This window comes from Mustela nivalis (genome assembly GCF_964662115.1).
Source record: "Mustela nivalis genome assembly, chromosome: 7".
Classification (NCBI taxonomy): Eukaryota; Metazoa; Chordata; class Mammalia; order Carnivora; family Mustelidae; genus Mustela; species Mustela nivalis.
This window is the reverse complement of record NC_139026.1, coordinates 147,134,533-147,276,691: the sequence shown is the minus strand read 5'-3', so window position 1 is coordinate 147,276,691 and position 142,159 is coordinate 147,134,533. Positions and strand designations below refer to the sequence as shown.

General features: G+C 49.0%; 1 protein-coding gene and 1 long non-coding RNA gene across 24 annotated transcripts; one reads left to right on the top strand and one right to left on the bottom strand.

Moving 5' to 3' along the window:
- Positions 1–1,673: 1,673 nt before the first annotated feature.
- LOC309868721 lies at positions 1,674–4,994 on the bottom strand. Its single transcript, XR_014313814.1, has 3 exons — positions 4,679–4,994; positions 3,336–3,679; positions 1,674–3,229 (listed from the first exon to the last, which is right to left on the bottom strand). It is a non-coding gene; the product is annotated as an uncharacterized lncRNA (long non-coding RNA).
- Positions 4,995–25,734: 20,740 nt separating this feature from the next.
- ZMYND11 (zinc finger MYND-type containing 11) lies at positions 25,735–140,058 on the top strand. 23 transcript variants are annotated; one of them, XM_082739813.1, is made up of 15 exons: positions 25,735–26,197; positions 73,864–73,998; positions 97,017–97,176; positions 106,613–106,774; positions 118,601–118,678; positions 121,239–121,331; positions 123,623–123,710; positions 124,229–124,284; positions 128,592–128,669; positions 129,500–129,618; positions 133,879–134,086; positions 134,434–134,502; positions 135,068–135,340; positions 135,540–135,725; positions 138,127–140,058. In XM_082739813.1, the coding sequence occupies exons 2-15, from the start codon at positions 73,883–73,885 to the stop codon at positions 138,247–138,249; spliced, it is 1,809 nt and encodes a 602-aa protein (XP_082595939.1). In that variant the 5' UTR covers positions 25,735–26,197; positions 73,864–73,882; the 3' UTR covers positions 138,250–140,058. The 23 variants fall into 23 exon arrangements, with proteins under 23 accessions (XP_082595939.1, XP_082595934.1, XP_082595943.1 ...); XM_082739808.1 differs by having other exon boundaries at positions 25,820–26,302; XM_082739817.1 differs by having other exon boundaries at positions 25,899–26,197; positions 124,232–124,284.
- The last annotated feature ends 2,101 nt before the right edge of the window (positions 140,059–142,159 follow it).

The following is a 142,159-nucleotide window of genomic DNA, read 5'->3' as shown; positions in this document are numbered from 1 at the left end:
ACGCGTGATGAATGCTCACCTGAGGGGTGTAAGTGGGGAATTATCCAGTTCATTCAACGCCTGAGAACAGTAGAACACTGTACATGAATTATATTTCATTTTTAAAGAGCCCATATCCCCTACTAAATTTATTTGTATACTCTTCCTCAAGCTAGCCTTTGTTAATTAATTTTATCTTTGTTAAATATAATTTTATTATATTCATTTTGTCAATTGATTTTATCTTCTCTTCCTCAGTGCCGGTTTTATAAAGCCGTATCAGAAGTCAGCGAGGGAACAGGAAGGAGACGGATAAGACGCTAACGGTTCTTACTATTTGCAGTGATGCTACCCGTTTTATGCAGAGGTGGGTGAAGCCAGTGGGAGGAAGGTCCCTGGATCCAGCCGTGCTTCTGTCCAACCGGCCACCATTACAGAGGTGAGTGTCTGTGTTGTGAAAGCAAAGAGCACACAGAGTCAGAAGGACGTGGGTGTGTGATGTCCGGAGACCTGGGTAGACATTCTAACCCGTAGTTTCTTCATTGTCAACGATGCTGATAGCTACATCACAGAGAGTCCTGGCAATCAACAAATGGCTACTGGTATTATTTAGAGAGAGTGTTTAATTCAGAGAAACTGTGGTTTGGCAGTAAAAGGCAACTGCACTGGAAACCCTCACTGCCTCGGAGATCGGCACACCTCGCCTGTCCATGGCACATACAGATGCAGGGTAAGAAACAGGGACATGAGGCTATCTGTGCATTAGTTTAGGGGCTGAAGAATCACATGCAGCTTCTGCTCCATGTGCAGAGGAGCCATTACTTTGCTCATTTCCAAAAAGAGCTAACACCTGTGGCCTTCACCTTGGCAATCTTTTGGAGCAGCACTTCGGTCTGCCCGTTGTCCCCAAACCCCCAGATCTGCCTCTGGTAGTCAGACTTTGTGAATACATCCTTGTGATTCCTAACACTCAAATGAGCTCGAAGCTTCAGGCTTTATTTACAGAAATAAATTTTTTTTATCCCTTTCATTTTCAAAATTCATCTTTCTTGGATTCATCTCATTTTCATTAGGATAATATAATTTCATTCTTATGACCAAAAATAAGTCGACAAAAACCGAGCCCCCACTTGGAATCTACTTGCTTATTGACAAGATGCTTACAAGGTATTTCTTCCTGTGGCACCAAAGTTCTGCCACCCACACGGGGCCCAGCTGAACCTGAGTCTAAAAGAAAAGAATTCCTCAGAGCCCCTGGGGGCTCAGTGGGTGAAGGCCTCTGCCTTCGGCTCAGGTCATGATCCCAGGGTCCTGGGATTGAGCCCCGCATCGGGCTCTCTGCTCGGTGGGGAGCCTGCTTCCTCCTCTCTCTCTGCCTGCCTCTCTGCCTGCTTGTGATCTCTGTCTGTCAAATAAATAAATAAATCTTTTAAAAAAAAGAAAAGAATTCTTTGACTTGTGTAGTAGTGAATTGGCATTAATAGACCTAACACATGCATGATTATAGTCATTTCTGCGAATCGACAAGCATACATTTTACATCTCCTCTCCTTCATTACCGCACTGCGTACATAATCCACCACGGTACTAGTCAAAGTGCCAAAGGACACAGATTAAACCACCCATGAGTAACTTAGCATTCACCCACCATGATCAGAATCTTGAAATAAATATTTTGTCGTTAAATGAGGAAATAGATCTTTTTCAGATGCTCTATTTTGACAAAACTTCCTTAAAATATTTCAGAAAACTTCAGATATTTCCCTATAAAGTTTTAGAATAAGTCTTACACATGTTAAAATGGGAAGCACATTTAATAACTGTGAATACAAGAAAGGGCAAAAATTGGATTTTACATAAAAATATTAATTTATTTCCCCTTTACTATTACTTGGTTTTCAAAAATAACCAAGGAACGCTATATAAATGAATAAGTGAATAAATAATACAAAGTAAATTAGTTATTTTCTCTTCTGTATTAAGCCTGCGCTGTCCCTTCTTAGGGGCGTGTGTGCGCGCCCGCAGGAGACTCGGATCTGCGGCGCTGGCACGGGCAGGCACAGTTCTGGGACACCGGCCCGCGGCCGCCAGTTTCCTGAACCGGGACACAGAGAATCCCGCGCAGCTTAACACGGGGACATGGGAGCCTTGAAGGTAAAATTCTCAGTTCTTTAATCCTCAGGCTTTTCTCAATTAAAAAATAAAGAGGCAAATCAAGGGACGGCAGAACTCACCGGCGCCCGGGAGACAAGGAAGGAAAAACACCCAACACAACTCGACACAACTCGACACGACACAACTCAACACAACTCAACACAGCGCACCCCGAAGGCGGAGCGCGCGGTCAGACGCGGCAGCTCCGGGGGCAGGCGGTCCTTCTAGACCCTTTCTGAGGAGAGGAGGCTCTGCAGACCGCGGGGCGCGACCGGGATTTGGGCAGGGGGACTCCTCCGAGAGCCCGCGGCCCTCCCCCGCGCGGCTGGCGGCCCTGCCCAGGGCGCTGCTGTCGGGGGCGGCCCGGGCGTCGCGCGCGGCTCGGGGAGCGCAGCCCACGCCCGGGAGCAGCGCTAAGGGCCGCCGGGGGACCGGCCCGCGCAGCTCCGCAGGTCTCCGCAGGTCCCCGGGGCTCCGCTCTGCAGCTCCTCGTCCGCGTCTCCACGGAGGCTGGCGCTCAGGGGAGAGGCTGCCTTGGTGACCCTGCTGGCACGTCCATGGCGACGACAGAACAACCCGACTCGGCAGCGCAGCGGCCGCGCATCCTTTGTGTTCCCGCGCAACGCCGTTCCGCCACCGCAAAGCGAGCTCTCGGCCACCGCGGCCCTTAGGAGAAGCCTCCGAGAAGAGGAACGTGGGGAGGACCACGGGCTCAAGGACGGTTTCCTCCACGTGCGCTGGCCGTGCCTTTTTTGAAATGTTCCACTCCTTTCGCTTGGTCCTCTGAGAAGAGACAGGTGACTGACTTTCAAAGACGAGTTGCTTGTCCTGTGCTCAGCCTTGCGGTCGCACTCCAGGTGTAGTCCGACGAGACGCACAGTTTTCGGTTATTTTAAATAATTTTAAGCTAACAGCTGATGGAGGTGTAAGGAACCTAATGATAAGAGACAGACTGGAAGGCGCTGAATTGAACGTCTTAGCGGCCTCTAACAGAAAGCATCACTAAGCTTCGTGAGCCCCTACAGGTCTCTGCGTGACAGAGGCGGGCTGCTTCCACACGGCTGCCCCTGGGTTCAGATGAGCCCAGTTCTGGAAACTAGAACAGAAAAAGGAAATATGTTGCAGTTGAAAACTTTAGCACCCAGAGGAGACAATGTACTTGCACTAAAATATAGCCAGAACTGAAAGAAAAAGCCACTTACTTCAGAGGAACTGGTACAGAACAATGATTTTTATGAAGAAAGATTTGTCCTGGGCCAGAGACTCCCATGTCTCTTCCTGCTGCTGCCAGACAAGCTAGAGGTACGTGCCCTCAAGCAGAAGCACCCCTTCAGGTAAAAGAGCACTCTGACAAGTGTACTTACGCAGGAACTCCCCCTGTGTGCTCACGTCCGTGTGCACGGACGGGCATTTCCACATGTGAGCAGAGGAGTTCCTGAGAAAAGAGCAAATCCGGGTGGGAGCCTGCAGAGCGTTGATGAAACGACTCTGTCCTGCGTCACTTCCTCCTCCTTTCCAGAGCAAACGGAGCCACAGCACCGGTGGGCTGAAGAAGTAAGAGAACAAAACAACAACAAAAGGAAAGAAAAGAAAAGACAACAGAAAGCAACTGCATAAACCTGGAAAGAGGTCATGAAAGAAGCGGGGGCATGTAGCCAGAACGAAAGAAAAACACCGTTTTCTGAGTGAAAAAGAAAAAGGGTAATAAAGATGAAATCAGACTTCTACCCTTTCCACCTTAATACAAACAATTAAAAATTTGATCCTTTTAAAGGTTTTATTTATTTACTTGAGAGACAAAGATCACAAGTAGACAGAGAGAAGAGGGGAAGCAGGCTCCCCGCCAAGCAGAGAGCCCGAGTCAGGGCTCGATCCCGGGACCCTGAGGTCATGACCTGAGCCGAAGGCAGAGGCTTTAACCCACTGAGCCACCCAGGCGCTTCCCCAAATTTAATCCTTTTAGTCCCCTCTGGAAATTGGCATCGTTCCTTACACATAAGTATATATTAATTTTCTTGGTCGTCTGGGTATAATCCGCATAGTGCATATTGAGTTGAATATGTGCTCCCCTTAAACTGAAGAAAGGAAACACAGCAGCGCACACCTCCTCTGTGGAAAGCAGGGTCCGGCCGCAGGGAAGCTGATTAGAGCACTTCCTCATTAGAACAGCTGCCATGGGACCTCGAACAATGCCAGCTATTACTTTTCCTCAGAGTTTTGACTACTCCTGGCTCTAACTTGGTAGAAGTGTGTGGTGTTGAGAGAGATTTAACTGAAAAATTACGTTCTTGTTTGTAGATCTCTAGATCTACAAATGTCAGTGGGAAGAGAAAGCCGTCCTCATCGTAAGGGCGGATGTGCTCCAGACTGGACGGACATTCCTTCCCGCGGCGTGAGGGGGACGGGGATGGGCGCCTTCCCCACGTTCTCAGGACTTGGGTGCTAGAGATCCCCGCTCCGGGGGCTGGGCAGAAACCACACCCCTTCCCCTGCCCACATCCCTGCATGCACACTGGCCCCCGATTTGCTCAGACAATATACTCACGTCCACTAGCCATCAGGGAGGTGACCAGCTGGGCAAACCGGCTTCAAGCAAATACTTTTCTCGTGAGTAACACATGCAGCAGAGAACTGAGGCCTGCCGGTCTCACTGCTCTCAACCTCCTGATGTAGATCCTTTATACACACGAGATGATCTGATTTTCCCAGAGATGTAACAGGAAGGGAACGAGGCAAAGTCTCTCAGGCTTGCCTTACACCCTCTTCCCCTTTCATGGCTAGAAAGAGGAAATGGGGTAGGACCGGCCGGCTGGCAAAACCACGGGTGCTGTCCCCATGTCTCTGTATCTTGGATAAGGAGGGCCGAGCCCGTAGGAATATAGGGTCTGGAGCAGGGACAGCCACCAGTTCTGTGAATGTGTCACCTAAGGAACTATTTTGGGCCACATGGCGTGCCAGGGGGTATATTCATTCGAAACCAAAACAGGCATAGCTAATCCACTCTCCCAGCAACGGCGCAGCGGGCTGCGGGGACTGCCAGGCCATTATTCCCTCCAGCGGGGCATGAAAATAGAGGCGGAGTGTACCAGGAGGTTTGTTTAATGGCTACAGTCAGGGCTCCTGTAACCAAGACTCACACGGAATCAAAAGGGGGAATTCTTCACAGTACTCGGAAAGAGTGCCTTCAGCAGACAAGATCTCCTAATGTGACACCCGTACACGCCGAGATTTTATTCCTATATCTTTGGTGAATCCACTACAGAGTCATTTCCAGGGCCAAGTAGATCTGCTAAACACTCCTTTCACTCTGATGACTTTCAATTGAAGGACTTGAAATTTCACTTTACCCAAGTACTTCACCATGCATGATGAGCACATCGATTTCCTTGTAAAACACGTCACTTGACAAGAACACGGTTTGGGAGAGAAAGTGTTTCTGGTTCTGCATCCTTGCGGACAAAACCATCTATGGGGCTCAGCCACACACTCTGATAACGGGCTTGTACAATGTCCAGACCCTACAAAGGGAACAGAAGGAAAGTTCTGGTTAGGACGAGGGTGTGCTCAGGGGATCGGCAACCGTGAGTAGCTATAAAAAGCCAGCTTCTTATTTGATCTCTTCTGAGAAAGGAATACAAGAACCTTCATCACCAGAAGATAGTCAGGTCAAATAGGGGAATTTATTTCTATTTCATGTTGTTACATTGAAAAACATTTAGAAAATATTACCTGAAATGAAACAACGAATATTTACCCATTTTGTGACTAGTGTAGTTTAATGCTGGCGCCTTCCTTTATAGACACAGCATTCAGCAGACTACGCCTTGTATGAGCTGGGTTGAAAATGCTTGGCTTTTCTGAAATCAGTGCAGTAGTAATTAGTACAGTGTACCAATAAGAAGCCTTATGTTCATTTTGATACTTCATCAGGCGTGTTATGGAATCTAAGTTCAGTTGTTAGAATTATTATTCTATGGGGGAAAACGTGATTTTGTTTTCTAATCTGCATAGAATTATGTATCTTCATGCAGTGATTTCAAAATTTTTGTAATGAGGAACACCTGTCTGGTTCAGTCAGTGCAGCATGTGACTCTTGATCTCAGGGTTATGAGTCTGAGCCCCACATTGGGTGTAGAGATTACTTAAAAAATAAAATCTTTAAATTTTTGTAATGATGTCTGATAATACCATTTTTTAGATGAGTGCTAAAATTAATTACTGCTCTTTTTCCAATGAAAATGATTGAAATTCTGCATTTTCCAGGGAAAGAAGCGAGCACTAAAATACTTTGTTGACCTTTGTGATTTTGTAAGACACAGATTATATTGTTTTTAAAGTACTTTTTAAACACTTCCCCTGAAACTATTACATAGATTTAAACCTTTGGTCCAGAGGCACCCGGGAGGCTCAGTCGTCACCTGCCTTCCGCTCAGGTCATGATCCCAGGAGCCTGGGATCCTGCTTCTCCCTCTCCCATTCCTCAGGCCTGTGTTCCCTCTCTCACTGTCTCTCTCTGTCATATAAATAAATAAAATCTTTAAAGGGTGAAAAAAAAAAAAAAACTTTGGTCCTAATCTTTTTTAAATTACCAAAAAATTGCCTTATTAAAATTAACAGATGTGAACCTCATGTCTGAACACGGGTTTTATTTTAGGGGCTATCTTCACATCCAGACAAAGACGGGATCGTCAGAAGCAGGAGTAAAGCGCTCCTTGCAGCTGGCTGGGAGTCGCAGCCTTGTTCCCCACAGGATCCCCCTGGGTCTGTCCTGGGAGATGAGGTCTGAGAGCAGGGCAGTCAGTCCACAGAACCCAGACCTCAGTGGGTGAATGCAGAAGGAGCGGGCTTGACGGCGGAACTGCACGATTAGGAGGTCTCCACAAGGCGTGAAGTCTCCTAAACGTGGGGCTGTATGTGTGAGTCATCTCAGTGACGGTGAGGAAAGCATAGCCAAGAGACAGTTGAAAGAAAAAAAGTTTTCTCCTCTCTCTCCTTTCCCAGGAAGGGCACAACAGGAAATTCCGTTCGTTTTCTTACTAGGTTTTAGTAGGCAGTTTGTGTACTCCCTGAGACTGAGATCGAGGAAACGTGGTAGGTGAACAGGGCAATCTGAGTGAGCCTCCCTGGGAATGGCGTCCCTGTAGACTCTGGCCGCCATTGTATCCTGGGCCTAACACAGACACACACGCACATCTTCTCGGACCCAGCAAATCTCGGACAGTCACGCAGCCCCCACACACCCTGGGCCACCCCGCCCCAAACCCCAGCTCCCTGGCATCCCAGATCTTGCAGTGAATGAGAGCAGCTAGCACAGAGAATGAGATAAAAACAAATTTCCTATTCAATTTCAGTCTCATTTTTATAAAATTATAAATTAAGTATATTGCACAAGGACTTTTATTCATGAAATACACCTGCTCAGCATAAAGTTATATTAACTAAAGGCTCATTGAGTGCCTGCCCAAGATCACTTCTCCAGCTCCAGCCATTAACAAAGAACAATGATCTCTAGATGTTCCCTTGGGTGTTCAGTAACTGTCCTGTGGTGCCATTGGTTCGCCTAAAGGCCATGAACACACACCATTCACAGTAATTCCCACAAGTAGAAAACATATCAGTACAAATGGGTTTGCTAATTTGAGAATCTGCTTGAACCATTGGTAAAATAATAAATTTAAGTCAGTAAGTCCAAAACACATTTTTCCCCTATCTGTGTCGATGATGCCAGCCACGAAAGACGGTGCATTGCTGATTTGGAATGCCACTGTACGGAAGCGAAAGGAAATTTCCGTATGAAAGTGAACTCCAAAAGTTGGAGAGGAATTCCCTTATTAACTTAATTGGTTCCAGTAATAAAATGCAATATCATGAAATGTCTTCTGTTATGTTGAATTCTACTCAAATATAACGTTAGATTCAGAACAAAGTCTCTACACAGGATTTCAAAAGTAATGGGGCTCTAAAAAAAAATAATCTTCCGTCAAACATCACTCCCAATACACCACCACCTATCAAGACAACAGTGGAAAAAATGGTGAGGACATTCCCAGCTGCTTTATGCAGACAGCAGCGTCTGCCTTCTACCCTCTACAATGATAAATGCCCTAAAATCTTTATTTTCCTTTTTAAGGCAACTTAACACCCAGAAATAAAACCCTAAGGTTTGCAAGAATCTATCATGTAATTTGAATTAATCCATTGTGAGTTTAGAGTCATTTAAAGTAGTAAGTAAGTACTTCTCTGTACTTGTGGTACTACTCATTCATCTACATATATTTTAGTCTTATTGAGACATAGGAAGAAGTGAACAGCTATACCAAGAATTTTATTTTATTTTGTTTAAGATTTTACTTATTTATTTGAGAGAGAACAAGCACAAGCAGGGAGAGCAGCAGGCCGAGGGAGAGGGAGAAGCAGGATCCCCGCAGAGAGAGGGACCCTGGGATCATGACCTAAGCGAAGGCAGCCGCTTAACCAACTGAGCCACCCAGGGGCCCGATTTAAGATTTTTTTTTTTTTTTTTTTTTTTTAAATTTTAAATTTAGAAATTTTAAATTTTTTTTTTTTATTTATTTGTCAGAGAGAGAGCACGAGCGAAAGCGAGCACAGGCAGGCAGAGTGGAAGGCAGAGTCAGAGGGAGAAGCAGGCTCCCTGCGGAGCAAGGAGCCCGATGTGGGACTCAATCCCAGGACGCTGGGATCATGACCTGAGCCGAAGGCAGCCGCTTAACCAACTGAGCCACCCAGGGGCCCGATTTAAGAATTTTAACCAGAAATCAGGAAAGGCAAATACTAGGGTTAGAGCAGCTAACCTATTGAAACCAGCTTCCCACGGTGTCTTGTTGAATTTAGCAGAAATGGGGCTCCCGTGCCTTAGGAAACATTTTCATGGTCTTTTGACACGCAGGCCAGAGCCCCCAGGGATGAGACTTCTCAAGGCGAGTCTCGTCTCAGTGAAGAGACCCTTTCCTCATGTCCTCTCATGTTCGACAAACCAAACCACTCAAAATCCTGCGGAGGGCTTACCTTCCACAGCAGAAAAACAAGGGTGGGGGGAAAATCACTTCTGTTGTGTTTTTAAGTTAATTTAAGCAAAATAAGGATTTAATTTTGCTGTGCTTGGTATGCCAATGTTTAACCTTTAATTTAGCTCTAGGAGATTTGCTTTGCATTAATTATACAGTGACAAGGAATTCAACACAAAGAAATCCCCTGTCTCCCGCTTCTTCCTGGGTTCTGTAAGGGTGCTTCTAGCTAAAGAGCTCAGTCATTTCAGTGAGAAAATGAAATCTACAGGGATTAATAAGGAAATACCATTTTGTCTATTTAGCACCTTTTAAATGAATAAGTCTTTGATAAGCATTTATTATTTCCCAATAATTCCAAGAGCAGCTGTTTATCAGGTACCTAGTATGTCAGGAACATGCACAAGTTACATGCATGAGTCACCCATACACTGGTACCATACACAGGCTGCATAGCTTGTCCCAGGCTCAGAGCATGGTGTGATGCGACAGTAGCCTTCCATGGCGGGTCCCGAGCTGTGCTCGGAATTACAGTCCTCCAGGTGAGAGAGTCAAATCAAACCCAGATACTGTTCTCTCAAAGTCTGTCTGAGCTCAAACTAGCATTCTCCCTGTGTCTGTGATGGGTCCTCATGCTCTCTGTGCATGCTAACAGTCAGGATTTTAAAGAATAAAGTCCAGTTTTGCCACTAACAATTTTGAATATGCTTATGAACGTGGTTTCTGGTTCCCCATGAACGGAGTCTGGCACTCACCACTCCATCCTAACAATAAGTAAATGCTAACTGGAGAGAAAAATTGGCGACTCTCCTAGGATCTGTAGGGGGAGAGGACACTGGGCAAATACCCACTGACAGCCCATGCTAGCCATCCTGTTCCAACTAAAAGAGTAGAGGAAAAAATACTAAAAAGCAGCACTTGTAGGGTTCACAGTCTGGAGGTCCAGGCCCAGCCAAGACCCAGACGTGGCCTTCGGCGTAACACTTCCCTCCCACACCTCAGCACATGACTAACAGCTCCTTTTACCCTGTACATCAGGTCTGGCCACCAGGAAAAAATGAAAAGCCACACTAAAAGGCAAAACACAAAAACACAATGTGAAGAGACAAAAAGTATCAGAATTAGCTATGGCAGAAATGTTGGAATTATCAGTCTGGAAATTTAAAACAACTATGTTAACGGATCAAAAAGACAGCACTCAAGAATAGACAGGGAAAGTAAGCAGAGAGACAGAGGCCTAAGAAAGAACCAAAAAGAAAAACTGGACGCCAAAGACTGTAACAGAAATGAAGACTGCCTTGGGTCGCCTTATTAACAGACTGGACATTGGTGAGCAAAGGGCCTCTGAGCTCGAGGACCCGTTGATAGAAACCTTCCCATCTGAAAATCCAGACGCCAAGGATAGGAGACAGCTAGAAGAGTATAATATGCGTATCATGGGGATGCCAGAGCGGAAAAGGAGAAAGGAACAAAACAAATATTGAAAACAAGCACAAAGAATTTCCCCTAATTAATGACAGACCCCCAAACCACAAGTGCAGGAAGCTCAAAGAACATCAAGCAGGATAAATGCCCCCCCCCAAAAAAAAGGAAAGAAAAGAAAAGAAAAAAGAAGAATAAAACCACAACTATGCAACTATGTCTAAGCACATCATTTTCCAACTATGGAAAATCAAAGATAAAGAAAAACCAGGAGAAAAGCAAGAGATGGGGCAGGGGTGGGGGAACACCTTTCCTGCGAGGGAGGGAAAGCAGAAATCACATCAGACGTCTCAAAAGGCGTGCGAGCAAGAAGAGAGGGGTGAAATATTTAAAGTATGAGAGAAAAACCTACCAATCTAGAATTCTCTGCCCTGTGAAATTATCCTTCAAAGGTGAAGAAGAAATAAAGACTTTCTCACACAGACAAAAACTGAGCATTTTTGTTGCCAGAGATCTGCCTTGCAAGAAATGTTAAAAGAAGTTTTTTAGAGAGACAGAAAACAATACACTAATATATAATCATAATATTAGATAATCCATTATAATACATAATATATTAATATATTAATAATATATAATGTGTGATGATAAAATAACAATAAATGTTAATATATAATACACAATATATTTTATATATTACTTTATAACATATATTAATATAAAATATAATAATAATAATGAATCAAATGTTAGAAATTCAGCTTTACATAAAGAAAGGAACAGGATCAGATGAGGGAAAGAGTAAGAGAAGGTAAGATAAAACCTTTTATTTTTCTTATTCTTAATCTAATAGATAACAGTTTATTCAAAATATTAATAGTAAGAAGGTATTTGCTTATGTGTGCTTAAGGTAGTCTATATACATATGTTTATGTGTGCTTACATGTAAGTGAAATGAATGGCAGCAAAGGGGTGGGAGAGAGAAATTAGGATTATTTTGTTATTTTAAGGTACTCACACTACCTGTCTAGTGTTATTTAAAAATAGAATGGGGTTCGTTATAAATGCATATTGTAAACTGTAGAGCAACCACTACAAAAAGCCAAAAAAAAAAAAAAGTACACTTCATATGCTAATAAAGGAAAGAAAACAAGATCATATAAAATGTGCAGTTAAAACATTTTTTTAAAATTTTATTTATTCATTCGACAGACAGAGCACAAGTAGACAGAGAGAGAGGAGGAAGCAGACTGCCTGCTGAGCAGAGAGCCCGATGCGGGGCTCGATCCCAGGACCTTGAGATCATGACCTGAGCCCAAGGCAGAGGTTTAACCCACTGAGCCGCCCAGGCGCCCAAAACTTCTTCTTCTTTTTTTTTTTTTTTTTAAGTAGAAAAAGAAGAGAAGAGAAAAATAGGAACAGAGAACACGGGACACACACAGAAAGCGGTAAAGAATATGGAAGAGATTCATCCATCCATTTTGGACACCTGGGCGGCTCAGTGGGTTACAGCCTCTGCCTTCGGCTCAGGTCATGATCTCGGGGTCCTGGGATCGAGTCCCGCATCGGGCTCTCTGCTCAGCGGGGAGCCTGCTTCCCCCTCTCTCTCTGCCTGCCTCTCTGCCTGCTTGTGATCTCTCTCTGTGTGTCAAATAAATAGATAAAAATCTTTTTAAAATGATCACTTTAAGAGTCAATGGTCTAAACACACCAATTCAAAGACCGAGAACGTCGGAGAGGATTAAAAAGCAAGACCCACGGATGCGTCATCTTTAGAAACCCACTGTACAATATCAAGGTGCAGAAGACTCGGGTGTAAGGCGATGGAAAGACCGAGGGACCGCGCAGGGGCGCCGGGGAAGCAGGAGCGGCCGCGCGAACGCGCAGCCACGAAGGAGTCGGTTCTCCGGGGAGCCAGCGGTCCTCGCCGCGTCCCAGCTAAGGGGAGGGCATCGCGACGCGGGGCGGACACCCACGGGCCGGCGGGAGGGACGCAGCCTGCGAGCCCCCACTTCAGGCCACTCCAGCGGGCGCAGCCGAGCCCCCGCGCGGTGCCCACGGGCGGGATCCCGCCGGCCTCCGCCTCGCGCAGGAGACCCTGGAGCCGCCCAGGTGCGCGCCGCGCGGGCCGCTTCCACGCAGGTGTTTCCGGAAGGACCCGGCCGTCACGTGCGGTTTTTCTCTGGGATTTTCTTACCTTTTTCTCTTCTCTAGCTAAATGCCCGGCAAGAACACAGTGTTCAGTAGTCAGAATCCACGAACGACGTGTTACTGACCGTGTATGTAATCGGTGAGGCTTCTGGTCAACAGGGGGCTGTTGGTGGTGAACCTTATGGGGGGTCAAAAGCAGATTTTCCCATTGTACAGGGGGTCAGTGCCCGTGAGGGTTTGAGGCTCAGCGGTCTGTCATCCCACAGCCGCAGAAAACACCTTCTTCTCTAGCTCATACATAGCTTTCACCCCAATACACCAGGCTCTGGGCCAAACGACACACTTCTAAATGACACGTGCGGCAAAGAACAAATCTCAGGAAATATTTTTAAATGTTTTGAACTAAATGAGAATGAAAACACAACTTATCAGAATCTGTATTTGCTGTAAAAGCAGTGCTTGAAGAAAACATCTTAGCACTGAATGCGTATCATAGGAAAGAAGAGCGATCTGAACTCAGGCCTCCACTTTAGGAAACCAGTCTTATGACGGCCAAAAATACAAAGATTTTCATATCTAAATGTCATATATATTGTCCCTGTGAAGAAATAATATATATCACTCTGTAAAAATATTATTTATATATCTACATTTATATGTTTATAGATGATGGGTTATGGACGCTACGTATATACAAGTATATACTCAGTATCCGTGTTATTTACATAACTGCCATCTTAATCACGCTTCAGTGGACAGAAAGGGATATTATTTTCCATTGCTCAAATAATGAAGAACAGACATATGAATAAAACAAAATGTATATTAGAAGTAATGGCAAAATAAATGGATTGCTATTTTTTTTTATGTTTTTATCTGCAAAATAGCAAAGTCTTGACTCGAAATGAATCAGGAAGAGTCCCGAGTCCCCTTTACCAACGTCACTCCAGAATCTTGTATCCCTGTTGACAATAGATTATTCTCAAACACGTTAAACGGTTATTTGTGAAGTAAGGACACTAACCAATAGTAACTGCCCACACCAGTCTGGCTTCCACGGTGAGCATGTCTGGTGGAGGTCAACAATAAGGAGCCGGTGCCGCGGCTGCACACCTGTTATTTGACCTCAGCAACTGTTCGCAAAGGAGGGCTTGCCCTGCCACCAGAACCCTTCCTTCCTTCTCATCCGGACACCACACAACCAGTTTCCTCCCTCACTGCACAGACAGGAAGGAGCAGATGTACACGGGATAAAAGGAAAGAGGGGGAGGGGAGAGGGAGGAAAAAAATCTCTAGTCTCAAAATATTCTGTAGAATTCAAATATCAGGCGACAGCACTCTTCCTATTTTTCTCTGGGATTAAGAGCAGTATTCTTACGTCGACTTTTAAGAGTACATTCAGTAAATGTAGTTTAATAGGGATGAAGAAGGAGCGTCTGCGTGGCTCAGTGGGCTGAGCGTTTGCCTCGGCCCAGGTCCTGATCCTGGGGTCCTGGGATTCTGCCCCTCACCCTGCTTGTGCTCGCTCTCTCTCTCAGGTAAACAAATAAAATCCTTAGGGAAAAAAGGGAGATGAAGAAAACATGATTTTAATGAATTTCCTTAGTTTGTTTATGTGTGATGCAGATACACTAAGTTATTTCTGACTCTCCCTTCATTTAAAAGTTAGCATTCTTTCTTGGTCTTATTTCAAATTTTAACAATTCTTTACATTACAGGTAACAATGGAAAAGAAATTGGCAAACCATGTAGATTCTGAAGCAAATTCGCTAGCATAAGAATGGGATATCCCACAGAATTGCACATAAAGAAAGTGATTTTATGAAAGTAGCGATAATAAAAATATTTCAGTTAAAATTAGAATTTAAAAACTTGTCATCCAGACTAAATTTTTAATGCATAAAAGGATTATTATTAAAAGAACATAATAGTTGTGACTCTCACACCTGCCTCTGAAGCTGGGATTCCTTCCCCTTGTCCATCATCATCAACCTGTTCTTGCCAGAATGGAGTCCGAGCACCCTAGTCTTCTTAAAGGAAAGAATAAATGAAATAACCAAGATGGGCTGAATTGTCTATTTTATGGTCCTATAGAGTAGATGGTCAAAGGCGACAATTTTTTTTTTCACTTTGATTGACTCGCTTGAGTCATTTTGGGTTTCTTTTTCCTTGTTTCTTGTAAAGTTTCTTGCATGTCAAAAAGCCCTCACTTAATGAAGGTGCATCTTTTATTTGAAAATTTTAATCTTTTGTTCAGATGGAGAGAATAGAAATTTAAATGCAAGGCAGAGAGGGGTGTGTCTGTGCGCATGTGTGGCATACAGGTAAGTACTGACGGATTCATTAGAAATGATACCTGAACAGTCCACACTTCAGAATCTATCAGTAGATGATCGGAACTAAAGTTTGTCTCGGTTACTTGTCACCTCTGGGTCCAGGCAAGACATTTTGTCTTTCTAAACCCCAGTCTCCTCCCGAGGACGACGCGAGTCGCGTCGTGAAGTCCCGAGCTGTTTGGGACAAGAGGAGCGCGTGCATTGAAGGGCAGCTCATTCCCCACTGCACAGAGCTCAGGGTGTTTTAATTTGGTGAATAAAGGTCCTTATGGTGCCACAAACAACCAAGATCATATTTATAGAAGACTTGAACTTGGTGACTACAATTCCTCACCATCACATAGAGACTTTCTGACGTTCATGAGATGTATGAGCACTCTCTTCTAATTGGCCGCAACCCCTTATGTTGGGTTACCATTTCCCTAAAGGGCACATTTATGTCTGGCTTCACTTTTACTTCTGTTTCTCAAAAGTCCCAATCAGGGAATCTGAAGACAATGCCATCAGGTTAAACAATATGAAAGTGTTAATATTCAGTGTCTTTGGCTGAGAAAAATGGGTTCAATTTAATATTACTATGAACAGTAGAGTTGTTCTTATTTGACAGAATAAATGTATCCATAGAAATTCTAGTTGAAAAGAAATGTTCTGTTAAGTGCCTTATATGCGATTTTTGAGCATAGTCTCATTATCGCTAAATACCATTGACAGCAATACAGCAAATATTCTAACATCAAATATTATATTTTCAGAGCAATTTTTAATTGAATAAAGGATCCAGAAAGTAAAAATATAAAAAGGAAAAGTAAATCGTACATTATTTTATTTTTCAGAAATTAACATATTTAGTGACTTATCTGGTCTTTTTTAATATGTATGTTTATTTTTATATGCTTGTGATCATTTTCTCTAATGTATACCTAGTTTTTTGTTTAACATTAAAAAACCCTTCAGCAATAATTTCTTTAATGGTTACATAAACCCTATCTAGGAATAAATCCTTTTGTAGCCTAGTCATTAGTGTGTGTGTGTGTGTGTGTGTGTGTGCGCGCGTGTGTGTGTCTTGCTGATGTAATAGTCTGTCCACACAGAGGATGCACAGAAACTCCTGGTTAGATACTAAATAGAATCAACACTTCTTACAACCAACAGCGAGCGCTGATTTCAGGGACACGTTTCCCTCGGTGGAGGTACACGCCTCGGCCTTCGCATGAGTACGCGGCACCCCCGTAAGAAATTCTGTCCCTGTTCCCTCGTGTCCCGCGTCTGCCGACTGGTCACTCTCTCTCAGCAAGTGTCCTTTAACTGAAGATGCAGGCGCCAGAAGTCGCGAGCACACGCGCGCCGGGTGTCGTGTCCCTCCGGGTCTGCTCTGCCCGACTCTCCCGGAGCCGGAAATGCCGTCGAGGAGAAGCCGCGCTGCCCCGAGCGGCGGCCCCCGGGGCCAGAGCACAGCCCGGAGAAGCGGCCGGGCTCGCGCGGCGGCCGTCGGGGGACGCAGGTCCCCGCGTGGGAAGCCGCGAGCGCGGGAAGGAGCCGGGCCGCTGCGCTGGGACCGGACCCCCTTGGGCAGCCGCGGACGCCGCGACCTGCCCCTCTGGCTCCTCGTCGCCCTGTCCCCGCTCCGGGGGCAGACGGCTGCGCGGGACCCCGCGACCCTGGGGCGCTGGCGCGTCGTCCGGGCTGTCCCGGGGCTGCGGCTCCGGCTTCCGTGGGCCGTGGGCTCCCCGCCGCGGCCGAGGAGGACACGGAGGGCCGCTGAGCCGTCAGCACGTGCACGACCCAAGTTCCCGCGTGTGGCGAGTTGTGGCCTCTCAGGTGCCCGTTCCCCAAGGGCTCCCCGCGCTGCTCGCCGGTCCGCGGGCGTCACCGAACTGAACCCCGCGTCCACATAACCCCGCTTTCAGTTTTACATCCAGTTGCGCGAAGACGAAGGGACCTTCCTCCACGGAGAACCGGGCTCCTCCGGAGAGAGAAACGCCTCCCGGGGAACGCGCGGGGACGTCGGAGATGCGTCCTGGGACACGACGTCGTGCGGGAAGAGGGGAGGCCCACCACCACCCCACGACCGCCGCGGGGCCGCTGCAGGGAGAGAAGCGGAGAGCTCACGTCCTGGGCACCCCCAGGCCCGAGGGTGGACCCGCCGAGCTGTCCCCACAAACCCGAGCCAGCGGAGAAGACCATTTCTGTGGCGTGCAGCCCGGGGGGAGGCCTCCTGCTCACAGGCGCGTGGGGTTAGCTGTCCTGGCCCACCATCCCTGAGACCCCGACCCTCAGCCAGCGTGGGCAAGGGCAGGGTTTCCTGCCTTGATGCCAGCCCGCGCCCTGAAACCCTTTCCAGCAGGCTGGCGCAGCAGGGGACTAACTCTCGTCCCCCCCTAAGGTGACAAGGTGTTGCAGCGTGTCCCCGGGGGGTGGGGGGGGGAGAAACACCGGGCTTTCCCTGGTCTATCAAACGGGCGTGAAGAAGAGGCGGAGGCCCTACCTGCAGCCCTACCTGCTGCGGCCTGTGCCAGGCTGAAATCACGCAGACCCAGGCGGAGGGGCCGCCAGAAGGTGGGGAGAGACACGAGGCCGGGGTGAAGAGAAGGGCGCGTGAACCAGAAAAAGCACCTGCTGCGGGAGTAGCCGGGAAGGATCCTCGACCGCGCGGGTGGGAGCAGGCGGGGACCGCGGCTTTCCAGGAACAGGCTGGGGACCGCACCTCCGGGCAGTTCTCTGCAGAACTGTAGCTCTCACGGGAAGTTTCAAGTCAAGTTAGTAAAGCTTCCTCACTTGCCAAGGAAACACTGATGCCTGGAGATGTTGCCTTTTGCCAAAATTTCGCAAGGACTCAGAGGCCTGTTTGGGAGTGTGGTTGCTGGGACCAGTGCGGGCTGAGAAGGAAAATTCTTCTGCTGCGGTTGTGGCAAGTGGCACGTCCGGAACAGGGTTAATCCCCGGGATCTGCCCACGGCTGGGCTGCGGCAGCTGTAGGTGAGGAGCGGGGAGACGCATCCGGGACTCACGGCCTCCCTCTGTCCTCCGGGCTCTCGGCTTCTCCTGTGTGCCCATCTGGAGGTCAGGCTGACAGGGAAGCCTATTCCGCAATCTTTAACCCATTTATCACCAGTGTTTACCTAGTAGAGTGGGTATTACTATCCCATTTTACAGGTGGTAATAGTGACAGTAGCTATGAACTGTGGAGCAGTTTTTCTGGTCGTGCGTCGTTATGGGGATAACACATTTGTGTTCTCATTTACTCCTCTCTGTGACTCAGTGAAATCGGGCAATGGTACCAGTCCTCTTTTACAGATGACGGACGTGAGACACGAGTTCCTTGTTCAAGGTCAGCTGCTAGAGAAGGCGGCAGTCAGGATTCTAATCCAAGCAACCTGACATCGGCACTCCGTGCGCCTGACTGGTACTAGTAAGAGAGGCCCTTGCTCAGCCCATCTCCTGGCTAGTGGGAATGTGAAAAGGCTCGGAGGGCATTGGGAGAGAAATTGGGAGGGAAAAAGACACATGCCTGCACAAACAACCTTGTCATCTTGCCTGATGAGCTTCACTGAAAAGACGTGGGGTCCTGCTTTCCTTTAAATGCCCGGAAGCAAATTATCCAGTGTGTGGGAGGTCCTACTTCAAGCTGGTCCTGTCTGTTCACAGAGGAAGCAGGAGGAGAGTTTCAGGAGGCACAGCAAGGACCCTGAAGAAGGGCCTACACCAGGGTCTGAAGCCCAGGACCCCGGAGGAGCGGATCCGAGGAGGGCTGCCCCGAGAAGCCACACTGGCGGTGGGGATCTGGCTTTCCAGGGAAGCAGATCTCTTGATCTGGAATGTTTTTAAAATTAAAATATGCACAGTGCTTGCTTCGGTCTGAGCCACAAAGGACAGCAACTTCAGTGAATAGTAATCGCTATTACAAGGTTCAGTCTTAGCTTTCCACTTTGGAAAACATGATTTTTAATCATCCACAGGCTATTAGGCACTTGGATACTAAGCAACACTAGCTAAACTCATTATATAGCAATTTAATATCAGAATGCTAATTTTCTTGTAGGGAAGATAGGGAGAAACTATATTCCAATCTAAAACATCAATATCTAATATGAAAGACTGGCCAAATCTGATTAGGAGCCAGAAAGGTACAGAATAAAATCATATGAAGTTTGTAAAATGAAGCTACAGTCTTCGAGAACATTTTACTGGCCCTTGAGAGACCTGGTCCCTCTGGCATATGTAGTGACCAGAACAGGGACACTCACTTCAGTTTCTCTCTTTTATTATAAAATGTAACGGTTCTTCTCGTCTTGGTGGAGGGGCCAGGGTTCACTGAAGAGATGTGGCTCGCCTGGACTGCACAGTCCCACGGACGCAAGCGGGACTGCCGTCCCTTTCTCTCCCACAGCGGGAAGCGTCCCTGAAGGCGAGCGAGTGACAAGGGTTGCCGTTACAGGGAGAGCCTGCAGTCTCGCTCCCAGGCCACGCTTTATTGTTGGTAACTCATTGCCGTGCTGACATCTTACACCGCAAAACCTCTGTGTTTAGTGGCGTCGAACACGGACAGGTCTTCTCTTCTCGATTCCCCTTTCCGGTCTGGTGAATTTTGAAGTGGCTGCTGCAGACCCTGGGGTTTCTCAGAGATCACACAGCAGCTGTCTATCTCTGAAGGACATTCCTCCTCTGCTCTTATCTATTATCTACAAAGAATGTCTGGATAAGATCTCCTTGCCTGGCAATTGTGACAAGGTACTAAGTGTGAAGCAGGAATGGCTTCAACACACTTCTGGTCAGTTAGAGTAGTTCAGTCTCATTGATAAGTAACACATTTCTAAGCATTTTCTCAGCATAAGCAACCCCGGACAGATCCGTTTAACACTTTGTTTCATCAGCTTCAGTTGCCCAACAGTTGTATTTTTTGGCTTTTCATATAAATTTTGGGATTTGAGCTATGTCTAGATTTCAGCCTCAAATCTCTCTATACATTAAAGAAATCAACAGAAAATAAGGTTCTACACAATTTAATTTTGTAGTTCGTTTCTTAAAAAGTAGATATTCTTTTAATTGAGAGATACCTACACAGAGTCATTCCATAAATGGGGAACGGCCAGTCTCTTAGACTAGTATTAACAGCTTTTTCCCCCTGACTACAAGCAAAGATTTAAAAAAAAAAATAAGATACCTGTAACCCAAAGAAATATACATTGATATTTTCTTCCATGGTGTTTCCTTCTAATGTTTAACAAAATAGAAATCATATCTATATGTGGTTTTATTTCTTTTTTCTTTCAAAGATTGTATTTATTCATTTGACAGAGATCACAAGTAGGCAGAGAGCCAGGCAGAGAGAGGAGGAAACAGGCTCCCTGCAGGGAGCCCGACGCAGGGCTCGATCCTAGGACCCTGAGATCATGACTTGAGCCGAAGGCAGAGGCTTAACCCACTGAGCCACCCAGGTGCCCCTATTTTTTTATTTTTCAGTGAACAGTTTCTAATGCTAGATTTTAAAAATCTTTCCATTTGACTGTACAGATACTGCAAAAACATTGTGATGAACCCCATTCATGAATTCACCAAATATTCCTGAGTTCCAAATATTTGGAAAAACTGTCCAATCCTGGGCAGGTGCATGCCCACTACCAGCTTCCTGCCTCCCCCGCCCCCGCACCCCTTCCCATTCCTCCCCCAGACCTCTCCTTGGGTGGTGAGATTCGGAGGTCCACTACGTCAGACCTCTTTCTCTCTTTCTTTCATTCATTCATTCATTCATTCATTCATTTTTTTTTTTAAGATTTTATTTATCTGTCAGAGAGAGAGAGAGAGAGCACAAGCAGCGAAGTGGCAGGCTGAGCAGAGAGAGGGAGAAGCAGGCTCCCCGCTGAGCAAGGAACTCCATACAGGACTTGATCCTAGAACCCTGGGATCATGACACCAGCCGAAAGCAGAAGCCTAACGGACTGAGCCACCGTGTCCTCCAACCTGTTTCTAAATACGCTAAAAGTAAAGGAAAAACAACCTGTTGGAGAATCGTAGTCTTTCTCTACGAAGTCGCGCTTGCAACCCTATTGTCTTGCAGCAGATTAAAATGTCCTATTTGGGTGTCAGCAGCTTAGTATGAACTTTTCTTCTGTATATACCTTCTTGCATAGACAATCCTGATTCCCTTCAGGGTAGTGAGCCTAGGGCTAAAAGGGACCTTGTGCTCGGAAATGCAAAGAAGAAAACACTTTAATGTGCTTTAAGACTATTGGCCCAGGTATACATATCTTTTCTGGTTTTGGGGTTTTTTTTTTTACCTTTTCTGTTTTACATACACACACGCGCACACACACACATGCACGCACACACGCACACACATCCATGGATACAGAGAACACTGCACAGCTCCTCTCAAAGTTTGGGAGACTTGCATGTACCAGATTCTTTATTTCACAATCCTTGAGCTATTAGCCTATGTACAACATGATCTAATTAACATGTAGTTTTAATTAATGTGTTAAGAAGGACTACAATACTTGATTGACAGAGCCATAGCATGTTATTTAAAAGCAAAAGAGTAGGGGCACCCTGCATTGGGGTCTCTGCTCCATGGGGAGCCTGCTTCCTCCTCTCTGCCTGCCTCTCTGCCTACTTGTCATCTCTCTCTCTCTGTCAAATAAATAAAATCTTATTGATTTTTTAAATTTTTATTTATTTATTTGACAGGCAGAGATCACAAGCAGGCAGAGAGAGGGAAGGGGGGGAACAGGCTCCCCGCCGAGCAGAGCCCGATGGGGGGCTCGATCCCAGGACCCTGAGATCATGACCCGAGCTGAAGGCAGAGGCTTAGCCCACTGAGTCACCCAGGTGCCCCATAAAATCTTATTGAAGAAAAAAAAAGTCCAAAACAGTAATATCTTGAGGCAGCTCTATCAAGGGCAGGGAGATCACCCGTTTTATCTGTGGAATTTCTTCCATTTAACCATATTTACTGAGTGCCCGTGTATTCTGTAGAAAACAAATCTTTTCACCAGTCCAAAACACTAACCCTATAAACACTGTATGGAACTGAGGTAAATGTATCATTAAAAATCATGTTGTGTTATGGGGATAAACAACGAGGCGGTTTAGAGCTCAGGAAGGTCGTTTTGGAAAAAGCGGCATTTGAACAGATAGATCCCTCGGGAGATAAATACTTGAGGGTAGATACCCAGGAAGGCGGGAGAAAGATGTTCTACAATGAGGGAACAAACTTCGCACCGTTCTGAGCTGGGACAAAGGTCAGGGAGACAGGAGTGAAACACATAATGAATTTAAATTTAGGACTAAGTGAGTGCCAGAAGGTCCCAGGCCGTGCGTGTATGCCTAAGAACAGCGTTTGATTTTACTCAAGATACAGCAGAAAAACTGTTGGTTTTAAGTAGGGACGAGCACGAACAATGTGTTCATACATTGTTGCCTGTCTCTCAAAGAGAATCTTTACGATAAGGTTCTACATGTGGAGACCCGGAGTCAAAGACAGGACTGTGTTTCGGGTTCTTTCTGTTGCAAGAGTTCATACCATGTCAGCTCAGTGGTGGGCGAGTGACCATTTCTCTCACCCTCAATAATAGCGTCATGAAGAATTCTGTCATTTGAAGAAAAACAGTGTCCTGTTGTGTTGTCGCTATTTTTTTGAAGATTTTATTTATTTATTTGACAGACAGAGAGCACAAGTAGGCAGAGAGGCAGGCAGAGAGAGAGGAGGAAGCAGGCTCCCCACTGAGCAGAGAGCCCAATGAGCCCGATGTGGGGCTCAATCCCAGAACTTGGGATCATGCCCTGAGCCGAAGGCAGCGGCTTTAACCCACTGAGCCACCCAGGGGGCCCTGTTGTGTTGTCATTTTATTGTTAACTTGGATATTGGTCAATGTTCGCTAATTGTTTATGTTTCCTCTTTTTTAAATTACTAATGACTTTTGTCCCTTTTCTGAGTGGGGTAATGTTGGTGTATATCTTAATGATGTGAAGTGGGTTCTTATTTTTTAAAGATTTATTTTATTATTTATTTGAGAGAGAGAAAACATGAGCAGGAGGGGCAGAGGGACAGGGAAAGGGAATCTCAAGCAGGCTCTGCACCAGTGCATGGGCCCCAGACCACGACCTGAGCAGAAATCAAGAGTCAGTGGCTCAACTGACGGCGACACCAGGCACCCTGCTTTATGCATCTAAGGACTGTTTCCTCGGCCCCCATTTCTTACAGATGTATTTATATACACACATTCTCCCAGTTTGCTTTTTAATTTTACTTATACAGTCTTCCACTTACAAAGGTATTTTGCTGTTGAAAAAAACATTCTTGTAGGGGGCGCCTGGGTGTCTCAGTCAGCGCGGCAACTGCCTTTGGCTCGGTCATGATCACAGGGTCTTGGGATGGAGCCCTGCATCTGGCTCCCTACTCAGCGGACAGCCTGCTTCTCACTCTCTCTCTGCCTGCCGCTCTGTTTACTTGTGCTCTCTATCTCTCTGTCAAATAAATAAATAAAGTCTTTATAAAAAATCCCGTAAGTTGAAAATGCAGTTGCTATTACTTTAAATCAGAAGAAACGCTATCAGTTCTGGAGCCACCATTCATGAAAAACACTGGAATGGACCTGTTTACTTCACTTGTTTATTTTACTTAAGGTGATACAATGTAACACTTTCTATTTACCAATTTCTCTATAATATGCTGTTCATCTGCATTCCTGAAGCTTTTTCATACTTATTCTGCATTACATACTTAAGACTATGTTCTCAAGTCAATCTTTAATGCAAAAACAAGAAGGTAACATGAAACATAATAGCAAGGGCAGAATAAAAGCAACGCATTTCCCGTGGCGCGCGCGTGAACACATTGCTACATACTAGCAAACCAGAAACACACCGAGGTGGGGACTCAAGGGAGTCCCCAGCATTGTAACTGTGAAGTATCCCTCTCCACCAGTCCCAAGACACCTGAGTTGATCTTCACATGTGAACAAAGCAGGAGGGAGGGTGTTAGAAGACCCCTCTTTATAAAGGGTCAAAGTTGTAACACCAAAGGGCATATTTTAAATTTGGTCTGTATCTGGTTTTGACTTACAGGATTCATATATTTTTATACAGCCAAAGTTATCACTCTTACCTTTTGTGATAAAAACTATTGCTTTTGCTCTTAGGATGGTCTTCTCCACCTCCATTATTACAACTATCCACCCACAATTTCTTCTAACTATTGGAAAATGATTTTTAGTTTTTACAATATTTAGGTCATTGGGTTCTTCTCAGTGTAAGGTAAGGATGTAATTTATTATTTTTTTTTTGAAGATTTTATTTATTTCTGTGACAGACAGAGATCACAAGTAGGCAGAGAGGCGGGAGTGGGGGGCAGGCAGGCTCCCGGCTGAGCAGAGAGCGAGATGCGATCTGGATGCCGGGTGCCAGCTGGATCCCAGGACCCTGGGATCATGACCTGAGCCTAGCCGAAGGCAGACGCTTTAACCCACTGAGCCACCCAGGTGCCCCATGATTTATTTTTTAAAGAGACGTATTTTCCATATCAATTTGTGAGATAATTCATGTCTTTTCTATGTAAATAATACCTCTTAAAGCAGAAACTGGAAAAAGTAGTCTGCTGATCAAGCCAAGCATTAGGTTCGGTGTAGAAAATGCTGGTGGAGTCTGGAAAGAACTAGGGCTGTTGTGGGTCCTTTGTTGGGTGGTGCTAAGTCTTTGAAACATGTGCTCATTGATGCAAAGTACACTTCGTGCCCTACCACTTTTCCTTTTCTCTTTTCTCTGATACACTTGCCTTCTCTTTGCACTCTTGCAGGTAATTTCATGCTATAACCTGAGTTGTATGGAAGTAACTGTTTTGGTCTTCTGGGCCTTCCCCAACTCTACACCCCAAGTTGTTGGCCCCAAACCACTGGCTCAGACCACATCCCCCTCCCCTCCCTTCATATTCACCAAGCTAAGGAAATGAGGTAAATAAACCTGTTCTGGAGGTAACATGGAACCAAGGGCTAAATTCTAGGCAAAACAAATAGGAAATCCAGGAATAAACTAACTTACATTAGATAGAATGAGAGATAGTGTCTGGGTACAAACATTGAGATGATGCCTGTACAATGAATTGGAAAAAAATGTGGAGTTATGCGGTCACTTCTTTCCTAAAGGTAAGCTTCCTTTTATACTTACATGAATTTGTCTTACTTGAGCAGCCTCCATGAAATACACAGAACCATATGGTCTTATATTTTATAGATGACTTCATTTAAAAAAAGAAAAGGTAATTTACTTAAAGCTGTTCATTGCTAGAATTCCTGGCCCAGCATTCAAACCAGGTAGGGCTTGGTTTTTTCTGACACCTTTTCACCCATCTGTTGTATTTTAATGATATATTTATGTGTAAAATGACTTAACATTATTTCGCGACATGTCTTGATCTAACCAAAAACTCTCTGAGATGTATCAGAAGCAGGGCTGCGTTGAAAGGTTGTTTTCTGGACTGGGGTGCATCACAGAACACCTGTGCAAGTAGTGCCCGTTTCTAAATTCTCCCTCTTAACAGAGCAGCTGGATTGGAATCCCGAGATTTCTTGCACAGTCTCTTCCCAGTGATTTTCAGGTGCTTATGCCCAAGGAGAACCAGAGTTAGAAATCTGGGTTGACTGGTCTTCCTCCCGAACCCCCAGTGGAGAAAGGTCATCAGGGAAAATACGTGACGTCTGTCCATACCCGTCCGCCTGTCTCTGAGGCTTAGTCAACCGTACGTCGGGATGTTCTCTCGCTAGATGCACAGCTACCAACGAAAACGAGAGAAGCCGTTTCTCCTTGCACAGATTTGTGCTGCTTCTGCCCAGCGGATCCTGGGCGGTCCCGTAATCCTGGCGGCCCCGCGTGTGCGTGCTTGAGCCGGGGACCCTGGCGCCTCCTTCTCTCTGACGATCGCAGTAACGAGACCTCCCAAGCCGGTTCCCGGTTCCGCTCACCCGCACCCTGACGGCCGCCCGGGCGCGGCAGCTCGGCGGGCGCACGGCGGCGCGGGGCCCGGCCCACCCGGAGCGGACGTGGGCCCGCATCGCCCCCGGCCCCGCAGGTCCGAGCCCGACGATGCTGCGAGCGCCGGGAGCTTTGTGCGCTCGGCTCCCGGCTCCCGCGCGCCCGCACGTACGTAGCCTTCACGTGTGTGCCGCTGTCGGGTGCATGTGTGCGGATGTAGGAATATGCTGAAGCCGATTCGGAGTCGGGCGCCGAGGACAGGACGGAGGGAAGGTGGGTGTGGGCGTGCGCGGCGCCGGCCCGGCCCGGAGGGAGCCGGAGCCCGCGGCCCGCACCCCGCGCCCGCACCCCGCGCCCGCGGCGCCGCCGGCCCGGCCACACAATAAAGTCCGGGGGCGGGCGGGCGGGCGGAGGTGCAGGAGGCCGGGCCGGGCGAGCGGCCGCCCCGCGCACACACCGCCATGTGAGCGGCGCCGCGGCCTCGCAGGACGCAAACTTTCCCCGGCGGCGGCGGCGGCCCAACTTCCCGCCCCGGGCCCCGGGCCTGCCGCGCGGCGCCGAGACCCCGTAAGTGCGGGCGGCGCCCGGCCCCCCGCGCCCCCGGCCGGCAGCCGGGCCACCGCCTTCCCTCCGTCCCGGGCGGGCGCGCGCGGGTCTCGGGTTGTCAACATGGCGCCCCTGAAGCGCCGAGCCGGGGAGGGCGGCGGGGAGCCGGGGCGTCCGGGCGGGGGCCGGGCCGGGCGGGGCGGGGGGCCGGAGCGGAGGCCGGGCCCGCGGGGGAGCCGCCGGGGAGCCCGCGGAGGGGGCCGGGAGGCGGGGAGGCGGCGCGGAGGCCGGGAGGCGGGGAGCGCCCTCCCCCCGCGCGCCCCGCAGGCCTGGGCCCGGGCGGCGGCGGCGGCGGCGGCGGCGGGAAGGAGGCGGCGCGGCGGCGGGGCCGGGCGCGGAGGGGGAGGGCCGGGCGCGGCGGCGGCGGCGGCGGCGGCGGCGGCGGCGGCGGCGAGGACCGGAGCATAATGGTGGGAGACTCGGCCGCGGCGGGCGCGGGGCGCGGGCGGGGGCGTCCGAACGGCGGCGCCGTCGCTTTGTGGAGCCCGGCCCGGCTGCAGCGTCTCCGGCCGCCGGCGCGGTGCGCTCGCCGCCCGCCCTCCCGCCAGCCGCCCCGCGCGGCCCGCCGGGCTTTGTGTCGGCGCGCGGGGGCGGCGGGGCCTGCGGGGGTCCCGCCCGCGCCCCCTCGCCCGCGGCGGGCCCGGGAGGGGCGGGCCGGAGGCGGCGGCGGCGGAGGACGAGGACCGCGCGGGGCCTGCTCGGGCCGGAAGCCGGGGAGTCGCGTGAGCGCCGCTCGCCGGGCCGGCCCTTCCCGCGCGGCCAGGCCTGGGGCCCGCGGGTCGGGGTCCGCCGGAACGCGGCCCTGTGAGTGGGGGAGGGCGGGGGCGCGGGCGCCGGCGTGGCTCGCTGTGGGAGGGCGGCGGCCGCGGCCCGGCAGGGCGGTCCGCGGGCACCCAGGCGGGGCCCGTTGCGCGTCCCCTGGGGCCGGGCTCGGCGGCGGCGCGGCCTGCGCCTCCTCAACAGGTCCTCGCGGGGCCTCGGCGCGCGGTGCGGAGCGGAGCGGCGGGGCCGCGGCCGCGGGGCTCCTGGGCAGGCCCGGGCCCCCCGCTTCCACGTGCACGGCCGCTGGCGGTGCGCGCGGGGCCCGGGGGCGGCTGGGGTCCGGGGGTCCGGGGGGCGCCTCGCAGGTGCCAGATGGCCAGTGCGGGGGCGGCGGCCAGCGCGCTGGAGCGGCCATCGGGCTCCCCGAGGTTTGGGTCCTGGGTGCTCCGGTGCCCCGCATCCCCCCGAGCCTGCTGGAAAACAGTGTTGAAAAGCAGAAAGTGAAACGCTAACTTGTTTTCGTTTCAGCTGAGACACGGAGTAGTTGTAGCTGCTAATCGTGGGATGCGGAACCTTTTCAGGTGGGGGGGGGGTGTCCTCGATTCTAATTCACGGTTGGAAGTTAGCAAGGAGACAGTCTTGCTGGTGCTTCAGAAAGTTTCAATGCTTTTTGGGAAGCAAGGTCACCTTTGTGATTTTTCTGAGTTCTCATTTGTACAGTAAGGAGCGGGACTACGAATTTGTGTTGAGGCGTGTTACTGTCCGCGTCTTTGGCCGACTGCCGCAGGTTACACGGATTATTTTGGGAGATTCTTTATAAGATGGCTAGGCTGGAGAATCCAAGACCAGAAGATGTGGGATGTGATTGTGACAGAATGAATACGGGTTGTTTTCCTTGCTTAAAAACTCTAGCTGCGGTTAACAGGATCTCTGTCTTTTACATGGTCCTTTTGCCCGTAGGTGTTGTGCAGGTGAAAACTGAGTTTCCCTTTTACATTCTGTAAAGTGGGCAATTCATTTTTACAGTTACCGGTTATAAGGTGTTTAAATGCACACATTTGTAGTTGCTTTACAAAGAAACATCACTGGACATGCTAAAGTTCGCTCCAGAGCTCACCCTGAGTATCCCCGGGACATGGCTCTGTCAGGGCTTTGGATGTCCTTTTGCTCGGTGTTTCCTTGAACTGACACGTGTTTCTGTCAACTCTAACCCTTTTGTAATTCTGCCCCTTTCCTTCAGGGGTGATTCAAAATCGTGCATAATAGAGACACTTATACCCTTTGGCATATTTGAGACATGAATCGAAATGAAGAATTTTAGCATTTGTGTTAGAAGTATCACTTGCTGTCCTAGTAATGCCTCAAGAGGTAAACCTCTGGCTGTCCTGTTCTTTCCCTACCTGTACCTTCCTTCAGCTGAATTTTAATGGGAGACATCATGTAAGCAAAGAGGTCGTATCTGGGGGGGAAATCGAGTCAAGGGTCAGACTTGACCTTATGGTAGTTAAAAACTTTTCACTGTTTGGAAACCTTAACTTGCACTTAACACTGACTTTTTTAAAACAGGGTGATTAGATTTTTTTTTGTCCTTTAGATTAGAGAGTGAGCACATAGCAAATGACTTGGAAGACTGACGGCTTAGGTCTGAGTCTCTTCCCTGTCATTCACCAGCAAAGGCACAGTGGCAGATTACTTAAACTCTCCGTGTCCTATCTGGAAAACAAGGACAGTAACTGTACCAACTTCATAGGGCTATGGATGCATGGGTCACTATTAGACTAATTCAGTTCCGTTGAATCCGATTCATTTGGGTTGATGATTGAAACGTGCATGGAAAGGAGCGGTCCTCTGAAATTGCAGCATGGAATGCTTATGCGTGCCTTGGTTACTAATTAGTGTGTGTCGGAGCATACCTCTGACTCCTCCGTGTGTTCACGTTCCTTATCCCGGAGTTAGAAAATAAGCATTTGTTATATTCCTCTAGACTGGTTTATTTGAAGCAGTTTTTAGGATCTTTTTGTCATTACTTTTTTTGCTTTTATTCTCTTTATGGGTAAAATACATGTAACAACATTTACAGTTTTAATTCTAAAATGTATTGTCTCATGGTATTAAGTAAATTCACACTGCTGTGCAGAAATCCTCAGCATCCGTCTCCAGAGCTCTTTTCATTTTGTAAGACTTAAACTCCCTACTTTGTAACACGCACTCTCTTCCTCCCTCCCCCGGTGCCCAGCGCCCACCGATCATGACCTGGGATCTTGATGAAGAGTCTGGGTAACTGAAGCGGGTAGTGTAAGAGTTCTTATTTTACCATTGGGTATCAGCGAATCTTCTCTTTTCCCACTTTGTCATCAGGTTCTATGTTTTGTATTTACTTAAGCAGGAAGACTTTCTGAAAAAGGAATCACTGCTTGTCCCCTTATTTTGATCATTGTAAAATACATAATCCCTCACCAATGATTTTTCTAGGAATTTTGACAAAAAATAACGGGTTTGAGTTTAATTTCTACCTGTATTTCTTGCACAACAACTTTGAGTTACTTTTTTGCAGTGGCATTGTTAAAATTTCAGAACAACTTAAATCTGCTCCGGTGCAGTGATTATGTGGAGATTGGTAGTGATCTGAAGGTTCTCTGTTTCTTCAGTGGTCTGTCCTTTGGTCTTGGTTTTTTGAAACGTTTTGGTATTCAGGAGTTAGTAACATAAATGAATATCATGATACTGTGTACCACATAGTGTATGTGCACCACTCTTCGCCATTGTGCAAAGCTCTTCACATATGCTGTTGCACTGTTAGGAACCCTGTGTGTCATCATCTTAAGAGCACAGCATTCTTCCTTTGAGTTGTGGAAGGCCCCACCCCCTCCCCGCACACCTCCATCCAGACACACACTCTGCGAAGTGCACCAGCTAGTAGCTTTGTGATAGAACTTGCTCTGTAGAACCTAAGAGTTTGAAGATTCCTCTGATAGGAGGTAAAGTGATAGAAACAAAGTTTAATGGGATGGAAATAAAAATAAGTCTAAATATCCAAGAGTAAGTTTTGGTTTTGTTTTTTTAATAATCAAGTCTTAGCTATAGTATTATTTTTTAAGATTTTATATATTTATTTGACAAATCACAAATAGGCAGAGAGGCAGGCAGAGAGAGAGAGGGTGAAGCTGACTCCCCGCTGAACAGAGAGCCCGATATGGGACTCGATCTCAGGACCCTGAGATCGTGACCTGAGCCAAAGGCAGAGGCTTAACCCACTGAGCCCCCCAGGCGCCCTTAGCTGTAGTATTTTACACACCTTGTACCGCCTTAAGGGAAAACCTCATTGCACTATGTGTGCCTGTTAATAATTTTCTACTCAGAAAATTCTTAAGAAGTTACTTAGTTTTATTGTGAAAATGCTGTATAATACCTAATGTGCCAAGTCATTTACAAGGGCAAATAGTCTGTATATTGGACATTAAAAAAAATTTGTGTAGTTCATTATGTACTGGTAGGGACATTTAGGAAATTGTTAGATATAGATACTTAAATTTGTAAAATTGAAGTAAATATCTTTTGTGGAACTAGGAAATATTTAGACATTTAACTAATATTTTATTGTACTTTTTAATGATATTTTCTATTTGATAGCTAAAAGGCTAAATATTTGCCTAACTTTACATGAAATTAAATTAATGGAATACTATTAAATCCACATTTTAAAGACATCATATGGCTTGTCTGTTCAGATGAGAGAAGTCCGATTAGCAGATCCTGTTATGTTGGAAAGCTGTGTAGTGATGAAAACTTGTGTCGTGTTTTATTTATTTTGGAAACTGAATAATATTTATAGTAGATTAACTAGTTTTGTTTTAAATCAATGCTTTTGTCATTCGTTACTCTGTAATTACTGATGCATAAGATTACCTTAAAGTATTGTGTTTTCTTTTAATAGGTACAATATGTTTTAATACCTTGAGTTCATTCATTAAACATTGTTATTTATGGAAACTACTGTGTACTAGACACTTGCCAGTTAACAGTTACTGAAACAAGGGGAGTGTGGCAGAAGAAAGTGTGCAAGTGCTGTGGGACAGTGTGTGTGAGTTAAACTATATTGCATTTAAATTATGAATACTTTTGAGGGTTTACACTGATTTTTTTTCTTTTTTAAGATCTGTTCATTTTAGAGAGAGAGAGAGTACAGTGGGAAGGAAGGGCAGTGAGAGAGAGGGGTCGCGAGACAGGCAGACTCCCTGCTCAGCATGGGGGTCAGGGGGTAGATCTCAGGACCCTGAGATCATGACCTGAGCTGAAATCAGGTCAGATCCTTAATTGGTTAAATCACCCAGACGCCCCTTAACACTGATTTCAAATTTATTCTGATTTGTCACTTTGTGATTTTATTAAGCTTGCCACTAAAAACAACTTTATTGTGATTAATAATTTTTTATGTCCAGATGTTATCTAAACATTTAAGTGACATGTAGACCCACTTAAGATTTTTAATATTTTCTCCAGTTTAACTTATATGTTAAGCAAATCTAAAATATAAAGAGAGAAGAATCTTCTTCCCTACTTAGGCATTTATTGTGTAAACACAGAAGAAATATATGCATAAAATTTTTAATGGATATGTTGAGAGCTTGTCTCCTAATACTAATTCTCACAGTTGGTAATAAAAAATGCTAAGTTTTTTAAAATCAGGAAGATACTGTCATTTATAGGAAGAGAATCTGTCATAAGTACATTTTAACTTGTATCCATATTAGGTCCCTTGAGAAGCTTGCCTGAGAAGCAGTTCCAGAAAGCTGGGTTTCTTTGTAAACATCTTGTTTGAGGCAGTACAGTTTTTTTTAAAAAAGGGTCACTTAGTGGGGCGCCTGGGTAGCTCAGTGGGTTAAACGTCTGCCTTTATCTTAGGTCGTGGTCTCAGGTCCTGGGATCAAGTCCCGCATCAGGCTCTCTGCTGGGGGGGGGGGGAACTCTCTCTCCCTCAGCCCTTCCCCCTGGTTGTGAGAGCTCATATGCGCGAGTGCACACTCTCTCTCTCAAAAAAGTAAAATCTTAAGAAAAAGGGGGGAGTGTCAGTGAGCACCTGCTCTACCCGGCAGTTGTGTTCTTGCTTTAATTTTTGCAACAGCCCCATGAGGGGACTATTACTGCGGTAAGATGATGTGAAGAGTTATGTTGTTATAACAGTTGTGAGTATCTATAGTTTACAAGACCATGGACCAGAGGGTTCAGTGAGCGGTGCGGGAGGTCACACCGAATAAATACCTGATCACCAAGTGGGTTTTGAGTTCAGGTGCACGGCTAGCACGCCTGTATTTTACCTGGCTGCTGTTTCCCTCAAACCCGGCAGCTACCGGGTCTTTGTACTGATGTATCTGCGTCCTCCAATGTGCATTTATAATGCTGCCAGAGCACAGAGTAGTAAAAGAATGTAACTATGTCTGCTCTCCTTGCAAGAACTAGGAGGTGGGAAGAGAGGAGTCCTAGGTACCTCCTGTCAGATCGTCCAAACGCAGAGTTCCTGCTGTCATTTCCCTGGTAACAACAGCTCGCGATCTACGGGCAGCAAGCCTTGGTGGTCGGCTCTTTGTCCTACGGCTACTCTGGGCAGCCCGCAGTGAAGGGAACTTGGCACAGGTGTTGGGGAACCTACGGTCTCCATCTTGATCCTCAGGTATACAAGAGAAAGGGGAGCATTTTCAGGATAAAGTCCAGCCCTGGAGTGTTCTTGCTGTAATAGGGGAGGGCATTATCTTGAGGAAGCTTTTAGCATTCTTTTTGCGGAGTGAGTTCAGCTTGGGTGGAAGTAGCTGATTTCTTGAAAGTAGCTCTGAGTGCTGAGGCTTCAGAGTTCAGTAGGTGTTTCCTGTTCCCTAAAATAAACGAATGTGAGTGGCGTACGGTGGAGAGAGATGAAGTGAGCTGTAGCGCGCACGGACCTGGACCCTGCTGCTCCTCCGAAGGGATGCTGGGATGGGGTGTTAAGTCCGGTTTTCTAATTTAATAGTCGTGGCAAGATTTTTAAGAAGTTTTTAATGGAGGGTAGACATGGAGAAGGCTCTGGGTGGGGAAACTGTCTCATCTCAAAACCTATTATGAAGTTCTTAGGCTTCTTGTAGATTCGTGATTTACCTGCCTGTTGGTGGTTTTTCCGTCTCTGAGCTGCACCTGAGAATACGTCCTGAGTCTGCAGTTGCACATCTACTTTCACTGCTCCGTCCTTCCAGTAGGAACAACTGAGATTAATTTATTTGTGATTTCCGCTGATACGGCATTTAAAGGATTTTTCAGGCATTTTACTAATCATTAGCGGTGGTGTCTTTTTAGATTATGGAGGATCTAACGTTCAAGGTGATTCATTTCTCTTTTGTACTCTTTTTTTTTTTAAGATTTTTTTTTTTATTTTCAAGAGAGACCGCATGAGTAGGAGGGGCAGAGAGAACTAAAGCAGACTCTGTGCTGAGCTGGGAGCCTGATGCGGGCTCTGTCCCAGGACCCCGGGACCGTGACTGAAGCCGGGATCAGGAGTTGGACGGTGAACTGACTGGGCCCCCGGGGCACCTCTTTCTTTTGGACTTGTAATTTAACGTTTCTTATGTTTAAAAAAATCACATTTAATATATAACATAAAAATACTGTTGTCTTTTATTTTGAAATGCCTTCTTTTACTCTTCTGCACACCTAAATTCTAGATACACATAATCTTAGGAAGCCTCTGCTTGTGATGTGTATTCATGTTGGATTGTTTCAGATAAGAAGCTTCAGTTCGAGTCATTAGAAAGTTAAATTTTCTTTTCTTTTTCTTATTTATTTATTTATTTATTTCACAGAGAGCACAAGTCAGCACAGAGCAGGCAGAGAGAGGAGGAAGCAGGCTCCCTGCCAAGCAGAGATCCCGATGCGGCACTCAACCCCAGGACCCTGGGATCATGACCTGAGCTGAAGGCGGAGGCTTTAACCCACTGAGCCACGCAGGCGCCCCTAAATTTTATTTTCTGACGGTTACTGGGTGCAGTGTTCAGTCTCTGTTACTTTCAGATGACTTAAGTTGAGCAACCACTAGGCCAGTTCCAAGCTGGGCCGTCTCCCGGTGGTTGGTTCCACAGAAGCCAGGATGTGTAGCTCGTGGGCTTGAAAGGGGAGGCAGTGGCCCGGGCAGCCTCCGCCTGTGCTGGTTGCCGGTGCGGGCACAGCCCCGTCCACACTTTGTCTCCTGCTGCTGTCGGTCCTCTGGCTTTTTCTACTTGTCCCTCATGTGACAGACACAGCTTTTACACTGTGTCCTCACATTTTCTAACCTGTACACAGTAGTCTGGGTTTTAGATTATTAGATACATTCAAAAGCTGTAGGACTTCCCGCTGTTTAAATTGCATTTTACATGGAGTGGCTTTTTTTTTTTTTTTAAGATTCTATTTATTAGAGCACGAGTAGGGGGGAGGGGGCAGCGGGAGAGGAAGAAGCAGACTCCTGCTGAGTGTGGAGCCCCCCAGGCCCTAGGATCATGACCTGAGCTGAAGGCAGACGCTTCACTGACTGAGCCCCGCCAAGGGCCCCTACATGGAGTGTTCTTGGGAAGGTCACCGTGAAGAGCAGCATGGGAAACGGTGGGTGGGCATCAGCAGTAGGAGGTGGTATTTGTTCGTAAGTCAAGGTTCCATTTCCTAGAAGGGGTCTCAGTACTGGAGATAATAGGGTCACAGGAAGTTGACTTACGGGGAGCCGTGGAGAGAAGTTTGAATTCTGCCAAATGGAATGCTGGCCTCCTGCTGCTGGGCGGCCACTGGCTCTGCTTGGGGCCTCTTCCCTGTGCCGTGGCCTGGACCCTTGAGCAGGGAGTGGAGGTCGCTGGGAACCCTCCTCCCCTCTTCCTGCTGGGGATCTGATCACCTGGCCCGCGGGCTCTTCTGGAGTCTGCTCTCTCCTGCTGGCCCCAGGGTAAAACTTACTTCAGCCGGTAATTCTGTTGACCCTTTCAATAGTGATTTATTTTATTTTTTTTTTAAGATTTTATTTATTTATTTGAAAGAGAGAGAAAGAGAGAGCAGGTCAGCGGGAGAAGCAGGTTCCCCATGGAGCTGGGAGCCTGATGCGGGACTCGATCCCAGGACTCCGGGTCCTGACCTGAGCCCGAGGCCGACGCTTAACCCACTGAGCCACCCAGGCGCCCTAGTGATGTGTTTTTTAATGTGCCAGTAGGACTGGTTGTATTTTAACACTGTAACGTTTGCTTGGGCATCCACTCCAGTGCTGGCGTCAGCTCAGAATGTACTGTCTCTGGGCATTTTTGTTCTTGGCCGAGTTTCATCTTCCGTACCTTACTGCTGACCCTCGGTGATCTGTCCCCTCCGTTTAGCTGCTTTGGCCTCTGCTAGTTCTTGTATTGCTTGTTACTGAAGCGCTCCCCTGGGGTCATCCTCCAGGTTCCAGGCCTGGGAGCCCCAAGTGAAATCCCTGCGTGGTCGCGAGGGTAGGCGAGAGAACCTGCTTTCTGGCTTCGCTGCCTGCGCGGTGGAGGTGCCGCACACTCGTGTGGCCCCAGATCCTCCTGATCGCTCCCGTCTACTCATCTTCTACCGCCCAGTGCGGTGGACTTGCCTGAGCGAGAGAGGGCGTGTGCGGGGCGTCCGTGCCTGGGCTCTGCAGACAGTCCTGCCCTCCGCATGTCCTCAGTCCTTCCAGACACAGCAGCCCAGGCGGTCACCACACATCGGGGGAAATGTGAAACGCGACCAAGCCTTCTCCTGCCGTTTTCACGAGATTACAGGAAACACATTGTAACCAAATTAAAACTTGAATTACTTTAGAAACAGACATTGTATTAAAGTAACAGGAGTTTGGCAGTTTAGCTGTGGAAAGTGCCAGGTTTGTTGGCAGGCTTTGTCGGTGTCTGCGTTGCCGTACACTGTGCCGTGGGAGTTGGGCAAGGTTCCGGTCGCTTCCCTGTGTCATCAAATAGTTAATACGTTTTCACAGCTGGTGCACACGCTGATGCATGTACCGCATCCGTTCCTCGAAGACCGTACAGGAAACACGTGCGGACTGTGTGTTACTCAGTCCTTCTCAGAGGTCGGACGTCCCCATCATGCTGCTCACATCTACTTCCGTCGGTTCTGAAGACAGAATGCTGATTTGTCCTTATTCAAGCTTCACGTTTGCCAGTACACAGTCTGCAAATTATGACAAATCCTCTTTCAAAAAAATGCAAGAAATTAACCCTTCTGGTGGACTTCGCGCAGGCTGGTGTGTCGCCGTGTAATAAATGAGGGGCCACTTGGCGGTGATTTCCAGCGCAAACATCGTGTGCCCTATTTCGTAGATTTTTAAGTTCCTGAAAGACCGTGATCGTGTCATTTTCCCGGATGAGCGGGAGGTCCTGAGAGGAGCACGCATGGCGGAGCCGTGTGCCTTCTGGCCGCGGCACCTCCGCCCTGGGCCTGTCTGTCTGCAGATACAGTGGACGATTTGCTTTTCTTCAGATCCAGCCTTCAGTGTTTGCGTTACAAAGTCATAAAAATGACTGTTTAAAGCATTTCAAAAGTAAAGATGACATTTTATTACAGTTGATTATTTCTCTTCACCATAGTCCTGTGTGCTGTCTGGTCGCCGCAAACACTGAATTCCCCAAACGGGACCCTTTGCCTCTGGGGGAAATACTGGCTTATGTTCCTGCCCGCCCTCTGGTCACATCTTAGTGACCCAAAATGCCGTTTCCATGCTACAGGGCCATTAGCTAAAATCTCTGTAAAAAAGCCAGTCTCAGTGCTGAAAATGTGTTCTCCGTAACCCTTTAATTGCATAAAATTGCCTGCAGATTTAACCTTTTAGGGCTGCGTGTCCCTTTTTGAAACCCACCAGCCAGCCAGCACTGGCTGAGGAGGAGTCGGTGTTGTCCCCACCGCAGGTGCCAGGATTGTAGACCGCCCTGGCTGGCAGCCTCCGAACAGTGCTGTCCACGACACTTTTTGATCTGTTATCCTCTCTGGGTCCACGAATATTGCTGCATTTCCATCTTCTGTGGACTGTAGAAGTTCCTTTAGCACTTTCCAGACTGGCTTCAGGCACAAATGGGTGCATCTTCTCCCTGGTCCTGGGTGAAGGCCCGGTAACCAAAACCCGGCGCCTGAACTATGCGGGCTTGACACCCGTGAGATGGGCTGCTGGGCTCAGCACGGCATTTCAGCACCGCGCTGGGCCCATTCACACCAGGAGATCACCAGCACGCAGCACAGAAATGCGAAAAATGTGGCAGTAGGTCGCCTGCAGACAGACAGTGTTGACAGTGAGCGGAAGAGAGGCAGCCCAAGGTTCCCCTGCAGCTGGGACGCAGCCGGCACCGTGTCTTGTCCCGAGCGATGGCCTGGATTTTAGCAAGCAGGTGAATTCACAAACGTGCGATCTGTACATAATGAGAATCCGTGCCGATTTTCGTGTTTGTATTTTTTAGTTCATCCGAAACTTCACAGCTACACGTGAAGTATGAGAAATTTGCTCTTATTTTGACTTCTGTTAATTGGATACTTTTCCCTTCTAGTTTTCTGACTTTAAAGATAGAGAACACAGAGCAGCACTTGTGTATAAGAGGGTAACACGTTAAAAAAACAAAAAAACCAAAAAAACAAACTTGAAAACATGTTTGACCTCCTTGGCCGTCTTAAGCGGATTGAGACAGGATACAGTGTTTGCACTGGTGGTTTTGGTTGAACGTGAGCAAGAGCCGGGCACCAGGCTGGCCGGAGTCTGCGACTCTTGATCTCAGAGCTGTGAGTTTGAGTCCCACGTTGGACACAGAGATGCCTGTAAGAAGACCAAAGAACCTAGAAAGGCTAATTCATCCCCGTGGCAGCCGGGACATAAAAACCCTACCCTTCATTCAGAGAAGAGCTCCTGTGCTCCTAGCCGCACCCTGAGAGGGCGCCCTCGGGGTGCTGGTCTCATATTCGATGGGCAGACATTTAAAAGTTTTTTTAAAGGGAAAGGGAATCTTGAGAAACGTGCCTACTGAAAGAGGGGAGTGTGTCGGTGACAGGTGAGCAGTGCGGGGACAGACCGTTCCATAGTCAAGTCCATACATTTAAGGTGCATGACTGGTGTGTAAAGTACGTTTGCTCCCCGCGGACCTGCGGCAGCATCTGCAGACGGGAGGGCCCAGTGCTGACTCTCCTGACAGCCCCCACAGCATAGACCTCGGGTGCGTTAGAGGGTCTGAGGTTGGGATCGCCGGGGCAGGACAGGCAGGTGTCCGTGTGCGTGCCGACGGCCCTGGCTCAGCAGGAGAATGCGTGTGTGTGCTCTCTCTGCTCGGTTGAAGCAGGAACTGTGTGTCACCTTGCTTTAAGGACATTTTAATGCTTAAAAAAATTACTTGGAAGACTTACACATCTTTAAATTTTTAAAAGTTTTTAGGTTCCAGTGTAGTTAACATACAATGTCATATTAGTTTCAGGTACCAAAGGTAAAGATTCAACAAATCTTATGTGTCTTGTTCTTAAATAAGGATAAACTAAGTATTGTTTCTTAGCATTTTTTTTTTACCTACTTTGAGTCTTGTTACAGTAACTTTTCCAAAAGCTTTTTTCATTGTCCTATGATTAATTTCTTAACATAAAACTGGTAATCAGACATATGCATACTGTAGTTGAAAGGACCTTACTTAAAAAAAACAAAACACCCTAGTGCGCTCACCTTTAGGTAGTGTGAAAACCATAAATTTAGAGGCAGACGAGTAGCTCATATTCCTTTGAGAGTTTTGGTATAGTTTGTTCTGCATTTTCATAAATTTCCATCATGTGATTCAGAGTCCTTATTAGTAAAGGCACAAGGAAGTCTGAGTCAAATTAAGAATACAAACAAAAAATACCTTTGTATTAATATTTTAAGTTATCTTTTTGTTGATATTTGAAACTTGGCAGGATGTAATCTTTGATACTTTTTGCTGGCAGAGGACGGGAGGGTATTACAGAGTTTAAGTTTTCTTAAACTGAACTTTATAACTTATGCTTACTCACTGTTGTTTTCTGTTAAGCATTACCTACTATGGAAATGCCTGGGGGGCTCCGTCAGTTGAGCATCTGCCTTCTGCTCAGGTCTTGACCCCGGGGTCCAGCCATTGAGACCCCTGTCAGGCTCCTTGCTCAGTGGGGAGTCAGCACCCCCCCACCCCCCGCTTATGCTCTCTCTCTGACAAATCAGATCTTAGGGGAAAAAAGGTTAAGCTGCTGTGTACGGTATTGAACGTTTGCTAGTCGGCTTCAGGAGCTGCAGGGAAATGATTTAGATTTTTTCCTTTAAAAGGATTATTTATTTATTTATTTATTGGACAGACAGGGATCACAAGCAGGCAGAGAGGCAGGCAGAGAGAGAGGAGGAAGCAGGCTCCTCGCTGAGCAGAGAGCCTGATGCGGGACTCGATCCCAGGACCCTGAGACCATGACCCGAGCCACAGGCAGAGGCTTAACCCACTGAGCCACCCAGGCATCTCTAGATTTTTTTTTTTTTTAAAGATTTATTTATTTATTTATTTGACCGAGAGAGATCACAAGCAGGCAGAGAGGCAGGCAGAGAGAGAGAGGAGGAAGCAGGCTCCCTGCTGAGCAGAGAGCCTGATGCGGGACTCGATCCCAGGACCCTGAGATCATGACCTGAGCCGAAGGCAGCGGCTTAACCCACTGAGCCACCCAGGCGCCCCAGGCATCTCTAGATTTAAAATATATGGCAAAATGTTAATTATTGAGGCCTGGCAGTTGGCGTAATTCTACTTTTGTGTCCGGCTCCTCACTTGAGTGAGAGGGTGTGGCCTTTGGGTGCTGTGACTCGTTAAGTGCACAGTTAATTGGTTTGTAGCACATTCTTGAGGTGGTGCTGTCCCTCCTCCCCGTGCTGTCCCTGCGGATTGGCCCATCCTGGATGTTGCCGGTGGGCCGAGGCCCGTGGCCTTCTGTGTCTGCACGTGTCCCCGAGTGCGCCGTGGTGAGGCTGCTGCGCGGGTCCGCGCCTCCTTCCTTGTCCCGGACATGGAGTCGACGTGATGCCGCGTACACGGTGGTACCCGGTGCACCACGTGTGGGTCGGATGCACGTACGTCGCGCGGCGGGGTCACCAACAGCTCCGCGGGCTCAGGGATCACGGTTTCTCTTGTGTGCTGAGAACGCTGGCCGCGCGGCCTCTCGGGGTGGGATGCGGGGTCGGTCGCTGCCGTCGCGGCGCTGTGCCTTCTACCCCAGAACCCGGGTGTCTCCCGACTGGACGTTGAGCCCGTGGGACCAGCGCCTCGCCGGTTCTCTTTGTCATTTGCTGAGGAAAAGTGCTGGGTCCCGTGCCAATGGCTGTCCCCTCTCTCGAGAAGCTGCTGACTGAGTTGGAAAGTGGCTGCGTCGGCGGCCCTACGGGGCACGACCGCTCTGTCTCGGCCCGCACTCGCTGCGGTCCCGCCGTGGGCGTCCGTCTCCGTAGGGGTGCCGGGGGCCGTCTCCCTGTGGTTCGTCGCGTTTTCCTAATGACTGATGGTGTGGGGCGCCGCGTGCTTCCTGTTCACCGGCTGTCTCCGGAGAAGGGTCTCCTCGCGTCCTGACTTCTGTTCCTGTGATTGCCCATGTGTGAGTTGGGTTGTCTTTTTAACAAATTTAAGATTTTTTTATAAGTCACGCATAGAAGTCTTTCATCAGATATCGGATTTGCAGATACTTGGTCCCTTCTCTGGATTGTCTTTTCGCTTTAGCGATGGTACCTGGGAGGCTCGAAGCTCCCAGTTTGCACGAACCCCTTCGTCCTGGCGCTGGTGCACGCTCGCCCGCTCTTCGCACCTGCCGGGCCGGGCCGGGCGTCCCGGGCTGCGTTTCAGCAGGCACCTTGCCGCAAGCGCGGTGGTCGATGGCTCTGAACACACAACATGCGTGAACGTAAAGGCAGAAGTGATTTGGGGTTACCGCCCCCTGCCCTCGCGAGGACGCTGTGCCGTCTGGGGGCCCAGCAGCAGGGTCGGAGCGCGGTGACGGCCCCGCAGACACACAGAGGATATTGCGAGGCTCTTCCGTTTCTGCGAGTCTGAGAGGCAGGACATGGTTTATTAAAATGGAGTGGGTTCCTCTTTGCGTAGATTTCTGTGAGCACTTGGGACTAAATCCGAACTTTTTTATCTTGTTCCATTAATCTCTGTCTTTTCGTGTGCTAGTATCCCCTCTATGGTAATTATATTTATTGATAATTAATTATGTGCTCCTGCTAGGGCTAGCTGTTTTCCTTTTTATTTTTCCTAATGAAGTTTTATAAAAATGTTTTCTTGCTCCAGAAAAAATAATTTTGAGTATTGTAATTGAAATTGCGTTAGTTTATAAATTAACATAGGAATAATTGGCATTTTGATGATATTGAGTCTTTCTACCCAAGAACATGATCGATCTTTCCATATTCAATTATACATTTATGTTTTTCAAGAGCATTTTATAATTCTCACCATATTGGTTTCTGTCAGATATTTCAGTTTCTTTTATCTTTTGTTTCTGTAAATGGGATGTATTTTTGTATTCCTTTTAACTTTATTGTTCATGTATATGAAGGCGTTGATTGCCACATGTTACGTTTTTATCCCATTTTTATTAAAGTATTTTGGTTGTAGTTTTGATTAATTTCTCTTGACGTTTCTGGATGCATCGTTACACGGTCTGCGTCGTGAGCAGAGACCGTGCTGCCCCCTGGACCCTCAGGTTCTCTTCTTTGGTTGTGTCGGCCACGTCCCTGCATGGGACAAGACCCCACTGTAGTACTCAGGAAGCGTGGACGTGGCGAGGACCCATGAGTCTTTATTTTAGCGGAGAATTTTGTAGTATTTCTTCGGTAATGCTGGCTTTGCCGCCACAAACGTGTGTGTGTACAGACAGCATCCCTCGGCTGGTGTTTCCGGGTGAATGGGTGTTAGACTGTCGCATCCGTTTCCGAGGTGACCGCGTTCTCCTAACTCTTCTCACATTTATTATGTTCGTGTGTTTTCCGATGTCGAACCATCACCTCATTCCGGGAAAACGACGTTTATTTTAATGTGCCGTTTGGGTCTGCTTGCAAAAATCTTATGTAAGGTTTCGGCAAGGATATCCATGCGTGTACACGTCTTGCTCATTGCTTCTGGAATTAGTTTTTGTGTTTACGAAGTCGGAGATATTCCCGCTCCGCCGTAAGCCTTCTCATGCGCTCTGCCGTGGACGGTGTGGACGGCGTGGACGGCCGGCGTCTGCCGTAGGGACAGCGCTTGGTCCCCGGAGCCCCCTGCGTCCTGTGTTCAGTCCTTCTCTGCCGCGGCACCGGGGTCCCGGGTCTTCGTGGTTATTAGTTCTCTGCGACGGCGAGTCTCCTCACTAAAACCCCGCTGCACTCGCTGATCCTTTGAGTACTTACGGAAGTGTGTGTTGAGATGGGTTTTCCTCGGAAGCTCGAAGGCCGCCGCCCGTCACCTCCCGGCCTGCTCGCTGTGGTTGAGAAAGCAGACGCGACCCACCACCCACCGGGCGGCCTCTCCCGCGGCGGCGGCGACCTGGAGGCGCTGCTGGCTGCCCCCCGGCCCCCGCCGTCCCCGTGCCGGGCGCCTCATGGGCCCTCCATGCCTGTGCCGGTCCCGCGAGCCTCTCCGGAGTCACTTGGTGCCACTGGTTGTTCAGAGCGCGGGTCGCCTGTCAGTCTGGCCTCTGGTCTCCTGGTTTGCGTGTCTTGTCTTTTTTGTTCTGCCTTACGGGACGTTGCCTCCGCTTCATTTTCTATTCCTTCAAGGGAATGTGTTATTTATCATCCTGAAAGTGTTCTCGGTAGTCAGGTTTGCCCTATTCTGTTTATGGGTTCACAGATGCAGTTCCTTTTCGGGCTGTGGTGATCTTAGATGTGAGGATTTTGAACATCTTTACTGTTTCTGCATTTCTGTTTCACCCTCTTCTGGGTGCATGAAATGACTTTCTCTCTTTTACTGAGAAGCGCTTCTCCAGTGTCTGGCGATCCTTGCTGTCTGTCCGTATGGAAGGGTGAGGCACTAGCACGCCCGGTGAAACTGTGTAAGGCTGTCGTGTAGGGATATCAGGGGCCCGATGGCTGTTAGGTTTCCTCAAATGCCAGTGTCCAGAGGTCGTTTCTCTGAGGTAATTTAATTCCTCCAGAAAGTTCTCATTTGGGTTCTTGCCTGAGCCTGAGATCAGGTACCTGAAGTTTGTTGATGGGAAGGAGATGCTGCGTATTTACAATTCATCGAGTAGATTTTTATTTAAACGGCCGTTTGCAGTCTGTATCTCCAGGCACCCTTCTTGTTCCTGGCTGTGCTTTCTGGTTCCACATACTCAGAGCCCGTGTCCCGTTTGCCCAGGGATGGGGAAGGGTAGAATCTGACCAGCCGATGGCGCGACAGGTGCGCGAGTCGAATTGCTTCTCCTCCCGTCTGTTACATCAGGCCACTTACTCGGCATCCCCGATGACCCCAGTACCTGCTGCTTCCTGTCCCCACTGCGTCGGGACTTGTAGGCAGGCGGCTGGCTTCTCATCATTACACGCCTGTGTAAATTTGATCTCTGTGTGGCCAGAACATTCGTAGTTCCTCTTTTTCCTGTGTGTGTGTGTGTGTGTGTGTGTGTGGAGAACACGTTTATCAAAGATGTTGTTTGGTTTTGTTTCTTTTAGAGAAGGGGGTAGAATAAAAAAGTCTCTATTTTGCCATCTAAGGATTATTTTCTTAAATCTGCTTCTGTTGCCACCCCTGCCCTACTCACGCTCACAACCCTCGCAGTGGTTGCCTGCTGGAGTGTGGACGTCTTTGCTGGGTGGTTACTCTGCCCTTGGACCCTGCGTGGTGTGATCTCTGCTTACTTGCCTCTGCACAGTCCAGCCACTGTCCCTTCTGTGTCCCCCTTCCCAGGTTTCCCATCGTGACCTAAAACATGTGTTTTCCCTTTGCATGATTGGTTCCTTTTCATCAGTCAGGTCTTACGTCAGGTAGAATCTCCTTAAATTTTCTGGGGGCGTCGGGGTTGGTCAGGTCATGCTGCGGTAGCAAGTGGCCGCCACATTTCAGTGGCTCAGGAGGACAGTGATTTCTGCTCGTCCGACTCCTCCCTCACAGGCTGGCTGGGAGCTCTGCTCTGCACGGTCCTCATCCTGGGACCTGGGGAGACACTACAGCCACCATCTGGAACGTGGTCATTACCCATGGCATAAAGAAAAAAAGGCACAGCAGATCATAGATTCTGAATCTTCCAAAATAGAATTGGCATAGGTCCTTTGTACTCTGAAGCCATTTGCTAAATCTGGTCCCGTAGCCGAACCTAGTTTTCGGACAGTGGGGAAGTGCGGTCCTGCCAGTGTGGGGACGAGAACTACAAGCATTTGGTGAACAGACACGAAGGACTGCCACGCGACTTGACCAGCCAAAGCAGAGGGAGCTGCAGTAGGCCGGGTTCTCCAGAGAAACAACCAGTAGGTTCATGCGTGCCCACAAGTGGAGATATATTGAGACGGCTCTGCTGTGTTTATGGAGGCTGGGGGTGGGGCCCCAAATCTGGAAGCTGGAGACGAGGAAAGCTGGTGCTGTGCTCCCAGCCAAGTCCAAGGGCTTGAAAGCCAGGGGCGCTGATGGTGTAGATCCCTGTCCCAGGTCAGGAGAGGAGATGAGATGGCCATCTTAATAGGCAGGAGGAAAAAGCACTTTCTTCCTTCCTCAGCCTTCTGCTCTGCCCAGGCCCTCCGAGGATCGGGGGAGGCCCACTCACCATGGGAAGGGAAATCTGCTTTGCTGAGTTCACGGATTCAGGTGTTAATCTCACTCAGAGACCGTGCCTGGCCGGCCATCCAGGTGCCCGTGGCCTGTGACGCTGACACACACAGTTAACCATGCCCAGACCCTCCCCATGTTTCCTTCACAGGATTTGGCACGGTCCAGATTCGTCTCATTTGTGTGTGTCTTGTCTGCCCCCACCTTCCGAATTGTCCAGAGTGGCCCAAATCGCTGGAGTGGTGCTTGGCAAGGAGCAGGTGCTCAGAGACCTTGGATGCCATGAAAGTACATCATGAAAGCATTTTCTGTTGAAGAGACTTGATCGTAGAGCTGCTTCTCTGTTTTCTTTTATGCCCATTAAACAAAATTAGGCTTTTAGTGCAAACTGCTGTAGACAGCTTGTGGTAGTTTTCTTTAATATCAAAGAATTAATGTTTAGGTATTCAAAATATTTTAGAAAAAGAAGTGAAGAAATCACCTCCCGTCTGCAAAGTAGTGGATGGAGCTGGGGGTATCGTTCTCATCAAAAATAAGTCCGAGAAAGACAGATGCCATATGACTTCACTCAGGGGGAATTGAAGAAAAAACAAATGAGGAAGGGAAAAAGAGAAAAAACTCTGAACTACAGAGAACACACTGCTGGTCAGCGGCAGGGAGCGGGTGGGGGAAGTGGCTGGTGGGGAGGAAGGCGCACCCGTGACGGCGGAGCGGAGATTCGCTGCATTGTACACCCGAAGCCAACTTGACACCAGGGGGACAGAAATTGAAAACTAAAAAAATGATCTCAATAGAAAACAAAATTATGGCAAAAATATAAAGTGTGTGCTTGTAATTTCATAAATTTTGAGTGATGACATCAATTTATATTACTGGTTAAAAAAATTTCCTTGGCTCAACAACATGGAAATGCAAAATTAGGGGTGTTGTCGAAAAGCAAATACTTTCACCTGTTACATATTTTCATGATATACGTGTATATCTTTGCTCTGTAAGGAGAGAGACACTTGTGTTCTTTTTAATTAGTTTTATGTTACAGAATGTTAAAAAGAAAATCTTTCAGTCTTCTTACTCCTTCAGCCTTTGACCTCTTCCAGTCCTTTCTGTCCCCACAGGGATGAGCAGTTACTCGCTTTACTCCCTTGTGACTGCAGATGACAGCCCTTACGAAAGTTTGTTTCTTCTTTGAATAAAAAATTTTCACATTTTAGAAAGTTCAGGCTTTTTATATTTATGCTAGGGTTGGAAGTGTCAAGTAGTAGAGTTAATAGAAGAATTTCTGTACATTAATACTCATTAGAGTTGGACAGATTCCCACTTTACCTAAAACTGACATTGCTTAGGGCTAAGCAGGAGAACTAAGTTTGGTTTCACACTGCAGTTCCAGAAGTTCTAGGTCAAGGTGATATACCCATTTTGGGTTTGTTTAATCAGTTGTTGGTAAGCGTTTACAACCCAAATCCCTTTCAGAATTTGATTCTTTGCAGACTTGCATTTTATGACGAGACGTGCAGCAGATGAAGACCTGCGTGCTCGGTGACGTGCGTGCGTGTGTTCAGGCGTGGGGAATGCGCAGAGACATGTCGGTGTAGATAGGGTCGACACAAACATTGTGTCAGTTTGAGGTGCGCAGAAGGAGTTGGTACGTTCATTTATTGTGAAACGATCACCCCAGGAGGTTAACCTCCACCACCCCACGGACATGGTTTTTCTTTGTGATGACAACTTGTAAGGTTTTCTCTCTTTGCAAATACACAAGAAAGTACCGTGAGCCCTGGTTGCTGCGCTGCGCTCTATGGGGTCGTGAGTCTTCGAGCCCGGCGAACGCGTCTTTGCACCTTTCACCTCCTTCAGCCCTTTTGTGTTTCCGAGCTTGTTTTTGAAGCTTCCACAGGAAGTGTGATCGCAGGGTACTCGCCTCTGACCTGTTTCACGTAGCAGAATGCCCTTAAGGTCTATCCATGTTGTCCCAAATGGCAGGACTTCATTCCAATCTGTTTTTTTAAAGATTTATTCATTTGAGAGAATCTCAGGTAGACTCCATGCCCAGCACGGAGCCCAGACAGTTCTCGATCCTGGGACCCTGAGATCGCGACCCGAGCTGAAACCTAGAGTCGGTGCTCAAGCAGAGAAGCCGTCCAGCCTCTCCATTTTTATAGCTGACTCATTTTCCGGGGGGGGTGTGTGTGCACGTGTGTGTGCACGTGTGTGTGTCCCATTTTCTTTACCCATCTTCCGCGGACACACAAATCCTTTCCGTGTCTCGGCTCTTGTAAATAGTGCGGTCGTGAACATGGAGGTGGAGCTGTCTCTGGGAACGCTGTTTTCTTTTACCTCTTTGAGACGGTGCCCTGGCTGAGTGGCCGCAACCTTTCCTCTTCAGAGCGGGGTGTGGGAAGCACCGTGAAGGCCGGTGCGCTGGGCGGAGGTGCGCCTGTGTCGGTGTTCTCGGTTAGGTCGGATTGTTTTCTGTTGGGTTGCATGAATTCTTTATGTATTTTGGAGATTAACCCCAAATCAGATGTCCGATTTGCATCTGTTTCCTCCCGTTTTGTAGGTTGCCTTTTCTTTTCTTTTTTTGGTGGTTTTGTTTGCTGTGCGGGAGCTGTTTTACTTTGAGGTCCTGCTTGTTAATTCCTGCTTTGGTGTCAAATTAAAAAAAAAAATTATTACCAAGGGACCAATGTCTAGGAGCTAAACCTCTATATTTTCTTGTAGGAGTTTTATGGTTTCAGGTCTTGGGTTCAAATCTTGAACCATTTTGAGTTGATTTTTGTGTGTGACGGAAGATGGTGGCTTCTTCTGCGTGTGACTGTCTCACTTCGAGGCTGTCCCTTCACCCTTGTGTATTTTTGGCTCCTTTGCTGTAATTGAGCAAAACTCTGTGGGTTTCTCCTGAGTTCTGTGTTTCGTTGATCCGTGTGCCTGTCTGTATGGCGCCCCTGCTTTCCGATTACAGTCGCTCTGTGCGACGGTTTTGTCTCTGGGAATGTTTCTTCCAGTTTCACGGAGAAGCGGACGACACGGTGCTGTGCGGTGTGCCGCAGGCACGCAGCGATCTCCCTGACATGGTGACACGTCTGCTGCAGAGTTCACCCCGTCATCTCACACAGGTGTGAAAAGAAATAAAGGAAAAAGAGAAAACGCTGGTTTTCCTTGGGAGGAGAACTCTGCGAATCTGCTCTCCAAATCCGTCCAGCGTTTGCTGTCCAGCAGCCTTCGCTGTCCTGGTGCCGTCTGAAGTCGGGACGCGTGACGCCTCCGGCTTTGTTCTTCAAAATGGAAAAGTTCTGATTTCTCCTCAGTCTGGACCCAAATCCCTATTCAGCTGAGCTTATTTATTTGCCTTCACAGCTGTTGTATTTTGCACTTTTGGAATGACTACATTCAGACGTCACACAACACATTCTTGCCGAATCCCTGCTGTGTGTCGGGCTTGTAGGACACGGTGCTGGATGCTGACGGGCCTCTGTCCCACAGAACCAGGCTGTGGAAGGAAGTGGAACCCCAGTGGCAGGAAATGTCCTGTGTGAGCACTGCTCAGATGGGTAGAGTGTGGGTTTCGTGTGAGCACACAGCATTGGTTTCTATTTTTTAAGGTTTGAGGCTTTTTTGAGGCCCCTATTTCTTCCCTACTTTTCTTGATTGAGCAATAGATAATCGAGTCCTGTCCTTTTACTGATCTTTTGTACTGATCCTAGTAACATGGGATATTCCCAAATAATGAGTGTTTTTTTTTTTTAGTATTCTCTAGATTTGGAAATAGTCATCTTCTCAAATCTGCCTGGAATTACTGCTCATTTGCATATGCTTTTTATGTTCATAGTAAAGGCTAATTACTCCTTTGCTGGTTTGGATTCATCTTCTGGCTTTCCAGAGAGGCTCTCTCTTCCTTCTCTCTTGGATAGTCAACCTCAGCCTTTCAAGTGAATCCTCTTCCTGGATCTCAAGCATTTTTAAGTCTTTTGCATTTGAAACAAAAGTTCAAATGTGCCTTTTGGCAATGTGTGATGCACTGAATGTGTGTTCTTTCCTGAAATCCTATTAAGAGGAGGAAAGTACCTAAACCTATGAGGACAAGAGGAAAGATGAACTAGAGCATAGACGAGATGCCATTAGGGTTTTATAAACGGGAAGGAAGTGTGTGGGGTTGTTGGATTTAGCAGGCAGCATAGCTAAGTGCCTACAGAGGGAAGGATCAGAATGCCAGTTTGGACCCCAACGTAGTGGACTTAGAAGTGGCAGGTTTGCTCTGGCAGCAGGGTGGATGGTGGGGGTTCAAGACCAGGGTGTTTCCCCCAGGTCTGTGTAGCACTATGCCCAGCACCTTCCCCAGTACCTTCCCCCGGTCCCTACCCTTTTCTGTCCTGCAGAACTCATGCAGTCTGTTGTCTGCGGAGGGTAGACTGGAGCGGTTGTGACCGAGGCCCGCTGGAGACGGCGATGCCGCACGAGAACAGGGGTGTTAGGAGCGCTAGACTCCCGTCTGGCCGTGTCGGAGCACTGGCTTCTGGGCTTGCATGCCCACTGGGAACAGCAGGGTATGGTCTGGGAACACTGGTTTGCAGGCCCCGGATGGTCTCTCTGCCTGGGGAGGATCTTGCTGGAGCCCCAGTGGTACACGGGGGTCTTGGGGGAGCGAAGGTGTGGGCTGCATTTGGGAGCAGTTGAATGTGTGGGTCAGAGCATGGAGAGGGGAAACCTGGTCTCAGACCTGCTTGCATCGTCCTGAAAATGTAGACACTGAGTATTGACTCACTCGGAAATGGTGGTGGAACTGTTGAGAAGATGAAAGGGAGGATGGGGGTGGGGAGTGTCCATGAGGGAGGTGGCTGGGGTGGCATGGCCGTGGGATTTCCAGATCCCGAGGTAAGTACGGAAAACAAGACCAAAGGTGGTTGACAGTGACCACCCTAGGGTAGCAGAGTTGGGGAGGGGTGTTGGGACTCTTGGATTAGAACAGATCTTATCCACGGATTTCAGTAAACGGGGGGTAAATTTTGAACGAACCACAGCCCACGTGGTGCCCATGTCTTTCCTGCACCTGCATCTGATCGGTCCTTTCCTCCGCCTGTGTTCTCAGCCGTTTCTGCTCCTCCCCTTCCCGCTGACTCCTGAAGCCACTCCAGTCCGGCTCGTGCTGCGGGTCGCCAGGGACCCAGGTCCTGCTCAATCTGGTGCACACTTCTGCCTCCCTTCTGGGCTTCTCAGCAGCACTTTGCACTCCTTGGCGTCCTGTCCACAGGACTTGTGGATCTGCCCCTTGGTCATGTCTCCTTCCCAGACCAAATGTCTCATCCTTCCGTGCTGGGCCGAGGTCTCTGTCGCCGTGCTGTCGCTTGGGCAGTCTGACCTGCGGTGATGGTGTGGGTCAGCTCCTGCTCTCCGCCCTCAGCACCGAGGGGCACCCACTTGAGAACCAGTGTCTCGGAGATCTCCGTGGACTTGGGCCCCCAGTCAGAGCCCGTGGCTCTCCCTTCCTCCATCAGCCTCAGCTGAAAGGCCCCTCAGCCACCACGCGCTGTGATTCGCCCATTGTCCTCATTTCTGATGGTCCGGTCCCAGTAATCTCTCCCCGCTGATGTGTTCGTTCCTCCGCAGCCAGCGGTAGCCTTTGCAGACACTGTTGTCCTGAGTTCCTGCTGGCCTCCCTCTCCTTTTGCTTTTTCTGCCCTGGCCCTCCCCTGCCTGCCCTGCCTTCCGCCACCCCTCCGGCTCTCCCAGCCCGTCTGGAACCTTCTGTGCAATCACACGAGCTCTTCCTGGTCGGAGAAGCCAGGGCTCCGGGTTACATGCGGGCTCTTTCCTGACCAGTAGCCACAGGAGACACAGTTCTCATGAGTCTGGTGGAGGTGGTTCAGGTCGCGGCCGCGGCACGTGGGGTCTCATCGGGGGCAGCTCGGTCCCGGCCGCGGTGCGTGGGGTGGTGGCTGTGAGGATGCGACACGTAGGAACGACAGGACTAGTTCAGGTTTTGTTGTGAGCAAAGCCCGGAGGAAGCTCGGAGGGCTCCCGGATGCTGTGGCTCCCGCGTCGAGTCGGCCACGCAGACACACATGTCGTCCCCGCGCGGGAGTGTGTTTGGTGGAGGACAGCCGCGCTGCAGCCGGGGTGGGCGTGGCGGGGCCCTTGAGGACGAGCCCAGCGGCAGGTGCGGCCTGCGGCTCTCCACCCGCCCCTGCAGCCCGGGGCCCGGGGACCCGGTGCCCTGCGGCCGCTCCCGCCGGCGGGCGGCCCGACCGTGCGCATCTGGTCTCCAGCGCGCATCTGGTCTCCAGCGCGCAGGGGGCCCCTGGGTGCGGGGAGTGTGCCGGGAGCGACGGCCTCGGCGCTCGGCGTCTGCCGTCGCGCTGCAGGAAGGCCACCCGGTCCTCACGCCACCCGGTCCTCACAGCTGTGTCCCCCGCACAGGCGGACGTCGTGCGGGTCCCGCGTTCGCAGTCCGCCGCAGCTGCCCGGGGCTTTGCGCACTCAGTAGCCAAGTTGAAGAAAATGCGCGAGTCCAGACGCGGCAAGACGTGCCCTTTACAAGGATCTCCGTGTCCGTGTAAATGCGTGTCGGTGGAGAAGTCTTCGTATTACTCCCCCTCAAAGCGGACTGTGAAGTAGCTAAAATCCCATGAGGCATCCCGTCTGGAAGAACGCTTCCCTTGGTGCCGCTTACATGTTTTCTGCGAGGACCGTCGTGTTCCTTTTCAAATCTGCGGGCGAACCCCGCGCTGGCTCTAGTGGTTCCTCTCGGCTGGCGTCGGATGTCGCTGGCGTCGGATGTCGCTGGCGTCGGATGTCGCTGGCGTCGGATGTCGCTGGCGTCGGATGTCGCTGGCGTCGGATGTCGCGTCTGCCAGAGCTGGAGGCTCGGTGTTGCTGGCGCTGAAGACTAGAGATCATCCTGCTTTAAAGTAGGATTTAAAAACTCAAATACAACTATCTGTACCTTTAGCTTCATAGGGAAAAAGAGTCTACTGGCTGTAAATGGTCACTGCAGGGACTACTGCAAAATCACTTAAAAGCACAAAAATCCTTAAAAGATTCTTTTTTTATCTTACTGTAGTTGTGATTTGCATTTCCCTAATAAATCCATTACATTTTCAAGGGATAGTCTTTTAATTGGTCCATTTACTGATCCGATGGTCCTACGCCATGAATTAAGTGCAACGTTGACCTTTTAAAGGCTTCCTGGTCCTTTAGGCATGAAATCCAGTTTTAAGAACATGGAGCCAGAAGACTGTGTGAGCCCGAAGCACCTGGGTTTGGTGGTTTCCGATTGGGCTGTTGACTGGGCAGATGAGAGTCTCTAGAGGACCTGCCATCGTCCCGACTCCCCTCGTTGACGTGCATTTTGGTTTCAGTGACTGAACTAGGGAAGCACCACATACCGTTGGTTTGTTTGTTTGTTTGTTTGTTTGTTTTTTAAGATTTTATTTAAAGAGAGCAGAAGGAGGGGGAGCAGCAGACAAGGTAGATGGAGAAGCAGGCTCCCTGCTGAGCAGAGAGCTGGATGCAGGACTCGGTCCCCGGATCCTGGGATCACGACCTGAGGCAAAGGCAGACACTTAACTGACCGAGCCACCCTAGTGCCCAGCACCACATAAATTTAGGGCAGATGCACTATTATGATAATTCAGAAATTTCTGGAAAATGGAGTTTGCATTTCCCTTGAGCGCGTATACAGTGCGTGGAGGAGGACAAGCAGTGGATTTGTCTTCACCATCCCACAGCTGCCCTTAGAAGATCTCCATGGAGCTTCCTTTCCCCTGTCTGACTGTCACCGGGTCCTTGGAGTTTGTCCTGTGGCAGTCCTTCTCCTTGTGAAAGCTCAGTATGGCTTGGCTTCAAGGTAGTCAGGCACACACTCACACATTTGTGTATAGTTCCGTCTTTTTTTTTTTTTTTTTTTAATTGTAAAATCGTTTGGCAGGTATACCATCTAGATGGAAATGGTTTGGTGTGTTTTAAGTTTTAAGGCAATCTGAAAGGAATACAGAATTATCAGTAGCTCTTCAGTGCTTATAAGTCCCAGTTTCTTTCCTGTAGTTATATGCAAAGTGATATGTGTACATAGAACCATTTGTGACTTACTTAAATAACGTGTTATTTTTCAGTGAAGGAATGTTTTCAGTGGATAAATACAGATAAGGATATTGTTTACATTGTGTTAACCTTCTCCCTCTTAAAAAATTTTGGAGGGAAAACATAAAGGAATGTGAGCTTGGCAATTTTAGCATAGTGCATGGGTCAGTGAATTGTCACTGAGTAAATATACCCATATAATCACAATCCAGGTGGAGAAACAGACTCTATGTTTAAAAAAAAAAAAAAGTTTTTTTTGTTTTTGTTTTTGTTTTTGTTTTTAAATCTGAGAGCACATGAGCTAGTGGGGGGCAGAGGCATAGGGAGAAGCAAGGATCCTGATGTGGGACTTGATCCCAGGACCCTGAGATCATGACCTGAGCTGAAGGCGACGCCTAACCGACTGAGCCACCCGGGCACCCTGAGAAACAGACCCCTAACAGCATTCCAGAATGTACCCTCATCCCAGAGAGGAGAATTCCTCCTTGTCCTCACTTCTCTGGTCTTAGAACTTCTCTGATCAGCCGTGTTTTTGTGTTTAGTTATCATGTATTATTTTCTGAGTGGCTTTCTGTTACATTTAGGTAGTTCATTCAGTGTCACTGTTACATAGTTGTTACTCTGTTTCCTGGTATGACTAAACCATGGTACTTGTATCCAGTCTGACCATAGTGGACGAAGTGGATGTCACAGCCAGTTCCAGGCTATTACAAATACCACGGTGGTGAAATTCTTTTTTAAATTTTATTTAAGATTTGTTTATTTTACAGTGGGAGAGTATGTGTGTTGGGGGGTAAGGGCAGAAGGCAGAAGGAGAGAGAGTCTTAAGCAGAACTCTGTGCTGAGCGCAGAGCCCCAAAGCAGGGCTGGATCTCGTGACCCTGAGATCACAACCTGAGCTGAAACCAAGAGTCAGATGCTTAACCTGACTGAGCCACCTGAGCACCCCCAGATCCTTGAAATTCTTGAACGTATCTTGTGGTGACCACGTGCATGATTTCTGTTGGGTGTGTATACCCAGCAGTAGAACGTTCATCTTTAACATAAATTACAAACCGCCGTTGAAAGCAGTGTACAGTTTAGGCTTAAGTTAGCAGAGCGTATCAGTGCCTCTGGCTTGTTCCTTGCTTGGACTTGGTCTTGTCTTTTCATTTCTACGGCCCTAATGATACTGCTTTAACAGGAAGTTTTAAATTGTAATGCAGTCCTATTTAGCAGGTTACTGTTGGTGGGTTTCCATATAAGAAGCTTTCTCCATTTCAAGGTCATGAAAAAGTATGCCACACTTCCCTTAGAAGCTTATGTGTTTATATAATCTCTTGGGAATTAGTGTTGCTGTGTGTTGTACTGGTTGTCTGATTGTCTTCTCCCCGGCTGGGTGTCTGGTTGACTCGGCACTGTTTCTGGAGAGCCTCCCTCAAACCCAGGGCTCTGCAGGGCCTTCTTCGTCATGGGCGTTTAGTGCCCATGGATGCATCAGTGTCTTCTTGGGTTCTCTGTTCCTTTCCATGAATTTATGACCCTTTGTCACCAAATCCTTATTTGACACAGTCTTAATTGCTGTAGCTGTACAATAAATTTTGATATATGGTATCAGATCTTCAAATTATATTTTATTCACTATGTCCTTGTTACTTACTTGTTTATATTACGGGACATTTACATTTCCATATAAGTATTCTTTTTTTTTTAAGATTTTATTTATTTATTTGACAGAGATCACAAGTAGGCAGAGAGGCAGGCAGAGAGAGACGGGGAAGCAGACTCCCTGCTGAGCAGAGAGCCCGATGCGGGGCTCGATCCCAGGACCCTGAGATCATGACTGGAGCCGAAGGCAGAGGCTTTAGCCCACTGAGCCACCCAGGCGCCCCTCCATATAAATATTTTTGACGATTTATATTTCCATATAAATTTCAGAACCCTTTTGTTACTTTACACACAAAATTCCACTAGAATATTTATTGGGTTTGCACTGAATTTTAAATCAATTTGGGAAAGAACATTTTTTATAATATTAATCTTCTAATCTGTAAATATGTGGTATTTTCCCATTATTTAAGTCATTTTTACTTGAATGTTTTGTGGCTTTCTGGATAGAAATCTTGCATATCCTTTGTTAGATTTATTCCTAGATCTGACTTCTTTGGATGGTATTGTAAATGATGTATTTTTAAAAGTTTTATGTACTTATTTGGGGGAGATAGGAGCAGAGGAAATCTTTTTTTTTTTAAACTTTATTTTTTCAGTGTTCCAAGATTCACTGCTTATGCATCACGCCCAGGACTCCTTGCCATCCGTGCCCTCCTCAGTACCCACCACCAGGCTCCCCCAACCTCCCACCCCGCTCCTCTCCCCTCCAAAACCCTCAGTTTGTCTCTCAGAGTCCACAGTCTCTCGTGGTTCGTCTTCCTCTCCTTCTCCCCATGTCATGGAGAGGGAGAGAGTCTTAAGCCGACTCTCTACTGACTGTGGAGCCTGGTATCAGACTTGAAGTCAGGACCTTGAAATCACAACCTGAGCCAAAGCCAAGATTCTGACTCTTAACCGACTCTGCCATCCAAGCAGCTCTGCAAATTGTATCTTAACTTTTTTCATTTATTCATTGTTACTAGGGTTGACCAGTGAAAGACAAAACTGCAACCTGCAAATTAAAATATGTGCATTTATCTGGAATCACAAGGATCGCCAACTGAGAGATGGAGTTGACCAGTGGGTGTGGTGCTCCAGAGAGATAAAGTTGGCTAGAGTTCTTAAAGAGGAAAGCGGGAATTTATAGAAGTTGTTTTAAATGAAATGAGGTTGGTGCTGGTGTGGCTGCAGTTTAATCTAAACCTGATTGGTTGCTAGGGCTACTGCTAGTCAGGAAGTGCATTTATGCCCAATCTTTTTTTTTTTTTTTTTTTTTTAGGATTTCTTTATTTTTAGAGGAGAGCGCGTGTGCATGCAGGGAGAGGAGCAGAGGGAGAGGGACGGACTCTCAGCAGACTCCCCGCTGAATACGGAGCCTGTCATTGGCCTTGATCTCAGGACCCCAAGATCATGACCTGAGCCCAGATCGAGAGTCGGTGCTCAGCTGACTGAGCCACCAGGCTGTCCTCACTGATGTCCATTCTAACATGCAACACATGCCTTGGCTTTTAGCTGAGTTCAACAGCAGTTCTGAGATTTAGAGACAGGAGAAGGGCATGAACCCCACCTCCTCTCCGATCTCCTGATATTATCGAAGACATTTATTAATTTAATAATTAACCTGTAGATTTTTTTGGGGTTTCTCTATAGATAGAAACAGCTCACCTCCGAATGACAGTTGTAATCACTCTTTTCCAGTCTCTATATATCTTATTTCTTGTCGTGTTGCTCTGACGAGGTCTCCAGTATGATGTTGAATGCTAGTGGTGAGTCTGGGTATCTTAACTCTTTCTCATTTGTGGGAAAAGTTTTAATCATCAGTCTAAGCTTTTTTAATTGATAAAGACTTGTTCAGGTTGTCTGTTTCTTCTTGTGTCTGTTTTGGTAGTCATGTGTAGTTTAACCACGAGATTAGCAGGCTTATTGTTTCAGATAATCAGCTTTTCCTTAGAGTGAGTCTCTCTCGTATGTTTGTTGTGTGGTTCATTAATTCTGTTCTGCGTATGTGTGTGTGGTGTGTGTGTGTGATTTTCTTCCACTTTTTTGGTTTTTTATTTTAGATTTTCTCAAGATGGGTGCTTTTTAGATTATTGCTTTTTAGTGCCCCTCCCTCCCATTATACATGCAGTTTGGCTATAAATTTCAGGTACTTCATAAAACTTTTGATGATTAGTATTCATTCCTTACATTATATTTTCATATTTTTGTTGTATTTCTTGATTTTTATTGTGACTTTTTCAGTGACCTTTATGTTATTTAAAAGTATGTTTTTTATACACCACATCTTCTTCATCCATTCATCTGTTGATGGACATCTAGGTTCTTTCCATAGTTTGGCTATTGTGGACATTGCTGCTATAAACATTCGGGTGCACGTGCCCCTTCGGATCACTACGTTTGTATCTTTAGGGTAAAGACCCAGCAGTGCCATTGCTGGGTCGTAGGGAAGGAAGAAAATGGGAGGGAGACAACCCATGAGAGACTTAATGTCACAAAACAAACTGAGGGTTGCTGGGGGCTGGGGCACGGAGAGGGTGATGGACACTGGGGAGGGTGAGTGCTGGGAAGTGCGGAAGCCTGACGATTCACAGACCTGTACCCCTGGGGCTGATAATACATTGTATCTTAATAAAAATAATTAGAAATGGAAAAAATATGTTTTTTAGCTTCCAAAAACATAGGAACTTTTGTGTTCTCTTTTGTTGCTGGTTTTCTTCCGTTCTTCTGTGGGCGGAGAGCAAACTCTGTAATCTGTCCTTCGGAATTGAGGATTGCTGTCCCTGGATGTGATCCGTTTTGTGAACGTTCCGTGGGTGTGAGCGGAGTGTGCGGCGTTGGGCACTCGGTGACTGCAGAGGTTTATACAGATTAGGTCGGGTTTGTTAAGTGTTTTTGTACAGTTTCTCTGTCAGTCGTGAGAGACATGTTAGAATGTTGTGATTGGATTTGTCAGTTTTTCGTATGCTTCATATGTTTTGACATTATGTTAAGTACATGAACCTTAGAATATTTTCTAAATAAGTTCAATTTTTTTTATTAAAGTAAAATGACCCTCTTTTTTCTTAGTTATTACACTCTTCTGAGCTTGCCTTTTTTTTTTTTTAAAGATTTTGTTTATTAGAGAGAAAGAGAGGGGGGCACAAGCAGGAGGAGAGGCAGGCGGAGGGAGAAGCGGGCTTCCTGTGGAGCAGGGAGCCCAGTGCAGGACTCCGTCCCGGGACCTGAGATCATGACCTGAGCCAAAGGCAGACGCTTAACCACTGAGCCACCTGGACGCCCCAGCTTTCTTTTTAATAATATTTCTACAAGGTACTTTTTTCCTTTTATTCTTTTCTTTACAAACTTTTTGTGTCCTTATAGTTAAGATTTGTCTTTTGAGAGCAGCATATAGCTGAGTTTTTGTTCTAAATCCAGGCTCAAAATTCTCTTATTGAAGCTCCTCTGTTTAGATTAGTGTAATCACCGGCATGTTTGGGTTTTAATCTGTCATCACGATCCATCGTATCCGTCTTGCTCTCCTTTTTCCTTCTTGTTTGTCGTTATTGGGAGTGGAGTTACTGAAGCATTTTATATTCTTGTTTCCCCATCTAATAGCTTGGTATTTATGTATTCTTTTACTACCCTTTAAACACTCTAGGGACAGTAACTTCTGTCCTTGATGTATCAAGGTTTAATAGAACTTATTTTTCCCACATAATGCAAGGAACTTAAATGTTTCAATTCCGTGTGTACTTCAGATCTAGAAGACGTTGTTGTGTAGAACACTCAGCATTTACTTAGGTTTCCCGTACCTGCCCCTTCTCAGTGCTGTGCGTCTGTCCTCACAATCTGAGTTTGCGTCTGGGGTTCTTCTCCGTCCGCCCAAGGAGCCTCTCCACGGTCTGTGTTACGGTGCTGCTGTGATGAAATCTTGCTTTAAATAAACTTATTTAACTCTCATTTTTGCAAGCATAGAGTTTTTGATGGGCAGCTATTTTGAGAACTTTGTAGACATTATTTTATCTTTTGGCCTCCGTTGTTTTAACAAGTCCACATGAAGTAGCATTACTGCTCCTTTGAAGGTACTGTGGCTTGCCCTCGGTGACTTTAACCTTCCCTTTTATCTTTGGCTTCAGGTGGTTTTACTGTGAAATCCCTGATCGTTGTCTGGTCACTTGGTTTTGTTTTCTGGGAATAACTCTTCATTCTGAGGCTGAATTTCTTTGTCAGCCGTGGAGGATGATTAGCCGCTCTCTCTTTGAAAGTCCGTTCCTCTCCCATCTTCCTCTTCTCTGCTCTTAGGGTTGCAGTGAGACGTGTTCGCCCTTACTGCGTCCGTGTGCGCCCGTGCGCGCCCGTGCCCTGGCCTGTCCGAGCTCTCTTCGGTTGCTTCCTTCTGAGAATAGTCCTCCTGCCCTCGAAGTCTCTCTTCAAACCTGTGTGAGGTCTGAGGCTGACCCATGCATGGAGCGCCCTGGCTACAGGGCTTCTGCGGTTCTGTGCTTACCATCTAGGTTCCTTTCGTTTCCTGTTCTTTGCTGACGTTACGAATCTTTTAATTTCTTAGGCATCTGGGCCATTGTTCTCGTAAAGCCTGTGTCTGATAACGCACCCTCTCGACTTCTTGCAGTGTCTGTCTTTGTTCTCTTTTACTCTTCTTGCCGTTTGTCATACCGTCTTACTCTTTCTGGGTTTGGTTACTTTTGCGTGTGTTCTAGATACTGTAGTGAAAAATCACAGGAGTGAGGTGAAATTTAGGGTGATGTCATCCGAAGAGGGTTTCTGTTTGCTTCCGGCAGACAGCCAGGGGCCCCAGTGGTCCTGGATGACATTAATCTCATCGGCAGTTGGGACGATTTGAGGTCTGAGAAATAGGTAGTTAATTTTGTAGCTAGTGTGCTCCTTTCATTTTTTGCTATTATTTTATATGTGAAGATTGAATTCTTTGTAGTTTTCTTACTCTTAGGATGCAGCCTTTTGGTGTTCAGATTTGCAGTTTGAGGGATTACAATACCCTCCTCCCGCACTAGGCATTCAGTCCGATTGTGATCGTCTCAGCCTGGATCTTTTGAAAGCTTTGCTCGTGTTCTTAGCTGCTCCTACAGATTTGCCAGGTTGCCTGTATAGGAGAAATGTGACTTACCTCTTTGCTTTTTGTTTTCCTTGATCTTAAGTTTTGCAAATTTTCAGTGTTTGTTCTTTGATGCCTTTCAGTTTTTTTCTTTTCAGTTCAGGTTTTCAGGTTCTCACAGGCAGGTACTTTGCTATTAAAAGAATGTAGTGTTCTGTTTAGTAATTTTTATTCCAGATTTCTAACAGTTAATGAACATGTATACCCGAGTGGTCATACACAACTCAATTTTATTTAAAGTGTAGTAGTTACATGTCCATTTTTTGTAAAGGAGAGTTAGAATTACTAAGAGATCTTCATGTATCTCAATTTTTCATAGCTTTCCTTTTCCTAACTTTCAAATATTGTTAACAAAAACATGGCTGTAGCTCATCATTTTTATAATTTTAGGGTAAATACTATCTTTGGTTCACTGCAGACACATTCAGAGACTGGTCAAAGTCAAGATAAGTCTTTTGAAGGTAATTCAGATTCCTAAAAAAAAACTTCACTGTATCATTTTTTTCATTTTTCTTCACAGCTTATTTCTGATATGTCTATTTTATTATGATTAATTTTTTTTAAAAAATGAAATGGTGTTAAAACCAGTGTCTTGGTCTGTTCGGGCTTCTGCAACAAAAATACCACAGACTGGGTCATTTCTGAAGAACAGACATTTATTTCTTACAGTTCTGGGTGCCAGCGGGGTTGCGTGAGGGGCTTCCAACCAGGTGGTCCGCTGACGTCACCTGTCTTACACGGTGGAAGGGGCTAGGGAATATCTCCGGGGCCACTTTTGTAATCTAATCCCACTCATGAAGGCTCCACCTAATGACCTAATCAGATTTTGACAAAATACTTTTAAAATAAAAAACTGCCAGAAAATTAGGACTTGTAGGACCTTCCTCAACATGATAGAAGGCATTTATGAAAACCCAAGCTAATACTGTAGACAGTGTGAAAGACTGAAACCCTCCCCCTAAGATCAGGAGCAGGACAGATGCCCACTTTGATTACTGCTACTTAACATAGTGCGGGAAGTTCTGCCCAGAGGAGTCCGACAACTAAACGAAATATAAGGCATTGAAATTGGAAAAGGAACATTGAAACTATGTTTGAAGATGACATGATCAGTATTTAGAAATTCAAAAGGATCCACAAGAAAATCATCAGAACTAATAAACAAATTTGGCAAAGATGTAGGGTAATCAGTTGTGTTTCCATAACACCAGTGGCGAACAGTCAGCAAAGCCAGTTGAGGAAACAGTTCCAGTCACATTAGCATGTGGAGGAACAACATACTTGGGAGCAAACTTGACTATGCAGGTTAAAGACTTACACACTATAAGTAAGACCAGAATAAATGGAAAGACATCTCGGACTCATGGATGGTAGGACGATACTACCCAAAGCAGTATAGGGTTCAGGACTCTCCCCCTGAAAATTCCAGTGGTCTCGCCATCCCTGTCCCCCTGCCTGCGCCAGAAATGAAAAACTGATCTTGAAATTCATGCGGAATTGGAGAGTGCCCGGGTAGCCAAAGTAGTTTTGAAAAAGAAAACAAAGTGGAAGACACACAGTCCCCTGTCTCAGAATTTGCTTCAGAACTGCAGAGATCAGAGCAGTGTGGAACTGATGTAAGGACTGACACGGGATTTAGAATCTGGAAGCAAGTGCAGACCTCTTTGGCTCATTGACTTTTTAATTCCAGCATAATGAGCGCGCACCGTTAACGAAGGGCCACGTGCGCGGCCTGGCGTCGTCCCTCCATCCGTCACGCTGGGCTCACGCGGAGGGTGCGCGGTGTCCTCCGTGTCCCACGCCCACCTCCGCTCTGGGAACCGTCCGTCTGTTCTCCAGATTTGAGAGTCTGTTCCTGGGTTTCTCTTTTTTCCTTCACTCTTTTGTTTCTTCAGTTCCACATAGGAGTGAAGTCGTGCTTTGTCCTTCTCTGACTGACTTATTTTGCTTAATATGTTCAAGTTCCGTCCATGTGACTGCAAATGTCGGTATCTCATTCTTCTTCAGGGCTGAATAATATTCTGTGTGTGTGTGTGTGTGTGTGTGTGTGTGTGTGTCACACCCAGCTCTTTGTCCATTTATCAGTTGGGGGCAGTTGGGCAGCTTCCATAATTTGACTGTTGTAAACTGTGCTGCTGTAAACCCCGGGGTACTTGGATCCCTTTGAAGTAGTGTTTTTTGTCTTTTTAGGTAAATAGTAGTGCAGTTGCTAGATTTCAGATTGGTTCTGTTTACAACTTTCTGAGGAACCTCTATACTGTTCTCCACAGTTTGGCCAGTTGATTTTTGACCATGATGCCGAGCCCGTTCAGTTGGGAAAGCAAAGTCTCTTCAGAAGATGGTGCTGGGATGACTGGTTCGTGCACATGACAGATCGAGTTTGGACTCCTTCCTTACACCATAGACAAAATTCCAGAGTGGTTCAGTGACCTAAATAGAATTAAAACCACAAGGCTCCTAGGAAAAAAAATAAGGATTAATTCTATGACCTTCGATTTGCTTTGAAGTCTTAGGTATGACACCATAGTAGGAACGATGAAAGAAAAACTGTATCTGTAATACTTTATCAAAACGAAAAACTTTTCTTAGAGATTATTTATTTATTTGAGAGCACAAGCAGGGGAAGTGGCAGGTAGGGGAGAAGCAGGCTCCCCGCTAAGCTATGAGCCCAGGGCAGGACTCGATCCCAGGACCTTGGGATCCTGACGCCGGCCAAAGGCAGACACTGAATGGACGGAACCACCCAGTGCCAAAACGAAAAGCTTGTGTGCGTCACAATCACAGGACATTATCAAAGTGGAAAGAACTTACAAAATGGAAGAAAAGGTTTGTAAAACATGTAGATTAAAGTGTTATTTAGAATATGGAAAGAACTCCCAGCTCGCCAAGAAGGTAAATACCAGGAAAAGTGAGCCGGGGCTGCAGTAGACGTTTCCCCAAGGAAGATAAATGGTGAACACACACGAGAAGACGCTCATTGTCGTCAGGCAAGTGCAGATGCAAACCACAATGAAATGCGACGTCACCCTGCTAAGAGGGCTGTAAAATGAAGCAGTAGACAGCAGGTGTCGGCCGGGATACGGAGAAATTAGAACTTGCACACGTTCCTGGTGTGCTGGGAAGGGGTATAGCCGGTGTCGAAGACCATGGGGTGATTTCTGGAAAGGGTCAATGTAGAGTTACTGCGCGGTCCAGCAACTCCCCTTCTGGGTGTTCACCCGAAGACCTGAAAGCAAGACCTGGGCAGATGCTGTGTTTATTGCGATAACTCACGGCCTCTAAAGAGTAGAAGCACCCAAGTGTTCATCAGCGTATACGTGCGCCACTGAACTGTACACGTAGAGATGGTTCAAACGGCAGGTTTTATGTTCCTGCGCCCTACTATAAAAAATTAATATTCTGTATAAAAAACACTGAATTACACACTTTTAGTGATGAAACATACATCAATTACATCTCAGTAAAAGTGTTAAGGGGCGGGGCACCTGGGTGGCTCAGTCATTAAGTGTCTGCCTTTAGCTCGGGTCACGATCCCAGGGTCTTGGGATCGAGTCTGCATTGTTCTTGCTGCTCAGCGGGAGCCTGCTTCTCCCTCTCCCATTCCCCTGCTTCTGTTCCCTCTGCCGCTGTGTCTGTGTCAAAAAAAATAAATAAAATCTTAAAAAACAAAGTGTTAAACGGTTAAACATTATTTCCCCATGTACATTTTGTTTTTTAAGCTAGTGTTTGGTCAAATCCAGAAGCCAGGAAAGGTCTTGCTTTGCTAGTATAGCTAATAAAACAATTGACTTCTGCTTGTCGTTATCAGGAATCTTGATCAGTGTTTTACATGCTGTTATTTTCTGCCGTTGAACTAGTGTAATTTGTTTTAAATAAGGTCAGTCTCAGAGCAGAAGTGCTGTGTTTCTCAAGTTCTCCATGTTCTGTACTCACTGCATCTGGCAGCGGGACAGCAGCTGTGGCTCTGAGGGTTTAGGCAACACTGTTCTTTAGTGTCGAGACTTAGTACCCAACCAGTTACTGTCATAGACTAGACTAGCTTCACTTCTCCTTTTATTTTTGTTTGTTAATCTCAAGGCTCATTCAGGAATATATTCAGTCCATAAGTGCGTATTGTGCACTTCATGATACAAGTCGTTAAGGGCATCAAGTTTGAAATATGGCCTGCTTTTGAGAAACCTGTTGGGTGATGCGTATAAAATAAGTCTATGTCAGTAGCAGCATGGCCTTAGTTGTAACTGTAGACTTTATATATGCAGGTTGTTATAATAGAAGCTGAATGTAACCTAATTGTAACTTGAACGTGATTATGGCTAATAAGCAAATTAGAGTAAATGAATATCTTTTGTGAGATACTAACCAAACCCAGAACATCAAGCACACGGAGGCTAGTATAGATTGGGACCTGGCGGTTAGAAGTGCGTGGCATTTCATTAGGAAGGAAGAACTCTCTCAGTAAGCCGTGCTGGGACAGTTGATCCCTCTCTGGAATGCCCTTCTCTGTTGTCCGCTTCTGTCATACTGAACAGGTAACTCCACAGTTTCCATGTGGGCATGTCAGAGGCTTGGAGTTTGCCGCTCCGTCCTAATAACAAGTGAAAAGCAGAACTGAAAACCAACGAATGTACTGCGACTTAGGAAGGCAGTGAAGCCACAGGACAAAAGCAGGAGAGACACGAAAACAGAACTACTGGAGTGAAAACTCTCCCACAGAAACAGCTGCAGGAACCAGAGCTAAGAAAACCTGAATGTGACCGATGAACTTGCACAGACTCAGGGTGGCCAAGCCTGAGTCAAAATCTAGGGAGACGCATTCCTCGGGGTTCCCCACGCTTTGGTTAGACTTTGAAAAGGTCGATAAAACCAGTCAGTCTCTTGACAAGCCAACTTAACAGATATAAATAATGAATATTAGAAGTGAAAAATGAGGGCGCCTGGGTGGCTCAGTGGGTTAAGCCTCTGCCTTCGGCTCAGGTCATGATCACAGGGTCCTGGGATTGAGCCCTGCATCGGGCTCTCTGCTTGGCGGGGAGCCTGCTTCCTCCTCTCTCTCTCTGCCTGCCTCTCTGCCTACTTGTGATCTCTGTCTGTCAAATAAATAAATAAAATCTTAAAAAAAAAAAAAAGTAAAAAATGAGCAGGAAAAGGCGGAGGGAGAAGAGGAACTATCAGTTCTGATCCTCTAGGCTGTGAAAGGATAATAAAGGAATGTTACAGACATTCCTGAACCCACAGACTTGACAGCTGAGATGAAATGGATCCATTCCTTGAAAGACATGATCCGGCAAAACTTCTGCAAGAAGAAATAGTTTGTGTAGGCCTGTGTGTCAGTAATTAATGAATTATTGATATATTACTGATACCTATGTATCAGTAATTAATAAATTACTGATATGAATCAGTAATTAATAAAACTTCAAGAACAGAAAGCACCAGGCCCAGATGGGTTCACTGGTGAATTTGCCCAGACATTTATGGAAAAATTTATACTTATTCTCCACAGTCTTTTAGAAGGTAGAAGCAGAAGGCTTACTCTTCTGTGAAGCCAGCAATAATACCCTAATACCAAACCAGACAAAGACATTACAAGAAAAGAGATGGCCAGTATCTCTCATGTACATAAATGTAAAAATCTCCACCAAAATATTAGCAAATCGAATCTGACATTGTGTAAAAAGTATTATGCCCCATAACTAAGTGGGGTTTGTCTCAGGTATGCATGGTTGCTTCCATATTGGAAATCAGTCGGTGTAATCCATCATACCAACAGGATAAAGATCTGTCATGTCATTAATAGATGGAGACAAAAATTGTGGCAAAACCCATTCATAATAAAAACCAGCAAACTAGGAATAGAGAGGAGTTTCCTCAGCATGATAACAGTCTACTTATCAAAACCCTGTACTAACAGCATCATACTTAATGATGTTTCCTGCTGAGATTGGGAACAAAGCAAGGATGTCTCCTCCTACCGTCCCTTTCAACATTGGATGGGAAGTCCTAGGTAAAGCAGTAAGACGAGAAAAGGAAATAAAAGTATACAGATTTGGAAGAGAGAAATAAAACCATCTTCATTTACAGATGACATGATTACACAGAAAATCTGAAAGAATTGACCTGAAACTAATACGCGATTATAGCAAGGTCATATGACAAGAACATTAATATATAAAAGCCTATCACTTTTCCTATGTACCAGCAACAAGTTGAATTTAAAGTTATAAACACATTATATTTGGGGCGCCTGGGTGGCTCAGTGGTTTAAGCCTCTGCCTTCGGCTTGGGTCATGATCTCAGGGTCCTGGGATCGAGTCCCGCATCGGGCTCTCTGCTCGGCCAGAAGCCTGCCTCCCCCTCTCTCTCTGCCTGCCTCTCTGCCTACTTGTGATCTCTCTCTGTCTATCAAATAAATAGATAAAAATCTAAAAAAAAAAACACACACACACATTATATTTGCATTATCACCCCCCAAATGGAATGCTTAAGTATAAATCTGACAAAATATTTATAAAGTCCATATGAGGAAAACAGCAAAATTCTGATGAAGTGAATGGAGAGGGAACCCTGGTTCATGGATAGGAAGACTTAATATTCGCAACATGTCAGTTCTTCCCAATTTGATCTATAGATTCCATGCTGTCGCAGTAAAAATCCCAGGAAGTCATATTTTGGGTATCAACAAAGTGATTCTACAATTAATGTGGAGGGACAAGAGATCCAGAATAGCTAATACGATCTTGAAGGAGAACAAATGTAGAGATTTCAAGACGTACTATAGAGCTATGCTCATGAGGATAGGGTTCGTGGTAAAGTAGCAGACAGATGGGTCAGGAGAGAGAGGGAAGAGCCTGGAAGTCGACCCTCGTAAACATAGCGACGATCTTGGATAGAGGAGGAAGAGAGGTATCACGGAGCAGACGACAGGTCTTCCTCGAATGGTGCTGGGACCACTGTGCCTCCACATGCAGGAAAATGGATCTAGACGCAGACTTATTCACTTCACCATAGTTACCTCAAAACGGATCATGGGCCTAAAATGTAAAATGCAAAACTGCGAAACTTCTGGAAAATAACGTAAGAGACAACCTACCTGTCCTTGAGTATGGCGGTGATTTTTGGATGCAACAGAAAGACAAAGCCCTGGAAAGTAACAACTGATCAGCTGGACTTGACTCAAATTAACCCGTTCGCTCCGTGAAGGACGGTGTGAGGACGGCAGCGGGACCAGCCACACCCTGGGAGAACGTTTGTAAAAGACGCCTCTGACGAAGGCTGTCATGCAAAACGGGCGCCTCTTGAAACCTAAGAAAACGGACCTGATTAAACAGCGGACGACACATTAGAACCCACAGCTCTCTGGGGACGACGCCCAGGTGGAAGGCGAGTGTGAAGAGATGCTCTGTGCCGTGTCCTCGGAGAAGCGCAGTGTGGAGTCGCGCCCGTGCACCACCACGCGCCCGTGCACCACCACTCGCCTGCGCGACGATGGCCGGCCCGAACGCGGGGGCAGGAGGAGCTCAGTGCCCGCGGGGGTGCCGGATGGAGCCGCCACTCCGGGGACGCATTTCTCACAAACCCGCACGTTCTGTTACTGTAGGACCCAGCTGTTCACTGCTTGTTGGTTAGCAAAGGAAACGTACGTGTAGAAGCCTGTGCGGGGTCGTTGGGAGCAGCTTTATGCATAACTGCCAAAACCTGGGAGCAACCAAGGCGTCTAATAGTCAGTGAATGGGAAGTAATCGAAGTTACGTCCACACACAGGAACGTATTCAGCACTAAAAAGAAATGAGCTCTCACACCGTGAAAAGACACGGAGGAAATCTAAATGCTTATTCCTAAGTGAAAAGAGCCACTCCGAAAAGGCCACAGGCATCCCGTGTGGTTCCAACTGCAGGGCATTCTGGAAAAGGCAAAATGATGGTGGCAGTAAAGAAACCCGCAGTTGCTGTGGCGCCTGGGTGGCTCAGTGGGTTAATGCCTCTGCCTTCAGCTCAGGTTGTGATCTCGGGGTCCTGGGATCGAGTCCCGCATCCGGTTCTCTGCTCAGTGGGGAGCCTGCTTCCTCCTCTCTCTCTGCCGGCCTCTCTGCCTACTTGGATCTCTGTCTGTCAAATAAATAAATAAAATCTTTAAAAAAAGAAAAGAAAGAAACCCGCAGTTGCTGATGTCTGGGGGCGTGGGGGGATGAGAGGTGGGACACGGGACTTTGAGGACAGGGAAGTTACTCTGTGTGCTCCTTGGATGGTGCATACTCGTCCTGATGCGTGTGTGAAACCCATAGAGTTTACGGCAGCGGGAGTGAACCGTAAGGGATCTGTGGTCTTTGGGGGAAAATCGTGGTGTGTCAGTGCGGGTTTGCTGATGGTAACAGCTGTGATTTCTGGTTTGGGGTGTTCATAACAGGGCAGGTGGCAGATGTGTGCGGACATGGGACACTTGGTATCTCCTGCTGGATTTTGCTGTGAACGGAAAGCTGCTCTGCAAAACAAAGCTGGTTAGTGTTACTACTTCTTAAATGGTTATTCTCAGATGGGTTAAGAAGTCAATATTAAAAATAAATAGGTGTCTCCATCAGAAAGGAGGAATACCCAACTTTTGTAGCAACATGGACGGGACTGGAAGAGATTCTGCTGAGTGAAATCAGTCAAGCAGAGAGAGTCAATTATCATATGGTTTCACTTATTTGTGGAGCATAACAAATAGCATGGAGGACAAGGGGAGTTAGAGAGGAGAAGGGAGTTGGGGTAAATTGGAACAGGAGGTGAACCATGAGAGACTATGGACTCTGAAAAACAATCTGAGGGGTTTGAATTGGCGGGTGGGTGGGAGGTTGGGGGAACCAGGTGGTGGGTATTAGAGAGGGCACGGATTGCATGGATCACTGGGTGTGGTGCAAAAACAAGGAATACTGTTACGCTGAAAAGAAATTTTTAAAAAAGTAATTTAAAAAATTAAAAAATAGGAAAATATACTTGAATATTTTTCTGACCTGAATGTAGAAGGACTTCCCATCAGAAAAGTTATCATAAAAGAATACATAGTCAGCTGTATTTCTGTATAATGTCATTTCATGTTTACTAAAAGACAAAAGTATTTTAAGAATAATCTTAATATATAAAGATGTTAATATATACATGGAAAAGTGGTTTGAATAGACTGTCAATAAAAGTAACTTAAAATTACAAGTAAAGTAAAAAATTTTTTAAAAATTACGGGTAGACTTGAGCACCTGGGTGGCTCAGTCAGTTAAGCATCTGCCTTCAACTCAGGTCATGTTCCTGGGGGCCTGAGATCGAGTCCTGCATCGGGCTCCCTGCTCAGCGGGATGCCTGCTGCTTCCCTGCTCCTCCCTTCTGCTTATGCTCACTGTCAAATAAATAAATAAAAATCTTAAAAACTTACAAGCAGAATTTGGAAAAATTTCAACTTAACCTAAGTTATAAAGAAATGATATTATACAATGAGATTAAATTTTAAATTCCATGTAATATTTGATGAAGTTACAAAATATACAAAACCTATTTGTTGGTATAATAATGAAACAAAACGTGAGCCCACCCCCCACCGGCAGAGACACCAGAACATGCTTGGTGCCGTGTGCCCTCCTGGGGGTCCCCCGGGCACTTTCTTCTCTGCCTCCCGCTGTTTTAGTCTCCTTCCCGTCATGTTCATCACTTCCTACAACACACAGGTTTCCCTTATATGTATTTTCCTCCAAGTATTGCAGTGTTTAATTTTGCTTAATTTTTAATTCCCTGATTTGATTTCTTTTATTTTTTCCTCCAGTTTGTAGTGTTTGCAGGATATGAAAGAAGATACGTAGGTGGAGGGCTTGCGTTAAGTCTGGGTTTGGAGGGGTGGACAGTGTCGGTGTCACCTGCGGGCTGGCCGGGATTCCGTGGACCCGCTCACCCCCGTCAGGATGGCTACTGTCAAATCCCGGAAAATCACAAATACTGATGAAAGCGTGGAGAAATTAGAACCTTGTGCACCAGTGGCAGGAAGGTAAAATGGGGCACCTGCTGTGGGAAGAGACGGCAAGTCTTTAAGAAGTGAGCCCTGTCGGGGCGCCCGGGGGGCTCAGTGGGTTAAGCCTCTGCCTTCGGCTCAGGTCATGATCTCAGGGTCCTGGGATGAGCCCCGCGTCGGGCTCTCTGCTCAGCGGGGAGACTGCTTCCTCCTTTCTCTCTGCCTGCCTCTCTGACTACTTGTGATCTCTGTCTGTCAAATAAATAAAATCTTAAAAAAAAAAAAGTGAGCCCTGTAACTGCCTCTGCGTGCTTCTGAAAGCAAGCATTCGAAGGCAGGTTTGCGTACACGTGGTGATAACAACATGCGGAAGCAACCCTGGTGTCCGTTGCAGATGGACGTTGGGCAGATACAGTCCATGCAGTGGGGGACCCTGAGGGCACGCTAGGGGAGACGTGTAGGGCACGCTAGGGGAGACGTGTAGGGCACAGATGGACAAGTACTGTGCGATTCCCCCTGTGACAGGGACTTCGATTTGTCACAAAGGCGGAGCAGAGCGGCGGGCACTGGGATGGGGACCCAGCGGTCACTGGGTGCGGAGATTCCATGTCACACGACCACGTGAGCTACGGGGAGGGACCGTGGGGGCAGCCGCACAGCGGAGCGGATGTATTTCACGCCACTGAACTGTACACTTGATGGTGACGGCCGTCTATTGTACTTCGCCACAGTAAGAGAAATTGTGGAAAAATCAGTGGAAATTTTTTGGCTTTGTGTTTTCAGTTTTTAAACAATAACTCACTCGAGAATCACTTCCTGAAGGAGCTCCTCTTCCTAAAGGAGCCAAAAAAAGTTTGAGGACCGAGTTAAATCTCTCTCCAAGTCTTAGAGTTTTTGTTTTTGTTAGTTTTAAAATGTCTTAATCTTTGCTGTAACACAAACGAAGGCTGCCTCTGGGGCCTCACTGTTCACACGACAGCTGGGATGTTGAATCCCATCAATTCGTGTCAGCTTACGCGTCCCTGACCCCGAGGCCACCTTGAAAGGAAGAATGTGGCCCGTCCCTTCCTAGATGAGGGGCTAGAGTCTGCTGAGGGATTTCTAACCGTTCGCGCCGGGTGCTGCCGCCTGAGAGGCCTGGAAGCCGGCGGCCACTTGAGCATCCGAGAGTCAGGTCATTGCGGGGTGGTTGGGAGCCGGTCGGAGCCGGGAGAGGCAGAGAACCGCTCGAGCGCGGGCTGCAGGGGCGTCTCGGGCCGACTGGGGTCCGGGGAGGGGTCGGGGTGGCAGCAGCGTCCGCGCTGGCAGGAGAGCTGCGGAGGGTGTGGGCTGGCGCGTCCGCGAGGGCCTGGGCGCAGAGGCCGCCTGTGCCACGGATCTGACGGACTCATTTTCTAGGATTTTCTTTTTATGGATAAACACCAAATTGCTGTCTTTTGATGTCTAAGCGCATTACTCGTATTTACCGGGCAGCGGAAGGACTCGTGTTGACCGGCCCGGTGCTGTCCTCCGGAGCCTGGGACAGTGTCTGGCCTGTCACAGGCATGTCGAGCTGTGTCAGTGAGTGAATGGTTTTAGATTTCGTGAGAAGGGACATCTCCGTGGTGGTTTTTTAAAGCGATCTTGTCCTAATGGTGAGGCTCGGTTTGTTGCTTTATAACCCGTCTCCGGCCTCGCCGTGCTGCACTTACTTGGGCTTGCATTCTCTGAAGGGTGCCCTTTGGGCCCCCGAGCATCTCGCTTAGATTTACTTGTCTGTGGGGACACGGTTCAGATTCGGGTAGATCTGAAAAGTCTTTGGCTTTAACTGTACATCTGTTTTCCTGAAGTTCGCATTACTTACTTCTTGAGTCTTGATTTTAACCATCTCTAGCCATCTGGTGACGTCATTTCTAGAGTTTCTGTCCTTAGCGTTTCCTTATTCTTTTGGTGGTTCTGTTATATAAATAGTCATATGTACTCTCTAGGTATTGTTTTAAAATGTTCGCTTTGCTTTCACATATTTTCTGTAGTTCTGAGTAAACTAATTGTACACGTCTGTACTTAGCACAGGCTGAGCGGCCCGTCTCCAAGACGTGGTCACTGCGCGACACTGACCGCCCGTTCCAGGCATCATAGCCCTGCTGAACGCGAGCGTCTTGGCTTCAAACAGCCTAGTATCTTTTAAAGAAATTAAGGACATTCCTCTTAAATTTCCCCATATGCTTCCCATTCTGCGGTGTTCCGTAAGCAGGAAGTGGTGTCCCCGGGGTGTGGACTCCCCCGGGACGCATTTGGGCGGCTTCGCCCCCTTCCTGCCGTGCAGTTGGGGGTTCTCGTGCCTGTGAGACTCCGCTGCCAGCGCTAGGCTCTGTCCGGCGAGGACCGCGGGGCTTCCACATGTAGCTCCTCCGAGCTGGAGCTCCGTGCCGGACCCGGAGCAGACGCGCGCTGTGTGTCAGAACGGAAGTGTGGTGGACATGGGGTTTGGGGGGCCAGGGGGGTCCTTCAGAACCCGGTGACTTGCACTACCGCCCTTCACTGTCAGACGTCACTCCGTGACCGGCCTGACCTTCTCCCCGAGGCCCAGCCGCCCGGGCGGTGGCTCCGGAGCAGGTGCGTGACAGCGGGCGTCTCTGCGTTTGGAAGTCGCTTCTTTCCGAGCACACGTTCGTCAGCTCCGTTGTAGTTGCTACGTTTAGTTCTGCGTCCAAGTCTGCACCGAACCCAGCTGATGGTCCTTAAGCTTCCTTAGACTTCGGGTGCTGGCTGTGTGTCTGCTCGCGCGCTCCGAGCAAACGCTGCACCTGGGATGGGCAGTGGGGGGGGGGAGGTGGGGACTTCGGCCCCGCGAGGGGCTCAGGGTGCCTCGCCAGGACGGCTCCTCGGAGAGGTGCCTTGTTCCATGGCCACCAGCTGACCGGGCTCACGGGAAGAGCCTCTCGCTGAGCTCCGAGGCGGCTGCTGCTTCACTGGGTTTGTCAAAGGGAGAGTGAGCGTGGACTTGGCTGTGCAGGGAACGGGGAAGCGGAGACTTCTAGGGTCTGCTGGCCAGTCCGGGGACCCAGGAGGTGCAAGAATGAGTTTCCTTCACTCATTCTCCTGCTCTGAAACATAGGAAGGGGCAGGTCAGGGAGGTTTGGGGTTCCTCTCCCGCCCAAGGGCTGTCCACACGTGCCTGTGTGTGAGGGACCGGGTGCCTCAGCGTGCAAGGACAGTCCCTCTGTGCCCGGTGGGGGGTCCCCGGGCGCGGGAGCCTCTGCGGCAGCACGGCCCACCCGCCACCCAGGAGGCAGCCGCGGCCCTCGTAGACTTGACGCAGCTGGTGGCTCTTCTCCTCGTGTCGCTCAGAATATTGAAATTTGAACAAAATAGCGATACTGGTTCCACGTGCTGGAAAGAGCAGCTGCCCCAGCCCGAGCCTGGGAATGTTTCCGGTGATGTGGCCCCACATCCTCCTCTGAGCCCCCAGCTCCCGGCCTTTCATGCCTCGGTCAGAAACAGAGTCTTGTTATTTGGAAAGAAAAAGAATGTTGTTTGCATTTGTCAGTCTGTCTCCATAACCTTGAGATCCTAAATGTGGAGTCAAACTGAGAACCAGAGATGTGGGACGTGGAGCTCCATTCCTAGTGACTGTCGGATTGCAGCCGCACACAGCGTAGAGTCGGATGTGAGGTTCTGCGTTCGGTTTTGGCTTTGGAATGAAACGGAAATGTACACGATTTTTGACTCGTTGGTGTGGGGTGACCACTTGTCCTTCTTGGGAAGATGTTTTTAACTCTTTGGCCTTAAAGTGGCATAACGTGAATGACAATTTTTACAAAGTATGTGGTAACGTAGACGGTAGAAACTGAAGTTGGACGCACTGTCCTGCGTCAGCACCGACCCGCGCTCAGGAGGGCCGGGTCTTCTACGTGCACCGAAGGTGGTTCGTCTTGTAACCCTTGCTTTCTTTCCCCTTGTGTTCTCGTGTCCTGCAGTCACAGGAGTGAACAGGTCATGGCACGTCTAACAAAAAGGCGACAGGCGGATACAAAAGCCATTCAGCACCTCTGGGCAGCCATTGAGATCATACGGAACCAGAAGCAGATCGCCAACATTGACCGTATTACAAAGTAAGTACATTCAAGAAGAAATGTCCTCGTAAGGTTTCCTATAAGACTTTTTTGGGGGAAAGTGCCAAAATAACAAGTTTTATTATGCTCATCAACACGTGACAAAATGGCACTTTTTGCCTTGTATGCTCTTGTCAGAAAAACAGAGCCACAGATAGGCAGGTTGTGTTCAGATGTTTAATAAATACCAGTGTGTGCGGTTTATCGTATCTTTTTAATAATTAAAGGTTTTTTATTAAAAAGGCTTTGCATTTGTTCCTCTGAGTATTCTTAAGGGAATAAAGCTAAATTCATCTCTTCATAAATGTTTGCATGATACTTTTTGGTAATTTAGATGGAATTTCTTTCTGCTTTGTACAGCTTCCTTAGATGCTGCCTATAAAAATAGGAAACAGGTGATTTATGAGCCCCTTTAATGAAATGCTTATTTTGTCCTTCTTAATAAGTGACACGTATTTTTGTCTCTTACCTGCATTCTGCTCAAGAGCGCAAAGGCTGCTCACACGGGGCCAGACCGGAGGAGGGGGTTGCTGTGTGCAGCTCCGAGTCTGTATTGGCCCTGTAGGCACTCGAGCTCGCCGCGTACACCTCCTGCCCTGCAGGCTGACAGAAGGAAAATACGTAACACTTAGGGACAGTAGGAGTAAAATAAGGAGCACATAATAAGTCGCATTAACATGTTTTTATGAAAAGCAAGTAACGTGAGGATATGTTACAAATACAAGTTATAGTGAGGTCATACCGGCCTGAAAACATTTCTTCCAAACTTCAAGAACAAGAAGCTGTCAGTATTTTTCTGTGGCTGCAGTTTTCTTTAAAATAAGCCACGGTTTATGTATATTAAACTTACTTGTGGAAGAATGTGGCGGTCAGATGCTGCTCGTTGGATTTCATGTTTAACTTAGGGTCACTGACCGAAACAGAGCAGTGTGTCTCCCGCTCCCAGCGCTGTGGAGCTCCCTGCCCAGGGCGCTCGCCGGTCCTCGCCGGGGCTGCGTGTGCACAGACGTCTGTCAGTGGGAGCCCACGCCCACGGGTATCCCGTCCGCTCTTCGTCAGCACAGGCTCAGCCACCGAGCCGGGCTTGTCTCCATGCCTGAGGGTCCGTAGATCTTAAGGTGGCAGGAAGAAATGTATTCACCCACCAGAAATTACTGTCTTACCAGTGTTGTCTAGAGATGAAGAGGAATCAAGGAAACCAGAGGTGCGTGCTGGCAGGAGTGACGGCCAGGACCTCCCCCTTCCCGAGTGCCGCTCCTGCCCGTTCTGGGCGCCCGCCACGGCGTCCGTACGTGGTCCCAGCCTGCCTGTCCTCCGTTCCCCCGTCGCCATCGGCCCCAGGAGGGGCTGTGTGCAGAGCCAGCTGGTCTGGGCCACGCTGGTGTCCTTGTCACTGGGCCGGAGCAGGTTGGGAGGAGTGCCCCCCCACGATGGGCAGCCGGAGTCTGGTCTGTATTCTGAGCAGTGAATTCTTCCCAAGTCTTCGGTTAACTTAGACCGAGACGCTCTGCTCCGTTACAGCCGAGCCTGAGCATCACCGTCATCGCATCGTTACACACGTGTGACGCTCCTGTTGGCGCAGCTGCGGTAGGGGAGGCACGTGTGCTCCCCAGGACCCCTTCTCTACCGCGCCTGGTGAGAATGAAGGCTCCGCGGCTTCCAGCACACCTGCCCTCTACCCTGTTGGGAAGCCTGGCAGACCCTGAACACGGCAGTCACTTCTGTGTGATGTTCAAGCTCTGCTTGGTTTATTTCTCTCAAAAGTGCCTTTGAGGCTCCTTCAGGCTAGAGCTTCTCACTCATCCTCGTGGTGGTTTGCTTTGCACTTTATTGATTGAAGACGCACGGTCGTCGGCCCTGGCTCGTGGCATCTGGCGGTGTATCTGTTCCTCTGCATTTCATGGGAGTGGATAGTTGCCCTCGGGGCTTGGGTGGGGCGAGATGCGGTCCCAGGTGCCCTGTCCTCCGACCGAGAGGCTGTGATGCGGGTTCCTGGTGTGGGCAGCTTGGTAGCCTCGATGTGTACCAGCCGTGCCAGTACTTCATTAAGGATTGCCGGATTGTGGTCATCTCAGTTCATCTTTCTGTCGTAAACTGGAATGCTTCTCTGAGGACCCAGATTTGCCGTCACGTGCTCTTGGGCAGTTCTCTGGTGTGTGCACATCCGAAGGTACAATAACAGACCCTTTCCCTTTGTGCCAGTTTTTAAAAGAGCATCGTCTAACGGTAACCAGTTAGTTTCTTTAATGTCATTTGGAATTCAGGCATTTCAGTACTTTGGATATACATCTGTCCGTTTCTGACAAAATCCTGACTTACACTCTTCACCGTTGGAGCCTCTCCATGTGGACTCCTGAAGTGGGGTTCTGCTTTCTCACTCACGGGATTTTTCAGGGTCACCTCTGTTGCAGCCCACCCCAGACCTAGAACCTTTGATTTCTCCAAGGGGCTCTGGTTTCCGTCACACAGAAATGGAGTCTCAGAAGCTTGTCTGGCCCACGCGTGCTCACGGCTTCGTCCTTCCTGGCCTTCTCATGGGCGGAGAGCAGATACGACGTACGAGAAGAAAACACCTATGAACGCGCACTTTTATTTTTGTTGGAATTTGTAGCTACTGGATTTTCTCTAACTCTTCTACCAAAAATCTTTATTTCTTTCCTTACACAGTGAGGAGGTCATGAATCGTAGTTACTCAGTTGTTGTGTCCAACATCACTGACCGAGCGGCTGGAGAGAAATGGCACCAACACTGTGACCCGTCCTGTGTTTCCTGGAAGTGGTGTAGGTGTCGTCCCGGTTCTCGCACGGCCGGAGCGAGTCTAACCGGCCGAGGGGGGCGGGGGCCGTGGCCTGGCGTGGTCTTCTCGCGGTGAGCGGCGGTTCCCGCTGCCGTCGGTGTGTGTCCCGTGGTCACAAGGAGCCCTTCTCTTGGGGCCCGGAGTGCATTCTCTGTCGATTTCTAGTTTACATTCCTTCCCCCAGTTTTACTGAGATACAGATGACGTACGATGTGGTGCTTATGCCGGGTATGGCATCGTGATTCTGTGCTTGTCCCCACTGCGAACCGACCGCTCGTTCTGTCCGGGCAGCTCTGTCCCCTCACGTGGTCACACATTTTGTTTCCTGTGGTGAGAGCTTCGGGGCCTCATCTGTCAGCACCCGTCAGACACGCGTCCGTCGTTAGGAACAGGAGTCGGCGTGCGGAATCCGACGTGCCCGGGACGAATTTCTCTTCTAACTGAAAGTCTGTACCTTCCCCGTTTCTCCCGCCGCTGGTCGCCACCAACCTGTCCTGCGAGTCTGGGGCTCGGTCTTTGTAGCTGACACGTGAGAGAGGGTTCAAGGTTAGGGTGCTGCCGTCTGACCGCCTCCGCTCAGCGCAGTGCCCTCGGGGGCCGTCACGCTGGCCCAGACGTGCGATTTCCTGTCTCACGGCTGGGTCGTCGCCGCGCGTGTGCACCACGTCGTCCTCCCGCACGCCTCTGCCGACGGGCACGTGGGCTGTTCCACGCTGTGGCCGCGGTGGAGAGGGCTGCCCGCGCGGGGAGGGGCGTCGACGGCTTTCTCAAATAGCGATTTCACTTCTTCCGGATAAACACCCAGAAGCGGGATTGCGGATCGTGTGGTCGTTCTGCTGTAGTGTTTCGAGTAGCCTCCACGCCGGCGTCCCAAGAGGCTGCACCGTCTGGGAGATCCGTGGTCAAGACTCGGTGGGACCTGATCTTCGGGTTCCCGCCTGTTCCTCACGGTGGTTGCAGCCTGGTGACTGCGTCAGTTTGGACAAAAGTCCTTAGCTCGACTGTTGTCTTTCTTCGGCGTGTTTGTGTTCTGTGAGCCGTCTGCGGGCCTCTTGTGGTCGCCACGCGCCCCAGGAAAGAGGCCTGTGCATTTTTCACCAGTTTCTGTTAAGTCTCTCCCTGGTTTTAGAGCAGAGTTTTGTTCAGTTCAGGAAGTGTAGCTAACAGAAACTTCTTTGGTGGGTTCTGTTATTTGGGGTGGAAAGTGCTTTCACCGGAGGAGTCAGTCTGAATCCAAATATATGTATGGCATTAAATTTGGTTTTCAATGACTGGTCAGGCCGTCCCTCTCATTTAAAGGTGTGTGTTTATAAACTGGCAGTTGATGATTATGTAAAATTCCATAGTCCTCGTCTGAGAGCTAAACAGACACAAATAAATTTTGGTATCTTAGTAAAAACATTTTACATTTTTAGACATTGAAGTATGGTTTGTGATGCTTAATCATCATAAAATTGAAACCAACAAGTCATTTTATCTTAAAAAATACAGGCGTCATTTGAGATTAAGGTAAGCACAGGCAAGATTTTATATAAAACAAATATTTATAACATTTTTATGTTTAAGATCATGATATTGGCTCCTGTTTTACAGTTTTTAAGTCAAGGAACAAAGATTAAGAATCATAGGCAGGGACACCCGGGTGGCTCAGTTGGCGAAGCCTCTGCCTTCACCTCAGGCCGTGCATGACCCCGGGGTCCTGGGCTCGAGCCCCACAGGGACCCTGCTCAGCGGGGAGCCTGCTTCCCTCTCCCTCCGCCCCTCCCCTTGCTTGTGCCTTCTCTCTCTCAAATGAGTAAAATCTTTAAAAAATATATTTATGACAGCAAAATCAGTAACAAATGAAATTTAAACTTTCAACCCCTAAGAGTTCCTGTATTATTCATTATGTCATTTACAGTCACCTGTATTTTAATATTCCATAAAGTAAGTCCTATATGTCACTTCTGTCCCGTCTTAAACCCACACATAGTCACGTCTCACTAGGAGAACTGTAAGGCAGCATTAGCGCTTCATGACGTTTCTCAGTAGTAGTCACGGCAGAAGTGCCTTCTGTTGAAGCAGGTGTGGATTTTATGTTCATGTTTGCCAGTGTCACGGGCTAGTTTGTGCCGTTGCAAGAGGTCTGACAGTTCTGTGCCGGCTGGACAGGGCGAGTGACACTTTGTGTTTTCTTGCTGTCTCGGATCCCTGTGACCCTGCGTTTCTGGAGTGATGTGCTCGGCTCGTGTGATTAGGCTGACGTGGGGCCGGAGGACTCTTCCATTCCAGTCAGAGTTTCAGATCAGGGCATCCATTAATGACCTGTATCGCTTACTCTAGGGTCACACCCCGGGTATAACTGTGTCCTCCGACCTCTTGTGATGTGTTTGCAGTGACCGCGTCCTCCTGGAGTGCTGCCCGTCACTACGGACAGGGGTACGCTCGCACTGGGAGCCGTCCGTGTGCAGCCGACGTCCCAGGTTCCAGGAGGCGTGCTCCATCTCTGTGCTGACTTGTCGAGAATCTACTCCGTGAAACACCTAGAACTGTGAAGTTACCATTTTGCTTTGTCTCTGGGTCATTTTCTTTCCTTTTTTGGCAGACAACACAAAAATAAAGAGTGCTTCCCAAATTTGTGTGTGCTGCTTACAAGGGGCCATGCCAACCTGTGTGTCATTTGGTCTTATCGCGTGTGCTGTCCGAGCCCTCTGTGGATTCTACTCCCTTACCGGCTTTGCCGGAGAAGAGGGATGGCCGCTGCCTGCTGCGTCTTTGGAAACAAGTTATTTTAAAAAACCAGCAGTTAAGATTATGCTGTGGATACAATCCCAAGAATTCTTCTCAAAGTTACCAACTGTGGATCCATTTCAGTCTGTGATGATTTATTCTTTCCTACGTTTCTTCCGAGGCGGCAGATTGGCAGACGCACTTCCCCCTGTTCACACTAACTTCACTGTACGTAACGGCAGCCTTGCCGGAGTAGCGGGTTCTGAACAACCGTAACAGCTGATTTCACGTTTGACGCTGCTCCGCAGCTCTGCGAAGGAGACGTACGGACAAGGCACAGAGAAGCGTAACCATGGGAGTGAGCGAGTGTGATGGAGCAATAGGAGAGGTGTCGCAGACGGCCTGGGGTTCCGCCCCCGTGTTGGTCTGTGCCGATGGATACACTCCCGGCCGCAGTCAAGGGGTTGCTGGACGTCAGGAAGCCGGGGAAGGCCTGCGCTAGTTGGGCCGGGGAGGGCGGGTGGGATTCTGGTCTGGGAGAGTCAGCGCAGAGGGCCTGAAGGGGTCTTCAGGAAGAAGACAGGGAGCCCGACGGGGGGGGGGGGGGGGGGGGGCTCCGAGGCTAACCCTGAGCTTTTTATCCTGGACCCAGAGGGCGATACTGAGTGCGTGTGGACTGTGGAAGTAGTGAGGTAAAGACCGTGCTTTTCGCTGCCCCGGAGATGGAACAGGCCTCCTTGGGGTCTGGGGGGCCGCGCCTCCCTCGTCTGGCCGGAGTCTGAGCCCCCTCGTTCCCTGTCCGCACCAGCAGCGCGGTCCTGTCTGGGCTTCCGGCCGCCCACACGTGCGGTCTCTGTTGTTCCCCATCTCTGGTATCAGGTGTTTTTCCAGAACACCATCTTGTCAAATCTGCCTGACGGAGAGCTTTCTCTGTTGCTCACAAAGCCTGAATTCCCGCCTGAGGTATTACTCGCTGAGCCTGCCACTTCCCACCCAGTGTGCTGTGTCCTGGGGCCCCCGAGGCGTGGCTGTCCTCACTCTGCCTGGGATGCTGACCCCCGGGCTCATCTGCCAGACAGACCCCTCTTGAAGGCACGTCCCGAGGAGGTCGTTCTAACCCCTTCAAAGGAATGTAAGCCTTACCCTTCTTTGGTATTTTCTAGATTATAGGTCTCGTTCTTTTTTTTTTTTTTTTCTAAGATTTTATTTATATGTCAGAGAGAGGCTGAGAGAATGAACGTGAGCAGGGGAGTGACGGGGGAGAAGCGGGGTCTTTGCTGAGCGGGGCCGGTGCAGGACTGGCCTCAGGACCCCGAGATCTTGACCTGGGCCCAAGGTAGACGCTGGGCTGACTGAGTGACCCAGGCGTCCCTCCCTGTATTCTTTAAGACTCTGTTATTCCCATTGTGCACCATCCCTGCACGGGGCGTCTGTGAACGCTTCCTCGCAGGGACCCCGAGTGGCCTCCGTTCACCCCCGGCAGCTCCCCGCTCCGACGTCCGTCTGACGACGCTGGTCTCTTTGGTCTGAGCACGCTCTTGTTTTGATTATTTTGTATTTTTCCTTCATTAGTAGGTAAAAATCTACCTTTTTTTTTTTTTTTAGGAAGATATTTATTTATTTATTTATCTGACAGAGCGCAAAAGTCGGCAGAGAGGCAGGCAGGGGGTGGAGGGAAGCAGGCTCCAGGCCGAGCAGAAGCCCGATGCGGGGCTCGATCCCACGACCTTGAGATCATGACCTGAGCCGAAGGCACGTACGTACACGGTGATGTGTACAAAATGCACCTGCATGACTTGTTAGAGGCTCTCGTCCCTGAAACCATTTCTGCTTCCTTTGCAGATTGTGAGCACCTTGTGGTGAGGCGCGTCTTCCTCTGGGCCGTGTGAGGCGCCGCTGGGACGAGGCGGCAGGGGCTGGTTTCCTAATGGTGACACATACTCAGTGGATCCGTTGGCAGTTGCAGTCAGGCTCAGAACTGACGGCTGCGGCTAATCTGGACAAGCCCTGTGCTGTGTAGGATTTGTCTCGGTGAATTCTCCCAACTCCAGGAGGTCTGTGGTCATTCTCCTCATATGGCTGAGGACGGTGGCCGTCCGGCGGGGGGGGACCTTGCTTGAAGGTGCAGAGGTGGTCAGTGGCAGACGCAAACACCAGTGTTGATCTCTCTGATGCTGTGGTCCAGGCTCTGATCGTTCGCTGTTAACTTCTGGTGTTTGACAGACGTGTTTCCTTGCACGTGTTGGAGACTTTCATTCACTGTCCTGTACCTGTGCTTCCACATCATGTGCGACCGCCCCGACGTGCAGACTAGCCCCCCTTCACGCGCAGGTTACTCGTTCCTGGCTAAGTTTAGGAACAGCCTGTATCTTCAGAGTCTATTCCAAGTGTTCAAATACATTTCCTTGATGAAGGACCTATAAAGGTGTTCTTTAGCTGTTGAAGTTTTTGCTCAGTGAAATACTTTAAAAACTCTGTGTGCCCGTCTGTAAACACCTAGTGATCGATCATCTGTGGTGAAACACGCCGTGTAACCGTTGTGAAGTCTAGTTCAGCGGCGTGAAATACATCCGCTGCGCGGTGCAGCTGTCCCCACTGTCCCATGACTCACGTTGGCGTGTGAAACGGAGTCTCCGCACCCGCTGACCCCTGGATCCCCATCCCGTCCGCCCCCGGCACCCGCCGTTCGCTCCGCCTTTGTGACAAGTCTGAGTCCCTCTCAGAGGGGACTCGTGTCCTGTCTGTCTTCCAGCAGCGGCCGTCTCACTCAGCACGATGTCCTCAAGGTTCGTCCCTGCTGTGGCCCGAGGGAGACTTCTGTCCTTCAGGATGGGGGTCACCCCGCAGCTTGTGACCCGCACGCCCGGCCGCGATCCCGGGCTTGCTCCTGTGCGCTTGCTGTTGGGGCTGACGCTGGTATGAGCCTGTGTGGACAGAGCTCCGAGACCCTGCTTTCCGTCGTTCGGGGTCAGAGGCAGAGGTGGGGTTGGGGGGTCTTCGGTAATTCTGAGTTTTGTGGGAGACCGTCCATCCTGGCCTCCACACCGGTGGCCCCAGTTTGCTGTCCTGCCCACAGCGCACGGGGTTCCCCTTCCTCTGCCCCCTCGCTGACACCTGCCATTTCCCGTGTCTCGGGGTCTAGCCGCCCGGACAGGTGTGAGGTGGCACCTGGCCGTGGCCTTGACGTGCGTCTCCCTGGAGGTGAGGGGCGTCGGGCATCTTCTCACGGGCTTACCGGCCGCTCTCCTATCTTTGGGGACGTGGCTGTTCAGCTGCGTTGCCTGTTTTTGGAGTCGGGTTGGCGGTTAGTATCAGAAGCTCTGCTTGTTTTCTGGACATTAACCGGATAGTAACTGGACTTTATTCTGGATATTACCAGATGCACGATTTGCAGGCACTTTTCTGCTCTGTAGACAGTGTCTCCTGATGTGCAGCATTTCAGAAGTTCGGTGAAGTCCACTTTGTTTTTCCTTTGGTGGCCCGTGCCTCTGGTCACATGCAAGAAACCATTGTCAGACCCAGTGTCCCGAAGCTTCTGGCCTGCGTCTCTTCCAGCGTTTCATCGTTTGGGGCCTTACGTCGAGGTCTTTGATCCATTTTGAATTAATCGGTGTGTGCGCTTGGGTCGGGGTCTGGCCGCCCTCGACTCCCGCCTGTGGACAGGCAGTTTTCCCAGCTGAGTCTGGTGAAGACGCTGTGGGCTCCCCGTCGAGGGGTCTCAGCATCCTTGTCAGCAGTCCTTCCGCTGTCTCGTGAGGGTTTCTTTCTGGGCTGTCTGTCCACCTCCCCTCATCTGTCTGTCTCTGTGCCAACAGCATGCGGTTTGCTTACTGCAGTTTTGTGCGGTCGGTTTGGGAGGAGGAAGTGTGAGTCTTCCCGGTTCTTCTTCGGGGTCATTTTGGCTCTTTGGGTCCGTGGACAGTCCACGCGACTTTCGGGATGGGTTTTCTGCATCTGAAAGCCGTATCGTGTGCTTCTGATGGGGAGGGCACTGGAGCGTGGATGGCCTCGGTCCCGTGACGTCGTAGCAGTAGGACGTCCTCCGGCCCACGCACGCGGGGCGGGTTTCCATTTGTCCGTGTCTGGAGTGGTGCAGGCTTCCCCCTCCGTGGTCACCTTCATTCCTACGTATTTTATTCTTTGAGTGATTTTAAATAATTGTTTTCATAGTTTCCTTTTGAAATGGCCCATTGTTCCTGTTAGAAATACGGCTGGTTGTATGACTTCACATCCTGCTACGCTGCTGAATTCGGCCATTAGTTACAGCTGCTTTTTGGTGGATTCTTTAGAGTTTTCTCCCTGCGAGATAATCATGTCTGCAGGTGTCATTTCATTCCTTGTCTCCAAGTGGGATGCTTCTGTCCTTTTGTCACGTCAGTGCTCCGTCGAGGAGGTGCAGCGGCGTGTTTCTAGGAGTGTTGGCAGTGGGCATCCTGGTCGCGTCCCGACCATAGAGCAGAAGCTCGCAGCCCGTAGAGCTGACCGTGGGGTCCGTGCGCTTGCTGGGTCTGACCCTTGCCGTGGAAGGCAGTTTCCTCCGGTACCTGCCGTGTTGAGTGTTCCGTGACGGGAGCATGATTCTGTCCGATGTGCTGCTCAGATGTGCTTGTCGTTCTGTCAGAGTGGCCTGTCGCCCTTGACTGGTGAAGCGTGTGTGCTGAGCCGCCCCTGCACCGGCCAGCGTTGTTAAAATGTCTTACTCTAAGTTGTGCAGTCGGAGAGCAGGACGCTTGGAAAACAGAACGCTGCAGATTCATCACCTGTAATTTCTCTGTCCGGATTTGATTTATTTCTTTCTGGTCATTTTTCCTCAGCGTTGTTTAGTGGTGACTGTTGTTGCATGGTCACCGTGAGTCACTACTGGCAATGGTCGTGCCGGTGCTGGGACCTCGGTCCTGCGGCTTGGGAGGGAGGAGGGGTGAGCACGGTGACAGGTGCTGTACGGTTACGTCGTGTTCATTCATTATTCGCCTTCAGACAACCGCAGGGGTTGGCGCTGCTGACTCTACCGACGTGCCCTTGGACGCACAGAGACGTGGGGTGGTTAGGCCTTCCGCTGCGTGTCTCAGCCCTGCGTCCGTCGTCCGTCCGAGTCCTGCAAGGCTGCTGTTCCCGGGACACGTGTGGCGATGCCGACGCGAGCTGGGAGCTTGGAGGCAGTCGGCGCGGGAACCGCGGTCACAGACACGCTCCGTGCGAGGCCTGGGCTGAGCGCCTCGGCATGTCACCTCGTGCGCCTCCTCCCGGTGCGCCCACTGTCGGGACCCCCGCGCTTTGTCCTCGTGCTGCTGCTTCGTTCCCGGATCACCGGGCGCGTGCGGGTTTCCGGTGTGTTCCGTCGTCTCCTCACAAGTGTCTCCCTGCTCAGAAGGATCGTTTCCCAATGGACACTCGGGCTGTCCGGGGCGTCCCTCTGCCGCAGACGGCCACCAGTGCGGACGGAGGGGTTGTTGGCATATGAGTCTGGGAAAGGGTTCGTCCCCGACTGCGGGATGTGCGGGTACTGACTGGGCTGAGCTCTCGCGGGGACGCCTGTGTGGTAGCCACACTCGGGGGTTGCACCCCCCATGGGACCGCTGGTACCGGGGCTGCTCATTTGCACACATGTTGTCACTCGTGTCTTAGTTTATGTTTCTTTGCTCGTCAGTGAGGTCACATGGCTCATGGTGTTCTTACGTGGGTTGTTTTCAGTTTTGTGAGTCCGTGAACGCCTAGAACCCAAGACCGGGAAGGGCCCTGGTGAGCGCTCGGTCACCGGCTGAGCGGTTCACCGGCTGAGCGGTGCGAGCCTGCAGGTGGCTGCCAGCCAGGGAGCAGCATCCAGGGGCCTTTCTCTGGAATGAAACTGAACAAACCTGAGTGTGCCCTGGGCGACCTGGATCCCGCGGATCGCAGCCTGCAGCAGCGCGAACCCGGGGAAGGCGCGGCCGGCACTCTCGAGCGTCTCCCACCGGGGAAGTCTGAGATCGGCTGCCGGCGGCGCTGTCCTGTGTCGCAGAGCTCACGCTGGGGGGCAGAGTCTGGTCCTGGGTCGCGCGGTGAGGCTGAGGCCTGGGACGTGGTTTTAACGAAGCGGTGGTGGTTGGGTCGAAGGGCGAGCCGGAGGGCAGCTCGAGTCTTCCCCTGGACGGCGGCTCCCGCCGGGGCTGGCGCGGCCGGGGATGCTGCGAACGCCGTGTGGGGGAGGCCCAAGCGCCGTGGCCGAGCTCCGCGTGTGCCGCCCATGGGGACGAGAGCGCATCGGCACGTGGGCCGCAGGGAAGGTCTTTCTTCCAGGTGAGACGCGCCTGGTGTTTCTTAAGTTTCCTAACCGTGAAACTACTCGGGCTGTCACTTCACTGATTTTCATGAAAGTTGTGACACAAGGAACGTCGTGATTGATGGCTCGCTCGCGCAGTTTGGGGGAATGAAAGTGGAAACTTCAGTTTCCTGGAATGAAAAGCCTTTTAATGCCTTTAGAGTTAGTGGAAAGAGTTGTTTTCGAGGGGGAGGTTGTTAGTTAATCCCCCCAAACCTTCAGAGTGAATCTGTCAGAGAACACTGTCCATTATTTTAGCTCAGAAATGAGGGAAATTAAGACTCTGTAGTTATGGTCAAGCAGCGGGAATTAGGAGAGGAGGTGGACATGCCGGCACGTCGTCCTGTGACTTTTCTCCGCCGAGCCGTGGTGGGGCCTGCAATGCGGGAAGAGCTCCGTCTGCCGCCAAGCCCGCGGGCGGACGTGGAGGGGCCGGTGCCCGGGCCTCGGCCTGCCAAGCGAGCAGATGCCCGCCTCGGGCATGTCTCCTGCGGCTGTGCCCCGGGGTCTGTGCGAGGAAGAACTGGGGCTCTGCATGGCCCCGGCGTCCTCTAGTTCCGTGCTGTTCCCCGGACGCCGGGCCAGCGTGGCTGTGTGACATCGCGTCCCCCAGGAACTCCCCGCCGCGGACACGGTCGGACACCTTGGCCCCTCTTGGTGGGTGGACTGTCCCTCAGCAGCGACCGTACTCAGACTTCCCCGGTGGGAGACGCCCGAGAGTGCCGGCCGCGCCTTCCCCGGGTTCGCGCTGCTGCAGGCTGCGACCCGCGGGATCCAGGTCGCCCAGGGCACACTCAGGTTTGTTCAGTTTCATTCCAGAGAAAGGCCCCTGGATGCTGCGACTCTGTGGAGCTGCTCGGCGTGTCTGCTTCCGGCCGAGGACGCATCAGGGCTTGGTGGCGGCTCAGAGTGAGCCACAGCCCGGGCGGGCTTTCCCGGGTGTGGCGTCTGCAGTGCTGTGGTGCGCTCGCTGGGACCGAGGCATTATTAGAAGGACTAAAGGTAGAGAACCGCTTAGGAAATTATCACTTGTGAGATTTCTTTGAAAGAATGTTCGCTAGGTCGCGGCTTCTTACCACTCAGCTGCATTTGTGTTTTTGTCTCGGGACTCTCACGGTTGGGTCGGGGGACGTGCCGCGCTGGGCCCTGCCGCTGCTGGGTGCCGAGGCAGGGCAGCAGCTGGGAGTCATGCCCTGGAGGAGACCTTCGGGGCAGACTCCAGGAAGGGGAGTGGGCAGGATGGGGGCGAGTAGGACTCACTGACCCAGCCCAGAGAAGCGGGGTAGGACATTTAAGTATCAGACATTTACGTACTGTGTTGTGGTTAGTGCTACGTCGGGCCACTGCCCGTGCAAACCCGGCTCTAGCTCCGCCTCCTCGTTTGCTGAAGACACGTCCCTGTGGTGGGTCAGCAGCACGTGAGACGGCGGAGGCCTGGCGCGACCTTACCCCGCTTTACTGCCGTAGGGGTTTGCACACGGAGTAACGCTGCCTGATTGGCTGAGGAAGGAGCCCTGGGCTGGGGTCCTTGGTGGTCGTGAAGGTCAGCTCTGCGGACTCCAAGTAACTGACTCCAGACACGCGGGTCTGCGGCGGGTCCGACGGACGGACGTGGCTGGCTCGTGAGGAAGCGGGCGCGGCTCCCACCTCCCTCGGCATTGCCAGCACTCGGACTCCTTTCTGCCTTTCCAGAAGAAGAGGTGAGAATGTTCATGTCTAGGCCTTACCTGATGAGCGTGTTTGCGGACTTTCGCCGGCATCCTAGTGATCTCTGTCTCCGTGAGCACTGCCCCCAGCCTCGCGCTGCTGGCTGAGCTCCGGCTGTGCCGCCCTGACCCCACTCCGGAGGACGTCGTGACCTGTCGTGCTTCCCGTGTCGTTCTGCTGACTCCTTGTTTCCTCCTCACGTTTTCTCTTGGGCTCTGCAGTCTTGATTTGGGTGTTTAAGCTGTCTTTCCCGCATTTCCTCCTTCATAGAGGAAGAACGCTTCCGGCTCATGCTTTTGCATCGTATTTAAATATGCAACGTATCCGGAATCTATGATGCGCATTGGGGTTGTTTTTATCCTGATTGCCGTTTAGTTATTCTACTGTCACTGGTAAACGTTGTTACATTTTCCTACTGAGATCTTTGTGTGCTGGGACCCGTTTCCATATATTCTGATCTTTTGTACTGTTCTTTCACTTGAGTGTTTCTGTCCAGCCTGGGTGTTGTAAATCGCTGGCGCTGTCCGCAGTGATAAGATCCAGTGCTGACCTTGCGCTGACCCTGCTCCAGTGCAGGGTTTGCTGACACTCTCCGTGCGCAGAGCGAGTCCATACTCATTCCTCTTCCTTCTTAGAATATTGTTTATAATAACATGTTTCAACTCCGGATGCTTTTTAAGCTCATAAAATCCTATATTGAGACGTCCTGAATTTGGTCCCTGGACAGAAAAAAGTACAGTAGGAACACGCGTGACCCGAAATAAAGTCTGTGGCTTAAAGTGCCAGTGGGCTGGGGCCGGCGCGGCAGTCAGTCAAGTGGCCACCGCCTGCCACTCGGGTCAACATCTCAGGGTCCTGAGATCATGACCTGAGCCAAAGGCAGATGCCCAATGACAGAGCCACCCAGGTGGCCCTAGAATTAATTTAAAATAAAAAATCTAAAAGATGAAGTTGAAATTCTCTGTTACTCATTTATATATCCAGCAGTCATCTCTTGAATGCCACTTTTACACAAAGCAGTAGCTAGAATAGTTTGTTAGGTGCCTGTGTGGCTCCGTCAGTTAAGTGTCCCACTTGATTTTTGGCTCGGGACTTGATCTCAGGGTTGTAGGAGCCTCAGGGTCCTGGGATCGAGCCCCACTTCTGGCTCTGTGCTCAGGGGGTCGTCCGCTTCTCTGCTTCCTCCCCCACTCATGCTCTCGACCTCTCTCTCTTTAAAGATTGATGTATTTATTTAAACCAAGTGAGCCACCCAGGTGTCCCTAGCCAAAGCTCCCCTTTTTGTTTTTTTCTTTGTCAAAGGTTTTATTTATTTATTAGAGACAGAGCGCAAGTAGGGAGAGGGGCAGAGGCTCCCCGCGGAGCAGGGAGCCTGATGCGGGGCTCCACCCCGGGTCCCCTGGGATCATGACCTGAGCCACCCAGGGGCTCTAACAAAGCTTTTTTGTTGTTGTTTTTGTTTTTTAAAGATTTTATTTATTTATCAGAGAGAGAGGGGGAGAGAGCGAGCACAGGCAGACAGAATGGCAGGCAGAGGCAGAGGGAGAAGCAGGCTCCCTGCCGAGCAAGGAGCCCCATGTGGGACTCGATCCCAGGATGCCGGGATCATGACCTGAGCCGAAGGCTTAACCAACTGAGCTACCCAGGCGTCCCTCTAACAAAGCTTTTAAATGCATATGGATCACTTACTCTTTAGTCTAAATTGCCTAAACCGGAACTTCTCATTCAGAAAACAAAAACCCTTAGCATAATCCTCTCTTGTTCAATCTGTGTTGATGCCAATGGTGGGTGTTCATCTGAAGTCATTCTCCGTGGTGTACACGGACCACTTCGTCTTTACCCATCCGTCTGCTGAAGGGCATCTCGGCTCCGTCCGCACTTGTGGGCCTGCTCCTGGGAAAGCTCAGTGGGAAGAAGTCAGAGAGGGAGACAAAGCATGAAGGACAGTGGACTCCGGGAACTAAACGGAGGGTTTCAGGGGGACGTGGGGCTGGGGTGACACGGTGATGGGCACTAAGGAGGGCGCATGATGGGAGGAGCCCTGGGTGTTGTACTCAACTAATGAATCCTTGAACACTGCGTCAAAAGCCGAGGAAGTAGTGTGTGTTGGCTATTGAGTTTAATAAAAAGAAAGAAAACACACTTTTTGTGGTGGAGCTGTGACGGTTCTTGTGTACTAGGGAGAGCTGGTCCCTCATCTGTGCACGCTGCGGGTCATCCTGTCCGCAGGAAGGGGCCTCCTGCGTCTGCCCCATGGCCTTCTGCCTGTGCGCTGTGTGGAAGCCCTCCGTCCGCAAGCGTGGCTCTTTGCCTTCCGCTACCCCTACTTCACACTGCCAGGAAAGAGAAACCAGCTCTTCTGTGCCTGCTGTATGCTGTACAGCTGTCTCCTGCCTGCTGCGTGTCAGCAGGGTCAAGTCCTTCCAAACACAGTGCGCTGTGATGCCTCATGAAATAAAACAGCAAACTGGGACTGGAAAGAAATTTCCTTAAGAAGACGTCGCTACCAGTGTCTTGCAGCGGCATTGTAGTGATTGTGCTTCTAGTTGGTGTAACAGGCCCCTCAGCAGGTGTCGGGCGTAATGGTGAACCACTGCGGGAGCCCTCTGCAAAGTCTGAGACAGGGGTACCCACACGACCACTGGGCAGGGCGGTGCTGTGGGCCCCCGTGAGAGGTTGGCACGGTTTCTCGGTAGATAACTAGAAACTGCCAGCCAGAAAGTAATATATGAAATAAAATCCTTTCTTCAAAAGAAACAAAAAAATATGCAGTAACTAGGGAAAAAAAAATATCACAAAAAGCATGTGAGAATTTTAGGGAGAAAAACTATAAAACTGTTAAAAGCGTAGAAGATACAAATGAACAGATGCACCAACTTAATCCGAGGAAAGACGTACTGTCGTAATGGTTTTTATTCTCAAATTAAAATTTCAGTGTTTTTCATGGATCTTGGCAAACTGGGTTTAAAGTTATTTCGGATGAATAGATGAGCAAGAAGAGTGTGAGGCTAGGGACGGGCTGCCCGCGGCGGCACGCCGGTGTGGAGGGCGGCTGACGTTGCTGCCGGGGACGACGGAGCGGCAGCCGTCTGCAGCTGGCGGGGGCCGCCGGTCCCGACGCGGGCGCGGTGGGGCCCTGCACGCCGCGGCTGCTCGCTGAGCTGCCCGGCTCTCCTTGGAAGGAGCCTCTCTTGATCGCTCCCGGATATACCACGAGATCTTACGCAAGTGCCGACGGGAGCCTAGAATGGTTTTGGGAAACTCCCATTTTATACCGTGATTTTATTTACCAGCTTCTTTCTCCTGTTTAAATTGAGGTATGATTTACAAGTAACGTAGTAGCTTCAGGTACTCGACATGATTCAGTATCTGTCTACACAGCTGACTCTTGAACAGTTTGAACTACGAGGATCCACTTACAAGCGAGTTTTTGTTTTAAAGCTGGGACAGAGCTGGAAATGCACTTCCTCCTCAGAGTCACGGTCGCGCTCTCCTGACTGACCGAAGAAGATGACGGTGCGCCGTCCACGGAACATGCGAAATGTGTGTGAATTGACTGTTCATGGTATCAGTTAGGCTTCTGGCCAGTGATGGGCTGTTAGTAGTTAAAGTTGGGCAAGTCCGGAATTCTAGGTGGGTTTTCAGCTGTGCTGGGGTCGGCCCCTTACCCTCCTGTGTTCAGGCTGGACGGTCCTGTGGGCCCATCTAGTGCGTTCATCACCGGGCGTAGTTAGAAGAAACATTTTCTTCTTGTGATGAGGAGTTTCAAGATCTACTCTCTTGGCAACTTTTGAATCCACAATACAGTATTGTTAACCATAAGCACCTGCTGTGCATTCTACCCCCATGACCTTTACTTTGTGGCTGGCAGTGGACACCTTGACCCATTTCATCCCCCACCCCCGCTCCCCACCTCTGGCCACCGCCAGTCTGTTCTGTGTCTGTGAGCTTGGTGTGTGTGTGTGTGTGTGTGTGTGTGTGTGTGTATTTTCAGAATCCATATATCCATGACACGTCAGGCTGACTGCACACAGCACAATGTCCTTGAGACTTATCCATGTTGTCACAAATGGCAACATTTCGTTCATTTCTGTGGCTGAATAACACTCCTGCGCGAGTGTAGGTGTGTGTGCAGGGGTGGTGGGTGTGGTTTGGACATGCCTCCCCTGATGACGACCGGTGTTCAGCATCTGTTTGCATACCTGCTGGCCATCTTTTGTCATCTTTGGAAGTGTTGGTTCAGATCTTTCGCCATTTTTTTAAAAAGATTTGATTTATTTGAGAGAGAGTGAAAGATCCCAGAGGGAGAGGGAGAAGCAGACGCCCGTGGAGCAGGGAGCCTGACGTGGGAGTCAGTCCCGGGACCCTGAGACCAGGACCTGAGCTGAAGGCAGACGCTTCATGGGCTGGGCGAGGGGTGCCTGGCTCTTTGTTGTTGAGTTGTATGTTCTTTCTGTGTGGTTGATGTTAACCCCGTACCCTGATTTTTCAAACATAGTGTCTTAGAACTTACATTATCTTAACATCTGCAACATTGCTTCATTTTTTAATGGTTACACAGTAACTCCCGGTATGACTGTGCTATAATTGAACCAGTCCCCTAAGATTGGTGTTTACTTCTTTCTGCTCTTGTTGCCCCAATACTAACGTGGATTTCCTGTCTGCGTCCATATTATTTCATACCTGTCTGTCTGTAGGACAAGTTTCCAGACGGGGAGCTGCTGCACACGTTTCGGTGCTCGCGACATGTTTGCCCCGGGGGAGGTGGTCGTTCGGTGCCCCCGTGAGGCACTGCGCAGCAAGCTTGCGTGTCGATGCAGTGTCCTCGTGAGCTCAGCAGATACAAAATCTTGGGGTTTCTCTTAGTACTTGGGATTTTAAAAAATTTTTAGAGTACATAGAACTTCAGTTAGATATACTACAAACACATTTCCCAGGTTAGCATTTGTGATTTTAACTTTGCTTATCCTGTTTGGTTTTTTTTTGTTTGTTTTTGTTGTTGTTGTTGTTGTGTAGAAATTGCTGATTTTATGTAAATTTTCCAGTGTTTTCTTAAATCTGGTTTTGTTTCCGATTTGGGAGGTTTTCTCACACCATGATTTCTCTCCCATGTTTTTCTTCTAGTGATTGTGTGGTTTTCTTTTTAATATTTGAATCTGACCAATTTAGAATTTACTGATGGGCACAGACTAAGGTAGGGCTTTGTCTTTATTCTTTTTTCAAGACTGTGAGGCCCTTCTCCTAATGTCGTGTGCCGATTGATCTTTTCCCTGCTAATGTGAAATGGCGCTTTGATCACAATCACAGTGTGTGTTTGCGTCCCTCTCTGGAGTGTGTGTTTGTTCCGCGCACAGGTTCCATTGCTTCCGCTCTGTAATGTCTTAACACCGATGTTACCCTGAGAGAATTTTCCTGGGAAGTTCTTTTTAAATTCTCTGTAGAACTTTAATATTAACTTGACCACTTTGTGGTGACACTTTACTAAATTATCTTAGGGGCAATTCAGATTTTGTCGTCTTCCATTCGGTATCAGGCATGTCAGGTTTCGGGATTTTTTTCATACAGATCTTGCCATTTCTTCTATTAATCACTGTCTATTACGATCTTTCTTATTGCTGTTGTAAGTAATTGGGGTCTTATTTTGATCTTCTAACTGTATTTTTGGTTTGTATATATAAGTGCTATTCATTTTGATGTATTCATTTGTAGCCACACAAATAATTGTCTATTTATTTTATTTAAAATAGTATGTCAGCTGATTTTCTTGGGTTTTCTACATATGTAATCTGCAAATAATGATCATTTTAAATCTTTACCAACTTTTACACTATTTCTTTATTCCAGCTATGTTGGTTATTACCTTTGGCAGAGAGTTAAAGTCATCTTTAATATTTCTGATTGAAATAAGGAAGTTTTTACTCATTCCATGTTGTTAGAGGCAGGTGGTCGGATTTTACTAAATGCCTTTTTAATACGTATAGAAATCTTCATGGTTTCTCGTTTTTGATCTATCAGTGGGATGAATTGTAGTCCTAGATTTCTTCATAATAATAAATCTTTGCAAAATCCTGGAATTAAACACTTAGTTATGGTATATTCCTTTGTTTTTTTGACTGTATTAGAATGTTAACATCTGTCTTATATTTATACTTAATATTATTTTGTCATTTGAAATATTTAAGGTTTTTATGGTGTTCCTGTGGAACACTGGCTTTTCTGTGACATTTTTGTAGGGGTTTGTTACCATTATTATGCTAGATTCCTTGCTTTCCTTCTTTATTATGTACCAGAAAAGTTTAAGCCACATTGGAGTTATGTGGCCATTAAGAGTTTGATCGAATTCCCTTGTGAATATGTCCCTACCTGGTGTTTTTCTAAGAAAGCTCTTTGCCAACTTCTTCTATTGATTTATTTTGAAATTTTTCATTTCACATATTCTGTTTTTTTCTGTGGTCAAGCTTTGGTCATTTATATTTTCCTAGAAAATGATAGTGTGTGTTTGTTTTCTATTTTTGCACAGAAATGAGCAAAGTAGTTGCTTATAATTTTAATTTCTTTATTGCATTTGGCCGTGGCTCTTTAGGCATTTCTTCATTTATATGCTTTTGTGCTTTGTTAATCTCACTGTTAATTTGAGAAGCTGGTGATGTTTCTGTTTTTCCCTTGAGGGGCTCTTAAACTAATATTGGTTTTCACTTTTTATTTTTTAACTGGCTATGCTTTAGCTTTTTAGTTTTTTTTTTGTTTGTTTGTTTTTTGTTTTTGCAATCTTTAGATAACGTTTTTAATTCACTAGTTTATGATAGTTTTCCGGTTTTTTTTTTGTTTGTTTGTTTTTTGTTTTTGCAATCTTTAGATAACGTTTTTAATTCACTAGTTTATGATAGTTTTCCAGTTTTGTTACTAATACCGGGTTTGCTTTCACTGTGAGGAGTGTCTGTACTTTGGGAATCTAAAGTAAAGTTGTCTGGGGGGGACACCTGGGCTCCCGCGATGGAGCATCGACTCTTAGCTCAGCTCAGGTCATGGCCTCGGGGCCGTGAGATCGAGCCCCGTGTTGGGTTCCACAGGCTGCACAGACTCCGCCTGAGATTACGCCTCCTCCTCCCTCTGCTCCTCCCCTGCACACACACACACTCTCTCAAGTACGTAATTTAAATAAGGTTTTCGTGTCCAGTTTTATGCTCAACTGTAATGAATTTTCCTTGGACCTGTTGAAGGTCTGAACAAATTTAACTACATTTGTCTTGTTAATGAGCTCTTCTGTGAACACCTCGTTCTGTCCGCTGGATGTTTTTGTGGACGGAGAGCAGTAAAGTTTCTTAACTCTCTATTCCTGTCAATGTTTCTTTTATTTCTTCCAATCTTTGCTTTCTAACAACCTGTGCCCTGTGTGTCTTCATTTTTTGTTATTTTTTAAGATTTTATTTCTTTATCTAAGAGAGATTATGAGAGGAGAGGTCAGAGAGAGAAGCAGACACGCCATGGAGCCGGGAGCCCGAGGTGGGACTCAGTCCCGGGACTCTGGGGTCGCGACCTGTGCCAAAGGCCGTCAATCAACCCACTGAGCCACCCAGGCACCCTAGTGTCTTTCTTTAAAAAAACAGTTCTCGTCTTGGATTCCATGTCCTGTCGGCTGCCGTGCTGGTCCCTGCGTCTGGATTGCATTTCTGCAACGTGCCTGCTTGTTCTGTCGCGTTGGAAGTCTGTCCTGTAGTCTGTGTGTTTTCACTGTTGTGATCCGGTCTGTCTTTTTTGTACTGTGGAGTTTAGCCAGTGTTTGTTTATTAAACAAAGTTGGTTTTGGTCCTGTCGTTGTATGTAATATGCTTTCTGTTTCTTTTGGGGTTTTTTTGGTGTTTGTTTTTTTTTTAAGATTTTATTCATTTATTTGACAGGCAGAGATCACAAGCAGGCAGAGAGGCAGCAGAGAGAGGGGGAAGCAGGCTCCCCGCTGAGCAGAGAGCCCGATGCGGGGCTCGATCCCAGGACCCTGAGATCATGACCTGAGCTGAAGGCAGAGGCTTAACCCACTGAGCCACCCAGGTGTCCCTCTTTTGGTGTTTTATGTTTCACCACATAATGTGTTTTTTTAAAAGAGTTTTTTCAGATAATTTAGAGCATTTGTACTTTTGTTCTGAGGGTGACCGTCCTAAATGTAGACGGACTACTTCATTCCTGAGGTCTTTTCTGTTGGCTTTCTCCCGTGAATGGTGAGGATGTTTGGACCCATTCACCTTGGCCCACATCCCTGCCCCGAGGTCCACGCTGGACTTGATGATACCCACAAGCCCTGACTTCCTACAGGAGAACCGAGCCCCACCAGTGACCCGCCTTTTCCCCTCAGGCTGTCCGTCAGCATCCTGGTGTCTCCCTGGGCCCTGTCGACTCTGCTCACAGATCACTGGTCAAGGCCGCGGGATGCTCCCCTTGGTCCCCTGCTCTCCTCGTGAGCCCTCGGGCTGCCTGCGTTGACAGGTGGAGCACGTGATCGCATCCACAGAGAGCAGTGGCCTGCCCCGCACGGATGTCCGTCAGTCCTCCGCTGGGATTCACTGTTTGTTGAAATGTGTCCTTTGAATTTGGAAGGTGGTTCCATGAGGAGTACTTGCGTTCGTGAAGTGATTTGTCGCGAAGGCTTTGATACCGAAATGACAGAGGGACCTTGTGGGCCTTGCCCCCACAGCTTGGACACGCACGGCTGTCTGGGGAGCGGCGGCTGGCCCGATGGCCCTCCTGTGCCTTGTGTCTGCGTGTCCAGGAGCCTCCCGGTAGAGATGGACGGGGTTGGGGGAGGACGCACACTCGCGGACGTGACCCTGTCCTTCCTTCCGAGACCACCTGCGAAGCAGATACACCCTCACGGTAACGGGAGTTCCTGCAGCTGGCGAGCGCCACGGAGCCTGCGGTGGCCGTCTCTGTGCTCCAGAGTGCGTCTGAAATACGTTTTTTAGAATTGAATAAAATGCCATGTAACTGTAAATCAGGGATTCTGGTTAGTGATCCAATCCAAAGTATATTTCCTGGAAAATCACATTTTTGTCTTACTGACCCCAACGTACATTCTTGTTTCTTTCCATGTCGGCAACCGCTCCTGTGATTCTTACACATTCTTTAGTGTCATGTCCTGAGTTTTGAGTTAGAGTATTTTATATTCTGAAGTCTTGTAGCTAGAGATGATGAAATTCTGAATTTAGACTTTGCAGAGCAAAAGTTAGTGACAGTCGCTGTGGAGGCCAGAGCTACGTGGGATGTTAGACTAAAATATGCAAAGTGATTTCTGTGTGCCGGTTAAGGACTATTTTGAACAATTACTCCTCTAAATACACAAATAGGATTGAGGTTTAAAATAGCATGATAATTAGAAGACTTAAATGTCCAAGATTTTGTTTCTTCTGTAGGGCCCTCAGAAGCACAACTTGTGACAAAGGAGAAATAAATCACCCTAATTATTTGTTTATTTCCGAGTCCTAAGGGGTCTTTCATTTGTTCTCCCTCTGCACTCAGGTACATGTCTCGAGTCCACGGTATGCACCCAAAAGAGACCACGCGTCAGCTGAGCCTGGCTGTGAAAGACGGTCTCATTGTCGAAACCTTAACAGTGGGCTGCAAAGGCTCAAAAGCTGGTATTGAGCAGGAAGGATACTGGTTGCCGGGAGATGAGATCGTAAGTACACTTTATTGCATAAATGAGGAGATGTTGACTCGACATCGTGGAACATTATTTAACTACAACCCATAGTAATTCATTTTTAGAAGTTTCGTAGTGTTTTCCTTCAGTATTTCTTATGAACAGGAAAGGCCTACATTGGCAGGATGGATAATTTCCTCCCTCGTTAGGAGGAAACTTACTTCTACAAAGGGCCTCCTTTCTCTGTCCAGTTTCCCTTGAATCTGAAAAATAAAACAGAGTCCCCTTTTACTGTACGCATACAGCAGTCTTCCTGTTTTCTCCAGGAAACATGAGTGCGGACTGTTTCATGCAGGCTGGTGTCGATGCCGTGTAGACAGAGTGAACAGGAAGTTGTCCTCCTGGGCTGGTGGCATCTGCGCCCAGGGGCACCTGTCAGTGGGACTTGTGCCGGAGCTACAGCTCCTTGGGCAGTGTCCTCACTGACTGTGACCATAACCGGTTTGCTGGCGCTCCAGCAGGAATCAGGAAAGACAAAGCTCATTTTCTTTATATTTTGCCTAGTTCTTACTTTGACTGCCCTTCTGAGTGAGGACATTTCAGTCTTTTCTTTTACTTGGAGCCTCAGGCACATAGAGAAGTGCATTTGTTTCTTACGTAAACATTGGTTTCATGTGTGATACTTTTATATTTCTACCTTTACTGGCCTATGATATTTCTTTTTTATTTTATTTTATTTGTTTGGCAGAAAGAGATCACAGGCAGGCAGAGAGAGAGGAGGAAGCAGGCTCCCCGCTGAGCAGAGAGCCCGTTGCGGGACTCGATCCCAGGACCCTGAAATCACGACCTGAGCGGAAGGCAGAGGCCTTAACCCACTGAGCCACCCAGGCACCCCTGGCCTATGATATTTCTAATACCTTGATTAGAAAAGTCTTAATTTTTGCTAAGGCACATCATGTAAAGATGATAGGTTTCAAATATAATAGATACTTTTTCAAAGTTTCTAAAAGGAATCGATTTAGTAGGTAGGTGTTTAGAGAGTGTTCATCATGACTTCTCCAATACCATAAAAATGACACAAAATCGTAAAGTTGGTTCTTTGTGGGAACTTTCCCCAGGAACTGTGAACTGTATTTTCCTCTCCGGGTCCGCAGCAGATGTGGTCCCGTTTGTGCGTGCTGTCCAGTCCCAGAGCAGCAGACGGACCACAGGTTTTTTGGGGGCCGCGGGTCTGAATGTTAGAGAAGCTGTTCACTTCTAACACTGTGTGTGTCAGTTTAATCTCTGCCTTCCAAGTTTTAGGAAAGAAAATTTGCACTTTCCACAAATAGGAAATGTGGAAGAAAACGGTGTTTACTTTCATTGGTATCATTTGGTCTGTGCACTTGAAGTGCTCTTGAAAACTTAAGCAAGTATGTTTCTATCATAATAATTTCTTTGTCCACATCCTCTCAGAATAGTAGAGCTTTGTTGCCAGTAAAGAAACTTTGGGAAGCAAGTCCCAATAATTACAACGTGAGGTGATCTCACCCTGTCCCCACCAGATGCTGATAAGCTTATTATATACTGAAAATAACCAAGTAACAGAAAATGTCTAATCCCAGACACTTGGAAAACCTGTAGTATGGAAATTTCTGAGGTCTCCATAGAATCAACCAAGAGTAAGTGCAGCTTAACGGGCAGGACTTAGCCGGTGTACCACACATACACTTTCCAGGCAGGAGATTTCACTTCTGCGTCTAGGGTTGTGCCTCCCAGTGAGCGTCCTCCCCTTCACGTGGGAGTTCTCCCACCGAGCAGCTCATGGGCTGTCCCGCGTTCACGGCCGCCTTCGACTCTGCATTCTTTGTTGGACATATTTATAGTGTCAACCCTTTTTTCTTTTTTCAAGATGAAAATTTCAAACCACCAGTGTGCAGGTTCTATTAATTCTGGTTGGTTCTTAACAGACATTTCCTATACGAAGTCTGCATGTTTCAGGTGCAGCTGGGGTTGTGAAAATTGTGCCTCGTTTATAAAATAAGCAGGTACTGAACATGCAGAGGCAGTGTAGGGCAGCGGAAGGTCAGGTCTTACCCGTGAGCACGGAGGGTGCCCGTCCCAGGCCAGGTGTTTATTTTGCCGTGCGACCTTGAGGAAGTTTCTTCACCTCTGACCCTCATTCTTCCCCTAAAATATGAGCACATGAATATGTGTTTCGTTGGATTATTGTAAGGTTTAAGTGAGGTTACCTATATAGAGCGTATAACCATGTACTCAAAGCAAGTTTGGGCCAGCAAATAAGTGTGCTTAAGAAACGTCCCTATGTAGTGTAGCAAAAACACATTTCTTAGTAACCACACAAACAAACATTGTCACCAGGGTCTTTTTACTTCTAAACCCATCTCTTCCAACACAAAGACACTAGTAAAGACATTTCCCCAAGACACGGGCACAGTTTGAGGACCACTATGGAGTGATGCAGCCGTGTGTGACTCCCGGAGCCCTGAGGGGTCAGCCCAGGCTCCCCGTGTGCTGTCCGGCTGCTGTGTTCATGCGCAGAGAGCCCCCAGAAGGACACAAAGCTCATGTGTGGCCTGGAGTGTGGGCCACTGTGTACCGGGCTGCTGTGACCCGCACACCTCTGGAAGGCGCGCTCAGCCCCCACCGCCGGCAGCACGTGCGGCCGCCACGTCTCAGGGAAGCCAGCGCCAGGGGAGGGCCCTGCTCGGACTCGCACGGAGCTGCTCGTGGCAGTGTGGGCGTCTGGGCCCTCCCTCATGCCTCCCCACCTGTACGTACGAGTCTCTGAACATCGAGTTCTTACATGAAGGACGTGTTATTCATCTTGTTGACCGTCGACTTTCTGACTCACTGTCGAGACAAGTCAAGCAGATACACACGGCTCGGGAAGGAAAGGCATAAGATTTTTTACTTATTGCTTTTTAAACCTTTGATTGCAAGTTAGAGGATTCTTTTTTTTTTCTTCTAATATTTGTTTATTTGCGAGAGAGCGGGGGAGGGGCAGGCAGAGGGAGAGGGAGAAGCAGGCTCCCCACTGAGCAGGGCGCCCGACGCGGGGCTGGATGACAGGACCCTGGGGTCAGGACCTGAGCCGACGGCAGACCCTTAATGACGGAGCCCCCCAGACGTCCTGAAGTTACATATTCTTTACTCAGGAAGTTCTGTCATTTGAAAAATGAGTGGTAAAGCTCTTCTTTAATCTGTGAAAGTAGGAGCTACAGCTCCGAGGTGGGGATTCCCCGCAGCACATGCCCGAGATCCCTTGTGTAGCCCAGAGCTGGGGCTTGGCTTTACTGCCATTATGGTGGGAGGGGGTGGTGGTCCCGAGGCTGCTCCTGTCCCTGCGCGGAGAGCCCGTCGGGGGCCCATTTGTCCTCCACCTTGGTTGCCTTTTCTCCCAAAGCTGCTTTTTAAAAACTGACACAATTGAAAGATATGTGTATCTTAGACATTATTTTTATTAAACCCGGCAATCGTGTAATAAATGCTAACAATAAGTCCGGAAATAATGACGTATAATCTGTCGAAGAGGAAGCCTGCGTAAGTTGAAGACGGGCCTCCTCACGGAGAAGCGTCTTGCTGGTGATACTGTAAGTCCATTTGAGAAAACAGAAGGAAAACCACAATTATTAAAAATGAGGCCACTCTCCATTTTTTTAACGATTTGCTTAACTATTAGTCAGCAAGGCAGCAAAGTTATCTGCACCAGCCAATTTTAAAATGACAATCTTGTTGAACCTGAGGGCCACCCCTGGAGTTTTGGTACAGCTCTCTTCCAGGTCTGTGTGTCAGGAGTACTCGTTCATAGGACCCAAGTAGTTCTGCTGGAGGCGGTTCTCAGAGCTTTCGGGATTACCTGAGCTGAGGCCAAGAGACCCAGACACAGAGTGAAAGCTTGTGCGACCTCACTGTTCAGCGTTTCCTTACATCAAGGCTTTTTTCTTCTGATTTTCAAAGCAGGGCTGCACATTCTCCTAGACGGCTCCATCGTCTGCTCCCGCTGGAGAGGTGTGCAGGAAATACGCTACTTCAGTCCACGTGGGGTCGTCACGCTTGAGACACCTACATCCTGGGCAGAGTGTTAGCATTGGCTGGGCTGGATTTGGCATTTAGTAGCTCCCCTGGCAGTAAACACGTTAACTGCTCAGACTTCCACTTTTAGCGCAGAAGGTGCTCGCTAGAGATTTGGAAGGTCTTGTAGAAGAAGGCAGGGCCGTCTGGTTGGGCAGGTAGCCTGGAGCTAGGACGGTGTGCAGAGAGAGCATCAAGTATGCGCTTGGATGCGGAGGTCGCTGTAATGCTGCCTGTTGTCAGGACTCCCGCTTCCTTCACGGTCCCTGGTGCAGAGCCGGGCCTCGGCCTCACCGTTTGATCTGACGCTGGGCGATTTGGTGACCGGTGTCGATCGAGGCCGACTCTAAGCTGCATGACCGCGGCACGGACTATGGAACTGTCTGGCTTACTCACCTCCCCGGTCTGTGCTCGAGTCTCGTTTCTTCTTTCCCGTTACTGCTATTTCGAGATCAGTGTGTTCGTAGGGCAGCTGCCCTGGGACCCTGGCACTGTCCCTTGGAGCCCTTGGCCAGTTTTCTGCAGCTGCCTCAGGTGCGCGCGGGAGCTCAGGTCCCAGCTGCCGTGCCGGCTCCAGTGCCGGGGCTTCTCATGGATTCCGGCCGGGCCTGCCGTTAAGTAGGACCTCATGCTGCTTTCAAAGGAGGCCTGGGTAAAAGATAGAATTCTTTATTTTTTGCTGTTTCCCATGTATTTAAGGTCTCAACACTTTAAAGAAGCATAATTAATGAAAATACACATTTTGTGGTTTCTTTGACGGGATCACGTGTTCTCCTGGGGATACACGAATTTGGTCCTAATTTGCAAAGGGGCAAGATAGACCCTTGCCCGTCATTCTGTTTCTCCACACTCAGAATGACCAGTCTGAAAGCAGCGGTGGTTTACATCCTTCCGGGAACTTGTGACGTTCTCATCCTTTAGATAAGAGAGGATTGCATCTGTGTCTTTTCCTTTAGAAATGACACCGTTACACAGCCATGGCAAGAGTGTTCTCTTGATTTGCTCTTGAAAATGTAGGAAGAGAAGCTGCTCAATTCAGGGAGCTTGACTGTCTCAGCTTCATAAATACAAGTATTGAACTGAGAAATGTTTAAATTTAGATCTTTGCACTTTTGTGGTTTAGTTGTCATAAATTAATCATATGTTTTAGGTACCCTGAGTGCAAAACTTCAAGCTCATTGGATACCATTGATATTTTTTAAGTGAAATATATTTTATTACATTAATGCTAATTGTGTGCAGAACTCCACATTTCTTCCAAAGATCCACAACGTGTCTCAGATGCAAAGATATACAAAATCACTTATTTATGAAGTGAAGTAGTAAGTGTATGTGATTATTAATTAACTAGAAACCAATTTAACTATGATTCTATGTGTATTCAAACTGTAACATACTTAGAAGTTATTCTTGATTTGGTGAAGAATTTCCATTCTCTCCAGTAGAGCATTTTGGGTCACGCTACTCTGTTATATTCCGTTCAGCTCTGAATGACTGGTCGTGTGTGTGTGTGTGTGTGTGTGTGTGTGTGTGTGGGTGTGGGTGTGTGTGTGTATGTGGGTGTGCGTGTGTGCGTGTGTGTGTGTGTGTGTGTGTGGTTCCTTTTTTTTCCCTCCTAAATTCTAGTTCTCTAAGCAGAGTTATAATAGTTTTATTTTTAATACATAATACTTAAAATGACGGGATATTTTTAATCACCAAATTCTTAGCTCTCGATGATTAACTAATTTTGCATTGTACCTATGTTAAATACCACATCAAACACATATTTGATAAAGTGAGATTTATCTGCTCATTACATGTAAGTAGGGAATGACTTTAAGTATTAGAATCTCTTTGGAATGTCCCGAGTGTGTATCACAGTTTGGGAGGTCTGGTTACGGCCACAGCTCTCCTAGCGAGCCCTCAGTCAGCGCTGGGTCTTGCTCTCTCTAGCTTACAGAAAACTGTCAGCTGTCGTCAGGAACTTGAAGTCCTGAGAAAGAACCTCGCATGCGTGTTCCTGCAAACACAACATAGTTATGTGACTTGTCCTCAAGTTGGTTCTGCACTCCAGCGGGAGGTCTCAGGAACCAACTAGCACTTACTAAGCATAGCAGCTCATTTCATCCTTACAAAAACCCAGAAAATGAGGCACTACTCTTTTTTTCATTTTACAGATGGAAAATGATGCCCAGAGAAGCTAAGAGGGTGCCCAGATCGCAGAGCCCATTGAGGCTGTAGCGGGGATTTGAGCCAGGGTAGCTCCAGGGTCTTAAGTTAACGCTGTCCGTGGTGACGGATGGAGGTCCGCAGGCTGTTTCTAGGCGGGGGACTATTTCCTCCTGGTTCTGAAGACGGCCGGTGTGAGCCTCACGCCACAGTCCAGTACTGAGCGTACCTTGTACACATTCGTGACTCCCAAGTTTTAAAAAAAAATCGAGCCTTGAACCACTTTCATATCAAAAGGACTTACATTCATGGTCTTGGGCCAATTTATAATGGCACCGAATTTCAGTAAAATGTTTTCATAACATCACTGTAGGTTTTATGGTACATGAATTCTCTCTGAATTTTCTTTGTCCATTTGTAGCTTTTGTGTTAGTGTCTAAGCTTCCTCGTAAACTAGGGACGACCCTTGAGTTTGCATGCGGTTGTCTTTTCACTGATGATTAGCACAGACGTAGATAATGAGTTGATATCATGTACAAAGTCATGGAAGTTGTGTAACAAATAATAGTTTGTGTACAAAGTCCCTTTAGCTCGTGTATTGCCTGACAATGAGCAAGGTTGTAGTAGACCAAGATGATTTTGTTTTTATTTTGAAAGGCCTACAGCTTGCAGCCTTTCTCCAGGACAGCAGCCCCAAACAAGGTGAACTGATTTTGCGCTATGTTATTTTACTTTTTAATTCTGCCTTTTTTGGGTATCCATTTCCATCTTTTTTTAGGCTCTCTTAGTTTATTCTTGCTAGAATTACTCATTAAAATCATACTATCTTTACATTGCTTCTAGTCTTGGATTTTATGCTAGTAGGTTTGCATTTTTAAACCTTTCTGAAAGTATTGCACTGTCATTTCACATCCGGTGCTGTCGATCAGGCTCTTGAGTGGCTGACGACTGGTGAAATCCAGTGAAAATGCACACGTAGCCCTTGACACACATGGAGTATTTCTGAAGTCCCATATCAGTGGATTGTGTCCACTGGAGGAAACACGGCAGCAGCTCTCCTGTAACAAACACCTTACGGCATTCATACCCAGAACAACATTTCCTGGATTCACAATTAGGAACGTTTGAACTTGACTTGTGCGTGTTACACGTGAGCAGCTGCCGCTGTCCTGAAGAGTGAGCGGCACATACACAGCTGTGACATCAACAGGCACCCACACGTCTCTTCCTTTTTCTTGACTGGAGTTATGCATTCATTCCCACAACTGTGAGAAACTAGGGCTAGCAGTGCACCCCCTGGTTAAGACAGATCCACTTTCCTCCCTGTGTCCCTCTGGGACAGGAAGGGGCGGGTCGGAGGAAGGCAAGAGCACTCGGGAGGCCGGAGCTGTGAGCCTTCTTGATGGTCCGAGTTCCCATGTTGAGAATTACAGTTAGGTGAATTAATGTAAACAAAAAACTCCAAATGATGAAGGATGGCGGGTTCTGTTGTTCATAATGAGTCAAAGACAAGCCACTGAAATCCTTTAAGATGTTTCTGAACAGGTTTGAAGAAAATATTCTGAAAGACATTGTTTCAGACTGGGAAAGAGTCTGTTGATTAAAAATAGACCAAAGTATGTTATCCTTACCGAACCCTATAAAATCGACGATTTATGAGACCAAACTTGTAACTGTTATGAGATAAAACTGAATTGCAGCTTCCCACCTGAGCCCCATGAGATGAGTGCCCCCAGTGACCTCTGTCACGGCCAGACGTCCACTTGCACGTGTCCTGTCCAGCTCCGCGAGCGATGTTTCTTCTGCCGTGCGCATGTTAGGGTCAAATGTCAAATCAATATCTTACCTTTTCTTAAGTAGTATGACTGAAATCCCTTCACCAAAGTAAGTTTGCAGCAAATCTGCACCAAGTAACCAGGAAACCAGAAACGGTCATGCTTTTTTATTACTTTGGTTGGTAAAGACCACTTTTTCTAATAAAAAGCGAACAAAATTTACATTTTTACAGAATTTGGTAATATACTCGAGCCATGGCTCTGAATATGGGTAAGAAGACATGAACCTGGGACCTTTCTTGCTTGAAGGAGTGGCCAGGAGGCCCCTCGTGAGGTCAAGCAGGGACAGGTGCAGATTCGGTGCCGGACGAGCCATTGTTCCCTAGACAAGTCCCACGCCGAAGCCTGCGTGTTGGGGGAGTGACTGGCCTGAGAGGAAACCAGAAAGCAAACCGTAGGCAATGATTTATGAGAAGAAAAATGATGGCGGAACATAAGCCTGGAACTTCAGGGTCCCCCTTGAAAGTGGCCTGGATTGTACTACGTGTGGGCTCGACCCTTACTCCTTTATTAACCACATCGACGGAGGAAGGTCGAGTCAATCCCTCACTCTTAACACAGGTATTTGGTAAAAGCTAAGAGTGATATTTATGAGGAATTAATGAATGAATCAGTGCTAAACTAAGACAACTGTGATATCTTTCTGTTCCTCGTTTAGTGGCATTGGCTGTTCACACACAAAGTGTAACAGAAAATGTACGAGAGCACCTGCCCTTCATGCTTGTCCCCTTACGGGGACAGCCCCGCTGAGGAAGGAAGCCTGCTGCTTTTTTTGTTTCTTTATGGTAATGTCCTTTTGAGAATGTGATTAAACCTTTAGTTTCACATTTTCAATTTATTTTTCCAAATTTAACAGACCCTGAAAATTTGACAGCTGTCAGAGCACGGACATTCTGGTTAATGTTATTTTCAGTAAAGCGTCCAAACCATGGATGGGAAGTTCAGACCAGTGAGCAACCCCGTTTACTGCGATTCTGTCTGTTCTCACAGTGTGCTAAGAACGTACTGTATTTTGTTTAAAATGCAGAACAAAACAGAGGTTGGTTTATTTGAAATACTAAGCTGTAGGTGCTGGTTTGGGGTCTTCAGTTTATTGAAGAAATTATTCCATAGATGATATAAAAAAATGAAAGCTAATGTTAGAACTGGGATTGGCTCTGGACTTACTTCATTTGGGCTGGTTTCACTATCAGATCACCTTAAAATATTCTGAATATTAATACTGTTTAGGAAAGAATTTTTAAATTTAAAGAAGCAAATTTCTAGGTATTTTTTCCCTCTTGTTTTAACACAGTAAATGTCTAAAATTGTTTTTAATGCCTAACTTCTGATGGACTTTAGTTTCAATTTTGTTCTTAGTCATTGCAGATATTGACAAAATGTCATACGAAATTATTTTGTATTTTTTGTAGGACTGGGAAACAGAAAATCATGACTGGTATTGTTTTGAATGCCATTTGCCTGGAGAGGTGTTGATATGTGACCTGTGTTTTCGTGTGTATCATTCCAAGTGTTTGTCTGATGAGTACAGGCTTAGAGACAGCAGTAGTCACTGGCAGTGCCCAGTATGCAGGGTGAGTACCTACGAGCTTTCATGTGCTGGTCAGAGGGTTGGAATTCACTGGTAATAGCTATGCAAGACCCCCCAGGTGGGCACGCCAGGTGAATGGATGACGGACTGGGGGGTGGGGGTCATCTGCCAAAACAATGGTCAATGAACACAGCACTGGTCAGTGCTACCCCAGAACACCTGACATTCTCACGGTATGGACCGTAGAACGTTCCAGTCACGTAAAAGTACACTTTCTTCCCTAATGTTACACTTGCCTCTGGATTGCGTGACTCCCGCCATGGCTAGCCTTTGGAAGTCCAGGAGTAGCCGCCCTCGCCGGGTTGGGTTCAGTCTGTCCTCTCCGCTCAGGAACCACAGCCAGCAGAAGGCACATTGTTGGAAGCGTTTTGTATCTACTTCCCATTTGATATCCATGTAATGTCGCCTTTATTTTTCGTCCTATCACGGGTTAGTTTATTTTTTGCTTGTGTTTTATTGTGGGGGGGGGGGGACGGGGCGGCTGTATGTAAGCACTCTCATCACTTAGAGCGGAGTGAAATAGTCGGGTAGGAGAAATAGGGACTTGCCACAATTATTCTCATTCCTGTTACTTCCCTAGTGAAAAGTATACCTGGCTGTGCTTGTTGGTTGTAAACCATGTGTGTGTGCGTACAAGTGGTGTGTGACGCCTGCGTAGTACGTCGCATATGGCGTTGATGGTGATTAGTACAAGGTTATTTTATTGCACCCTCTGTTGTTTTTGTATTTATAATTGCTATGATCCATATTTGGAACCATGCAAGTCGCCCAGATTACTCGTGGGCTCAGTTTCTGAATATACTTTGTATTACTTGAGTTAAATATTCGTTTATAATGTAAAAAAGTTGTATCTTAATAATTTTTCCCTTCTTCAGTGTTGGTCCTAACTTTGCTGCCAGCATAATGAGCTTCTAATATTGTGTTAGTAACTTTGTATTTTCTTAGTGTGCTTCACCTCACCAGCACCTCTGTACATGCTCAGTGTCTTACCTCGGTATATTTTATCTCCCCATCCGCTGTATGTACTCAGTGTTACCTCAGTGTGCTTCAGCTCACCAGCACCCCTGTACACGCTCAGTAGACATACCGGCAACCATGAGGGTGGCGTTATCAACAGGGTGTGTAATGATGATTCATAATCAGATGCCGAAATGCTCGGTCACTGATGAACCCCTCAGTCTGCATGTATTAGTATCAAGCCTCAAGCTGCAGACCTCCTCTTTGATGTCTACAAGAATTAATGATGTGTCCATGAAATTCGTTTAATTGGGGGTGGGGGAACTGCATAAATATCCATACTTTATTTTTATGGATTTGGATTGTGCATTTAAAAAGCAAATATTTGTTTTCCGGTAACAGTTAACACTTGAAGTAAGGTATTAATGAAACCTTAAGAACAAGAGCATTAAGGTAGTAAAAATACAAAGAGGTGGTCGCTGATCGGATGGGAGGGGCTCTGACCTTCCCAAAGTGCAATTCCTGGTGTCCAGGTGTCCTCACAGCCACAGCTTTCATAGTACAGACTGAGCAAAAACACTGGGGTTTTTGAAGACGCATTAAACTTTGTTGTGGATATTTTATATTCCTGAGTGGAAATTGAACAATTATACCTTTGAAGAAAATGTCTAAGGCTACTTTCATAGGATTTCACGGTCAAGTTGTCAGGTCCCCTCTTCCACGTGTGTTTGCTCTACTTTGTAGGCCAGATGGTGTTTTTAACATTTCAGAGAGTTACTGGGCCACAGTAACTGGGCCAAACATGGTAGCCACAGTGGAGCTCAGTGTACCCCATCTGTCTTTCTTTCTGTCCTTTGGTTTTCCTTTCGTCTTTGTCCATCTGTACTTGCCCACATTGTGAAAGGCTTGAACTTGAGGCAGGGATGCTGAGTCCGTAAACACTCGTGACCCCGCACTTGTTTCTTAGGCTGGGAGCTGCTCTGGGGAGGCTCAAAACGCCTGGGTTTGGGTTGGGGATGGTGAGTTTTATTTTGAGCTTTAAAATGCCTTAAGAAATAGTTATTTCTGTGTAGGATCTATTCTGTTGTTTTGTTACATTCAAGAAAAAGATATGTATTAGCAGTTCTTTCATGGGAGAAGGAATCATAATAACCTTGAAATTTTAAGGGGATTTTAAGTATCTTTAAGGGAAGGCTTGTGGTTGACTTGTTTTTTTAAACAGTGTCAAAATTTCAAATAAAACCATTTTCGTGACCTAATATGAAAGCAGCCGAGCAGATTTAAATGTTCTTGCTCTTAAGGAATGGAGAGGGTCGAGACTGGGACAAAGAACATGGTTGCAGATGAGAACATCACTGCCCAGTGTCCTTCTCCGTTAGTGTTTAGAAAGAGCACAGATTAACTAGACACACTCACGAGGAATTTTGAAGGGCAGATGCCCAGAGCCAAATTTCAGTGCAGGTTGGAGCAGTAGTGGCAGCCATCCATTACTACCTAAACTTGAATATTTCTGGTATCTTAGAGTGACCAGGAGATTTTTATTTCTATGTAATCTGTCCCTGACAGTATTGAAAGTGCCACTAAGAATTGGTTTCAGCCAGTGGTGAACTATTCATGATTTAACGCATGTATCTGACCATTTCCAGATATTTTAAGAAGGCAATGATAGAAAGTTTTCTGTATTTAAAATAACTCTATTAACATTCATAATAAATCTCAGGAATTTTACGATCTTGAGGATATTTCTTTTGAATGTCTGACTTTCTAATCATTTAAATGTACAGACAGGGTAGATTGTTCTTGTAAAAAGTAGCCTCTGAATGTCACGTTAGCATTTTGCTTTGAAAAAAATTCTAGTAATGTACTGTTCTACACTTTACAGGGAACTATCATTCATTAGAAAAAAAGGAGGATTTAAAATTATTTCTCTTATATTTACCTGTAAAAATCCAAGTAATTTAGAGAAGGATAAAGAAAAAATGACATTTCCAGAAGTACTAGGACACAGCAGGCGGATGTCCTCACAGACCCCTCTCCATGTGCTTGAGCACAAGCGTGTGTGCATGTGTCCGTTTGTCCCGTGTCTGTGCTTCACACATGACTACCCGTCACCGGTGTGTATCCAGCACTGTCCCTGAGCCATAGTTTATGCCCTCCTGGTGCACATTACCATCAGCCGCACGGTCCTGTCTGACCAGCGGTGTCGGGCCATGTGCTGCCGAGCCCTGGCCCGCGCTCACACACCCACTCTTGCGAGCGGTCTTCTCGCTTTAATTTATTTCTGTACGCAAATGAAGTTTGTATTTTGTTGTAGTCAAGCGTATTTGAATTTTATATTCCCCAAATAGCCATGAATTTTTCATAACAAAAATGAGAAGATCATAACTTTTAAGTGAAAGTAGCTTTTAAGATTTTATTTGCCTAAAAGATATATCTTTAAAACACAATATAGTCAGTCGTGTTTTTTGAAAACAGAGACACTTAAAAATAACAAGTATTTATGTAATTCTGTTTAATCACCTTCACAGGATAAATTTATTAAAGTGGAATTCATAAAGTTAAAGGATAAGCACATTTTAATTCATGATAAAAATCACCAAATTGCCCTTTGGAGGATTATACCTGCTTATACCAACATGAAAGTGTTTTCCAGTGTTCTGTCACCAGGGTGATAGGATACACACGGATGTCTCCTTTCAGTAGGGCTTCATTTTTATAGAGTTGCCAGATCACAATGTCAGCTTATCCTTTGACGTGCTGGTCACAGAAGGGGGGCCTGTGCGTGTGCACAAGTTTGCGTGCCCCTGTGCGTTTGTGTCCTTGCGTGGGTGTCTCCGCGTGGTGTATTGCGTGTGCACGTGAATGTCGGACCAGGGGTTTCTTTGTGCATGTGTCTGGTGTGTGCACACGTGTGTACATGTGCACACGCATGCCTGTGTATGTGCCGTGTGTACTTGCCCGTGTGTGTGCGCTCCATGCTCTCTGGCTGTGCTCCTGCTGGGAACAGCAGGATAATGTTTGGTAACTTCTTGAATGTTCTGTAGCGTGTGAGCAGAGTAACACGCTGTCTGTCCCCGGGGCCGCTGCTGAGGTCGCTGCCTGCTGCCTGCTGCCTGGCAGAGCTCAGGTGGGGGGCGGGATAGACCTCTCCAAGCCGGAGGGGAGATCTCCTGGGCGGGGGGGGGGGGGGGTGAAGTCCTCTCTCTGGGGGCAGAGGTCTCTGGAGGGGGTACAGACCTCTCTGGGGGGCATGCAGAGCTCTCTCCCCACTGCCCCGCGGAGGCACTGGGCACTTGCACAGGCCTTAGGGGGCCCACGACCCGGATTTCTGTCTGGCAGATAATGCAAATGAAAGCATCTCACGACTTTAACTAAAACTAACCCAGGACTCCATTGCCATGAGGGGCCACCTGGAGTCCGACGGGTCGGTCCCAGCTTGTGGACGGCGCTGAGCTCTGGGGGTGTCAGTGTGACGTGTGCTCGCTGAGGGGCTGAAGCCACAGTCCTGACGAAAGCTAGTTCCTGGAACTGGAGATGGAGACAGACTTCTGAATCCACTTTTCATTCTTTCTGCTGTGCGGGCAGTACAAATTTTTTTTTTTTTTAATTCCCAAAGTAGGGAGGTCACTCATTTAATGTTCAGAATGAAGTAAAACAAAATGCTAAATGAAAATACTTCTAGGGTGCCTGGGTGGCTCAGTAGGTTAAGCCTCTGCCTTCGGCTCAGGTCATGATCTCAGGTCCTGGGATCGAGCCCCCCATCGGGCTCTCTGCTCAGTGGGGAGCCTGCTTCCCCCTCTTTCTCTGCCTGCTTCTTTGCCTACTTGTGATCTTTTTCTCTCTGTCAAATAAATACATAAAATCTTCAAAAAAGAAAAAAATAAGAAACTACTTTGAAAACATGTACTCCCTGCGGCTTGTTGACCATGAGACCTTTGCTTTCTGGTCTGTTTCTCTGTTCATGTGAGAAAGTTGTGAATATTTTCACCCTGAATGTAGTTAAGTTTTCAGCCAGATTAACAACTCTGGAATGGAGATTTGATTTTTAAATAGAAGTAGAAGCTTTTTGTCTTTATTTGCTATATGGTAGACAGACATAGTACTATTTAAAAATGAGGGGCGCCTGGGTGGCTCCGTCATTACGTGTCTGCCTTCGGCTCAGGTCATGATCCCAGGGTCCTGGGATGGAGCCCGCCTCGGCTCCCTCCTCCTCGGGAAGCCTGTTTCCCCCTCCCACTGCCCCGCTGTGTTTCTGCTCCTCTGTCTCTCTCTCTGTAAATGAAACAACAAAAAAAGAAAGTGAACATGAGCCAAATACATTTTACAGCTTTTAAAGCTGGATCATACCATTTTTATATCAACAAAAAAAAAATTATTTTTAAAAAGTAATTTTTGTCTGAACCAATCTTTTAGGAGGCTTGACTCCAGGAACAGGTGATGGGAGCATTGCTAAAGCCAGAGGGTCTTACAGTCGGGTGTAGCCTCTGACCTGGACCCAAACAAGAAAGAGAACCACGCATTTTCTACATGATCTTCTCATGATGAATTTAACAGTAAGGCCAGAAAGCTTGCATATGGGTGTGAAGAGTTTTGGGTGGTGAAATATCCGTTCTAACTGACGCATCTTTTGTGAATATGGTCACTTGAATTGAATCGGCGCTTTTCCTTTTGTCCTGAGGGATCAGGAGATGAGGGTCGGTCTGGTTTCCTCAGCAGGATAAGACCCCTTAGTGCGGACCCCGCCGCGCTCGGCTGGGGTGACCAGGGCGGACACAGCGCTGCAGAGGGCACGGTTCCCGCTGCGGGCCCCGCGCGACTGGGGGAGGGGCAGGCGGCACCCCTGTGACAGACCCGTGAAGCCGAGAGAGATGCGTGTCCCCGGGCGGAAACACAGACGCTGCTGTCCTTTCAGAAGAGAGCGGGGAGGCCCGTCCACGAGGAGGCCCGTCCGCCGGGAGGCCGCCGCCTCTCTGAGGTCTGTTCGGGCTGTAGGAGGGAGGGCCGCTGTTCCGAGACACGGCCCTGAGTGTGTCCTTCCCGCCTGTCCCCCAGGGCACCCCCAGTGCCCGGGTGCCCGCCCAGGCGTGCGCTGCTGGTGGCGGTCCTCCGGGTGGGCGCGCGCCCCGCTCCCCGGCTGGAGTCCTTCCCTACGTTGTTTGTCTGTCGGGGAGAGGACGAGCCTGAGCGGGCCGGGGCGGCGGGCTCGACCCGCGGGGGCTGGAACCCAGGACCCCGCGACCACGACCTGAGCCGAAGGCAGATGCTCGCCGACTGAGCGGCCCCGTCCTTGTGGGCACGTGGGGGGCGAGGGGGACCCACTTCTCTGCGGTGCGGGGCCGCCCTGGTCACCCGCGCCACGGCCGGACTCGGTGGGCAGGACTCGGTGACCCGGACGGGGAAGCGAGCGCCCCCCGGAACGTGCGCGCGGACGCGGCGGGGGTAGCACTCGGGGCCGCCGTATGCGCGGGCACCGCGGTGGGGACCCCTGGGCCACCTCCCTGCTCCAGAGGCGCGCGCACGCAGTCGGGTTGGCCAGCGCGCTGCCTGGGTCCGCAGCAGTCACCCTCCGGACCCCGGTGTCCCCCGGTGACCGGGACGGCAGAGCCAGGACAGCATGACGGAGGTTTTTAAACTTGAAGCCCCTGCAAGTCCCGACGGCGAGGACGGCAGGACGGTTGCAGGAAGTCAGGCGCACGGGGCGCTGGGGTTTACGACGGACCACACCCCCCGCCCCGGCCACCCCACCCTGTCCCGAGAGGCGACGTCAGCGTGGGTGGGGTGACAAAGCGGGAACGCAGGTGCATTTTCAGAAAACTGTCCTAGAAGGTGACTGTCAGTCAGGGGCTCCCGGGACGGGGCGGGCCGGACGGACGCGGCGGCGGGCTCTGGGCCCCTCGCTCCTCGCCCCAAGCCAGCTCTGCTGTGCGGCCCTCAGCCCTGGGCGCTTCCTCTGAGTAGGGACTTACGAGACCGCGTTGTGCCTCAGTGCTGCGGAGGGTGTCCTAGACGCGGGGCTCCGCAGGGTGTCGTAGTCGCGGGGCTCCGCAGGGTGTCGTAGACGCGGGGCTCCGCAGGGTGTCGTAGTCGCGGGGCTCCGCAGGGTGTCGTAGACGCGGGGCTCCGCAGGCCGACCGCGGCAGTGTCGGTGCAGAGAACATGCCCCGGGACCCTGGCTGCAGGGACTCGTTGAGGCCGCGGGTTCTGCCCGTGCTGCGGCGACCGGCGCGGATGTGTTCCTCCTGCAGGGACACGTGGGACCCCTGGCGCCACAGCGGCCGGGGTGCTGTGGGGCGCACAGCCGTGGGGCCCGGTGAGCTCACGGACGCCGATGGGGGCCTCTGCGGTCGGAGGGCGAGGCAGTGTTCAGGTGTTGGAGGGTGGCGAAGCGACGGGACACCCGCACTGAACACAGAGGCTTGGAGCGGCCGCCGCGCAACAACCAGCGCCGAGTCACGCATCTCGCAGGGAGGGATTTCCTGTGCTTGAGCTCAGCCGTGTGGGATGCTGTGTCCCGCAGGCGACAGTCGTACGACTAGCAGCGGTTCCTCGGTTAGTATTCATTGAGCGCTTACTGTGTGCACATACTATACGAGGCCTTGGCAGACACCCGCTGAGCTGGACCCTTGGGAACCCTGTTTCCGCAGAACACAGTCTGTCCAGGGGTTGGCAGAACACCGCCAGCTTGTGTCCTGTTCATGAGGTTAGAATGGGTTTTACATTTTTTAATGGTCAAAGAAAAATCAAAGAGGGGGAAGTATTTTGTGACGTGTGAAAATCCTAAGAAATTCAGACTTCAGTATCCCAGAGCCTTACTGCTTTTTCAGTGGGTAGCAGAGTTGAATGGTGCAGACAGACTCCTACCGTTTGTCTGAGCCTGAGCTATAGACCGCCTGGCCCTCCACAGAGGTTTGTCAACTGCTCATCTGACCCTATGGCAGGAAAAATAGTGTGGATATTGGGGACCCCCGGGAGAGTGTGACGTCCTTGTCTTGTGTCATCGCAGGCTGGGGGACTTGGATTTGCTCAACTCTAGCAGCACAGATCTGGGGTCCAGGGACCTCTGATCACACACTGGTTTCATTTGGGAACTAGCTGTGCTGAGATACTCTTTCCACAAGTTCGTTTTTTGCTAAGATACGCTTCTGCAACTGAAAATCTGGGTCTCTAAAGAGCATTAAAAATTCCAGACCATTCAGTCATGAGTGCTCGTTCCTGTCATGGCACGTGGTGTCCCCAGTAATGACCTGGGGACCAAGGGTTACTCATCCCTTCTTTGAGCTAAAACCATCATAAGGTCCTGAGTGTGGCTGAATTGCCGGACTCGTGTTTTCTCTGTGGCACGCACCCAGCCTCTTCCAGTTTGCTCCGACCGGCCCTTCTGGTGATGGAGATGAGTCCCTGACTCAAGAAGATGTTTAAGATTGTCCATTTTTTTCCCCATGAGGAAAGCAGCCTCTCGGTCAACTGTCGTGTATTTGAGAGCTTCTCGCTTGAGTCTCACATTCGTAACACACCTGCAGGCACGTGATCATTGTCCTCTGAGAACGGTTACAGCAACTTTGGCCACGTGATGCCGAGGCTTTCCCGGTTATTTGTAGACACTGACCCGAGTTATCCCTCTGTGCTGATGTGAAGTTACTGGAACTCACGGGCTACGGAGAGGCCTTTCCTGAGGGCGCCTGCAGCCTGCAAGGAGAGAATGCGTACAGGTCTGCAAAGCCTGAGGAAGAATTGGGTCTGGAATAGCCTGCAGATGTCTAAAAGCTTTAGTTTTATTTTTCTGACCTTGTTTTAAAGAGCAATCTGCTTAGTTCTGTTACAGACAGAGTAGCATTTCCCTGAGAAGCTGCTCCTTTAATTTCTGTTCAAGTGGCTTTTTCAAGCCACCTTCAGTGTCTTGGTTTGGCTGAACTGACACAGTTGAAACGCTGTGACTGTCACTAAGAGATCTCGCGCCCTGACGGAGGCTGCAGCACATCCTTCCTTTCTTCGGTGAAACCGTAAAGCTCTGAGTTACAACAGGGAGGGGCCGCAGCACAAGCCCATCAGCTTAGCAAGTGTGCAGGCATCTTGCGGCGAACGCTTGGTCTTCAGAAACGGGGGGAGAGGCCGCGTGCATGCAGGGTCTCTCGTAGGCGTGAGCTCCTGCATCAAGGCCCACGGCTGGAAGCCGGTCCAGGAAGCATGCACTTGCCACCCCCTGAGTGCCCAGGGAGCCGAGGTCCAGGCACAGAAGCCCGTCGACTGGACATCTGCAGGAGAACCCTTGTCTGTCCTCACAAGATTGGGGGGGGTGTTGGGCTTTTTTTTTTTTTTTCCTTAAGATTTTGCATATTGGAGACAACACAAGCAGTGCAGGGGAGCAGAGGGAAGGAAGCAGGCCCCCCACTGAGCAGAGCCCAATGCGGGGCTCGATCCCGGGCCCCCAAGATCATGACCTGAGGCAAAGGCAGACACTTCACCGATGGAGCCCCCCAGCGCCCCTGACAGAGGTGTTTGAATCAATTTATTTTCTCCGTCTCTAAACGAACAAAGAAGAGGGGTTAGATTCACATGAAGAGTGAAGTACTGCGTGGGCTGACGTTGAGCACAGAGAGAAAACCACCTTCCTGCACAGATGTGGGATCCCCAGTCGCTGGGCGAGGGCAGCTCTTGCCCACGTCTCTCCACTGCTCTCTCGAGGGCTCCCCGGGTCGGGCTGGAGGTACTCGAGAGAGGAGAGTCTTCCTGCTCTGCCTCCTCGAGGGAAGGTTGGGAACAGTATGTGTGGGGCCTGGAAATCACGCTTCGCTACGTGACGTGTTGCTTGTGAACTTCCGTAAATTGTACGTCACCTGTTGAAACACCCTTAACCCGACAGGTGGAATTGCAGGATGCCTGACCTGTTAACAGGTTGGTGTTTTATTTGCATCTACGCGGATTCATGATTGAATGATCAGATGGATACCTACGGTCAGCAGTTGTAGTAGCACATCCAAAATATTGGGGAGTTAACATGACAGAGCACGTAGCTGGAAGCTTCATTTTCGTTCTCCTCCGTGGTGAGAGAGTGTGGGTTTCCCACAGGTGAGCAGAGCAGCGGGCGTCTTGGCCCATTACCCCTTCTCTTCTCCGGTTCTGACGGTCCATCAGGTGCTCGTTTCTGGAGAGAGCAGCGTGGGGGGTTCTCCCATGTTGCAAGAACGTTTGTCCAGCATCAGGAATAGCTGACCGTGTTTCCCCTGCCCAGAGAGCCCCGCACACGCCCCTGGGTGCGCACAGCTGCACACCAATGGCTTTCTCTGGGGTGCTGGCTTTGGGGGCAGCCGCTGGTGGTTCCCACGTGTTGCTGGGGGTCGTGTGAAAAATGAGAATCCACAAGGTACCACAGAGCTGCCCCTGCCCCCGCGACTCTAAACCCGGAGTCCAGGAAGTGTGGTCAGCTCCAGACCTGACCGGGTGCTCCGGCTCGGTCACATGTCCCAGCCACCTGAGAATCGACTAGAGCACCATCCCTCAGGGATGCTGACCCCGGTGTGACCACGTGGGCTCGCTGGTCTCTGGGCTGTGTTTCCGTGTTTCCCGGAAGTTCACCGGTGTCTCTGGGTGTGGACAGACTTGCACAACTGCTCTGTGCCAGGCATCGGTTAGACGCCTTGTGCACGGGTCACACGGCAGCCCCGCACAGCAGAAGCAGTAATTGTACCAGAGTCCACATGAGAAGTGGAAAGAAGGGGTCAGGGTTATTGTTTACGGTTTTTATGAATTTTATTTGTCATTTCTGCATGCATCGTGGGGTGCGAATGCAGGACCCCACGATCACGTGTTGTGTGTTCTTCCGACCGAGCCAGCCAGGCGCCCTGGGAAGGCACCACATAGAACGGGAAGTGCAGGAAGCCACACGTCCAGGAAGGAAAGCAGTTGACCATTTTCCGTTCAGGTGGTTTAGTGTTGTGTGTGGGTGACTGGTTCACATGCCCCAGCGAAGACTCAGTTACCTGGGGAATGCTGGCTCCTGCCTCCAGTCCGCCACTGTGTTGGGGCGACGTCCGGCGCGGACAGCCCTTTGGGAGCGGTGGCTCCAGTGGGCAGGGACCCATCCTCTGGGGGCCCACGGGTGATGGCAGCTGGGATGTGCTGTCCGCACCGAGTCAGCCGCGCGGAACGGCCTCCGTAGAGCGGGGGCTGCCGGGAGCCCTCAGCCTCGACGGAGCAAGTGGGACGTTCATCTTTGCGCACCGTCTAGAAATAACACGAAAGGGAGAGGCTCGTCTTTTTCTCTTTGCATGAATTTAGATTTTCTGAGACATAAATTGAAGAACCTAATTAGCTCTTCAGGTCAGGCTGATAGAAATTGGGGTTACTACTGAACAGACCCCGTAACTCTTGAAAACAGATAAGCAGGTGTGCAGCTGTGCTGTACAGAATTCACAGGTGACATGGACTTTAGAGGAATCGTGTATGTCGAAATTCACCCTTTAATATTACTAATTTAAAATGTTCCCGAAAGGGTTTCGGCCAACTTTTCTTCTCTTTCTCTCTCTCTCTCTTTTTTTTTTTTTGATAAAATAAGTGATTCTACATCATGTCATTATTACATCATCATTCGTTGTATCTGAAAATGGTTGAAGTTCTAAATATCAAGAAAAAATGTGTAATTCTGTGAGGTCTTACGTCAAATACAACCTGTTTCCGTTTTACTGTCACATTAAATGCTATGCACGTTTAGGATTTCTTTGTGTCAAACGCATTGGAAATAGTGCAGGTTTGAATACAATCTTTGCATACTGTATCTTTTATATATAAAGTCTTTTACATGAACCAGACCTGTCAATAATCACATTTTGTGTCTGGCCTTTTCTGTTTTTAACAGAGCATCAAGAAGAAAAACACAAACAAACAGGAGATGAGCACGTACTTGCGGTTCATTGTCTCCCGCATGAAGGAACGGGTAAGCCCGCCCGGCGGTCGGGACCTCCCAGAGCTCGTGTCCTGACCCTTCCCGACCGGAGAGCGCCCCAGGGCCTTTACGGCGGCATCGGGTGCAGAACGCTGCGGCCCGAGGTCCTTTGTCGGTAACGGCTGTTCTGCTTTGTCAGGCGGCTCTGGAGCTGAAGTGGGGGAGTCCGACACTCTTCGTCCCCGCTGATCCATTTCTGTTATTCCATCTTTTATTTCTCAAAATCTTTAATTGAAGTGTAGTTGGCATGCAATATCATATTATTGGCAGGTGCACAACACCGTGATTCGACCTTTGTATGCACGACTCCGTGCTCACCAGTAAGAGCAGGCGCACAACGCGAGGGCGGCACTGCACACTGTGTTCCCCGTGTTGCTGTTCGTCCTCGTGACTCACCTGCTGATTTATTTACTTAAGGTTTTATTTATTTATTTAATTTATTTAATCGACACAGAGAGGGAACACAAGCAGAGGCGGAGGGAGAGGGAGAAGCAGGCTTCCTACCCAGCAGGGAACCCGACATGGGGCTCGATCCCAGGACCCTGGGATCATGACCTGAGCTGAAGGCAGATGCTTAACTACTGAGTCCCCCCCAGGTGCCCCATGACTTACATATTTTATAAGTGGAAATTTGCACCTATTCCTGTCAATCCCCGACGCTCCCCCTGTCTGCGAACCACCACTTTGTTCTCTGTAGTTAAGAGTCTGGTTGGTTGGTTGGATTTTTAGATCCCACGTACAAGTGAAATCATGTGGTGTGTGTCTTTCTCTGACACCCTTATTCCGCGTAGCGTAACACCCTGTACTTCTGTCCATGTCATTGCAAACAGAAAGATTTCGTTCTTCCTGTTGGCTGAGTGGCATTCCTTTGTGTACATAAACCTCTTCTTCTTTATCTGTCCTTCTGGTGAAGGACGTCTGGGCTCTTTCTGCAGGTTAGCTGTCGTGGCCATTGCTGCTGTGCACATTGGGGTACAGAAGGCCCTTCTTTTCACTGCATCTGTATCTTTGGGGTAAATACCGAGGAGCGTAGTTGTAGAGTTGTAGGGTAGCTCTATTGTTTACATCATGAGGCACCTCCATGCTGTTTTCCAGAGTGGCTGCACCAGCTTGCATTCCCACCAACAGTGTAGGAGGGTTCCCCTTTCTCCGCATCCTTGCCAACATCTGTTGTTTCTTGACTTGTTGATTTTAGCCGTTCTGACTGGTGTGAGGTGATATCTCATTGTGTTGTTTTGTTTTGTTTTGTTTTGTTTTAAGATTTTTATTTATTTATTTGACAGACAGAGATCACAAGTAGGCGGAGAGACAGGCAGAGAGAGAGGAAGAAGCAGGCTCCCCGCTGAGCAGAGAGTCCCATGCGGGGCTCGATCCCAGGACCCTGAGATCATGACCTGAGCAGAAGGCAGCAGCTTAACCCACTGAGCCACCCAGGCGCCCCTTCATTGTGGTTTTGATATGTATTTCCCTGATGCTGAGTGATGTGGTCTTCTGCCCATTTCTTGATTGGATTATTTGTTCTGTGGGTGTTGAATTTGAAAAGTTCTTGATGGAATTTGGGTACTGACTCTCTATCTATAGGCCGTTTGCAAATACCTTGTTACATTCTGTCCGTTGCCTTTAGTTTTGTTGACTGGTTCCTGTGCTGTGCAGAAGCTTTTTATCTTGATGAAGTCCCAGTAGTTCATTTTGGCTTTTGGGGTTTTTTTTGTTTGTTTGTTTTTTGTTTTTTAAAGATTTTATGTATTTATTTGACAGACAGAGATCACAAGTCAGCAGAGAGGCAGGCAGAGAGAGAGGAGGAAGCAGGCTCCCCGCGGAGCAGAGAGCCCGATGCAGGACTCGATCCCAGGACCCTGAGACCATGACCTGAGCCGAAGGCAGAGGCTTAACCCACTGAGCCCCCCAGGCGCCCTGGGCTTTTGTTTCCCTTGCCTCAGGGGCTGTCTCTGAAGAATACTGCCAGGTTGATGTGCAAAGTTTACTGCCTGTGTTTTCTTCCGGGATTTATGTAGTTTCAGGTCTCACATTTGGGTCTCTACTCCATTTTGAGTTACTGTTTATATATGGTGTAAGAAAGTGTCCAATTTCAGGGCTCCTGGGTGGCTCAGTCATTAAGTGTCTGCCTCCGGCTCGGGTCATGATCCCAGGGGCTGCATTGTGAAGCCTGCTTCCCCTCTGCCTCTCCCCCTGATTGTGCACTCTCTCTTCCTGTCAAATAGATAAATAAAATCTTTAAAAAAAAAAAAAAGTGCCCAATTTTCACAGCACGCTTTATGGAAGAGATGGTCTTTCCCTGTTATATATTCCTATCTCCTTTGTTGTAGAAACATTAATATTTTTACGATTTTAATACATTTATCAAAATGAACATTTAACGGATACATCTAAAATGAAGTGGAATTTTCCAAATAATTGTTCTATCAAAACCCTAAAAATGTCGCCTGAAATGATAGAGTACACGTACGTTTTTCTGGTAAATTCTGTCGTTTAGAATCGTCTCACTTGTCTCTCGGGCTGTGTTTGAGACCTGCATCTGCTGACCTTTCAGGCCATAGACCTCAACAAGAAGGGCAAGGACAACAAGCATCCGATGTACCGGAGGCTGGTGCACTCGGCGGTGGACGTCCCCACCATACAGGAGGTAAAGCCGCCCTCGGTCCCGCTGCCCATGCCCCCAGAGCTCCCGGGTGACTCCGCAGCTCCCAGCCGCACCGGATTCCGCTGCCTTCCTCCCTGAGGGCTGCCCGCCCACCCACCTCCTAAGCATAAAGGGCCCCGCGCTGCTCTGTGCACGGACCCAGCGTTCTCGGTGGGAGGCCCGGTGGGAAGCCACCAGAGCTCCCGGAGGCTCAGTCAGAGCAGCCGCGGGGGTCGGCTCAGGTGATGCTCCAATTCGGGGTCCCCGTCTGGGTGGGCTTTGCTCACTTGAGCCGTGCCGCGCGGGCGTCTCTCTCAAGGGAACGGTGGGACCCGAGTCCTGGGAAGCCGCAGACTGAACCTGAGCAACACGGAGATGATAATCAGAAAACTTAACTCTCCTGTTCTGTTTTGTTTTGCTTTGTTTTAAAGATTTTATTTATTTATTTGACAGAGACAGAGCGAGGGAGGGAACACAAGCAGGGGGAGCGGGAGAGGGGGAAGCAGCTCCCGGCTGAGCAGGGAGCCCGACGTGGGGCCCAGTCCCAGGACCCTGGAATCACGACCCGAGCTGGAGGCAGATGTCCAATGACTGAGCCACCCAGGAGCCCTAAAACTTGACTATTCTTAAGAGTGCTTAATTTTACCTCTTCTGGCCAAGGTTTTTTGATGGCTTTGTTAATGTGTGATTAAAAGTTGCAGTAAAATCCAGAACATTGTAACATGTTTCCAGTTAGGATTGCTGAAGCGCTTGTTCTGTACTTGGCATGTCACTTTGAATGTAAGACTTTGTGTTGCCGTAATAGCTCATAGGGGGACCGCAGGAATCCTCTGGAGTCATTCCACAAGTTTCTCAGTCCCCGTGGCCGCTGGGAGGGACTGAAGGTGTAGGAGTTCAGTAGAAGAGTAGATGAGAAAGTGGCCAGGAGAGCCTGGAACAAAACAGGGAGTTTTCACCTCATCTCCTGCCCCCAGGTTCCATGTCCTCAAGCAAAGCCTCCTTTCCTAAACCCTAACGTCCCTGAGGACAATGAAGGCTCCAGCTGCCCTTCCTCCCCCTGCACAGCCCCACCCTGGCTCGGCTTCCTCCTCTCCCTGAGGGCACCTTCCACGCTCTGCCTAGTTGGATCCTGTCTAATGGTAGAGCACGCAAGCTGGGGGGTGCAGCAGACGGCGCTGTGAGGGGCGCAGGTGCGGCCCAGGAGTGGACAGCTCTGTAGGGAAGAGAAAGAGGAAGACAAGATTGTATGTCTTCTGTAGCTTACGGTTCAGACCAAAGTCAGTGCCACGATGGGGCCAACATCAGACAACCCGGAGTGGCTTTGAGAATGCTGGGGGTGTGTCGGCCCCTGGAAGCTGCAGACCACACCACTGCCTGGGCGCCTGGAGCCCAGGGCAGTCAGACACTCAGACGGGGGCTCCGATGCTGGTACTTGTGAATCCGCCCTGTGACCTGTTGGTGGTGGGCACAGCAGCACCTCCAGCACAGGGGCTCCTGCAAGCCTTCTCGAAGGACGGACAACCGCAGTGGGTCTCCGGGGATTTCAACAGAACGGCCGGATCTTAGATACTCTGGAGGCCTTTGTATTCTACATTACTTTCAAGCTGATTTCCTAAAAGTAGCACCAAGATAAGAAAAGCCCTCCCTGCTACCTCTAAATAAGTTTGCTATACCTTTCTTCCAAAAACTTTGCCTCCCCTGTAAAAAATCCTCGAATTCCTTCCATAATCCTTTTCTCTGGCAGCTAAAGGCAAAGCGACAGAAAGCCCTGCGATGGAAGCCCTTTAGATGTGGCATCTAATACAGTAGAGACCCTTGCATTGCCTTGCTGCACAGAGGAACACCTAGGACTTGATTTTAAAGTTACTTGTAATTGGGTTCCTGGTCCCGCTTCAGAATTATAAATGTATCTTCTTCTCTGTGACATAAAGCATCACAGAGGCTGGTGGTGGTTGTCTTTTTTCAGTCTTTGTGCACATGTGTTGTACAGACGGTGGCTGTGTTGTTCAGGTCTCGCCAGTCCCCTGGCCAGGGCTCTCCTTTGTCACGGCGGGTCTCTGTCCTGCAGAATGAGGGGCACGCGTGTCGGGCAGAGCCCAGCTGGCCGCTGAGCGGGGTGGGTGGCCGCCGGACCCCACGATCCCGGCTGCAGGCCGGCTTGTCCGGGTGCCCACACGTGTCCCTTCCATGCTGTGGGACATGGGAGTGGTCGTAGCGTCGTCCTGGAAAGTTGGCGCCGTGCGCCCGTGCTCTGACCCCATGTGTATAACACGAGACCCTGTCGCCCTCTGCAGAAGGTGAACGAGGGGAAGTACCGAAGCTACGAAGAGTTCAAGGCGGACGCGCAGCTGCTTCTGCACAACACCGTGATCTTCTACGGAGGTTGAATGGTTTCTCTTCTCTGTGCATGTTTCCCCCGTACCGTTCACATTCTGGGTCAGGAGATGCCTTCGATCAAATGCGATTCAGAACATCAATACTTCAATGATTTCTAAGTAGTAATGTCAGGGTTTCAACTCAAAAATATTTCGTAATGTGGTTCTGGCTTATCAAAGTGCCCAAAAGCTCCAGCTCACTAAATGATGAAAACCACACTCCTTACCGTTTCAGACCCAAGCTTAGTCGAGGGACTTTTGATCAGCACTTTGATTGATTAATGTCCTGTCGTTCCGAAGGAGAGAAACAGGCTGCTTTGAACTTAGAGCTTCAGTACTCTGTTGAAGCAGGAAAGCTGCACAGAAAGTGTGGTTTTTGTGCCTGAACTTTATTTAAAACAGACATTTTTGTTTAAAATCGTACGTGGCCACTTTGATCACTGAAAGAAGCTGTAAATGTATGACTTTGGACCATCTTGTGTCTCTAGATGACTGGTAATAGATCATCTCTGCCTTTCATTACAGCAGACAGCGAGCAGGCCGACATAGCCCGGATGCTGTACAAGGACACCTGCCACGAGGTACCGCCCCGCCCCCTCCCCTGCGGAGGTCCTGGCTCGCACGCCGCCAACCTGCCATTTCCGTGAAATCATTTTATTTCCATGTTTGACGTATGTGGAAAGTAATGCAAACGGAGAGGAGAATTTTGGGGTTCCGTCGAGCTGTCGAGTAACTTGTACAGAGAAAGGCTCCGTCTTCTGGAGCTGCTCTCGGGGCGTCGGCTCCCGCAGGCAGGCAAGCACGGGGCACTGGGCAGACACTCAGTAGATGTTTGCCTCGCTTTCAGTTTTACACCGAAGTACAGTCGTCGCCAGTGTCGGGTGAGCGCCAGGGTCCCGAGTCCACGTGTCCCTCGCCGCGCCTCTGGACGGGGGAGTCCCTCGCGCCACACGGCATCGGCACCGTGGGGCCGACTGTGTCCCCCATCGCTGAGACAGGCTGACGTCAAGACAGACAGTCCCCTTCACCCCCCCCCCCGCATCCCCCTCGCCCGCGGGAACCACCAGTTTGTTCTCTGAGTTGATGAGTTCCTTTTATTTTTGTTGTTTGGATTTTCAGATTCCACAGATAAGTGAAACTAAACGGTATTTATCTTTCTCTGACTCACTTAAATCAGTATTACCGTCTCTAGCTCCATTCATGTCCTTGCAAAGGACAAGATTTCATTCTTTGTAGGGCGGCTTACACTCCGCGTGTGTGCAGACCACGTCTTCTCTGTCCGACCGTCTCTTGCGGAGCATCTCGGCTCCTTCCACAGCTTGGCGCCTGCGGCCGTTGCTGCTGCGACACTGGGTGCCCCTTCTTTCCGCTGCGTCTGTGTCGTTGGGGCAGATACGCAGGAGTGCGGGTGGCGTCTCCCTGTGGCCTCGACTCGTGTTCCCCTGATGCTGAGTGATGTGGAGCATTTCTTCATGTGTCTGTTGGCCATTGTGTGTCTTCTGTGGAGAAGTGTCTGTTCATGTCCTCTGCCCTGCTTTCTTGACTACATTATTTCTTTTGGGTGTTGAGTCCAAGAAGTTCTTTATAGATTTTGGTTACCAACCCTTTATCTGATAAGACATTTTCAAATATCTTCTCCCATTCTGTCAGTTGTCTTTTGGTTTTGTCAAATGTTTTCCTTTGTTGTGCAGAAGCTTTTTATCTTGGTAAAGTCCCAGTACTTCATTTTTATGCTTTTGTTTCTCTTGCCTTTGGAGACCTGTGTAGCAAGAAGTTGCTGCGGCTGAGGTCCCAGCACAGGTTGCTGCCTGTGTTCTCCTCTAGGATTTTGGTGGATTCCTCTTTCACATTTAGGTCTTTGATCCTCATCTTGAGTTTATTTCCATGCGTGGTGTAAGAACATGGCCCAGTGTCATTCTTCTGCATGTGGCTGTCCAAGGTTCCCCACACCATTTGCTGAGGAAACTCACTCTCTACTGCATATTCCTTCCTCCTTTGTCACAGATAAATTGGCCGTATAGTCACGGGTGGATTTCTGGGCTCTCTGTTCTGTTCTACTGATTTATGCGTCTGTGTCTGTGCCAGAACCACCCTGTCTTTATGACTGCAGCTTCGTAATTCAGCTGGAAGTCCGGAATTGTGATGCTTCCAGCTTTATTTTCTTTTTCAAGATTGTTTTGCCTATTTGAGGTCTTGGGTGATTCCGTACAAATTTCAGGATCATTTGTTCTAGCTCTGAGAAAAATGCTGTTGGTATTTTGGTAGGGGTTGCATTCAACGTGCAGACTGCTTTAGGTCTTACAGACATTTTCACAACATCTCTTCTTTCAGTCCATGAACATGGAACACCTTTCCATTTCTTCATGTCCCCTTCAGTTTCTCTCATCAGTGTTTCACAGTTGGCAGAGTGTGCACGTCTTTCTCCCGTTTGGTCAGGCTTCTTTCTTCCCAGGATCTTACCTGGTTTTGGTGCAGTATTGAATGGGATTGATTCTTTAATTTCTCTTTGTGCTGCTTCATTATTGGTGTATAGATAAACAACAGATTTCTATACATGGATTTTGTAACCTGTGACTTGACTGAATTTATCAGTTCTAACAGTTTTTTGGTGGAATCTTTCCAGTTTAAGCTGTGGGCCGTTATCTGAAAATAATGGAAGTTTTGACTTCTTCCTTGCCGATCTGGATGACCTTCATTCCGTCCTTCCTTAAGATTTAATTATGAGAGAGACAGAGACCGTGAGAGAGTGGAGGTGGGGTGGAGAAAGAGAGAGCCCGATGGGGGGCTCAATCCCAGGACCCTGGGATCATGACCTGAGCCGAAGGCAGACACTTAACTGACTGAGTCACTCAGGCGCCCCTGGACGACCTTTAGTTCTCCCTGTTGTCTGACTGCTGAGGCCAGGACTTCCAGTGCTGTCACAGATAACAGTGGTGAGAGCAGACGTCCTTCTTGTGTGGCTGCCCATACAGGAAAGGCTCTCACCTCTTCCCCATTGAGGATGCTGTGGGTTGTTCGTAGACGGCCTTTATTATATATGGAGGTATTTTCCCTCGGTACCTACTTTACTGGGGGGGTTTATCATGATTGGATGTTGTGCTTTGTCTGCATCTATGGAAATGATCATGTGGTTTTTATCCTTTCTTTTATTAATGTGGTAAATCATGTTGATTGATTTGTGAATATTGAACCATGCTTGAAGCCAGGAATTAATCCCATTTGATTGTGTTGAGTGATTAATGTATTGTTGGATTTGATTTGTTTTTATTAAGAATTTCCGCGTCTGTGTTCATTAGTGATATTGGCCTATAATTCTCTTTTTCAGTGGAGTCTATCTGGTTTTCGTATCAGGGTCTCATGGAGTAAGTTTGGGAGTTTTCGCTCATGTTCTGTTGTGTAGAATAGTTTGAGAAGGATAGGCCCCGCCCCCCGTTCGTCTAGTCGTCCGTCCGCGGACACCCGGGCGGCCTCTGTGTCGTGACTGTTGTAGATGACGCCGCAGTGATCTCGGGGAACATGTGTCCCTGCGGCTTAGTGGTTGGCTTCCTTGACAGACACCCGGTAGCAGGACTCCTGGGTCACAAGGCAGCTCTGTTTTTAACTTTTTAAGGATCGTCTGTACTGTTCTCCACAGTGGCCGCCCAGCCTGCTCCCACCAGCGGTGCCCGAGGTTCCCCTTTGCATCCTGTTCCTTGGTTGTTGGTTCGCGCCTCAGACAGGTGTGAACGACAGCTCAGTGGAGTTCTGATCTGATTTCCCCGATCACCAGTGACATTGCGTCTCCTCACATGTCTGTTGGCCGTGTGTCATCTTTGGAAAAATGTCTGTTTACTTCGTACTCTTCATTTTTAATTGATTTTTTTTTTTTTTTTTTTTTGGTTTTTAGGTGTGGTAGTTCTTTACGTATTTTGGATTTAACCCTTTATTGGATATATCATTTGCAGATATCTTCTCCCATTCATTAGGTTGCCTTTTCGTTTTGTTGACTGTTTCCTTCACTGTGCAGAAATGTTGCCTCTTTGAATGAACGATACACGTTGGAGCTCCGAGATAGATGTCACAGGCAAAAAACCCAACAACAGAGTTTATACAGTGAACTGTTGCACACAGTTTATTCAGTCAATAAATGAAATGTATATTAGGGAAATGTCCTTTTGGTTTGATACACGCATGTGAAAACCATACTAAATCTTGCAGAATTGTCTTTATCTATATAAAAACTCTTTTTTCTTGATTTCAAGTTTGGCCTTTTTTTTTCTCTTATTTAGCAAATATTTATTGAGTGTCTGCTCTATGCTGTGCAGTATTTTAGGGATAAAGTGGCGGCCGAGGTACTGCTTTCTGCTCATGGGGCTGTACTCTGAAGAAAAACTCAAAAAAGAAACAGACAAAACATGTCTTTACAAGTCGTGGAAGAGTGTTAGGAAGGCCACAGGGGCGGATGCAGAGCGTGAGGAACGAGGCTGCGCACGCGCTGCTGTTGCTGGTCCTGGGGACAGAAAGGGGCAGGCCGCGGGGCCCGGGCTGAGAGCCGCGAGCAGACGCACAGCTGGTGGGGCCCGGGCTGAGAGCCGCGAGCAGACGCGCAGCTGGTGGGGCCCGGGCTGAGAGCCGCGAGCAGACGCGCAGCTGGTGGGGCCCGGGCTGAGAGCCGCGAGCAGACGCGCAGCTGGTGGGGCCCGGGCTGAGAGCCGCGAGCAGACGCGCAGCTGGTGTGCACGCGCAACGGGCTGCTCTCCCAGTGTTTACTGGAAAGTGAAATGGTTAAACTTAGAAAGAATCTTCAAGCCTGACGATGCATGTAAGAGAATGTTAATGTACATGGACGTTTTACAGGGTTGGATGTTCATGGTTTATGTGGGCTAAAATAGTTGCTTTTCTTTTCTAGCTGGACGAACTGCAGCTTTGCAAGAACTGCTTCTATCTGTCAAATGCTCGTCCTGACAATTGGTTCTGCTATCCTTGTGTATGTGAGATTTTATGATTTTCTGTTTTTTACCTCTTAAGTATGTGAGGTATTATTCTAAGGAAGTTATTTCCAGTTTGCTCAAGGATTACAGTCCTTCCTAGATATTTTTCTTTGTATATAGTATATATGGTTTTGATGATTATGAAACCTGAAACAGAGGGTTAACAACTTGGCATCATTATCCATCTCGGACTTTAAAATGAGGAACTTAAGAACGAACTCTGGGTCCCTTAATATTTATCACAGAGTGAATTTCTGCCTTTCCCCTCAGTCTTTCACAAGAAGTATAAGGTTTCGTGTGTGTTTGTGGCTGTGTGCTGTGCCCTGGGGTGACGTGATTTCAGGAAGGGTCTCTCTCTCCGGGACTGGAGGGGCAGCACCCAGGCCCTGGGTGCCCGCGGCTGCTTCCTGACCTCACTGTGCCTCCCAGGCCCGTGGGCGTCGCTCTGAGCCGGTGAGCCTGCACCGGGCCTGCCAGTCCCCTTCGTGACCGGGTCCAGGTGTTGGGGCGCCGCTCCCGGCAGTGAGGACAGGGCATTTGCCGCGTTGCGCACATGCCTCGGCTGGCCGTGGGGACCGCCTCGCCCCTGCATGCTGACGCCTGTCTGTCCGGAGAGCGGAGTCTCCGTATCGCTGCTTTATGCAGGTTGCAATTTTTTGGTATTTTTCTTGAAGGCAGAACCAATCTGAGAAAAACTTATATGTTTTTAGGAGTTAAACCATTTTCAAGACAATGGACTGTACTCACTAGATTGTTCACAATTAGTGCTGGGCTTCTATTTAATACTTTAAAAGTAACGCGATGCAGTAAAACATTTTATTTCCAGATACCTAACCATGAACTCGTTTGGGCCAAGATGAAAGGCTTTGGGTTCTGGCCGGCCAAAGTCCTGCAGAAAGAGGACAACCAGGTGGACGTCCGCTTCTTCGGTCACCATCACCAACGGTGAGCATGGCCCGTCCGTCACTGACTGCCCGGTAACTCCGGGTGCCCACCAGGTGGGCCGTGGTGTTGGGAGGGCCCCTCTGTCAAAAGCCGGCAGAACTTACTCTGAACTTACTCTGAAACAAATCACACATCACTTTTTTTTTTTTTCTTTTTTTTCCCTTTGTTATCCATTTTTTCCTTTTGTTAAGCATTGATTTATTTTGGGTAATTGTCTTTCCTTTTTTCTTGAAAATTCAATAGGGTACGTAAGTACAGGGGGAAAAAGTTAATAAAACCAGGAAACCTGCTACCCAGAATAGGAAATTACTAATGGCTTTGTCGTTTTTACCTTCTGGGTTTGTTTGGGGGTTTTTTGGTCTTGGTTTCTTTTGGGCTTGTGAAGTGAAATGGTCGCGGTTCGTGCCTGACGGGGGGAGCAGGGTGAGGCAGGGGTTTGGGAGGGCAGGACGTGGTGTCCATCACCTTCCCTGGGCTCCGTTCAGAGCCACACACAGAAGTTGGTGACTAGGGAGCTGGGGGCCGTGTGGACGCTGTGGTCCAGGACGCTGTGTTCGAATTACACACGTGTCACTCCCAGACCTTGTTTCCAACCTAGACTTTCAGGCTCCTGTTGCGAGGGAGACACGTACACCAAAGCCTAAGTGCTGGCTTTGTGTCACGCGAGAACACGTGTGTCCCCAAGTGAGAACTGGTTTTGTTACTGTAAACTTGGTTTTGCACGTTATTTCATACAAAGACTGTGAACTTCCCTATGAAATCATAGCTGCTTCCTTCACGGGGACGTTAAGACCTAAACATTTACCGAGGACAGAAGCGTCGTTCTGAGTGATGCTGTCGGTAGCGGGGCTGACCGGACACGGACCAGGTTCTCAGCCGCAGCCGCAGGGAAGGTGCCACGTCCGTGACATGGTCTGAAGGCCTTTGCGAGCCTGCAGGGCCGTCTGTGGGCCTGACCCGTGGGGTTCGCACCATTGTCACCACTGTGGGAAGCCACACGGCAAGGGACAGCGTTCCTCTCCGTCGTTTTCATTTAAATAGAGGTTCAGTGGCAGGAATTTTTACTGGAATTTAAAAAATTAAAAAGAAACAAACAAGCCAAAAAAAGAAAGTTTCGTGGCAAGAAACCTGCAGTGAATTTCCAAAAGCGTAGTCTGCCCCTTCACAGACGGACGCACACTTCACGGTCACTCGGGGCAGGAGACCAGGTAATGCAGAGGGGAGTGTGAGCTGTGCTGGTTTCATTGTTCTCTGGTCTCCCCCCCGGCGTGTCCCGTCTGCCGCCAGAACAGGCGGCCGCAGCGCACGCGAGCAGGGACAGGGAGGAGCGTGTCCGGCTCAGCTGCTGGCCGCCAGCGCGGACCCGTTGTCTGGTCACCCGCGGCGCGGGCTGCAGTAAGACACGCCTCAAAAGGGTCAGTGCTTAGTGGGTTGTGCGCAGCAGGGATGTCCTAAAGGTCTGCGCTACCGTGGGAATCCGGGTGATGTCAGGTACTGTTGACACAGTAAAACCGAGAGTTTGGGTGTTTGGTAAAATGTTCGAACTGGTTAGTGTGTCTTTTACAGTCTTTCATCCACGGTCAGATAGCCTTACGCAGTCTTCAACCATGAGTGGTATTTTTCTGTCATCTGGTATATTATGCAGATCATATTTTAAAAGAATATGTGAGCTAATCTGTTTGCACTCTGAAGAGAGAATCACAGCGTAACATTACATTGCCAGACTTTTCCTCCTGAATTTGTTATTTCCTGGAAGATTTAATCGAAACGATTTTGGACAGATGGGGCTCCGAGGACTTTATTGTGGAAAATACAGTTAGCCATCAAACAAGAGTGACGCTGGGTTGCCAACCCCCCTCCACGGTCAGAAATTCATGTCTAACTTCTGACTCACCCAGACCCTTGGCTGAGAACAGCCACTCTGACAACATACTCTGTGGGCTACGTGTCCACCCACGGCTCAGCCCTTGAAGACCCACGGCCTCACAGGAGATCCGGAACCCTATTCCTTTTCTGCTTACAGGGTGCCCAACGCCATCCTTAAATGATGAGGATGTACCTTAAAAGTGACACTGTATCTTATTAGAATACTCGACTTATCAAAAAATGACCTGATGCGGTACTGATCACCAGTTCTCGTGAAGCAGCGTGTTTACACACGCAGAGGTGGCGGCTGGTAAAGGCCTCGATCGTGGGTTCTCGTCCGTGTCTTTCTGACAGTGACCACTTTTAAGTGACCATCTCAGTGGTCCTGAATACGTTGCGCTCTCACCAGCGTCACTGCCAATAAATACTTCCGCCAGCTCGTCCTGTCCGTTCTGGTGGGAGAGAAAATCCTACACAGATAAATGGTCTTGGACTCGTCCCTTCTGTGACCTCAGTACAGGACGCACGGCCCCTCCCCAGACCCCGAGCAAGTGGTCTTCCTCCGGGAGGGAAGGCTCCGTGGGAGCGTGCTGCTTCCGGGATCTGCAGGGGCCTTCCCCAGGGAGAAGGGGCGGGCCAGGTCTGGGTACGCCAGCAGGGCTGCCTCTCCGCTGCGGGTGCCGGGAGCCTGCGGGGAGTCACGGGCAGGGGAAGCACGTGATTTTGAGCTCATTTGCCAACAGACCACGGAGCCGTCGGGGAGTGAGTATGTTCAGAGTGTTGAGGATCGACAGATGCGCAGATCCCACCAACTCAGGTTCTCTTGTTTTAGACTCACCGTACGTCGCAGGGCGTTTTTTGTAGCGTCGCATAACCCACGGTCCTCTTCAGTAGCGGAGCCCAGTCACGGAGGGTTTCCGAGAGAACAGGAATGCCCGTGTGAACCGCACGGAGGCAGTTACGTCTGGTGTTAAGAGCAGATGTGAATCCATCTGATTATGTCCAAGGGATAAACAGATGTGACTGAAGTTGACAATTACCCTGATCGGTCACAGGTGCACCCAGGCCGTCCCCACGGCCAGCCGCGGAGATCTGTCTCAGGAGCACGGCCTGTAGGAGGTGACCGTGTGTTACTGCCTGGCGCGTGCCACATGCCCAGGCAGCGCTGCTGACCTCAAGAGTAAGGGCAGCCGCTCCCCCACAAGCCCCGTCTCCTCTGCTCCTCGTAGGAGAGCTGGTCGTAGCTGCCGTCCGCTGCATGGGTGGCTAATGGAGCGCGTCCATCCGGGGGACGCCATGGGCGGGGTGCGTTCGGATGTAGCCATGGCCGCTCCGGTCCCACGGGTCCAGCCGCCGGCCTGGGACGTCAGGACCACGTGTTGACACCGCAGAGCGCAGGGCTTGTGCTGCAACGCGGGAGTCTGCACTCGTGGCTGAGGCCCACGTGCCGTGACTCCCTCAGTCTCTTCAGTCCTCAGGCTGGGGCCCCCCGTCGCCGCTGGCCAGCAGGGGCAGCTGACCGTGTGCAGTGACGCAGAAGACGTGAAGTGCAGATCTGTGTGTTTGAGGTGCCACTTGCACACTTGGACTGGAGGCTCCAGAGAGTCTCGGGCACCTTGCCGTGGTCCGTCTCACGCGTGCCATCCCCTCTGCTGGGAACGGCTCCCCCGCTGTGGCACACGTGTTCCCTTGGCCACACATCGCACATCGCTTCTCAGCTGGGACACGGTCCCTTCCGGACTGAGGCTCCGCGTGTGCCGGTGCCGCTCGGTCCTGCCCCGTGGTAATGGCTTCCCTCGCCCGTCTGCACAGCAGCTCTGTCCGCAGATGCAGCAGGATTGCCTGCTCAGGACGCACTCATCCTGCAGCGTGTGTGGTGCCTTCGTGGGCACACGGGGACGTGCAGTCGCGGTGTGAGCGCCCAGGAAGCTGTTCCTGAGTTCTCGCCTCTTCCCGGAACTGCGCATGGTTTTGTGTGTCCGGTAACTTTGGGTCAGTATGAACATCATTCAGAGACGCTTATTTTCTTATCAGTCCGCGGCTGAACGCTGCTGCGTCAGTGATGACCTGGAGGTCAGTGCGGATGTGCTGGAAGCGCCGCGTGGCAGGGAGCCGGGCTCGGACGCCCTCGCGTCGTGTGTGCGGTGCGTGCGGGCTCACGGCCTGCGGCTCTCGTCTGCCCGAGCCGCTGTGGGCGCCTTCCATGCTGGGCAGGAGCTGCGGCCGCCGGCCTGGCTGAGGGAAGCCGGGGCGGTGCCGGGCGCGCGTCGTCCGCCCAGACAGCGGGTCTCACCCACGGCTGCAGGGTGTGCAGCCGCCCCGGGGCCTGCTTTGCACGGGTGGAGAGTAGGGGCATTCCAGAAGTTTCTAACCGCGCTCTGGTGCTCCTCGCAGGGCCTGGATCCCGTCGGAGAACATCCAGGACATCACCGTGAACGTGCACCGGCTGCACGTGAAGCGCAGCATGGGCTGGAAGCGGGCCTGTGACGAGCTGGAGCTGCACCAGCGCTTCCTCCGCGAGGGACGGTTCTGGAAGTCCAAGAGTGAGGACCGGGGGGAGGAGGAGGCGGAGTCCAGCATCTCCTCCACCAGTAACGAGCAGGTGGGGGTCCCCGCGGGCGGCGGCCTGTCGATCGCGGGGGACGCGCGCACGGTCATGCTGCCCTCCCCGCGGCGCTCCTGCCTGCCGCACAGACGCCCGCCGAGCGCTCAGCCAGAGGCGTCGGCCCTGCCGGGTCGCCTGCAGCCCCCGGCCCAATGCAGCCAGCGACCCGGCCAGTGCAGGAGCCCGGCATTCCCACCCCCACCGGGGAGCTCCGGGTGCGGGAGCCGCGGGGTCGGAGGGAGCGGAGTGCGCCCGGGAGCCGTGACTCGCGTCTCCCCTGTGGGCCCGCGACCAGGGAGTCGTGCTGTCTGGAGTAACAGGCTGTCCCTCTTTCATGCCCACAGCTGAAGGTCACACAGGAACCGAGAGCAAAGAAGGGACGACGCAATCAAAGTGTGGAACCCAAGAAGGAAGTAAGTGGCCGCGCTGCGCTGTGTGGGCGGCACGGCCCCAGAAAACGCCTCCCACGCCTCGGTCACGACAGTGCGCCCCCGCGGCGCTCACGGACACCGCTGTCAGGGAGCCTGCCGCCTGCCCGCCCGTGTCCCGGGAAGAGCTCGTGCGCGGCACAGGCCACATCTGTCCGGCCCCAGCCCTCCCTTGTGTCGGCGTTCAGAACCTGAGGGAGTCCAAGCTCGGACTCTCAGGATGAGTCTGTGGTTCGGAACACTGGGGTGTCTGTTAATGAACCTGGTCCGTAGCAGTGACTCTGAGCTGGTCATGGCTTTATATCTTACAGCACAGCTTTATTTAGTCTGAGGAGAAAAGACCGTAGTGTGTGTTTGCCACAGAGTTCTACAGTTTCTGTTTGGAATTATCTTGGCTGTTGATTGCTTAGAAGTTTTGGGGGTTTTCATTGGGTTGGCTGTGGTAAAGCACAGAGTTTACCGTCCTGACGACACCGCCGTGCTAGTCTGACCGGCCTTGCTCTTGGTCCGGCGGGCGGCCTGTCCCACGTGCACTGTCCTTGTCCTGCAGGAGCCAGAGCCGGAGACGGAAGCCGTGAGTTCCAGCCAGGAGATCCCCACGATGCCTCAGCCGATCGAAAAGGTGTCCGTGTCCACTCAGACCAAGAAGTTAAGTGCCTCCTCCCCACGTATGCTGCACCGAAGCACGCAGACCAGCGGCGACGGGCTGTGCCAGAGCGTGTGCCACGACAAGTACACCAAGATCTTCAACGACTTCAAGGACCGCATGAAGTCTGACCACAAGCGGGAGACCGAGAGGGTCGTGCGGGAAGCTCTGGAGAAGGTAAAGCGGCCTCCGTGGGCTGCGCACGGCGGGGGCCGTGTCCCGGGGGCGGCCCCTCCCGGCGGGAGCGTGGGAACCTGGTCCTGGAACCCTGCGTGCCCTCGGGCCCCTGGGAGCCGAGCGGGGAGGACCCCTGGCTCCGCAGACCCCGGGCGCGGGCTCTGGGCGGGCCGGTCACCGGCTGCCGCTCTCGTCCTAGCTGCGCTCCGAGATGGAGGAGGAGAAGCGGCAGGCGGTCAGTAAAGCGGTGGCCAACATGCAGGGCGAGATGGACAGGAAGTGTAAGCAGGTGAAGGAGAAGTGTAAGGAGGAGTTCGTGGAGGAAATCAAGAAGCTGGCGACGCAGCACAAACAGCTCATCTCGCAGACCAAGAAGAAGCAGTGGGTAAGCAGCCGCGTGGCCTCGCGGTCCGCGTCGTGGACGTGCGCCGCGTGCGGACGCGGAAATGCCGTGGGGAAACCCGCTGACAGCCCTTGTGCGGTCGGGGGGTTCATCCCGGCACGAGACGAAGGTCGGTTCTTCTTCGGGGTCATTTTGGCTCTTTGGGTCCGTGGACAGTCCACGCGACTTTCGGGATGGGTTTTCTGCATCTGAAAGCCGTATCGTGTGCTTCTGATGGGGAGGGCACTGGAGCGTGGATGGCCTCGGTCCCGTGACGTCGTAGCAGTAGGACGTCCTCCGGCCCACGCACGTGGGGCGGGTTTCCATTTGTCCGTGTCTGGAGTGGTGCAGGCTTCCCCCTCCGTGGTCACCTTCATTCCTACGTATTTTATTCTTTGCTCAATACAAGTGGCAAAAGTGTGTTCGTGCCTCATTCCTGATTTTAAAGGAAAAACTTCCAGGTTTTCACAGAGTGTGATGTTTGCTCCGGGTTCTTCGTACGCGGCAGTTTCCTTCTGTTCCTATTTCGTTGAGTGGTTTTTATCACGAAGGGTGTGTTGCCTTTTGTCGGGTTATGCTGGACTCACAGGGTGAGGTAGGAGCTGCTTCCAATACTACAGCGTTTGGGGAAAGTTTGGGAAGGCTTGCTGTTAGTCCTGGTTTAACTATAGGCTGGGATTTACTAGAATAACGAGCAAGTCTAGGGCTCTTTTTATTGAGATTTTTGTCATTCAATATGCTTAAATTTGAGTTAGTCTCGGTACGTTTTATTCTTCCGGGAGTTTGTCCATTATCTAGTTTCTTCGGTTTTCTGACATGGAGTAGTTAGTAGTTACTTTCTTAAAGTCCTTCGTATTTCTGTGGACTCAGTCGTAAGCTCCCACATTCGTTTCTGATGTTAGTAATTCGAGTCCCCTCGGTCAGTTGAGCGGAGACCGGAGAGCTCAGGAGGGCTGGCTTTCCCAGGTTCTCTCTCGGTTTCGTCTCTGCCGGAATCTTGAGCGTTTCTCTTCACACCGCGGAGGTGCTGGCTGGTGCTCAAGTGCTTCTCCACGCACAGCTCCCCCGAGCATTTCTTACAGGACAAGCCACAGGGTCCCTCAGCTTTGGGGTATCTGGGAATTTCAGAATTTATCCGTCACGTTTAGAAGGACGGTTCTGCTGAATCTCGGATTCCGCATCGGTGGCACCTGCCTTCTGCCTCCGGAGTTTCTGACGACAAGGCTGGCAGTGACACCCCGTGATCTCCTGTGCGTGGCCATTTCCCTTGTAGGCTTCCCGGATTTCTGGTAACCTGGGCTTTCGGAAGTTGGGAAATAACGTGTCTAGATGCGTCTCATTGACTCTGACGTGCAGTTCCTTGAGCGTCTTGGGTGTTTAGATTGAGAGGTTCACAGCCATGACCTCCTCGCGCAATCGCTACTCTGTCCTCTGTCCTTCCGTGACCGTCCCAGACCGTGTATCCGGTACAGTGGACAGTGTCCCGCCATCCCTCGGGTTCTGCTGACTTTTCTCCCATCCCGTCTGCTGCTCAGATTTGCCTGCAGAGAACCAGTGCTTTAGCCGATGGACTTCTCGGCTGCAGATTTTCTTTCTGGTTGCTTTTTAATGGAATGTCCACTGTGTTCACACGTCACTGACTTTCTCCACATCTCTCTCTAGTTCTTTGAGCATCTTTAAAACTGCTATTAAAGGTCTTTAATAACCTCTGCTGTTGGGCCCTTTTCAGGGACAGTGTTATTTTTCTTTGAATGCCACTATTTCATCATTTTGTGAGGCTGCACACTGGACACTTGAGTCTAATTGTGGGGTGACTCTAGAACTCGTTCTTCTCCCCCTTTTCGGGTTTGCCCATTTTTGTCGTAGGCTCTTTGTGCTGAGACTCAGTCTGAGGCGTGAGCCGAGGCTTTGTCAGGTCTTTCCTGAGCCGCCACTTATGTGCAGCCCGCCGAGCGTAGTAGGCACAGCTGCCCTGGGCATCGGGCAGTGGGAGACACTTGCTACTGTGCTAAGAGCCCAAATAGACCAAAATTCATCAACTTCCCCGGGAGCTTGGCAGCCTGCAGAAGACTCTAGTTCTCCAGAATAGTTCCTGGAGTTGCCCACGCGGGGCAAGATGCCTGGTGCTTCCCGCCCTGCCGTCCTTCCGGAACCCTCTCTAGATGCGTGCGCTGCTGGCCGTGAGCAGTAGAGGTGAGGAGTCCGTGTGCCGGGGGTGCCCACACTTGCCGGGGACGGACCCAGCACCGCGGCCCACGCAGCCTCCCTGTCGCCTGCCGTCCGGCCCGCTGCACAACACAGTGGGTCTCCTCGCGGGCCGTGCTTGCCGGTCGAGCTGCGCCGGTGCATGCGAGCGGCGCTTCCGAGGCTGCCGGTCTAACCAGGGCCCTCTTTCTCCCTGCAGTGCTACAACTGTGAGGAGGAGGCCATGTACCACTGCTGCTGGAACACGTCCTACTGCTCCATCAAGTGCCAGCAGGAGCACTGGCACGCGGAGCACAAGCGCACCTGCCGCCGGAAGAGATGAGGGCGCCCCGGGCGCCGGCGCGCACCTCCTCAGACACAGCGGTTTTTGTTTCCGAGAAGCCAAAATTGTTTAGAGTTTGCTTCCCATTTTGCACCAGCCTTTAAACACTTTTCGTGAAGAAATTTTGCACAGTAGTTTAAATCTTTTGTTAACGCTCCTCCGGAGTTTTTCAGGGGGTCAAAGTAACATCAGTGGAGGGTATCATTTTAAATAAATTTTAATTGAGAATTTGTTGCATTTTCAGCAAATTTTAAAACATTTTTAGGTTTTACAGAGATTTTAACCTTTAAACAACAGATCTTTACAAAACAACAGGTGAATACAAGCGAGTGAAACAGAGACACATCTAAAATAGATCTGAATGTAAGAAGTGCAGAACTGTTTCAGAAATAAAACATACTACCTTGATGTGAAATTTATTTCTTAACCTTGTTGAGCTGGTTTTGTTCAGCTTAATTTCCTGTTTAAAGGCATTATCTGTTGGTTATGCCAGTGGGTGTATGACTGAATTTAGGGAACAGGGTTGACACGGCAGGTGCTAGTCCTGCGTATTTTTTCTTAAATATTTCCCAATTGTGTTTTTCATTATTTCTTTTCAATATATAACTTTTATAACAAATTATTAGCTTTGATCTTGTAGTTTAAAATTGCAGGGAACTGGGGTAATCTTTTACTGAGCTGGATCTTAGAGAAAATGAATATTTAAATTTTAAAGTTTGCACATTTCATCTTTGTCCTAACATGAGTGCTTGTAACGAGATAAAAAATAAAAAGCCAAAAACTACCTTTCTCCACCCATGGAATTCAGAAGAGGCGTACAGATTTCCTTAATGCCCCCTCCTTCCCCGGGTCTCATCTGACGGCCTGTTATCTGGCGTCACCGCGTACATTGTGAAGTAGCACTGAAGGGGAAGAGGGCACTTGGGTTCACAGAGGCCGTTATGTTTGTGGTAATGGGTCGCTGCCCACTAATGAACTCCACCACTGTACACAGAATGAAGAATAATGCATGTTAATTTTCTTGTATTAAAGATGCCGTGATTTGTAAAAAGTCTGTATTTTGCGGAATGTCTGGATTAAGAAGCATTACCAATAGGAATGGATCGATAGTTGAATAAGGATTTTTTTATACATAGATATATAAAATTCAGCCAGGAAAACTTAAATTACTTTTTTTAAAAAGAAAAATCTCACCGTTTGTTTTTTCAACGACTGATCTTAGACCAAGTCAAATTCCCATTTATCATTTAGTTATTTTTAAAGGTTAGAGAAATAATTTGTAAATATTTATTTAGTCCTTTGATATTTATTAAAGCAATTACACACCATGGAAGTGAAAGAATCAGGAGGAAAACCTTTTAAAAAGTTTTCTCCAGGTTTGTCAGGGTCACTCTAAAGATGGAAAGGTAACGAAGTCTTCTGTGAAACCCTCCACCCGGGCCCGATGCCGTCCGGGCGCCAACGCGGGTCCATCAACAGGCCGCCGCGCCCGCCCATCGCTGTGTGACTGTCGGCGTCGCCGGGGGCCGTGGTCTGACGGACACCTTGTAACCGAGAACGCTTACCTTCTCTGATTGTTTTTCAAGTTTTAAAACTTCGATCCACCCCTATGAGAGCAAGTTATTGTGGAAATATTTTTGGTGTAAAATCATTCCAGAGTATGTACTATTTAACTGATAGCTGCATGAAAGTAAGATTCGTGTTCCTTTGGCTTTTTTGTCTCCGTTGACACGGTTGCACATTTCCAAGTTACTACAGTGTGAAAACTGTGTGTTAAAAAAAAAAAAAAAAACAAAATTAAAAAAAAGAGATTGTGGCCTGGTTTTGTAAAAGTTTTAGGTAAAATTACAACTGATTGTTTTAGGAATCATTATAAAAATTTTCTGCGAATCATAAAGCTATATCAAGGTGTTGAGCTTAGCCACTACGCACATTGTAATTACTCATTGTGGCTGTCCGGTTCTACGACGCATTCTGGCATTTTGTAAGCTGCTCTGACTAGCAATATATAGATTCATTTAATGTGTTAACATTGGTTAATAAATGTATTTAAAAAAACTGACTTTAATAAATTGGTTTGCTAGAGGGGAATGGGTGAAACCAGCAAACAAACACGGCCGGGTCCCGTGGTGACCCTGTGCTGTCGCTTTACCCGTGGGCCACTGGCTCTCCGTGGAGGCAGGTCTTCATTGTTCACTTAAACATTTAAGCTTTCATCAGTCCTGAAAAACACTGAAAGTACTTTCATTGTTTCTTGAAAAATTTAGGTCTGACTTCAAAACCCATGTTCTCACCCCTTATGCTAGGCTGAACACGGCCACATCTTGTATCAAACCCGTCCCGCGACACCGATGTCCGCAAAGGCTGGCGTCACCCTCCAGACGGTCAGGCAGTGCATGGCTTAGGCCGCATCCGTGCCTCGGCACTTGGTTGTCGACTGTGACCGTCAGGGTCGCAGGAGAGCTCGCGGGGACGCTGCTGGGCTCACCCCAGCTTCTGCCCTGCTCAGCACGTCCCAAGTGCTGGCGACACACGGTGGTTCTTTCATGAAAAGCCACCTACATTCACAAATAAGCTGCATAAAATTTTAGTATTTTAGAGATTCCTCCGGCCCATCTAGAGGCTCCCCACACCCTAGAAGGGTCCAGGTCCCTCGAGGTCCCTCAGGTGTAAAATCATTCCAGAGTATGTACTAAAGCCCCTGATCCAGGGGCTTGGGCAGGGAGGCCGTCGGGGTCTCATGACTGTGACTTACATCAGACCTTCTCAGACTCGTGTACGCAGATCACCTGGGAACCCAACTAAAACGCAGGGTCTGAGCTGGGACGTCTGGGGTCGGAGGAGCTGGTGCTCCGCCATTTCTCAACCTTCCGAGTGACGCGGATACTGTTGGCCAGGGATCACGGCAGGGTGCGGGAGGGCTAAACGCGCTAAATGCACAGAATGCTGTCAGAGGAGACCCTTCAATGCGGGCACGCAGGTAATTTTAAATTTCCTAGTCGCCGTATTAGAAGGAGCAGGTGGCACTCAACGTATACATCTTAATCTAATCTGCCAGAATATTTCAATATTTAATATATCAGTTAATGAGCTATTTATCATGCTTGTTTGCACTAAGTCTTCAAAATCCAGTTTTAGGCTTTCAGCCGTCTCCATCGGGGTCGGCACGTTTCCTTCATGTGCGGCTGGCAAAGGTCTCGAAGACCTTTGTCTGAGCAGGTGATGCTGCGTCCCCGCCTTTCTGGAGGCCGGGGCTGACGACACCCACGGATGTGCGGGCGCCTCCTCCACAGCCGGCAGCTGACAAGAAAACCATCCGTTCCTGCCAGAGTTTGAGCCGAGGGGACTCTCCTGTTTCAGAGTCTGAGGTGTAGAGCGTGACATTTTAATGGGGCAGCCCCGGCCAGGGATCCCGAGGTCTACGGGCTGCTATGACAGAGCGAAAACCTGGATCCAGTCCAACGTCTTCATCTCCCACTGGAGGGAAGCAGAGGCCCCGAGCTGCTCAGGGTGGAGCACCGCGTTGCTAGCATCAGCCCCGTGAGGGCTGTGAGTGGCTTCGTGTAAGTCTTGCAATGACCGTAGGCCCGGTCTTCCAGGAACAGGGCCGAGTGTCGCTGGAGGTGCACAAAGGTCACCGCGGAGTTCAGAAGTCAGATGCCAGGGATCTAGTCACGAGCAGGACAGACATTACTTGTCCCTGTACGGTTCATGATCTAGTGAGGGCATCGGCTACGTCCAGCATCTGCTTACAAACCAGACTTACGTGAGGGAGGAAACAGTACGAGATGAAAGGTACCGAGAAAGCGCAGAGCGTAGGCAGGAGAAGAACTAGGGCAGGCCGACCAGTCTGATCTACGAGCTGAACTCTGAAAGGTGAGCAGGAGGTAGCTAGCAAGAACGGCATTCC

Excerpts from the sequence above, each read along its gene's own strand:
- ZMYND11 (XM_082739813.1), top strand. The coding sequence starts at position 73,883 with ATGGCACGTCTAACAAAAAGGCGACAGGCGGATACAAAAGCCATTCAG. Across the intron at positions 97,177-106,612 it reads GGTTGCCGGGAGATGAGATC|GACTGGGAAACAGAAAATCA; the intron begins GTAAGTACACTT and ends TATTTTTTGTAG. Across the intron at positions 135,726-138,126 it reads AGACCAAGAAGAAGCAGTGG|TGCTACAACTGTGAGGAGGA; the intron begins GTAAGCAGCCGC and ends TTCTCCCTGCAG.